We start from the raw sequence: 144,179 nt of genomic DNA, 5'->3' as shown, positions 1-144,179 counted from the left end.
ATGAATTCTGGTGCATTTAATTGCCATTCTTCCATCATTTATTGCCTTGTTCTCCTTCAGGAATCGCAAGACCCTATACAATAATCTTTTCCATGTTGTTCTTATAAAGGTTACATATATTGAGAAAAAGTAACTGGCTAATGATGGACTGAAAGAGGCCAAGTGTCTCACTAACAATTAGCCTCTTGTACCATGGTGGGGGTGGTGTTTGCCCTCCCCAGGCTCTGGAGGCTTTCTGCGAGCTTCCGGGAGGGCGAAAACAACCTCCCCAGCCTACGGAGGCCCTCCGGAGGCCGGAAATGGGCCCGTTTCCAGCCTTCCAAAACTTCCAGGAGGCCTGTTTTTTGCCCTCTCCAAACCTCCAGCAGGGCCCTGTACTTACCTGGCATCCCAAACGGCCATGTGGAAACTCCTGAGGGTGGGAGGGGCAGTGTGGACAGGGGCAGCCAGGGGTGGGATTTGCGGGTTTGCTGAATTGGGCAGATCCTTAGCTAGAGGATCGCCTGAACCCATGCAAGCCCGTCCCTGGATTTAAATCCAGTGGGAGAATTCAAATTCTCCCACTGGATTTGTATTGAGTCTTAATCTGCTGTGGTTTGGCCCTCGATCTCCCCCAATGGTGGTATGTGATATAAAATATTTGCCCTGCTACAGAAGCATTCAGTAAACCATTCCTGGATTATAATTGCTGGAGCTGGACCTGATCCTAGCATTTGGAAAAACAAGGGAGCTCCTTCAAATGACAATTACTGGGCAGTGTTGACACCTGGGGATCACAGCTCCATTGCTGTGCTCAATTTGCCCTGGCCTTTAAAAACTACCCTGCTGCCTTTAACTACAAAGGAGGAATTAGAATCAGGATTAGAAGAAGAAGAAGAAAAGGTCTCTAAACATGTTACACAACTTGCCCTATAAGGCTTTTTGTATTCTTGCATTTCTGCCCATCCCACATATGGAATTCCAATTCAGAAGTTACTTACAGATGCTGTTTACACACATGTAAATAAATCGCTGATGGTTTGTACTCTCATCTTTTAGTTCTGCACTGGTTCCAGAGTAGATTCACTTGGCTATGAACATTTCCTCTTTATCATGAAAGTTCATGCTTGGGTGAAGCTTCAGAGGCTGCCAGAACAAGAATTCATGTGTTAGGGGTAGGGAGAAAGACTATCCCAGCACATGGAAGAGCAGCAGAGAAAGACCTTGTGCTGATATATATTCTCTACAAAGTTGCCAAAGTCGTCCCATAACATTTACCAGGTTGCTGAGCCAAAGAAAGGAGAAAGAAAAGGGCATCCATTCAATTCTGTTAGCTCATCCCTCATAAGTACTAATCATGAAGAATTGTTAAAGGAGCCAGTCCAGGTTCAGAATAATTGCAATCATAAGACTGTTTTTCTCATGACCATAAACTTTCATTGTAGTTTTAAAGCCCTTTGTTAAAAAAAAAAAAGTTTGATACTGATCCAGTATCCTCAGTAACTTCGGTTATCCCTTGTCAAACAATGTTATAGTGCAAAGCACTAAGAAAGGGGTGGAAATAAACAGATTCCTTTCAATACACAATAGCTTAAATTAAAACAAATTTGTATTATATTGGAGATGGGCTATCTAGTTTCTATAAGCAACTTTATGTTCACAAAGAGATATTTTGCCACCTACTCAGTTCTATGTTCTGCAGAGAATCTCCTGCCAGGATTCTTGTAATTAAAAAAAATTAAGCAGGGAGCTAATATTCAGCGGAACACCAGTTTTCACTATTGTTTTGATTCCCAACAGTCTTTTGGGGTCTGTGAAGACCCCAACGACATTCTGAATGACATTCTTGGAAAATAAAAAAAAAGAGTGGTGGGAAGGAAAGGAATGGCCGGAGGGCTTTGGTTAAAAAAAAAAAGTAAGATTAAAAACCTATTCAGAAAACAGACAAAAATAAGCTAGAGTGGTAGAGAGCTCAGAATAGCCTGAGTAGTTTGTCTTCTGGTAAATTGATATTTTGTGCTCGGCCATACCTGCCAGTGCAGCGATTTTGTGACTAAGCATGTTTTTCTTCCCATGGCTGCCAATTTGAAGGACATCCCTGGAAAGCTGAGAAGGCCAGAGGTGGCCATCAGGTGGAAAAGATTGGTTGTATGATAAAGGGGTATGCAAACACTCTGTAGGGTAACGGAATATTTTTTTTCCAAAGGAAGATAATTTCAGGGAGACTTGTAAGCTGAAGACAGAAAAGAGGGATGCTGTATCCTGGAGGTTGCCTAATAATAATATTAACAATCAATTCACGTAATACTGGATTCCCAGCAACTCTGGATAATAAGTAAGACAACATGGGAAAAATAATTTAAAAATACATCAGTAAAAACAGGGAACAAAAGATGACAAAAGCTGGACAACATCAAGAAACAGACCCACATTCCCTAGAAGGGGATTTCATTTACCTTTGACAAAGTGAGGAAATAGGTTGGTGATGGCAAATCTGTGGCACATGTGCCACACGCCAGCCTTCACCCCAGCCCACCTGCACTGTGCACGCGTATGTACCTCCCGCCAGCCAGCTGGTCTTCGGGTCTCTGCTGCGCGTTGCACGGGGCTGCGGGGCACATGTGTGGGGGGTGCTTGCATTGCACTATGTGGGTGTGCATGCCCCGCACCCCATTTTAAGCCTGGAAAGCCTCCTGAGCCAACCTGGAACCCAAAAATGGCTGAAGGGGTGGGACACGCACATTGCATTTTGGGGTTTCGTGCACAAGCACTCAGCACCAAACAGGTTAGCCATTACTGAGCTAGGTCTTTGAGGCCCTTTGAAACACTAGCAGAATGGAAACTCTCCCGGTCTCAGGGAAACTTCCTTCCACAGAAGACATAATTGCAGGGTTCTAGAAAGGTTACTTCAGCAAATGTCCCCAGAGAGTATCAACTTTAGCAGATTGAATTGGCTGGCAGATGAGAGGTGGTCCTTTGAATAACCATGTAGAACTTTATAAATAACAACCAGCACTTTGAATCACAATATGATGCAAACTGGCAACCAGTGCAGCCCATAAAGCATACATTAATTGGGCATACAAAGGCATGCCTACTATTGTCCATGCTGCTGCAATCTGGAGTACAAAAAACTTTCAGGTAGTCCACAACTGAAAATCTATGGACCATCCCTTATCTGAGACATTCCTTATTTTTTCCCCTGATTGCAACATTTGAAACAAGAGGTATTCTACCGTTTCAGACTGGTTCGCCCAAACCGGTAGCGGAAATCGCGGGTGGCCCCGCCTACCCGCACCAGCACTACAACGTCCCATTTAGGGCAGGTTTTTTTTTGCCAAAAGCACATGTATGGAACCTGTAGGGAAGATAAGTGAATACCACCCCTGATTTGAATCATTCATGGTATACAATGGTCTCCTGGTGCTATTCTATCTAAATACTTAACTTTTCCCCAGGCTGCAATTAAAACAATGACCATAGTTGTTATACTCTCCTAAATAAGTAACTGAATGAATGAATGAATGTGTACAGTAAATGTGCATGTGTGTATAAGAGCCGAGGTGGCACAGTGGTTAGGGTGCAGTACTGCAGGCCACTTCAGCTGACTGTTATCTGCAGTTCGGCGGTTCTAATCTCACCGGCTCAAGGTTGACTCAGCCTTCCATCCTTCCGAGGTGGGTGAAATGAGGACCCAGACTGTGGGGGCGATATGCTGACTCTGTAAACCGCTTAGAGAGGGCTGAAAGCCCTATGAAGCGGTATATAAGTCTAACTGCTATTGCTATTGCTATTTGTGGGATTTTTTTGGTGTGTCCTTGACTTGAAACTACTATTAGAACCAGAACTTCCATCTCTAGATGATGCAATTGAGTTATGCCCAATTTTACAACCTCTGTTGCTGCAATTATTAAGCAAATCCCCACAGTTGTTAAGGGAATCACAGTTGCTAGGTGAATCTGACTTTTCCCATTAACTCTGTTTCTTGGAAGCCGCATAGGAAAGTCATAAGTAGTAATCCGGGACACTGCAGCTGTCGTAAATACACACTAGTTGCCAAGTACCAGAGTTTTGATCATGTCGCTGTGGGGATGCTGCGATGGTCATAAGTTGCTTTTTTAGCATCATTGTAATTTCAAATGGTCACTAAACAAATGGTTGTAAGTTGAGGACTGTGTGTGTGCTTTCAGCTGCGATTGGTTTCAAAGGTTATTTGTCCCCTGTTCAGATGAAGTACTGTTCATGCATCTTTGCAGCAAAACCTTTATTGCATCCATTGTTTGTATGGTCTCCACTTCAAGTCATTGCAATCAATTGACTTTCCTCTAACTTCTTGCCTCACCTTTGGAACTTGTCAACTTAAGGCAGAAGAGCCTACTTTAATATCACTAAATTACAGTTGGCAGGTTTGTTTCATGTATGAGATGTAGACAAGATTAATACAATATCACTGGGTGATGGTAGAACAAAAATGTTACCAGGACAAGCTTTTGCTCTGTATTATTAGAAGTGGGGGAAGGCCTAAAAACTGGTTACACAGTAAGAGGGGAACAGAAGAAGAAAGGAAAAGAAATTACAACAAAATAAAACAAAATAAAAAATTTACCAATCAGGACGTGTGTGAAAAAGAGTATTTGCCCATCAACATCATTTTCACTCCGTGATTGCTCCATTGTTCATTCTTCTGCTCATACCAGCCAGTGTCCATATGCTAAAAACAAGGAGCAAAAATTATGCTCTCCTCCTTTGGGACCTATCTTGGATTAACAAAAGATCCTTTTGTCCCTACTTAATGCAAAAGGCATATAAATCAATTGCTGACACAAATGCATATACCACATCTCTCTATGTTGTGTAGAATTGTATGGAGAAAAAAAATATATTAGTTCCTGTAAGAGAAAGCTAAAGGTTTTCCCGGCTGGGATGTTTAGGGGACAAACATCACTGAGTCTGAGTAATTTAAAAAGAATAGCTACAGTAGTACAGATTAAGATAAACTGCAGAAGAAGCAGAAAAAAGATTTTCAAATGATGGTGCTGAATCCTCATAGGGAAGTACCTAAAGAGTTAATTTTTAAATGAAAAGATGGTAGCAGGCCCAGCTCTCTCCAAAGTAGTGTTTCTTAACCTTGGCAACTTTAAGACGTGTGGACTTCAACTCCCAGAATTCCCCAACCAGCCTGAACGCCACACACCTTAAAAGTTCCCAAGGTTGAGAAACACTTCTCTAATCCTTTCTCACACAGTACTTAAAAACTACCGTATGCTTTGGTATGTGACTCATGTTCACTCTGAAAACAATGGATGTGGGACCATGTTCGTTATGAGTGCTCCCTGAACAGCAGTTATGTTTGAGGTACCACGGTTCCACGCTCTGGATTTGATTCAGTTCTCTCAATATTTCTCCCTTGGGTCCCAAACAGGGATGGGGTAAGAACGTAAGATGTTGAGTTTGGGAGAAGACAAGTTTAATCTGCCAGTGTTCCTGATTTTGGTTCTACTTAATGAAGGGACAGGAGGGAGATCTAGGGCTGGGATAATGGTGGGCTTCAAAAATTTTAGCAAGGGGTTCTCTGCCCAGTTGCTGGGTGGGCATGGCCATGATGGAAGTGCCCTAGTCTGCCTCCTGTACCACAGTAGGGGGGGTGTTTTTTCCCTCCCCGGGGTCCGGAGGCTTTCCTCGAACTTCCAGGAGGATGAAAATGGCCTCCCCAGGCTCCATAGGCCCTCTGGAACTTCTTCCCGAACTTCCAGTAGTCACGTTTTTCATCCTCCCTGAGCCTCCGTGCACATCCTGCACTTACCTACATCCAAAAAGGGCCACGTGGGGACTCCTGGGAGGGGCGGGGTGGGGTGGGCAGGGCCAGCCAGGAGCGGAATTTGTGGGTTCTCCGAGCTGCACAGAATCTTAGCTAGAGGTTCTCCTGAACCCTTGCAAACCCCCAGCCGCCCACCCCTGTAATGGTCCCTTGGTGTTCTGCATTATCCACATTACCCTGAAAGAACATCAGAAAAAAAGACTGTAGCTGTGCGGGCTGAACTGGTTTTACCTGCTTCTGATCTTCTCTCATATTGCATCCATTGTACACTCCTCCTCTTCTCATCATTGTTAAAGAAACAAACCGTAACCTCTCTCTGACTCCAAATCTCTTTTTCGGCTCTTTCCTCTTCTCCCTCCAGATGGTTACGCTTTCTCTCAAGAGGAGCACGGGGTCGTTTCTCAGTCTCAAGTTGTTCGATCCTACGACACTACAAAGCAGAGAGCCGGAGTCGAATAACACGGACTTCTTCCCCGCGATTGGTGGCTGGAGGAAAGAGATGTGGATCAATGTGTCTACTGTGAATACACCCTTGAGTAAGGCTGGCAGCAGCAACGTAAACACCGGAAAACTTTTTACTGTGGCCTTAGCCAACAAGTTTGTTCTCTATGCTGCTTCCAGATCTTGAGCACACTTTGGGGGGTGGGGAGCAGTCCTTGCCGGAAGCCAGCTGTTCTTTTGGTTTACATGGTTTATGAAACACTTGGCTCTGCTGTCCAAGGTGTGATGCTGAAAACATTTTGTTTCTATTGCCATTTTTCAAAAGGCAGGGCAAAAGGCATTTTGTGGTTTTGCAGAGAAAACTTTAAAAAGGTGAGAAGGCCCGTTGCTGATCTACCTTTGCTGAATTCTGGCTTCCCATTTTGTCATGACCAGACTTAGCTGCATGTATGAAGCCTTTATAATACTCACTGTCTATTTGACTGGAATGTTTACAGAGACAGGCAAAGAACTACAGAGAAGCCAATATAACCTGGGGGGGGGGGGGCAAGGGAGAGGAAAGAAATAAGGCCCCAGAACAATCATCAACAGCTTGCCTTGGAATGGATCAGCACTATACAAAATACTTTACAGAATTCTTAGCTTGTTTACGCAAACCACACACAGACATCCACAATAATTTACTCTGCTGCAATACTATCTATCACCCGAGTCATTTGAATGGCAGGCCTGCATCTCACAATTACAGCTTTTTATTAAGTCCTGAGATAGGTCTGGTCTGGTTGGAAATGGAGGGAAAAAATATATATATTTGTTCTGATGAAGAGACAAAGAAAAGTATCTAGCGTTAAAGTTCAGTTAATCAATTTAAAACATTTTGTCCCCACTGTAGCTCAGGACTTAAAATACTCCAGCGCACAAGTGCAGAGACAAGCTGGTGCCTTAACATCTTCTGCTTGTGAAACTCATTAAAGCTTTTGAGAGATGGTATAAGATTACATATTGGACTAACTGCACCTGAAGAAAGGTTGGAAAGATCAGGAAAGTACTACAGGTCCTGATTAACGGGACCCAAAAGTTTTTGCTATGGTGTAACAAGATCACAGGTGGACTGCTGCCAGCTCGGATTGGTTCGCCCGAACCAGATGTTCCGATTCTGCGTGAACTGACCAATCGGACCACTGGATGGTCCCACCTCAGGCAGATTTTTGGGCTGTTTTTTGCCTGGTTTTGGCCATTTTTCAGGCCATTTTCAGGCTGGTTTTTGGGCCAATTTTGGCTGTAAAATTGGTCTGAAAATGCCCAAAAGCCAGACCATTTTTGTGTTGTTTTCAGGCAGTTTTACTGGCCAAAATCGGCCAGAAAAACAGCCTGAAAATGGCCCAAAAAATGACCTGAAAATGGCCCCAAAAAGCTGGCTGTGAGAGGAAGAGAAGCCGGGTGAGCCTGACTCAGACACACACACACACACACACACACACACACACACACACTCACTCACTCACTCACTCACTCACTCATACACACAAGAGAGATTGGATCTTTCTTTCCTCCCACCCATCCCCCACCGGAGACCCCTGGATTCCCTCCCCAACCCTGCCTGTCCCATACAGGTACCACACACACAAGTCACATAAAGTTGGCCATGCCCAGGCAGTCACATGACACCCCACCCAGCCATGCCCACCCAGCCAGTCATTAGAGCAGAGAACCAGTTGTTAAAAAAATGTGCAGCCCACCACTAAACAAGATATTTTGAATAAACACACAGTGAAAAAGTAACCTCCCCCCCCTTAAGAAAATATCTCGGTGAAATAAATGAAGACCTAACCTGTAGTAACCTAAGCATCTCTGTTTCTATTCATCACTTGGAGAAATGGCATAAGAATGTTTAAATGTTTTCTATGGTTGTGAGAAGTATTGCAACAAGCAGAGGGAACTTTCAGTTAGTGGTGGTTGTTTATTTTTCTTAAAATCAGCCTCAAGGTCATGGCATGGCCACTTCAGGGAACAATGTCCTTTGAGGATTGGTTGTACAAATACATCCAGATTGTATCGCAAAATTTCTTGGGTCGTCTACTTCTTCTGGCAGGGCTTTCTGTGCTGCAAAGAGAATTCTGTTAAAGAGAAGGTAGCACTTTTAGTAAAGGCGCTTCTGTTTGCTAATAATTCTACCTGTCATGCATTGTTAACATCCCCCCCCCCAAAAAAAAAATCCTACCAGAAAAATAAGTTGACATGCCTAGTTAGCATGCCAGTAAACAATTGTGTTCACAGATTCACAAAAAGGACATCCTCCTAACTTTTCTTTTCCATGCTATTTTAATTTCGGGGGGTGGGGGGGGATTTAATGAAATCCTGAGAAATGCAATGCACCCATTGCTTGAATGGTTCGTACCCTCTCTGGAAAGTCCCGAAGGTGCTTTTTCAGGAGGCAACTGGACTTCCTTGTTTTCTCTTTGAAGATATTTCACTTCTCATCCAAGAAGCTTCTTCTTTGAGACAACCATGACCTGGATGTCTGAGAATCTCTACAGGCCTCTCTGGAATACCTTGGAATCCTGCATGATTTCAGAGAAAGCAAGATCTGAAAAAAGCCCTTAGATTCACCTGCTGCTGCTGTCTAAGCAAGCCTTAGTTAGTCCTAAACAGCCTGACTGCATTTCTGAATAGCTTAAGATAAATACCATTGCAACTTTGCCCTCAGGTGCATCGGCCGATTATCCTGTGTGCTGTATATAAGGCCTTAAAAAGTTGACACTTTATTAGTCCTTTTTGCTGACAATCCTCTGGAACATAGGTGGATTTAAGAAAATCTGGTCACAGAGAGATTGACTCAGCCAGCAAAAAGAAATTAACCATCTCTTTATCTAGACTGAAGGGCCTGAAATCAATTCCAGTACTTGAGTGTCATTATTCAGTATGTACCACTTTTAAGAATTAACATTTTCCTGTAGAAATTTCCATTATTATTATTCCACAGCATTCTAACCAGAGGTGGGTTCCTACCGGTTCGGCCCGGTTCAGCCGAGTAGGTAATAACTCGGCTGGCCATGCCCCAAAACCTGTTCCATCTTGGTTTTTTTGCTTCTGCACATGCCCAGAAACAATTTTTTTACTACTCCTCAGGCACGTGTAGCACCAGTGGTGGGTTCTGGATCCCGTTGCAACGGGGCTGGGTGTCCACCATGTGCACACGCACACGCACAGCACGTGCACAGCACACGCATGCATACTTACCGCATCAAGAATGAGCCCAAATAGAGAAAATTGGTAGTCAACGATAGTGACATTCATTCTGTCTCCTATCTGATTCCAACATCTCTCATTTATTTCCATCTTTTCCAAGGTCCACTTAATGAACTTTCAAATGAACCGAACCAATAAAATTACCATTTCTTCAATGTTCTTAGGCCCTTAAGTATTGATAATTAGTCTTCACATGGTCTCAAAGCGAGAGTCTTGCATATAATATTTTAACAGTTGCATAATATTTAACAGAATTAAACAGAAATGTTGCAATACGTCATATGATATGTAATAAAAGAAGTGTGAAAGTGTGAAAAAGGCAATAATATGAACATGTAAAAATCACTGTTGCTCCACTGCTAATCATCATCATCATCATCATCAATACTAACACATATTTTCTTTGATGAATAAGAATTCAGGTTCCTTGGTCCAAAGCCAACATTCTAATCCTAAATCACCCAGATAAAGCATCTTAGACTATAAAAATAAGCAAATATGCTAGCATGCCTTTTTTGGTTATGTGCTTCAGATCCACTGATTTCTGTCTGTCCATGATGAAAAAATGCAGAGAGAACATTTTGCTTGATTAATGTAACACACCCTGCATTACACCCTACATGTTTTTGAAGATCTTCCAAAAGCTTCAAATGGTCCAAGAATACAATGACATGGACAGTTATGGGCATACCAGTCATGGGTTCCGGATCCCACTAGCCCACCCTAACCCTCCCCTACCCAAATATTAGCAGTCGTATCTACCATCTCATTATGTTAATATACAGTAATATAACTTAAGCACATTTATCCATATCAGTAGGTAAATAAACCAATTGTCCTTCTAGAATTCAGAGCTTAAAAACTGAACAGTTGGCGCTAATAACTATACTGCAAAGCTTAGGCTGCAATCCTGGGAGGAAGACCCATTTATTACATTGGATCTTACTTCTAAGGAAATTTGCACAGGATTAAGTTAAACAATACATTTTGCCAGTTTAGCTAATTAATTTCTCCCAACAACTTTGAGAATTAGAGAGCTTAGACAGATCAATCAACCAATGGAACAGAAGTAAGGCAACTTCTGTTGTGGGAGCTTCATCACTGGAAGCTTTTAAGAAGACATTGGACTGCCATCTGTCAGAAATGGTGTAGGGTCTCCTGCTTGAGCAGGGCGTTGGACTAGATGACCTACAAGGTCCCTTTGAACTCTGTTAATCTGTTAGATCTACACACAAAAAGTTAAATTCACAGAATTATTTGAAAAAAAGCTCCTTACAGGATGAACAACGAAATCAACTCTTTACAGGGAGTCTTCAAGTTACAACCATTTCTTCATCAACCTTTCAAAATTCAGACTGTGCTGAATGAATGGTACTCATAACAATCCTCACCATTCCGTTTGACCCAGCATCCCCATGGTCATGTGAATGCAGCTCCTGGCTACCATTTGCAACGTCACAGTGAGTCACATTCATGTGATTTGATTTCCAACATTTTCTGCTGGCTTTCCACAAACAAAGTCAATGGAGAAGTCAGAGCTAGCAGTCACACGAGATCCTCATTCAACAACCCACGTGAGCCTCGTTTAACTATGGGAACTGGGACTGCTGGAATTTCTGTCACTAAGCTACACAGCCAGCAACACCTCACTTTATTACTGTGTCACTTACTGATGGCAGATCTGGTCCCATTTGCCATCATAAACTGAGCACCACCTGGATTTTAACGTCTTGGCTGCAAAAACCAAGGCAACCACAAAAGGTCAGCAGAGAGATACAAAAAACCCTTCCATCTACTGGCCATCTACATTTTTGCAGGCTGGATCTGATAGCCCTATTGTATATACGCATCTTGAGATTACACGCCTAGTTTTTTATTATTATTATTTAGGTCAAAACCATCTAGTTCTTTTCCTGTGGTATATGTCTCACCTACCGATTAAATCATTTTTCATACCTTCAAATCTGCTTTAAGGTAAGTAAAAAGGAGCAGGGGCTGTCTGAAATGGCTTTGTCCCAAATAAACAGACTTTTGAGGGCGTATTTCAGAGATCTGACATTATTGTCAGAAATTTCCAAGTCTCTCTCTCCCCCCCCCCCTTCTCTCTTTTGGAAAAAGCCACATTTGTAATGGTAGCTTGGAGCGCTGTAGCAGTTGATGTTTAAATCTATTGGCAAAGTAAAATGAAGCCATCCCAAATCGGGGAGATTTGATCAGTTTTCCTCAGAGATTACCTTACTCCAACGTTACTGAAAGTATACAAGTTCACTTCTTCTGAACCAAACAACCTTGCAAGTCTCACGTATGACCCTATTCAGTACCATTAATAATACTCACGTGTACTTTATAGCATGAAAAAGAAATATGGAGGCCTCTGTCCTTTTTGTTTGCTTATTTGTCATTTGTTGAGAGGGGAGATTCAAATTTAACAGCAGCCCCGCTTACCTTTGGGAAGGCATGAGCAGGTAACTCCATATGAAAACAACTGATATGCTCTGCTTTTATGTAATCTTTCAAAACTGTAATAATTTATTGTGTACAGAGACAATAGCTTTTATCATATCTAGTGTTTATGTAAATAAAAAGCCTTACCTTTCTATATACACACACAAGTATATAATTGTATTTTAAAAAATGCCAAGTAAATACTGTCTTCTGTCTTATCTTGAAGCGTCAGTAAATGAATTTGATATTTATAGTTATTACTTATAACATACTAGGTGGCTATGGATTGTTTGAAAGCCTTGGGTTCTTCTGAATGCATCATGACAAGAATCATGTCTGTCTCATTAGAATGAGTCTTGAATAATTTTGAGAAATTCACAGAGGATTTCTTGGTGGTTTCCCAAACTGTTAATAAATTTCAGCCTATTCAGTCAGTATATCCTTTACCCAAATTATCTATACATTAACTGTTGTTCCAATCCAATTATATTAGTATTGTTCAAGGAAACAAATAACTTACAGTTCTTCATCTTTCTGTTGCTTTTTCATCCATATAAATTGACATTTTTACATCTGACCTAAATTGCCCATAAATATTTTTCAGTACTTTTGGCTCCTCCAAAGAGAATGGCAAAATTATTCATCTTCAAAAAAATCCCATAGGTGCTTCTTTCAAAAGGCAACTGGACTTTATTTTTCCTTGAGGACATTTCACATCTCATCCAAGAAGCACCTTCAGTTCTAACTTCAAGGAAAAATAAAATCCAGTTGCCTTTTGAAAAAGCACTTTGCGGACAACTATGAGTTGGATACATTTTCCGTTTCATCATATCCAGTTTGATTATTTTCTGGTTCTGGGAAGCCATTGTCAATGCCGCTGCTTTAATTTTTTTAATCCTTATTGAACCATTTTAATAAACTCTTTAATCCAATATCTATAGGCTTCAGGGAAGCCTCCTGAAGGTCCCTGAAGCCTCCGGAGGGCCTCCGGGGGGCGGGGGAGGCTGTTTTCGCTCTCCCCAGGCTCCCATAAAGCCTCTAAAGCCTGTGGAGGGCAAAAAAAGCATATAAAAATGGGGGAGAGCGTCTCTCATGCGCAAATGCGCACTGGGGTTGCGCATTGCATTATGGGTGTGGCATGCCCGCACACGACCCCCTACACTCCCTCCCTTATGGCACACGAACCAAAAAAGGTTCGCCTTCGCTGTCCTAGACCCAACAAAAAAAACCTTTTATTATTTTACTGTGGATTCTGCTCATTCACATCCAGTAAAGTCTTCCAAGGGAGGATTTACAGTCACAGACCTTATCTGGCTTGGAGAGCTGACAGGACGATACCTGCAAAACTTGGCAAGGAGTCTTGGAGAGTCACGAGCCAATTAAGTGAACTAATTGTCTCCTACAAACTCCACTCCCCTTTCGCTCCTCTTTTATTTCCTCTGGGAGGGGTCATTCATCATCCACCTGTGGCCTTAGTCCCAAGTCGACCCCTGTTCTTTAGCTGTTCCCTTCGTCTGGCAACTCTGAACATGTGCACACTGGGAACAGGCTCCAGCTGTTTGTCTGACTCAGTGATGTCTGACTCTGAAGGCAGCTGATAACTGGCTTAGGGCTCTGGCCCCCTCTCTGCCTCCGACACAGAGCCCTTATCTGAGCCTTCCCCAGATTCCAGGACTGGCCCATGTTCCTCCCCAACCTCCTCACTGTTCGAATCTGCTGCCAGCTCTGCTAGCCGCTGGCTGGCCCCCAACAGATATACAGTATTCTATACTGAGTGATGGCTACTATGATTCCTTTCTTTCCTATTTATATATCAGATTGTTTTGCTTTGCTTTCTGACCAGGTTTTATATGTAGAATGAAAGGAATGGCACATTTTTATTAGTAAGAGAAAAGTAATTCGAGAAAATAAAACCCAAAGACACAATGCATCATATCTCTTTCTCCACTAAGATACAAGGGCATTCCATCGTGAAAGGCACTACTTTTTTCTTGCTTACACCTAACCATGGGTCAAACATGCCTTGGCAATGTCTTTGTTCTGCTGTATCCCAATCTCACTGCTTTCATCTTTTCTCCCAAAACAAAAAAATTTAGGTCATCCTTCCCTGTAACATTAGCAACCTCAGTGTTTCCCCATTGCTCTGAAACAGCCCAACAGCATCCTGCAGCTGTATAAAATCTGTTAGGCTTTGTTGCTTATTTGTCATCAATTAGAGGCCAGTGTAAACAGAGAAGATAGTAACTGTCATAACAACATGATATTCTGCCAACTTTTTAAAAATGGGTGGATTTTTTTAGCAATATGGAAAGGCTCCTAATCAACTCTTAATATAATTCTGGTGATCAGTTTCCAAAAATGAGCTTTAAAAAGAGGAATACATAGAACTTTCCCATCTTGCAATAGCTAATCTTTGGGGAGAGTGTGAAAGGGATCGATAGGGTAATACAGATAGTCCTTGGATTAAATCATTGTGTCAGCAACCATTCAAAATTACGATGGCACTGAATGAAAGGGACCTATGAGCAGTCCTCAAAATTGCCACTCTCATAATGTCCCCAGCACAATTCAAGTGCTTGTCAATTGGCTTGCAATGCTAACATTCGCAGCATCCCACAGTCATGGCATGGCCAATTGCCACTTTCCCTGCCAGCTTTGTACAAGAAAAGTCAATAGGAAAGCTGGCAGATGGGGGATCTGGTACTCTGCAGTGCCAGCCTGCCCACCCACCTGCACTCCATCGCACCTGCCCACACTCTGCAGTGCCACTCCACACCATGGCCTGCCCACCTGTAGTCTGTACTACCAACCTATGGCACTCCATAGCACCTTACTGCTCATAACTGCCACCTGCCAGCCTGCTTCCTTGGCAAACGGCTGCAGCATCTTTTTCACTCACTGTCATGTTTCACTTTAAAGACTTGCATGGTGCCCACTTGACAAAGGCAACGGGACAGCCAGGATTGCTGTCATTAAGTCGTCAAGCGATGCAATCATGTGATGATGCAATGTTTACAAGAGCATTTTTCAGACTATGGAATTTCTATAATTGCCACTATAATCCAAGGACCAACTATAGCAGACAGATAAATATATACTGTAGATACAGGGGTCAATGTGGCAACATATCAAATGAAATCGTATCACTGCAGAGCATAGATGGCAGATTCTTAGTTTCTAGGTAGGCTAGAGTCCTAACTCTTGAACCATTTGTGGCTCTCTGCTGCAAATTGCTAGTGAGCAAATTCCCTGCCTTGGACCTTCAAAATGAGTGGGAGTGAAAATTCTGTTATACAAAGGTACAGTATTTGGATGTAATGAAAGCTATAATCAAAGAAATCTGAGGAATTCAGCAGAGGGAAATCTGGCCGAAAGTATCATTCAACAAAAGCAACAACAAAGCAGCAATTTATTTCAGGGATCTGGTCTCTGTTAAATTACAAATTTGCATCTTTTCAGGTTCTATTATTTAGTATTAAATAATACTAAATAAATATGCCCCTATGCCTGAAGGGAAAAACTTCTGATCAGTGTGTGCTACCTATTCTAACATATGCCAGCGATTCATGGACACCGATCTCACAATCAATGCAAAATTACAAGTGGCTTAGAGCTCAGCATCATAAGATAGAAAGACCTGCACAGGGATTAGAAAACCAACAAAAATATACAATGGCATCGAAAGAATAAAAGAATTGAAATGGAAATGGGCTGGTCCCCTAGCAAGAAGAGCTGATGGCAGCTGGAGCAAGGCAGTCATAGAATGGATCCCACTTGATAAAAAGCATCCAAGAAAGAGACCTAAAACAAGATGAATCGACAACATCAGCAAGTATTGTGAGCCCAATTGACCAAAGAAAGCTCAGGACCATATAGGTTGGAAACGTGGAAGAAGAGGCTTTTATCCTGCAGTGGATAGACAATGGCTAAAATGATGATAATGAGTATTACACACACACACGCACAGACACAAACACACACACAAACACACACTTTAGCTTTTTTTCTCTTGGTGCAGCTATAAACCAAACCAAATGTACTTTCACTGCTCTTCATTGCTTCATGTAGATGTCCCCTCTTCCATCTTACGCAGACATTGCTGTGCCCAATGGTGGGATAAAAAAAATATTTACTACCAGATCTGTGGGTGTGGCTTGGTGTGGCTTGGTGGGGGTGGCAAGGGAAGGATACTGTAAAATCTCCATTCCCTCTCCACTCCAGAGGAAGGTTACTGCAAAATCCCCATTCCCTCCCAATCAGCTGGGACTCGGTGGGGGGCAGAGAATAGATGGGGGCAGGGCAGGGGTGGGTTTCTCACCCCGTTCCAACCAGTTCGTTTGGAACGGGGCCAGCAGCGTCCTCGTGCACGCGCGCAGCGCACGCATGCATACTAGCGTCTGTGCGATGCTCTGGCTGCTCCTGGAGGATCGCGCAGGCGCTGTATGCGTCCTGCGCATGCGTGGAAGCACAGAACTCGTCAAAACCGGGTAAGGAATGCGTGTGGGCGGGTGCGCCCTTCGCCGTTCCCGGAAGTTACTTACTTCCGGGTTCGCCGACCAACCGGTTCGCGGGGACCGCCGCGAACCGGTTGAAACCCACCCCTGGGGCAGGGGCAGTCAGAGGTGACATTTACAGGTTCTCTGAACTACTCAAAATTTACGTTACCGGTTCTATTTTAGGGCCTAATGAAAAGAGAGTGATTTTTAGTTTGGCAAACACCCATTTGTCTCACACCCTGCCTCAGTTTAGCTGATAGGTCAGAGCATGAAAGTTTTGGCTCGGTTGGAGAACCCCCCCACTTTCCCTTTGTTCTACTTTTTCTGAACTTCACTCCAACTTATGAAATAATAAAATGGAACCCTTGGTTTGTCCCCGGTGTCAAGCTTTTTCCTTCGCCTGCCAGAATATCTTATTGTGCATCAATTTACACGGACCCACTGTTTTAATTAAAAATTCTTTTTGCAGGACATACCTAATGCCCGTGCGCTGTGTGGAGTGCTGCTGACTGCCAGCCTCCGATTCCAAGCAAGAGTTGGAAATGATTTGTAACGGTGGGCTGGGCTGCTGCTGCTGCTCTCCCTGTCAGAAGAATGAAAACAGTTCATTAGTCTTGAACAAAGCAGTTGTGCTAACTGTTCTTCCTTATGTTGCTCAGCATGGATAACAGCAGCTGCCTTCAAGTCTTTTATGAGGAGGAAGCAGCAGCTTAACTTCCCTTTAAAGAGAGAGAGAGAGAGATTGGAATTACAAGGGGAGGGAGAGAAGAGGGGTGGGAAACTCTCTCTGTTAATTGGGGAGGGAGAGAGAAGTCTTTCAAACAGATGAATGCATTGTGTTAGTTGGAAAGCATTAATGCCATTCTGTTTGGGTGTGAAGACTACTATCAGAATGTAACCGATCAAGATAAGGGAATGTTCACATTCTCCCTGAAGAACCAACAGTGAAAACCTTCTCGCCCCCTTTTAAAATCTTATATTTAAATTCTGACTTTTCACTGTCCACTAAATGAACTGTCTAGGGAAGATGTCATGGGAGCCATTTACCATTTATAATTATACATCCATCTGTGTTCTGCTTAGATCAGTGGTGGGATTCAAAATATTTTACTACCGGTTCTGTGGGCGTGGCGTGGTGGGCATGGCAGGGGAAGGTTACTGTAAAATCCCCATTTCCTCCCGATATTGCTGGAACTCGGGAGGCAGAGAATAAATGGGGGCGGTAGTGGTGGTATTTACTGGTTCTCCAAACTACTCAAAATTTCCGCTACTGGTTCTCCAGAACTGGTCAGAACCTGCTGAATACCACCTCTGGCTTAGATTGACAGGGGGAGAGAGAGAACAGTATCTTGTGCACATTTTAAAGCCAAGGTGGCGCAGTGGTTAAATGCAGCACTGCAGGCTACTTCAGCTGACTGCAGTTCTGCAGTTCGGCTGTTCAAATCTCACCGGCTCAGGGTTGACTCAGCCTTCCATCCTTCCGAGGTGGGTAAAATGAGGACCCGGATTGTTGGGGGCAATGTGCTGACTCTGTAAACCGCTTAGAGAGGGCTGAAAGCCCTATGAAGCGGTATATAAGTCTAACTGCTATTCCTTATCCTGGTTTTGTAAACACTACATATAATAATGCATATTGGAACAAGAAATTTATTTCCGTGGGATTCTCACTTTCCCCCAAAACTGATGATGACAAACCAAACAATGGATCCTTAAAAACCCATCAGTTCAAGAATCCAACTTAGCCTGTAAAGGATGCCTGGATCAATTAAAGGACCTGATTCAGGAAAGACTTTGAATACTTCGTTTGAATCATCCTGTGCACTGTATCTATAGTTGCATAAAAGAACACAAAGGTTAGAAAATGCACATCTGTTGTGCTTCTCTCAGGCCTTACAATGAAAACAGTCTTAGTATTTGGAGATAGAACTGGCCTGTACCAGGAAAGTGACTAATAAAAACCTTTCTCTTTGCTGCGTCTTGGGAAAACTGAAAAAAATACAAACTAGTTTACAGGCCTGTCAAACTGGCAACACGCAGGCAGGATGTGTCACAGGCAGGCCACGCCCACCCCAGCTCCGCAAAGGCAAAAAAACATCATGATACGTCACGTCACGCGATCACGTTTGACACCCGTGAAAAAGAAGGAACAAAGACAAACTAGAAAGGGCTGCTAATGTGAAAAAAAAGGCTACTGATGAAAATCACGGACCCTTTCTGAATTGTTTCGGTGCCTCTAGTTCAGTGTTTCTCAATCTTGGCAACTTGAAGATGTCCGGACTTCAACTCCTAGAATTCCCCAGCCAGCGAATGCTGGCTGGGGAATTCTGGGAGTTGAAGTCCAGACATCTTCAAGTTGCCAAGGTTGAGAAACACTGCTCTAGTTTGTATTTTGTAAAGTAGAGCCAGTCCTCTCCCACTTTTACCAACTAAGCAAACCCCACTAGCATCCCTCATCATTGGCTAAGTTGGCTAAGAGTGCTGGGTCTTGATTGGAACAATGAAGCTTAGGAAATTTGCCTAGGGGGGAAGGAGTAGCCATTTTTGCCCTTGGCTTCTCTCTTCCTGAAGACAGCCTGTGAAGAAACAGACATCTGCCTGTCTGCCCCTCGCTGCCATCAATGCCTTGTCCTGTCAAAACAAAATGTTTACAAGTCATCTTGCCTGAAGGAAGGTGTAATGAGCATGAGAAAACTGACAGATTTGTAACCTTGGGTAGTTTGGACGAGCAACTGTAAGACGGATTAGTTCCCAGAGCGTGGGAGACTTTGTGGTTTGAAAGGACAAGCTGAGAAAATATTGGTGTGTTTTTAACCATCCAAATGCAGGATCTCCCATAGATAGATAGCTATATACCGTGGGTATAAATAACACCTGGCTATTCCAGGAAATATTCAATCCTGACACAGAGACAAGCATTTTAGGTCTCCCTCATCAACCGGAAGTCTTTAACAGCAATAAACTTGTATAACGCTTCATAGTGCTTTTACACTCTAAGTAGTTACAGAGTCAGCATATTGCCCACAAGTATCTGGGTCCTCGTTTACCCACCTCGGAAGGATGGAAGTCTGAGTCAACTTTTAATGGAAACTATTCATTAGATATATAGGTCAATGGCAATATATCAGTAATTTGTCATTTATTATACCTCGTATTACTCTCTATGTGTATTGTTTTATATTATGAGCCATTCTGAATGCTTTCCTGAATAAAAAGTAATACGCAAACCAACTTTTAAAAAGGCCATATAGCTGCTCACTTTATATTGGAGTAATTTGGTTTGTTTGTTACTCTATACTGGAAAATTTGGTTTACTAATCATAGATCAGATTAGAGATGGCATTCAGCAGACTCTGTCCAGACTCTGTCCAGTAGAGAAATTTTTAAATAGTTCAGAGAACTGGTAAATACCACCTCTGACTGGCCCTGCCCCCATCTATTCTTTGCCTCCTGAGTCCCAGCTGATCGGGAGGGAATGGAGATTTTACAGTATCCTTCCCCTGCCATGCCCACCAAGCCATGCAGTGGTGGGTTTCAAAAATTGTTCAAACCTACTCTGTGGGTGTGGCCTCCTTTGTGGGAGTGGCTTGCTGCCCATGTGACCGGATATGAAGATGCCGACGACACTTGTCAGACCCACCTTAAATTACCTCACACACAGCACAGGCATGCATAAGAATATGATATAAACTTGTTTTTTAAAGGGCATCTTTGGTTTGCATTAAAACAACTTCAACACACACAATGTTCTGATTGCACCACAAACGCAGTAGTCATCCTTACCTTTCACAGAGGCACTGAGTTTTATAAATATGAGCATGATAGTGTAGAATAATCATATCCAAGGACCAGTGGTGGGTTTCAAAAAATTTTGGAACCTCTTCTGTAGGTGTGGCCTGCTTTCCGGGTCCACTGGTGGAACCTCTTCTAACCGGTTCGGTAGATTTGACGAACCGGTTCTACCGAATAGGTGCGAACTGGTAGGAACCCACCTCTGAAGCCATGCCATGCCCACTAAGCCACGCCCACAGAAACAATAGTAAAGAAAATTGAATCCCATTACTGGATCAGATCATGATTCAGAATAATGTTTAGTTTACCTACAGATGTCAACTAAACCTAGATTAATGGCTGTCTTATAATTACACCATTAGTTTTCAATTAGGCTTTCTTTTATTTCCCATGCATGGAGAGAATAGGAAAAAAAAAACAAATTATTCCTGCAAAGACAAATTCTGGATTTACATCTTGGTTTATTGTTATATGCTCATTTTCCATGTATCAATTGACAACATCAAAACAAAGACTAATATTATTTCATAAGATCACATTTAAACAAGTATTTAAAAATCTGACTGGATGATTGGTGGATGGAAGTATCCATGCATGTTTTATTTTTCTTCTCTTTTCCTTCTATTTTTTTCCCTTTCTTTCTTAATTTTTCTCCATTAAAATGCTTCTCGGAATATACTTTATCCTTTATATTGTCATAAAATATTAAATAGGAAATAGTGTAAGCAGTCTCAATCCTAGTCCCAGGCCTTCTTTGCATAGTTATAGTAGGAAAATGATAACAATTCCATAAACAAAATATAGAAGGAAAGATTTTGTCCCTTGTTACATGTATTAATTTAAAATAGCTAATGTAACTCATAAATATCTCTGCTCAGGCAAATAAGAAATTTATGGACACACAGATGGGCTAAAGTCTTCTTAGAGTTAAACTCAGCTCCTTGGCTAATGTGTTATGTAATTTTCTAGCCACAAATATGGACATGGGCCACCATTTTTTCAAGGATTTTTCCTCAGTGTTCAGATTAGGCCTATAGGCTTGATGTTTTCTTATGGTCTCCCATCAAAACACTGATCAGGTTTGATGCTGTTTAGCTTTCAAAGACAAGTTAACAGCTGGCCATAAATTATAGAATTTAGTTCATTTACATCACGGGTGTCAAACTCGCCATGTCACGTTGCCATCATGTGACATATCACTACATTTTTCCGTTCACGGAGCTGGAGTGGGCATGGCCTGTGCATGAGGCATCCAGCCTGCAGGCTTCCAGTTTGACACCCCTGATTTACTTTATCAGATATCTTTGTTACAAAAAGATGTACTTTCAGCAAATGGGGAAAAAGTAAATAAAATGAGAATCAAATCAATACATATGTCCAGAAGATGCCTCCTAAAGGAAGCAAACCATCAATAGAATGGAGCATAGGAACAACATGAAGCTATTAAAAGGAACATTTTAGACACAGCTAGTGGGAGTAGAATCTCTCCAGGGCAGAATTTTGCTGGAGGAATCCTCAGAAAAATGTGGTGGTAATTTTTTTTTGACTGTGACACAGTTCTAGGAATTATATTTGCCATTCTAAGAATTGCTTCTAAAGGATTTACCTATATAGAAAAGGGAGGGAGGGAGGGAGAGAGAGAGAGAGAGAGAGAGAGAGAGAGAGAGAGAAAGAAAAGAAAGAAAGAAAGAAAGAAAGAAAGACAGACAGACAGACAGACAGACAGACATTTGGGTGCATACAGCTTTCCCAAGAGCCAAACTTTTCAGAAAGAATATTGAGTTTTATAGAGCTGTCAGTTATACATATCTCACATTTGCACGGATAGAAGTAGTCTCCCGGGGAGAAAAGTGTATGACTTGGGTAATTCCAATTCTGAGACAAGGTTTACATACAGTGTCATGCAATAAGCAAGAAAACAAATCTGTCAAAGCTTGATGATGTTAAATCTGGGACACTGTATACAGCTGTATACACTCTGTGCAGATTGTGGAGGAAATGTGAAATGGAATTAACTAAGCAGCAGTGCTATTTATACAAACAGCAGATTAAATCTCAATGGGAGTGTTGAACTACGGCTACAGGCAGGCATATATATGCAGGGTAAATATTGTGGGAACGGGATAATTTGTTTAGAGTAGCCCAAGAGACAATAATGAGTAATGGGTCAAACAAAAAAAATGTCATCTGTCTTCCATTTCCTATAAATTCCTGGCAATAAACTTGCGTAAGATCCTAATGCCTTGCAATAGAAAATAGTGTGTGTGTGTGATGGCTACTGAGGTTTGATGTCTATTATGGAACTAGCCTTATGGACACAGCTCCCATTGTGTAGAATGCAAAAGGCCTCTGCAATCCTAGAAGCACCAACCATGCCACTTTCCAAAACTAATAAAAACACAAGGAAGCTGAAAGGAAAAAAAACAAAACCAAATATTTGTCATCTTATTTTTAAAAAACTGTTCAACGTGTTTATTTTAAATCAACAAAAAATTAGACTTTTTATTCAGTGGTTTGTGGCAAGATTTTGATGGCATAAACTTGGAGGGGCGATAAGATGTAGATCTCCAATGGCTCACTATGGACTAGATCAGGGTTTTTCAACTTTGGAAACTTTAAGATGATATTCCATCCCTTTAGCAATGGATGATCTCCCCATGTGATTTCATGTAAGGGTTATTTATTTAATATTTTATTGCTTTTAAAATAGTGGCAAAACAGAAATAGGGTAAAACAGAAAGATAGAAATGCATAGATTCTCAAAGAAAACCACATGGGCCGTAAGAAGTACTTTTAAAAGGGGGGAAATGCAACATGATTTGGACAGTGAGGAGGTTGGGGAGGTTGGAGATTGGACCAGTCCTGGAGTCTGGGGAAGGCTCTGATGAGGGCTCTGTGTCGGAGGCAGAGAGGGGGCCAGGGCCGTATGTCAGTTATCAGCTGCCTTCAGAGTCAGACATCAGTGAGGCAGATGAACAGCTGGAGCCTGTTCCCAGTGTGTGCATGCGCAGAGTTGCCAGACGAAGGGAACAGCTAAAGAACAGGGGTCAACTTGGGAGTAAGGCCAGATGATGAATGGCCCCTCCCAGAGGAAATAAAAGAGGAGCGAAAGGGGAGTGGAGTTTGCAGGAGACAGTTAGTTTGCTAAATTAGTTCGTGACTCTCCGAGACTCCTCGCCAAGTTTTGCAGATATTGGCCTGTCAGCTCCCCAAGCCAGATAAGGTCTGTGACCATAAATCCTCCCTTAAAAGACTTTGTTGGATGTGAATGAGAAGAATTCACAGTAAATTAATAAAAGGGGTTTTTGTCGGGACAAGGAGTTTGCTTCATGTTCTTGGGAAGCCTAGGTCAGAACACGCACTAGATGGCAATCTGTGGATGCAATAAGTGCATAGAAGTATAGTTGGTTATTGTGCGTCTTTGACACCACCAGGTAAGCATTAATAGTGCCTCTTATCCATGTTTGGTTGAGTTAATCCTTTGTTGACTTCCAGAGGCACTCTAGAGCAGTGGTCTCCAACCTTGGCAACTTTAAGACTTGTGGACTTCAACTCCCAGAGTTCCTCAGCCAGCAAAGCTTGGGAGTTGGAGTCCACAAGTCTTAAAGTTGCCAAGGTTGGAGACCACTGCTCTAGATGACTCTTTTCTCTTTTCATCTTCATCAGCTCTACATAACCCATGGGGAGCAATGGGATCCATGGGAAGGAAGAAGTCACATCCAATCCAAGGCCGCAGACATCCTCTTGTTCCCAGAAGCAACTAAGGCCTCAGTCAGAGATGGAGGAGGACAGATAGAGATAAGAATGAATGGCTTATACCTGTGATGATACCACAGGTGGCACGCAGAGCCATATCTGCCAACACGCGAGCTGTCAGCTCCAGTGTGCATGCATGTGCTGGGGAGCTGATTTTTGGCCTTCTGGAGAGTCAGGAGAGGCCATTTTCACCCTCTCCAGACTTAAGGAATGCCTCCAGAGCCTGGGGAGGGTGAAAAACTGGCCCAACAGGCCAACCAGAAGTTCGAAAATGATCTCTTTCCGGCTTCCAGAGGACCTCTGGGAGACTGGGGGAGGCGATTTTCACCCTCCCCAGGCTTCAGGAAAGCCTCCAGAGCCTGGAGAGGGCAAAAACGGCCTCCCGCCACCCCGCAGAGGAAGTACCAAGCTCAGTTTGGAGGCAAGCAGTGCGGGGCATGTGTGGGGGGGAGTTGTGCATGCATGTGCATGTGGAGGCACATTTTGCATTAGGGGTGCCAGCCCTCGCAATTTTGGCACCCAACAACAAAAAGTTTTGCCATCCCTGGCTTATACCATAAGAAATCCTCATTAGGATTTCTTATCACCAGTTTTTCATTGTAGTTATTTGTTTTTCATTCATTCCATTTTATTCATTTCTGACCAAATACTTGCTCTACTTCTCATCATGAATAGGAGTGGCGGGATTCAGCCAGTTCACACCTATTCAGGTGAACCAATTGTTAAGTTTGTAAGCAGTTTGGAGAACCGGTTGTTGGAAGAAATCTCATTCTGTTTTTTTCCACTTTACAGGGCTGTAAGGAAGGCAGGATGGAAACATTCTGGTGTTGCTTCTATCCTAATCATTATTGCCCTGCTTACAGAAATTGCCTCTCCCGTTAACCCTTATTACATTGTAACAGCTAAGGTGAAGCGCCTATCAATGTGACTGATGTTGAGTTGGCCACACCCACTCAGTCACATAACCACTGAGCCATGCCTACCCAGCTGGTCATTAGGGCAGAGAACCGGTTGTTAAATTATTTGAATCCCACCCATCACATGACAGCATATTCAGTTCTTAATGGTTATTAAACCACCCCTGAATTTTGTTTCAATAACAGCAATTTTCTTATTTCTTGGTGCAACTCTTATTGGCAGTAGATGTTGCCATCCCAGAGAGAGGCTATTTTTGCCTCATTTCATGCATAAAGTTGGAGTTTGTACTAACCATACTTGTTGAGGAAATAGGTATAATGCCTGACTCTAACAGGCAGATTCCACAAAGAGTTTATGGCTTACATTATATTGTATTCTAATGAAAGTGGAAGTAATAGTTCCTGCCCTCTGTTGGAGAATGTTGAACTGGGCTTCAGGTTGAACTGATCCTAGAGGCAATCAGCACATCTATGTTCGATCAAATTTGCACCCAAATATTCCCTCCTCCCCCAACCCCCCACTCCAGGGCTGGAAGCTAAGGATGATCCAGCTGGTGAGTACTTGAATGAGAAATCTCCAGGGATTATCAATGCTGTAGGTTGATTTGGAAATATATTAAAAAAACATTTTGAAAGGCGATGGCAAACAATCTCTATCTTGCTGCCAACAAAATAAAACAAAGCATTCCCCTTATATCAGAGTTTCCCCAATCTCAGCAACTTTTAAGATGTGTGGATTCCAACTCCCATAATCCCCAGCCAGTATGCTCAGATGCTGAGAAACCTTGCCTATATGGACATCTCTATGAAGTCACCGGGAGCAAAGCTTATACTGAAGGAAGTTTGATTTCACATGTTTAGCGCCTATATGTATTAACAAGCATATTAAAGATGGATAAGCAGGACCCGGATAGCTTTAGTTCCAATTTCAATTCACCTAGACATGGACTGAATTTACCCTACAAGGCAGTGGTGGGTTACGACTGGTATGCCCCAGTACGGGCGTACCGGTGCTTGCCGGGAGCACCAGGTACCGTTCCAGTACGGTGCTCCAGAGGGTCCACCCGCCCACCCACGATTCTTACTGGTATTTGAAGTTTTCAGGGCTTCTGCGCATGCGCACAGAGCATACGGCACCTGCACGATGCTCCGCCGAACAGCTGGAGCGTCACAGAGCATCACGGGTGGAAAGTATGCATGAGCACGCTGCACGCATTCATGTGGTGGACGCCCAGCCCCGTTGCACTGTACCGGTTGCAATGGGATCCAGAACCAATCATTGCTACAAGGAACCAAACATTCCAGATAATTCCAGCGTATTAGTGGTGGTATTCCCTCCCCCTGCACTTTTTCCAGGACCCCACACATACCTTGAATTTAAGAGTACAAATTTGACCATCTGGCAGCTAGGCAGCAAATGGTATCCCCTTTTACTACTCACTTCCACACCAAGGGATACAATCCTACTCATGTCAGCTCCAGTGGCAATTCATGGCAAAATGCCAACAAGATTTCCATAGGACTATGGTTTGGTAGTTTATGGGATCCTCCCAGGTGCAGGCTATAACACAGAAGAACATAAATGATTCGGATGCAGTGGGGAGTTACAGCACAGCAGCTTTCCATGAAAAACAGTTTAGATATTAATTCAGCCAGCAAACTAGCACATTAATTACCGTATTTTTTGAAGTATAACACGAACCTTTTTCCCTCAAAAGAGGCTGAAAATCTGGGGGCGGGGGGGGGGGTGTACACTGAATACAGCATTTTTTTTGCCTCCCGAAACCCCGTCCCCTCCACCAAAATGGTCGTGCATAGCCTTATGGTGGCTGTCAAGGAGCTCTTGGGGGCTGGGGAGGGCAGAAATTAGCAAAAAAACGGACTGTTTTTTGCTCATTTTTGTCCCCCCTCAACCCACAGAAGCACTCCTAAAGGCTATCCATGGCCCCTTTTTCACAAAAATGGGCCCTTTTTTTGCTCATTTTTGACCCACCTCCACTCTCCAGGAGCACTTTACAAGCCTCCTAAAGGGTATCCATGCCCCCCCCCTTTTTTTGAAAAAAAAAAAAACCAATTTTTGCGGGGAAAAAGGCCGTTTTTGGGAGGTTTGCAGAGTACAAAAAATTTTTTTTTAATTTGCCTCCACTCTGAAAAATACGGTAGATCTTAACTGGATGCTTCTTCAAGTTAAATGCATACACACGTTTGAACACCTTGGCAGATGAGTCTTGAGAAAAAGCATTTATTTTTCCAGAGACATCTCCATATTCCAGAAAGCTGCATTTTATGTTTTGCTTTGCATGTTCCATAATTTAACTCAGAACTTTATATGGTCTCCAGATTCTCCAGCAGCAGTTTTTTACTGGGCTGTAAAACTCCATATAAGCACTGGATGGCATCAAGGAGTTAGGGTTTGAAAAAAAGGCAGCAACAAATAACAAGGAAATAAAATTCACACCATAAAATATTTATTATGAAACAAAAGATTTTTTTTCACTTGTAAGAATCACTCAAATGCTCTTTTAAGAAATTTTTAAAAATTAAATGAACATTAACAATATTTTACTTATTTTACATGACGTATAAAACACCACATCACAAATCATTTTTATTACAACTCAAAGCATCTCCCTGTATATACATACATACACATGTTATTCCCTTTCAGGGTTAGCAAAGTTAGGCTATAAATCAAAGAGATTAAAGGAATTACATAAAAAAAAGGAAACACAGCTAAAAATTAGCTTACACTAATACTATTCATTTAATGTTTCCAGGCTTTTCTATGTTCTTGTTTGCTTTATGTTCATACATTGCCTTTTGCTCCTTATACTTCATGTTTTTTTCTGAAAATCTCATCAATTCAAACCTAAAACAATTTTGTAAGAGCCTTTCTCTCAAATCAATCATTCTTACTTCATAGTTCATTCTGCAATTGGATCCTCCTTAATTCTCACTATATGTACAGTATATCACAGAAGTAAGTACACTCCCCTCACATTTTGTAAATATTGGAGTATATCTTTTCATGTGATAACACTGAAGAAATGACACTTGGTTACAATGTAAAGTAGTGAGTATACAGCTTGTACAGCAGTGTAAATGTGCTGTCCCCTCAAAATAATGCAATGCACAACCATTAATGTCTAAATTGCTGGAGATGTACTCACTTCTGTGATATACTGTACCACCTCAATATACTACATTCATACTGGTCATTCACTTTAATATTGAATAACATTCATTCATCACTCGTACATTTTAAATTTTCCTTTCCTTGCTTTATCATACAGTTCTTAAGTACATCACTCCTACAATATCGCACATCCTTGAGGAAGATTTTACTTTCTGCTTAATGTTGAACCATTTATTAAGTTCCATTTATTCTCACACATGCTATTCTGTTGTATACCATTATTGTGACATTCAGAAACAATTTTCAATTTCATAATTCAAGCCTTTATCATGTTTAATCTTAAATCAACAAATATACAATGAACTTTCTCGCCTTCATACATTTCTCAATGAAAAGCATTTCTCCCAAACAGTTGTAAATTGGTTTCTAGAATACTTTCCATTGTAACTTTTTTTTTTCCAAACAAGTAAACAAAACATTCACCTGATTTTCACCTGTTGCAGGACGTGTGCAATGAATTTCAGGATGAGAAAGTGTTGCTCTATGCACTTAGAAGGAAGCCCAACTGACTATTCTAACTCTGTACATTGCAGCCCAAGACCATCAACTTTTGTTTCAACTAAGAAAACTTAAATCTACCCTCTGAGATGATGATAGCGAATCTAATCCAATTAGTTCCAAAGCACTTCATATTTTTTAAGCCAAATTGATCTATTCCGACCAAAAGGGTCTTTTCAAGCTAAGAGCTAATTTATTAATCAAATACAATAATGTCACTGCTAATAAGCCTCTGTAAGATATAATGTAAGACTAGGGTGACGAGATACTGTAAATAAGATCAGTTGGTACAGGGCAATATAGTTTTGATTTAATGCTGTTTAAACTTTTTAAAACCGATAAACAGCTATCCAATTTATCAAAAATATTTTTACATGGATGGTCTGTGGACTGGCACATCCTCCTTGTAATGTTTTTTATACTCTTATTGTTAATTTCTAATTCTTCTTGTGGTGGCTAATTTAAATCTTTCTCTGGACTCCAATGTTGACACTTATGTAGGATTTTCCCAGCATGTGATTTATTTGGCCTGTTTTTATTCATATTAAATAGGAATTCCATCTTCTCGGGTCCATGTCAAGTCTTGATATAGATGTGACTTTTGTATTACATTCAAATACAAAGCAAAAGGAGTTGGGAACATGTTGAAGACTTGGCTACAATCCACATATCTCAGGTTACTGACATTCCCAAATGCAGTTTTCAAGGGATGCGGGAGCCTTTGTGAGCAAACACTGAAATTCACAGTTTAGTAAAACAGATACTGGGGCTTTCATGGGTATTTTAATTGGAATAATTTACTGTGATTTGAAAATGCCTGAAATAAACAATATTTCTGCATTGACCATGGCCATAATCCAAAGGACTGCACAGATATATTCATGCTCCTGAGGAGGTATGTCACAGTGGCTGACTGCTTAGTGAGAACATTCTGAAAGGCGACTTTTATGGACTAATTAGGACTTGCTATTTGGAGGTTATGAAATAAATCCCAGTTTCCTTGTTTCTGGATGAGCATGGCTGGTTTAGTTCCTTAAATCCCAGTCTATAAATCAAAACTTCAAGTCCATTGGAAAATAAACGTTACATGGCTAGGAAAAGAAACCATGTGAAGCTGCCACATGAAGTCATGTTATTTGTCCGTTTTTATGGCTCTCCAGATTCTCCAGCAGAAGATCTCTCAAATCAACTGCTGCAGAACTCAAGAGAAGGGAGGAGGAAGATGGATGTCAGGATATGAATATGGACAGTGGAATGACTACATTTTTACCACTGAGCTAACCAATAAGTTCCTAGGACTGACATTAATAATAAGCATTGCACCATTTAGCCTACTACTGTGAAGTATGATTGTCGGTACAGCAATATGAAGAGTCATTGTACCTAGGACAAAAAGGTAAAACAAGACACTCCTAAAATATTGTCTTGTCACATTGTCTTCTATTCACTAGGCAAATACCACTGACTAGGAAGTACCTGAGGGGCATTTAATCACTTACTTACGTGAGTTTGGTAACAGAAATATCAGTGCCTCCTTCAGCATAATCCTTAGCCATTATAAGTTATACACTGGAATGGAGGCATGACCTCCATACAGTTTTTTGTTACTGTATCCAGTGAAAGCCAGGAATAGACACCGTCTGAAGCACAGGTTTTCCAAAATTATTTACGAATTGTTGCTTTGTACAGTTTGTTGTTACTACACCTTTGCTTGATGCATCATTGCAACTGGTTTGATTTCTTGCTTCCGTCCCTTCTTAGAGTTACACAGTCACCGCAGGATACATTTTCTGTTCGCTATTACTGTGGGGATATGGCGACTGAACGGGCCTGTAACCGCTCTGCAGGCTATCCAGGAAAGGTGGGACAGAAGCCATGGGCATGGAGTCATGTTGCACGGCATACCCCACGTACTGGGGGTGCAAATACTGCCCTTGGTGAGGCACTATCTGTGTGGCCTGTTGGCAGTTCAGCACTGAGAAATTAGTTGGCATGTTGACATATACATTATTCATGGTCCCCTCTGGTAAGCAGCAGTTAGCTTGTGATCTGGTGGGGGCAGCCCTGGCACCAGAGTTGGCACTTGAACTGGAGCTGGCAGCTGTGCTTGATTGACGCGAGGATGATCCCCGGGAGGTGCTGGCACTTGGAATCATGGGGATTGTCTCCATTATCCTATTCCCTCCAGGAGCCCGGCTCTGTTGTGGTTCTTGCTTGGGTCGCAGACACCGGCAACAGCAAGCTGCCACCAGGGATCCCAGAATAATGAATGCCACGAAAACCGACCCCACAATAAGGAATGGAACATAAATAGGCACTGCCAACAGAAAAGAAAAAAAAACCTTGTGAGGATTTGTGCTACCAGGGCAAAATATAGATTATACAATAGTGAGACATTTTCGGCTACCTTTTCTTACCTCCAGGAAGACAAAAGAAAACAAGGAATTGGTAAAGCAATCTTCCCAGCCTATTGAAGTCCAAGTATGCTGAACTATAACTCCCAAAATAGCAAAGCCTGTGCTTGATAATTAGGGGAATTCAATATACCTGGAAGGTTTGGAAAAACACTAGCTTTTTGAGTTGTTTGACAAAATGCAATCAGAAGTGCTGGCAAAAATTGCAACACGCATGACAAGTTCTTCTCTACCCCCCCCCCCCCAATCACTTATAACAACTGAAATAAATGACACAACATCATGCACTAATTTTCCTTTTACCATCCCATCTTATCGTTATTCCTGCTGTTCTTCTAACTCATGACAAGACACTTGAGAGATCTCCTTATTTCAACTTGACAACAATTGTGAAATAGGTTACAACTGATTACACTGCCTGGCCCAAAGTTAGCTCCATAATCAGCTGCAGATCTGAATCCGACACTGTTAAATTGCACTGAATCTAACTTAGGCGGACCTATCTATAACTGGACTATTCAAAGCAAAGATTAATAGAGTTAATAGTGATTTTTTAAAAAGTACTCTTGTACTATGATCTTTATTAATGTCAATGTGACTTGGACATATATACAATTAAGTTAGGTTGAGCCCCACTCCTCTTGAATCTAGAGAAATTTTACTTTGTTGTTACTAATCGGAAGGGGTTTGTCACTGTCTTCTTCCAGATTCACCCTCACACAAGTGTAAATGAAATTAAGCATTTCTTGTTATATTCAGTTTTTTCAGGAATAGAAGAAATAAGATCAAACACAGTTTCTGTTGATAATATAAACATAGTATCAGAATGGGTTGCTTTGAATTTCTTCTTTTATTAGTTTCCCAGTTTAGTGTAGTTTAAATTCTTAGATGATTCCCCCCCCTATTCAAATACTAAGCCTGATTCCTTTCTAGATCATCCAAGATTGGTTAGCTAGTTGAATAATGAATAATTGGACTCAACTATAACATAATTTCTGATGAATTCATAAATTTCAGGAGAAAAAATGCTGGAAAGCAATTTAGCAAAAGTTTTTTTAAGTCAAAAGGCTAGGTTTAATATAAATCACACAGGAAGGCTTCTGGAATAATGTTATTTATTCATTCATAATATAGAAACACCTAGGCTAGGCTGTTATATGAGCTGATATTATTTTTGGCCCTTTTTTGTTAGTTTCATTTTTCTAGGATTTGCTTTTTAATTAGAAAATCAATTTAAAATATTGTTAGTGAAATGATGTCTTTTTGAGACAATTTAATTGAGATGTTATAGGAAATGCTACCATCTAGAAAGTTAGACAAATATATTTGTTCTTCCTATAATGGGAGGAAGGACAGGGGGAAAATGAAAATTCAACAAGTTTCAAAATATAAAAGATTGTGAGTGAGATTATTAATCACTTAATATATGTCTACTTTTTCTAGTTTTGCCAATGAGTCTGAGCCAATGTAGCTGATAGCAAGTGAATCGAGGTTGATGTACTTGGCTAGTTTATGTCTAATTGTGCCCTGTGATCACAGCATTAATTAAGGAAGATGATTAAAATCTGGAGGGAGGATAGGAATTAGAACATGTTACTGTTAATATTTGGGACATTTTTGTAGCAGATTATATTGTAATCCATGGAAACTGGGCCGTATCAGTTTCTGACATGCTTTTAGGTTGATCCAAGAATTCTCACAATAATTGTCCGAAAGTGGAACCAAAAAATAACAGGTCCCTTAGTTTTTGAAGAATAAAATTTAACCTGAAACAAGAAAGTGTGTAATTATTATGTAAACTTTCATTCCAACTAATGTAGATATAGCCTCAGCATTACTTTTGTACTTTCTTTTTGGTATTCAACAAGGCTGCTATTCTGGTTTATTTTATTTTATTATTTGTATATTTTCAGGTAAACTCTGAATGGAGAGCGTCCATGAATAAAAAGAGGAAAAACCTGGAAAGGGGACTGACATACATGTGCAGACACCCCAAAAAAGATGTTTCCAGAGTTGGGATAGAGAGCCTCTATCCCAACTTTCAGCCAACATGGTATCTTCCAATTGTGGAGGAATAAAAATTCTTAAACCAATTTGTTGATGATGAAACATTTGATTGGTCAACACACTCTTGAGTCAGACCTCCAGATTCAGAACAATCAGATAATATCAATTTCCTCCGGTAACTAGTTACACAGCAGTAATAGGATGGCCTTAACTAGGCTTACAAAATAAACTCAGTCAGGTTTAGCTAATATTTTGATGGGAAACCATCAAGGAATGTTTACTACTTCCATATGCTCGCTAACCCTATAGAGTTAGGATTAGGGTTAGGGTCAGGGCTGGGTTGCTGGGGGTTCGCAGGGGTTCGGGAGAACTTCTAGCTAAGATTCTGTGCAGTTCAGATAACTTCCTATCCCACCCTGCCTCTCCCAGGGGTCCCCACACAGCCCATTTTCGATGCAGGTAAGCGCGGAGGCTTGGGGAGGGGGGGAAACGGGCCTACCAGCAGTTCGAGAAGGCTCCAAAGGACCTCTGGAGTGCCCTCCCGGAGGCTCGAAGAAAGCCTCCGGAGCCTGGGGAGGGCAAAAACGCCACCCACCCCCCACTGTGGCGCAGGACGCCAAGTAGGCTACGCCCACCCAGCAACTGGGCAGAGAACCCCTTGCTAAAATTTTTGAAGCCCACCGCTGGTTAGGGACAAGAGTTACATATGGGATACTGGTGGCTTAATGTGAGATCTCTGTGAAACTGCTAGCAACTTGAACAGCCACGCATGCCAGGCGGCATGGCTCCGTGTGCCATTTCAGGCACATGTGCCATAGGTTCACCATCCCGGGTCTACTGTATTCATAATTAACTGCACAATCCAGCAAGGGAGCATTATTTTATATCTATGCCCTAACAGGATATTACTCTTTTGGATTTTATCTTATTTTAGTTTATTGACAAGTTGTTTTTCACTTTATCTTCTTAAAAATTCCCACCATCACTTCCTTGACATATGCCCTCAAGCTTATGCCATCTCTTCTTGTAAACTTAGCAACTTCCATGATTTACTTAACCAGGGCAAAAAAAGACCGTAAAATTGGGTGCCTTGCTTAGCAACAGAAATTTTGGTCCCAATTATGATTATAAATTGAATTACCTGTACTTTACATATATATATTCCAGCCTGTTTCCAGTTGGGTCGTTCAATAAGCTCTTAACTGCATTTTTGCTAAAAACAGATCTTATACATAGTAAAAGCTAGATAAATTGGGTGAAATTGTACTAACTCCCAACTAAATGATTGCAGCTTATAGGCATTTAAAACTGAAACATCATCAACTCAATTAGCTGTCACTGGTCATGTGCTTATACCTATGAAAACCTTTCCATGTCTCTTTTTATGACTGTACCTTTTTCAATTCCTGCTCTTGGCGCACAAACTTATAGTAACATTTTCAGGTGCCTTCTACACCGTGATACGTTGTTGAATTATCATGCATTGCTCAACCTTAAGTTTTGTTCCTTACACCATCCATCTTGTCAACTCGCTTGATTCTGATTTTTTTGCCATGTATATGTATCTGTGTCGTATATGTGTTGTGTGAGGGTATATGCATAAGGGTTATTCTTTGAAAGCTGAATGCAATGACATTTCATTTTAATGTATGCTGATTAGTGTACATTTAAAGTAACAATAAATGTTCTATGCTATGCTATTCCTTTCCTATTTCTTTCTATTCTTTTATTCTAAAGCCATTTATTACAAGTCAGAAAACATCCCAAAATAGTGACTTCTGAAAAGACACTAAAAGTCTGCTGAGTGTAAATGTTGTTGAGTGTACAGACTGTTTTCTTGGGTTATTTGGCTCACAAAAGTTTAGGAGCAATCAATAATGAAGACATTGACAGATCAAAGCAAAAATAAATGGAGCTTTGTATGTGAATGGATGGTCTTTTTTATGCATTGTGGTAATGGTACAATAATTTTAAGGGATTTTGAGGGAAGCCGCTTTGGAAAAGTTTTCTGAAAGCTTCAGAAAGTTTCACAGGTGGGATACTTGGAGATATATATATCAGAAGAGGCTTGTTTTGAAACTACTTTTCTTAAACATAAACAAAGGCAAGTACTGTATAAAAGAATTCCTGAACTTAGGATAACTATACAAATATTAACATTGAATGTGTTTGGCAGAATGCTCTAAACTTCTCTTGCTATGTGATTGAATACAAAGAAGCTAAATAAAATGAATTTCAATTTAAAGTACATGTTTTCTATCTCATCAATGATACCCATATGCATGCAAATAACTCAAGCACTTTGTGTTAAATGAGAGCCTATTCTTAAGTCACTTTAAACTTCTCTGCATTTTATAACTTTTGAGTTTTTTAAACAGTATCATTTGCACATTCCATTCAAGAAATTATAACTTCTTTGCCACAACAAATACGTGCACATGTGATATGCATTAAGAGCCCATGTAAGGCTCTGGATAGTCTCCAGAAGAGAATATCTAGAGTCTTACATGGGCTCTTACTGCTGAGTCAGGTAAACAGGTAGCTCTGCTTTGCCTGCAATAGCCCATCCTGGGGTCTAAGGTGGAGCTAAAGCTGGATCTAAACCCTGAACCAATGGAACAGCTTGCCTTCAGAAACCATGGGGGCTCCATCACTGGAGGTTTTTAAGAAGAGACTGGACAGTCACTTGTCTGAGATTGTATATGTTCTCCTGCTTGAGCAGGGGGCTGGACTAGAAGACCTCCAAGGTCCCTTCCAGCTCTATTCTATTCTAAATTCTAAAGTCCAAGATCCCTAAAGAGATTCAAGGACAGAGGAGAAGCAGGATAATCCAGATCTAGCATTAGCACCCATCTTGAACATCCAAATTATTCAACAAGTTAAGAATTCCAGATTGGCTGATCGGACAAGTACCAGAGATGAATACCAGAATATGATGGATACTCATTATTGGAAATGATATCTTCCATAATAAATGCATATTCCAAAGCAACATGGTGCTGATTGCCCTTTAAACCGTAACATGACTAATACAAGTAGACCTTGATTTACAACAGTTCATTTGGTGACTGTTTGAAGTTACAACAGTGATTTGTGAAAACAGTGATTTATGACCATTTTCTGCTCTGGCAGCATCCTCATGGTCACATGATCAAAATCCAGATTTTTAATATTTATGATGGCTGCAGTGTCCAGAGTTTTGTGACCTCTCACAAACAAAGTCAATGGGGAAGCCAGATTCACTTAACAAGCATTTACTAACTGAACAACTGCGGTGATTCACTTAACAACTGCGGCCAGGAAGGTCATAAAGTGGGGGCAAACTTAACTGTCTCACTTAGCAACAAAAACTTTGGGCTCAGCACAGGTTATCTTAAAAGAAATACAGGTAGTCCTCAACCTATGACCACAATTGAGCCCAAAATTTCAGTTGTTAAGTGAGACATTTGTTGAGGTTTGCTCCATTTTACGAAGATTCTTGCCACAGTTATTAACTGAATTGCTGCAGTCGATAAGTTAATATTCCGGTTGTTAAGTGAATCTGGCTTCCCCAATTGACTTTGCGGGTCACAAAAGGCAATCGCATGGACCCCGGGGACACAGCTAGGGTGAAAAATATGAATCAGTTGCCAAGGAAGGGTGTGAATTTTGATCACACCATTGTGGGGACGCTGCAAAGGCTGAAACTGGAGGGGAACGGTCACAAGTCACTTTTCAGCGCCCTTGCAACTTTGAACGGTCATTTAAAGGAACTGTTGTAAGTCGAGGACTACCTGTAACGCACAAGCATCCAATCCAAAGGGGAAAGGGGTAACTTGAGGGAGAGGTCAATGGGAGAAGAGCGGTGCAATCGTGTGGGATTTTCAGGCTCCCCGGCTCCGTACCTGCCGCGCTGTCTGGCATGTCTTTGTCCGGCCGACCGTGCTCGGCTCCGCCGTGTTGCCGGTCGTTGTCGCACATGCCCTGATCCAGGCGGACCTCCGGGCGGGAGCAGCAGTAGCGAAGCGCGCAGGTGCCGCAGCAAATGGTAGCGTCGCCCTCGTCGAAATGCTCCGGACACTGGAAACCTTCCCGCCACGACGCCCCATCTTGCCAGCCGTGGCAATACTCCCCGCTGCCCAGCGCCCCCCGCGCCCTCAGCCCGACCAGCAGGCACAGCAGCAGCAGCAGGAGCCGCCCTCCCGGCGCCGCCAGCAGCTGCCAACGCCGGCCCAGCCACATGGCACCGCGGGGCGGGCGAGGGGGCCTCCCGCGGCGACTCCCGCCTTTGATTCGGAGGCTCCGTCAACTATGCAAGGCTGCCCCGTCCCGCTCTCTCTTCTGGCTGCCTGGATTGCCGCGCGGAAGTTCGTGCGCCCGCGCGCGAGAGGAAGAAGAGAGAGGGAAATTTCGAGAGAAAAGAAGCCGGGCTGAAGAAGGCGGGCTCCGCTGGGAAGTCAGGCGTAGCGTGCCAAGGGGAGGGGTGGGTGGGCTGCTGCTAATAGAACGACCCCTGAATTAAGTGCCAACTGGTTGTCACCTCGCTGCAGCAACTGGCTAGGAACCGTGTGTGTGTGTGTTTGTGCTTGTGTGTCTCTGTATGTGTCTCTCTGGGAGAGAGGAGGCGGAGGGGGGGGGAGGCCAAAGGACTAGATAAAGAGCCTGCCGTCTGCCGAAGGCTTTGGGCTGAGGTAAAAAGCCCCGCAGTCCACCCGCTCCTGGCCGGCACCAATGGAAGGCGGAGAAGCTCTGAGGGAAATCCAAAGCCGTCTCGTCCGGTTTTTCCCTCCTCGGCCAAGTCACTTGGCGACGCCGCGTCTTCTAGCCTCACTTGGTCGCCCCGCGAACTCCCGGCCGTCGAGGAACTTCGGCATCTCGCGTGGGAACTTCCTTTGTCACGAGGTCCGAGGGAGACCGCAGCAGACGCTGGGAAAAAAGCGGGCGCGACTAATGGGGAACCCCGAAGCGAAGCTCCACCGCTATCCCAACCGGGTGAGGAGGGGGAAACGCCGTCGCTTTGGCCTCGGGGAGGCAGAGCCCGAGACGACGAGCCCCTCTTAAGAAACGGAAAGGCGAGCTTGAGGTCGTCGCTCCCAGACCAGCGGGACTGAGCAAACCACTCCGGGAACCATAACACGCCCGGAGATCCCTCGGTGCGCGTGGCTAGCGGAGACCGGGGGCGAGAAAGGGGCTGAGGGGCCCACCTGGCGGCTGCGGAGAGACTCCGCCGCCCCCTTCTTCACGGGCGCCCGGCTTTCCCCCTCGCACCCGCTGCCGGAGCACGTTCAGCAGCTTCTCATCTCCTTAGCCTCTCTTCAGTCTGGAGAGTCCCCATATCCGAAAGTCGGAATCCCGGTCGAACTCCTTTATGCCCATGGAGGAGCTTCGTGGAAATGTCTCGCAGCTGGAATAGCGGAGAAGGGTCGGGAAAGAGCCTCACTGGAGCGCAATCTCCCGCTCGGGCTCGCTTCTTCCCCGCCGTGCCTCGCACGGTTCCCAATTGACCGCTGTTTTCCTCTGGCATGGAGAGGCGAACGCAGCTTTCGGCGGTACTTTTCTGCCCAAGGGCGACTTTACCTTCCGATCCTCCCAGCCGGCGATGGCAAAAACTCCTAGCGGAGCTTCCCGAGGCCGGCAGAAGCGGCAGCCACAGGGAGCTCCTGGTTGGTGCGCGCAGGTCTCTTTCGCTCCCTCGCGTTCTCTCTTGTTATTATAGGCAGCCCGGCGCTCTCCAGGCGCGCAGGCGCCCTAAGAACCGGCGCTCGCTCTCCCGTTCGCTGAGAAAGGAGGGGGGGTTTGTTTTTTTAATGCTCTTCTCACCTCCGCCGAGCCGAGCGATTGGCTCACTTCCCCCCCTCCACCTAAAGACCCTAGGGCGGGGGGCGTGGAAGAGCAGCCGGTGGGATCGCAAATGCTCGCTCAAAAGAGATGGAAGTTGATAGCCTTCCAAGGATTTCGGCTTAAACCACGCGCTCTCGTGTTGCGTTGCGTGGGGAAATCCAAAGGTGCTTTCTTTTCTTTTCCAAGAGGCAACTGGACTTTCAAGAGCAAGAACAGTGTTGAAAGTCAACGCTGTTCCCTCAACACTGTCAAAACTATTTACCAAGTCTGCATTACTACTACTATTAATCTTCTCATCGTTCCTATCACCCATCTCCTCTTCCTTGTGACTATGACTGTAACTGTGTTGCTTGTATTCTTACACTCTATATTGTTTCCTAATATGATTTGATTGCTTATTTGTACCCTATGACTATCATTAAGTGTTGTACCTTATGATTCCTGAGGAATGTATCTTTTCTTTTATGTACACTGAGAGCATCTACACCAAAGACAAATTCCTTATGTGTCCAATCACACTTGGCCAATAAGGAATTCTATTCTGCTCTGCTCTGCTCTACTCTATATTTGCATGGGGAAAGAAAGGCTTTGCCAGCCTCTTGCTCTGGCTACACTCCCTTCCAACAGCTTGGTAGATTGGAAGGGGAGATTGCACATTGCTATGCTACTTTCTTGTTTCCCAATCGATCACTTGTGGGCTTCACTGCGTAGAAGACTCAGCCCGTGATGTGGAAAAAGTGGGCGCTCATTCATTCTTTCTGCTGCTATCCAGGGTGGCTTACTCAAGCTGTTTTTGGCAACTGATACTGACTAGGAGTGGGCAACTATGACCCCTTTACAACCTGTGGACTTCAACTCTCATGTTGGCTCAGGAATATGGGAGTTGAAGTCCACAAGTCGCAAAGGAGTCACAATTGCCGACTATAACTGTTGTGTTGGACTATAACTGCTGTTACATCTGCCAATAATGGAGGTTGTAATCTCTCAAATCTAGAGGGCACCTTGAATAAGGCTGCTTTACGAACATCTGCACAGTCTTCATCTTCCTTCTTGGGCTTGTCTAACCTAAGTAGGGATTTCACACAGTGCCACAGTGACGCTTTGGTCCAGTAGTAAGGAGTCAACCCAGCAAGTCACAACCCTGCTTGATGTCCAATGTCATCCAGAGGAACAGATGAGAGAAGAGGCCCAGGAGGCCCCTTGTGAAAGGAACTTGAGTCCGGAGTGCCTATTTGAAAGAATAAACAAAAGGAACCAATGGGGGTTCCTCAATATTTCACTGAGTGAAATATTGGGAAGAATTGGGATCATTAGACACAATTTTGGGCTGTGAATATGATTGCTTCTCTAGTGGCCTCTGGTTCAGAAACAGGGTGAATATGTAGCAGTTCTAAGCATGGCATGGACCTGATCTATCCACCCATCTATCTATGGATGGATCTGAACTATCTATCTACCTATCTATCTATTAGCTATCTGTCTATCTGTCTTTCCTTCCATCCATCATCTACCTATCCATCCATCTATCTATCATCTATCTGTCTGTCTTTCCATCCATCCATCCATCTATGTATGCATCAATCTATCTATCATCTATTTGTCTGTGTCTTTCCATCCATCCATCCATCCATCCATCCATATCTATCTATCTATCTATCTATCTATCTATCTATCTATCTATCTATCTATCTATCTATCTATCATCTATCTTTTCTTCCATCCATCCATCTATCCATCCATCTGTGTTGCTTTCTGTCCTCCCTCCCTGCCCCCAAAATAGCTGTCAGAAATGACAAATTCCTGGTTGGGGCACCCTTCACATTTTTCTAAGTTCTGCAATAAAACAAGAAAAAGGAGGTACTGCAGCTAATGTTTACTACTTGATTGCTTCTCAGCAGTAACAGCTGCTAAGTAGCTTCAAAATAAACAAAAGCATGTTAAGCAGGATTACTCTGTGCATAGTGCTTTATGTAGTTTAATTCTGTATATACATCCACGTCCCAAAGATGTGCAAACCTATTAAATTGGAAAGATAAAACAAGTGGTGTTTTTTTTAAAAAAAATCAACACAAATATCTGTTGTTTCTAGAACAGCCCTGTCAAGTTTAATTTGCTTTAATGGAAAATTGCAGGAAATATATTGCAAGTTGATAGTGTTTGCTTTGAGGTCCTTGGTGCTCTCTGAGCTTGTTTGCTTTTTTTGTTTAGGGAGCACAAAGGGTCTCACAGTTCAAGTATTCTCTTCTATTGGTATTTGCTTTATTTAGAATCTGTTTTGTAAAGAGTAACAAAAAAGGTGTTCTTGTAAAACAAGATTCTTTACTCCAAAGGTGAACAAAAAGTAGTTCAGAGTTAGTAGAATGGTTGCAGTATTTGTTATTGTTGTTAGTTGCAAAGTCATGCCCGACCCATCGCGATAGTATTAGGAATTCCTAAAATGATTTTTGTATTTAAGAAAATAAAGTAAACTCGGCTCGCTTCCAGTGCTCAGGAACAAATTCCTATGTTCAGCTCTGAGAGGCAATCAATTCTTTAATTATAAGGTATGTATTTGACCCCTAAATCCAGTGATTTATAAAACAGAAAATAGATAATGTCCATCTCTGCTTTGATTGGGGGGGAGTGCATAATATCTCAAAATGTTTCATATTCAGCAGGTCAAGTACTCCCCCCCACATTTCTTCTCTTCCAAAAACTTCACACATAATCCACCAAGCAGAGTATGCCCCCCCTCCCTTGGTTAACTGCTTATTCAGAGCAATGTCCACAGCCATTATTCATTTTATTTATTTAGTTTGTCACTCATGTACAAGATAACAGGAATAAGAATAAACATAAATAAGAACACAGGAAGCGTGACCCGACAAAAGCGCGAACGTCATAAGCGCGCCAACAACACCGCGGCGCTAAAACCGCGATGTCAACAGCGCGCCGACAACAGCGCGCCGACAGAAGCGCGATTTAATTTAAGGTAAGATTTACAGTTAGGGTTAGGGTTAGGGTTAGGTTTAGGGTTAGGTTTAGGGTTAGGGTTAGGGTTAGGTTTAGGGTTAGGTTTAGGGTTACGTTACAGCGCGCTTCTGTCGGTGTGCTTTTGTCGGCGCGCTTTAGGGCTAATTAGTCGCTCATTTGTCACGCGGTTTTGTCACCGCGCTTTAGACAACGCGGTTTAGTCAGGCGCGGTTTTGTTGTGTGCACATCTGTGGTGGAACCCACAGGAGGTGAGTACAAATAAATGGGGACAATATGACCGAGTCTTTAGGCACTCTGGTGCGCTTATGCACGCCCCTAATTAATTAATTAATCCTTAAGATTCTTTTGTCAAATTCAGGATTCCCTTACGTCCCTTGAGCTAAAACCAAAAATGACCTATTCATTAGTGATCAGGTATCCTGGTTCTTCCAGCATCAGTAGGTAGGCTTAAAACCTTTGTTGAAAGAGAAGATCGCTTAAGAGATTCTTCTATGTAGATGTTGCTTTTTTAAAAATTATTTGTTGCTTTAATCCTATTCCATTTGTCCTCCAGAGAATTGGAAGAGGCGAGCCTTCCCTTCTATAGCACTCTTGTTTTTATCTCTCACCAGCAGCAAAATTTGTGTGCCAAGATTGTGTGCCAATAAGACTCTTTCAGGATTTCTCTTTTTTCATGACAAAATATCCCTAATCTGTTCTTTCAACTCTGCTAAAGGTGCGCTCATCACCATTATAACTGAGCATAAAGAAGCATAGACTGAGAAATGTGACTGATCCACGATGCTCAATGAGTTCAATGACTCAAGATCATGGTGGGATGAAAGTAGACAATAAAAACCATGATCTATCTAATATACCATATTTTACTGAGTATAAGACGCACCGGAGTATAGGACGCACCAAGATTTTGAAGAAACAATTTTTTAAAAAAAGTTTTTGCACTCTGCAGATCTCCCCAAAATGGCCTGTTTTTCACGAAAACAGGCCTGTTTCTTTTAAAGGCATAAATAGCCTTTAGGAGGCTTGCAGAGTGCTTCTGCGAGTGTGCCCCCCCCAAATGAGCAAAAAGTGGCCCGTTTTTTATTTTAAAAAATGCCATGCATAACATTTAGGAGGCTTATAGAGTGCTCCTGGGGGCTGGGGGGGGGGGCAAAATTGAGCAACAAAATGGCCCATTCTTCGCTCATATCTGCCTTCCTCAGCCCCCAGGAGCACTCTAAAAGTCTCCTAAAGGCTATGCACAGCCATTTTGGTGAAGGACGCGGGGTTTCTGGAGGCAAAAAAATGCTGAATTCAGAGTATAAGATGCACCCAGATTTTCAGCCTCTTTTTTGAGGGGGAAAAGGTGCATCTTAGACTCCAAAAAATATGATACATTTGTTATTACTGCTAAATTTACAAGCAAGGTTGGATGAAAAGTTCACCTATCTATTAAACCTTGACCTTTGATTGGGGATTGTTGCTTGAATTCAATCCTGCCACCAAAGGTTTTTTTTTCCCCTTCAGGTTATGTTAATGCAAAAGACAGCTGATTAATTCTAGTTCTGCAGTATCTAGGCCTGTCGTGATAGCAACATGTCATCATAGCTGATCTTAGCTGATTTCAAAAATCATCTTAGCTGATTTCAAAAATCATCTTAGCTGATTTCAAAAATCATCTTAGCTGATTTCAAAAATCATCTTAGCTGATTTCAAAAACCATCTTAGCTGATTTCAAAAATCATCTTAGCTGATCTCAAAAATCCTAAATAGAATGAAATCTGACTATTAGTTGAATGGGAACTCATCAGGAAATCAAATGGCAGTAAGCTACATATGAGGATGGGGAACCTACCTGACAGAAACAACGGCCAACTCATTGGTCAAGAAAATAGATATGTCTATGAACTCATCAGCTCATAGTTAACTACTATAACTATGGTGAGTGAGAAATTACATAATGTGGAGATGTAATCCAGTGCATGCAGTGTTATCTTCTTTGAAACATTTGGTGGGTGGGTATTGTGCTGTATCACAAGTCCTCATTAATAAATTATACTTCTGGAAAATGTTCATAGTTTGGTATTCTTATTTTATAGAAATAAATGTGTTCATATGGAGTAAGAAGCTGAAATAAAGGACATTGTTCAGGGCAGAATGAAAAGCAATACAATTTTGCTAGATAAAGGCTATATCTTGATTGACATTGGCATTTTAAGAGATCCCTACCCAATCTGGGGTTCTTCAAATTTGATGACCTCCATTCAACCTTCCATAGGTTAATGACAGCTGCCATTGAATAATAAGCAGTTTTAATCAATTGCCAAGTATGATTTTCCATTCCTCCTCTATTACAGGGGTGTCAAACTCACAGCCCATGGGCCAGGTGCATCATGCGCTGGCCACCCCACCCCCAGTTTAGTGAATGGGGAAAAAGTTGTGATACGACAATGTGACGCTGAAAGTTTGACACCCCTGCTCCATTAGGTATTCATAGCTTGCTTTTAAATAGTTGAGTGAAGGGGCACAGATCAGCTGCATAGAAATATGATGTAAACTTGCTAATAAGGTGGGATTATTGAGAAAACAAAAAGAATGGCAAGATTCACATATGTGCTTTTCACTCAAACTGAAATGCTTCCTGCTCTGTGTACAAAGTGAAACAGCCATGCATGTATTTGCGATGTGCACAGGGTTGATGTTGGAAGAGGAATATTGTACAGTTTTAACCATGGTGGGAATGTTCATTTGGAAGGATACTGGAAAGAAAGTACAAGGCAGTTCCATATAGAACAATGGTGTGAGCTTATCTTTTTTGGGCCAAGATTTGGAAGGATTTTCAAGAATTTCCTAAGGCTTGTATGTCAAGTACTCTAACTTACAGAAAGTGAGTAAGTAAACCTGAAGTGATTATGTCATCCCACATTGTGTCTTTCTCACCCAAACTTGTGCACAGTCTTTCACACATGAAAAAAACCACACATACACACATACACACACACACTATTCATGCCCATCTGTATAAGGCAGAAGCCAGTTTTCTCACATAATATTAAACTTGCTAACTTTAACCACATAGAGTTTAGCACACTTCTATTCTATATGTTACACGGGTAGATGTACTCACACATTCCTCCACATACTTCAATTACAGAATTCAACAGTAAGTATTTTCCTAAGCCTAATTGCAGCTAGTTGGAAGAAATATGTGGAAAGAGGAAGATTAAAAATTCCTTGGGCAGCTCTCCTGCCACATTGCATCACCCAATCCTTTTTCTCATACTGAAATTTACATTTTTTTTTTAAAAAAAGACTGCCATTAGCCTTACTTTTCAGGTCTAATTGCTACATAGTTGGGAAGAGAATAGGAAGGAAAGGAATGGAGATTTCCACCTTACTCTCTGAATTCTCCAACAAGCCATGTTTGAAGTCCATACATCTTTACTAAAGTTGAGAAATACCGCATTAGAGGCAGCGCAGGTTACGTCTTGCCAGTAGGTTGAAGTGTCTCTATTTCCCAACCTAGTGAAGAAAGTTACCACCAAGCCCTCCTAGAAGAATGAAATATTTTAGGAAATATTTAAAAGGCAGAATATTTCCCCTATAAGAGAAAGAGAAATCTTAAGGGAGACAGAAACTCAGCTCAGTCATTTTCCTCCTAGCTGGCTGGTTTTAATTCATGCATGATCTTGTCCAACCAGTAATCTTCTAATAAACATAAAATCATCATGAACTTTAATGATGACTAAACTGTATACCAGCAAATGTTATGACTGCAAAGTCTAATCAGATTAATTAATTAATACATTTAACTAATGTATTAAAGACACAGATTTCAACGGATAATTACAACTTCAGAAAAAACAATTGCTACCAACTTGCCTTCCACTGAGGACATATATACTGCACAAGTCAAAAAGAGGGCTGTAAAAATGTCTACAGACCCCTCACATCCTGGACATAAATTATTTCAACTCCTACCTTCAAAATGACACTCTAGGGCACTGCACACCAGAACAACAAGTCACAAGGAGAGTTTTTTCCCAAATGCCATCACTCTGCTAAACAACTAATTCTCACAACACTGTCACATTAGAGTAGCCCAATTGGAAGTGACGAGAGTGGTTCCACCACAAAACCGCGGTAGACTAAAGCGCGTGTGACTAAAGCGCGGTGACAAAACCGCACCGTCAAAACCGCACGACAACAGCGCGCCGACAACAGCACGCTGACAGAAGCACGCTGTAACATAACCCTAAAAGTAACCCTAAACCTAACCCTAAACCTAACGCTAAACCTACCCTAAACCTACCCTAAACCTACTCTAAACCTAACCCTAAACCTTACCTTAAGTTAAATCACACTTATGTCGGCGCGCTGTTGTCGGCGCGCTGTTGTCGGCGCGCTGTTGTGGGCGCGCTTTTGACATTGCGGTTTTAGCGCCACGGTGTTGTCGGCGCGCTTTAGTCTACCGCGGTTATGTCGTGCCACGGACGAGAGTATAGCTGATTGTGAGATGGGCCTCTCGTTCCAGGAATGAGCGCATAACACAAAGATTATTGGTTGTCAGTGCCTATTAGATAAAGATAAACACACTTCATATCATAAAGAAGAGATGAGCAGACTTTAGACTATTTGGACCTGTTTCCTTATTTTAATAGGTCCCTTAGAACGCTCAACTAGAGCCATATGCCAAAACAAACACAAACGTAACTGAGAGTTAAAACAGGTCTGAGACCACCTCTTTGCTCTACATTAAACATCAAAATTGAACTCCTTTTCTGCCCTTCCACAGGATATCCATGCTTACTTACGGTACCTTAAATAAGCAGGAATATCCTGTGCAGTGGTGGGATTCCCTTCCCTTCCCTACCAGTTTGCAAATGTGAGCTTGCACACGTGGCATCTGCGCATGTGCACCGCCTCCTACGGATGTGCAGTGCTCGCGCATTATGTTGGGGCAGGTGGGCCGAGCCTCCCACAGGTTTTGGTTCACCCAAAACTGGAGAAAACCGGCTGAATACCACCTCTGATCCTGTGGAAGGGAAAGTGGTTATTTTGTTGCTATTGCTAAGCAATTGAGAAGAAAAAGTTCTTGCTAACACACAGCAACTTATTCACAGCAATACTTGATGTATTGCTTTCCCCCTTTTAAATGTTTTATATAAAATTGATTTTCTCTCTCTCTCTTTCTCCCTGTCTAGAAGATGCTGAAGTACGGGAGGAGGGTTTGCTTGACTTTGAAATGGAAAATATATTAAACTTTAATTACAAATAACTCACCAAAACCAACTTCAGATTTGCTGTGATTATAAAAAATATTGGACTGGATTTGGATTGGTGGTTCTCTTTTGCCAAGGGAAGGCATGTTCCTTCTGTGAAAGGACTACATATTCATGCCCAAGGGAATGTTAAGAATTTGAGTAGAAGACTGGGCAAAATGTTAATTTGAGCCTGGCCTCCTGCATATTCCTCTCATAGCATTTTCTGTCAATGTAATTTTTTATTTCTTTTCTCGTACATTGAAGTAAGTGATCCAAGGAATGAGTGTGTAAAGAAATGAAAAATACTGAAATCACTCTGGGGATTAATTTTAATTTATGGTGATTGGATGAGAAGCATCTATGTAATCATTTCAAATACGGAACCATAGATTGGAAAGGATCCTATCCATGTACTGGGCCCGCAGGAATGGATTCCATTGTAACTTCCTCCCGCCCTATATGTTCTATTTTAAAAAGAAATGTAATTATTGCGCAAAGTCTTACACATGGGGACTATCTGGATCAATGTATCTCAACCTTGGCAATTTTAGGATGTGTGAACTCAAACTCCCAGATTTCTCCAGGCAGCATGGCTGTTTGGGCAATTCTGGGAGTTGAAATCTGCACATCATAAAGTTGTAAACGATGTGGGTGAAAACAAGATGCTTTCGTTATGAAATTAGTCTGCCTTGCTTCTATTTTGTGGCAAATGATGATAAGGAATTCTCCCACTTAATCTGATGATTATTTTGATATTACCTGGGGGAAAGATGAAGGAATTGTTATCATGTGTTTTGTAAAACTGACACAGTGACCTGAGGCTAAGCTAATCCAATTAATATGGGTAAGTATAATGCTACAATAATGCTTGTCCCAGCCTTGGCACATCACAGAATAAAATGGAGTAGTACAAGATGAAATACTATGCTTTCACTCAGGATACTTTTATTGTATGATGCAGAATCCAAGAATTAAGTCACCAAATATAATGTTAAAAAATAAGTATTTTTATACAAACACCCATACACACACACGAGAGAGAGAGAGAGAGAGAGAGAGAGAGAGAGAGAGAGAGAGAGAGGGAGGGAGGGAGGGAGGGAGGGAGGGAGGGAGGGAGAGGGAGAGGGAGAGGGAGAGGGAGAGAGAGAGAGAGAGAGAGAGAGAGAGAGAGAATTATGAAGAAATACTACATACAATAATAAAAAATATCCCAGTTTCCCCAAATCATTTCAAGTACTCAATATAAGGACTATTCATATACAATAGTATATCAGTGGTACTTGAAAAGTGCAAGAGTAACATTTTACTAATAAAGTGTGTTTCACAGTTGTTCCAATGATGGACATCCTGCTAGATTCAGCACTTGGGCGAAATGCTCCAGACAGGCAATTTATGCTTTAAGAAAAGTGTGAAGTTTGTGTAAATAGGATAATAGTGAATTAAGCACCATAACAATCCAGGCACATTTCTACATGTATTAATAAATAAAGCGGTGTAAAACTAAAAGCTCTTTTACATTGAACCCGACACTGGAAAAAGCTTCAGATATGGTTGTGCATATTATCATAGAGATAGTGCATTTGTAGACCTCATCAATAAGCAACACAGATATGTGCCTCACTGCAGAATCTTGATTCATTGATGAAAAGAACTCCAAAGTGTAGAGAGGACGTACAACTTTTAAACCACAATCAGAAGCCTTTGAGATAGGAGCAGAATGTATGTGTGCATGGATGAAGGAAACTGATTTCAAGAGAACTTATATCTGTTTTTTCATAATCCGCAAATGGATTTTGTTATATAATTCATGGCAATACTTGCTTTTTAAAAATTAATTTTATATGAAAAATGTAAGTCTAGAAATCAATGTAATCAGAGTCCTTTGTATTATATTTATATTAAATTTTTTCCAGTTAAACTACAGCAGGGGTGTCAAAATCAAGGGTCGGGGGTCGGATCTGGCCCGCACGGTACTTAGATCTGGCCCGTGAGGCTGCCCTGGAAACAGCAAAGGCCTGGCCCACATTGCCTCTGCCAGTTAAAATGGAACTTGGGAAGGTTGCACATGGCCCGGCCCCCAAGCTCCATTTTCACTGGCAGAGGGTTGCAGAAGGCTCTTGCATCTGAAAACGGAGCTCGGGAGCCCATTTTTGTTGACAGAGTGCTCGGGCCAGCGCAAGTGCCCCTGACATAAGTGATGTTGAGCTGGATACACCCACCCTGGCCATGCCCCCACAACTCCCAAGGTCAAATACAATCCTGATGCGGCCCTCAATGAAATAGAGTTTGACACCCCTGAACTACAGATTTTGGAATAATAGATTATTTTTTTTGTCATAATGCAAAAAATAATATAATCTATAGAACAGTCCTATAATGTAATCTATAGAACAGTCCCTTCATGGTATTGGACCTGGGTACTTGAGAGACCGCCTGCTGCCAATTACCTCCAACAGACCTATTAGATCCCACAGACTAGGCCTCCTCCAAATTCCATCTACCGGCCAATGCCGATTGGCTACCACCCGGAGAAGGGCTTTCTCTGTGGCTGCTCCGGCCCTCTGGAACGAGCTCCCCATGGAGATTCGGACCCTCACCACTCTTCAGGCTTTCCGCAAAGCCCTTAAAACCTGACTGTTCCGACAGGCCTGGGGCTAACGAGTTCCCCGTCCCCGCTCGAATTGTGTGGTTGTTGATTGTTTTTAAATTGTTGTAGTTGTTTGTCCGTTGTTTTCCTCCTGTTTGTATCCCCCCCCCTTACTTTGGTTTGTGAGCCGCCCTGAGTCCCTCTGGGAATAGGGCAGCATAGAAATGCAATAAATCAAATCAAATCAAATCAGTGATGGCTAACCTTTTTCCCATTGTGTGCCAAAAGTGAGGGGGAGCTCGGGGGGGGGGGTTGTGTACGGGCATGCCCACACCCATAATTCTATGTCCGTGAAACCACCACCACCCCACTTTTGGCACACGATGGACTAGTTTTTCACCATCCCCAGACTCCAGAGGCTTTCTAGGAGCCTGGGGTGGGCGAAAATGGCCTCCCCTCTCCCCGGAGGCACTGGAGGCTTCCAGAGACTTCCGGAATGGACTTTTGGGGTTCCCGTGGGGCCACTTTTCTCCCTCCGAAGCCTTCAGGGAAGCCTCCTGAAGCCTCTGGAGGGCAAAAAACAGCCTAAAATGCAGGCCAAAGTCATCTGGCCAGCACACGCATGCGCACTGGGACTGACTGGGCAATGCTTCGCCTGCCCTAACAAATGGCTCCATGTGCCATCACAGCTACAGAACTTCATAGACCGACTTTGGGGTAAAGTGTTATTTCTCAGCCTAACCTACACTACAGTTACTGTTATTTCTGGGATTGAAAAAGAATTCTACAAATGCTATTTTGAACTTCTTGAGGTGAAGAGAACAGAAATCCATCACTTCATAAATGGGTAAGCAGGCAGTTCTGGGGAGGAAACAGCAAACTAAAGATAGCAAAGTGGTGATTTTGTTGTTATTGTTCTTTTTTTATATATAACACTAACTGATAATCCGGCGTTGTCCTGACATTTATTTATAGGGGGGAAATGTCTGAACCAAACGTAATTTCTAATGTTGGATTTTCCCTCTTACCAGAGGGAGCCCCCTTGTGGAGTACTGTAAAGCCGTTACCATGGCAACTCCACTGCGCTGTACAATAGAAGCCATTTTAACATACAACAGGCTATATCTTAACAAAACACACACACACACGTTCCAGAGTTATGCTGAAACATACACAAAGAGACACAGCCGTGTGTGTGTGTGTGTGTGTGTGTGTGTGTGTGTGTGTGTGTGTGTATAAAGCTTATTGTGAGATTCTTCTGTATTTCATTTCTTTCTATTTGAAAATGGCAAGGAAATGTGTTATTATTTTTTAGAAGTTGTGCTCATAGGACTTCAGAAATGCTGAAGAGATTTGAGGCTCAGTTTTTCAAATCTACTGCAATTCAGGAAAGCAAGAGTTTTCAGCCCATAGCTTTTGTATATAAAAGACACAATGCAGACAGGGCAAAACATTTAATACATTTTTAAAAGGGTAGGCTTGGCAGCTTTAGGAGTGAAAATGAATAAATATAAAATATTTATGTTCTAATTATTCTATTCCCCACTCATCATCTCTAGTCAGCAGTGATTACAAATAGAATTAAACAGCAAAGACTTTTTCTTTTTAAGTAATTGACATGCATCTCAGTAAATGCATATTCTTTTCCCAGTTTTAATCTCTTGCCATTCTCTTTAGAGAGCTAAGAAAACAAAATGGGGATCCTAAAACACTTACCTGCAAAAAAAGCCACTTCAACACAATGGAATAAATTATAAATTAATCTGGTCAGGATTGAGCTACGAAATTGCTATAGAATAGAATAACAGAATTGGAAGGAACCTTGGAGGTCTTCTAGTCTAACCCCCTGCAGGAAACCCTACACCACTTCAGACAAATGGATATCCAACATCTTCTTAAAAACTTCCAGTGTTGGAGCATTTACAAATTCTGAAGGCAAGTTGTTCCACTGATTAATTGTTCTGTTAGGAAATTTCTCCTTAGTTCTAAGTTGCTTCTCTCCTTGATTTGTTTCCACTCATTGCTTCTTGTTCTACCCTCAGGTGCCTTGGAGAATAGTTTGACTCCCTCTTCTTTGTGGCAACCCCTGAGATATTGGAACTCTGCTATCATGTCTCCCCTAGTCCTTCTTTTCATTAATCTATTCTAGACATACCCAGTTCCTGCAAATGTTCTTCATATGTTTTAGTCTCCAGTCCCCTAATCATCTTTGTTGCTCTTCTCTGCACTCTTTCTAGAGTCTCCACATCTTTTTTTTACATCATGGCGACCAAAACTGGATGCAGTATTTCAAGTGTGGCCTTACCAAGGCATTATAAAATGGTATTGATGATCTACCCTTTTCTCTTATTGCGAAAATTATCACACTGTCTTCCTTTGAATTATGTGCTTCCAACTTCTGCTATATTCAATCAAATTAGTAATCTAATGAATAGCATTCTCAGATTTTGTATATGGGGGTGGGGAGTTATGATGCTGGCAACTGAAAAAACCAGCGGGATGCTGATTGCTATCTGCCAGATGGGAGGATAGCAAACCCCAAACAACATTACCATGTTATTAGTAGTAAAATTAAATATAAATGATGATTTGGTTATGATACAGTTTCTCCTTGGTTTTTCTTCACATTTTCAGTTTTCATTCATTTAATTCTATTATTCATGCTGGTTTACTATTTATTGCCCAAAATACTGTAGTGTTCATACTAAACAAAAACCTTTTAGTAATATTCAATTCATTCAGAGGTAGGGAATCTGGGATCTTCCACATTTTATTAACCATTCCCTTTTACCACTGGGATACGATGCTGGGATTTGTCATTCAATAACATCTCCAGGTATAAGTGATTTAATTAAAAGTATTGTATAAAGGTATACTCAGTGAAATTATCAGGATTGACAAGATAATTCTGCATGTCAGAAATGCTACAAATAATTGGTTAGAAACTCTAACTGCAGATGGGCTACTAAATAACTTTTAAAAGATATCCTCTTACTCCAGTGTTTTTAATATCCTCACCATAACAGATTAACAGAGTTGGAAGGGACCTTATAGGTCATCTTGTCCAATTCCCCCCCCCCAAGCAGGAGACCCTATATCATTTCTGACAAATGGCAGTCCAATCTTTTCTTGAAAGCCTCCAGTGATGAAGCTCCCACAACTTCCAAAGGCAACTTCTGTTCCATTGGTTGATTGTTCTCACTGTCAGAAAATTTCTCCTTATTTCTAGGTTAAATCTCTCCTTGATCAGTTTCCATCCATTATTCCTTGTCTGGCCTTCGGGTGCCTTGGAAAATAGCTTGACCCCTTCCTCTCTGTGGCAACCCCTCAGATATTGGAACACTGCTATCATGTCTCCTCTGGTTCTTCTCTTCACTAAACTAGCCATGCCCAGTTCCTGTAACCGTCCTTCATATGTTTTAGTCTCCAGTCCCCTAATCACCCTGGTTGCTCTTCTTTGCACTTTTTCCAGAGTCTTAACATCATTATTATAGTGTGTTATAGACCGTTAAACATGATTACTGTATATTGAAAAACTTCACTATTTTGTGATATTTGGATTCTGCTGAAGAAGGCATTTTCTTGCTGTGGATTTGAGTCCCCTCTGGGGAAAAGGGCGGCATATAAATATAATAAAATGAATGAAAATGAAAATGAAATGGATATATAGTGGAATTATCTGAACTTCAACATGGTATATGAGTAACTGACAAAATACCATACTGTACTCTTTTCCAATTGAAAATGAACTTGGATGTGCATGCTGGGGAGGGGAACAGGAAGAAGATGTAATTTTCTCTTTATTAAATAGCCTCAGAGCTTATGAAAAGTGTAAAACGGAAGCTTTGAAAGATCTGTTTCCCCATAAAACAGATGAAGGATGGGCCATTAGCCAAAATAACATAAATCCAGCTGAAATGAATAAAATATCTTAACATTTGTAATTAATACCAAACAAATATACTCTATCATAATTAGTTTTAAATATCTTCTATCTGATGCTGTTATTAAAACAGAGCATTTCTTAAAACACACAAAATCTTCAGAAGAAGAAAAAAATCCGATGCTACAACCCAATTCATTCCAGACAACAGCCACATCTGAAGGAAGACTCTGTAGCAAAATGACTAAAAAATATGGACTTTTCCAGAATCAGTGTTTGGCTCTTCAGCAACAACGCATATTTTATTTCTGTTTCTTCCTATTTCTGTAAACATTCTTCACAATTTAAATGGATGCAACTAATTTATTTCCTGGCCCTGCAGCTATCTCAGGTTCAAGACCCTGGGAAAAATATAACCATTCAATCATACGTTTGTCCTTTGTTTATCTTTGCAAAAAATATTGATAAGACCACATATTTAGATCTGCAAAGGAAAAGACATGAAACAAAGCAATAAAGCAGTGGTGGGCAAGAACCAGCAGTAGCCTTGGTAACAATGTCACTAGCAAAATCAAATTAACTCAGTAGTAGTGTCCGTAAAACCTTGACAAGTTTCTTCTGAAGGAAAATGCTTTGGTTTTCTTGGGATAGGAGTTTGGAAGCCTATGGCCTCCCAGTTGTATAGTAGCCTGTGTTAAGGAAAGGCAAATATGGGTATCTCTCTGATTTTTTTCCCCATGGTCTCCAAAGGATGGAAGTAGGAGTCTGAAGCAGACCTTCAAAGAAGGCAGATCAATTATGGGAAACAGAACTTACATAGCTGATAGAATCATAGAGTTGGAACGGGCAATTAGATCATTAAATCTAATCCCCTGCTCAGTGGCTTCCCAGTTAACAGGCTTACTCTCTAGGCTTCCTGGAATAATTAGTTTTGGCTCCAAAGCTATTTTCTAGAACCCTTTTTTTTGTTTTTAGATTCTACCACTAGCTGTAGTCCTATTTAGAGTGTGGTGCCCATAGTTTTCTATGGGTGTGGTTGAGCTCTCTATCAGAAATGCTTCTGGAGACATACTTCATTTGCACTTCAATCAATGAACATGTGAGGCTTGCATTCTGACAACTGAAAATGAATAAGCAGCCCTATCCTTTTACAATATACATACATGTATACGCAGTGGTGGGATTCAAATAATTTAACAACCAGTTCGCCCAGAGTCAGGTTGGCTGTCGTGGGGCTGTCCTGCGGCTCCACCACACATGTGGGACAAACCTTCCCTGATGGCCAACCTGACACTGGGGGAACCAGTTGTTAAATTAAAATAAATCCCACTATCAAAGAGGATCTGGGGGGTTACACTGTGCTATGCTGCAATGGAGAAATGGGCAATGAAGTGGCTGGCGCGAGGGAAGAAGAAGGCCGTTTTCCCTCTTTCTTCTCCTTGCTCCTCCTTCTTCCCTTGCACCTGCCATGCTGTTGCCCATTTCTCCATTACAGCGCAGGGCAATGCGCAGAATGCACTTTGATAGCGGGATGTGTGTGTGTGTGTGTGTGTGTGTGCGTAATTTAACAACTGGTTCACTGGAACTGTTGCGAACCGGCCGAATCCCACCCCTGTTGTATATGTAGATGTAGATGTAGATGTAGATGATGTAGATGTAGATGTATATCTCTATCTCTATATCTCTATATTTCTATATTTCTATATTTCTATATTTCTATATCTCTATATCTCTATATCTCTATATCTCTATATCTCTATCTCTCTATCTCTCTATCTCTCTATCTCTTTCTCTATCTCTATCTATATCAGTGATGGGTTCCAGCTGGGAGAAGCAGTAACCATACTGGAAAAGTGTTTTGGAGGACCCACCCACCTGCCCGCATTTCTTACCTGTATTTAAGCCAACCGGGCCATTTGCACACTTGCGCACAGCATACAGCACCTGCGTGACCACCGCCAAGCAGCTGGAGCATTGCAAGGCAGTGAGTGTGTATGCGTGTGCAGCGCACATGCCCGAGGTGGATGCCCAGCTCCGTTGCAGCATACCGGTTGTGACGGGATCCAGAACTCACCACTGATGTGTGTGTCTCTGTGTGTGTGTATGCACATGTATGTGTTTCTATACATATTATATGCATGAGTGCATGCATGTGCCTAATCAACTCTTGAAAACCAAGCTGTTATTAAAAGCACAGAAGGGGTAAATGTGGTGTTTTCCCCCCTTTCCAGAACCATTTGTAACCATGCTAACTTTATTTAATGTTAAGTAGAATAATCCCAACTCAAATATGAAAAGAGACTGAAAATGAATAAATGCAAAAGCTGATTTTGGTGGAAACATGCAGGGTTGTTTTATCAAGTCTAGGAAGAGGAGCTTTTCCCGAAGAGGAGCTGAAGCATTGGAACCATACAGTAATTAGTCAAGAGTGGAATTTGGATGGTATTTCACCGTTTTCTAAGATAGTGCTGAGCCTTACCTGTGGAGGTGACCGTCTCCTAGTAATGCCTGCCAAACAGAAAATGAAAACAGTTTAGACAAAGTACAGTACATTTTACATTAATGAATCTCTTTTGTGCTAGATTTTTTTGTCTTTCATGACTGCAAGACACTCCAATATACATTATATGCATGCATTATGCTGCTGTATGCTTTTTAGTATCTAGACAGCATGCTAAAAAGCAGAGACATCTCCCTGCCAACAAAAGTGTGTATAGTCAAGGCTACGGTTTTCCCAGTTGAAATGTATGGCTGTGAAATTTGGACCATAAGAAAGGCTGAACATCAAAGAATTGAGGCCTTTGAACTATGGTGAATGGAGAAGACTCTTGTGAGTCCCTTGGACTGCAAGGCAGTCAAACCGGTCAGTCCTAGAGGAGATTGACCCTGACTGCTCTCTAGAAGGCCAGATCCTGAAGGTGAAACTGAAATACTTTGGCCACCTAATGAGAAGGAAGGACTCACTGGAGAAGAACCTTATGCTGGGAAAGATTGAGAGCCAAAGAAGAAGGGGACAACAGAGAATGAGGTGGCTGGATGGAGTCACTGAAGCAGTCGGTGTGAGCTTAAATGGTAGAGGACAGGAAGGCCTGGAGTTGTGATGGGTCAGACACAACTTTGCAACTAACAACAACATACATTATACAAGTAATCCTCAACTTACAACAGCTCATTTAGTGACTGTTCAAAGTTACAACGGCATTGAAAAAAAGTGACATGACCATTTTTCACACGTGTGACCATTGCAGCATTTCTCTGTCCACGTGATCAAAATTCAAATGCTTGGCCACTGTCTCATATTTATGACGGTTGCAGTGTCCTGGGGTCATGTGATTTCTTTTTACAAATTTCCGACAAGCAAAGTCAATGGGGAAGCCAGATTTACCTAAGAACTATGCTACTAACTTAACACCTGCAGTGATCCACTTAACAACTGTGGCAAGAAAAGTTGCAAAACCGAGCAAAACTCGCTTAACAAATGTCTCACTTAACAATATAAATGCTGGGCTCAATTGTGGTCATAAGTTGAGGACTATCTATATTATCAATGAGGGCTAGTTAATCTGTTTTGTGCTAGATTTTTTTTTGTCTCTAATAACTGCAGGGCAGTCCAGTGGGAAAAAAAACTATGATCTTGGTAGCCATTTGATAGATGTGAAGAAACTATGATAACTTAGGTTGCTTGGTTAGATCCTGAACTTCTCAGTCCTAGTAGCTATTATGCTTCTCCCCAACTGTTAAACAGGTCTTACCATTAAAAACGTTCTCCTAATGTTTACTTCCAAAACATTAAGCCATGTATATTTCTTATTTATTAACTGAATGTATATTTTGCCTTCCCTACAAAAGTGGTCCTAATAACTAAAAACAAAATAAATATTGAAAGTAATAATAGCCAAAATAGATGAAAGATAAAGGATCCCCTTGCACATATGTGCTAGTCGTTCCTGACTCTAGGGAGCAGTGCTCATCTCCATTTCAAAACCAAAGAGCCAGCGTTGTCCGAAGACGTCTCCATGGTCATGTGGCTAGCATGACTAAATGCCAAAGGCGCACAGAACGCTGTTACCTTCCCACCAAAGGTGATTCCTATTTTTCTACTTCCATTATTACATGCTTTTGAACTGCTAGGTTGGCAGAAGCTGGGACAAGTAACGGGAGCTCACTACGTTACGCAGCACTAGGGATTCGAACCACCAAACTGCTGACCTTTTGATTGGCAAGCTCAGCGTCTTAGCCATGGTATCCTTCTGCGACCATGGTATCCTTCTGCGACGACTGCGGGAGGTGGGAGTGGGAGGCACCGTTCTACGGTGGTTCTCCTCCTACCTCTCGGACAGGTCGCAGTCGGTGTTAGTGGGGGGGCAGAGATCGTCCCCTAGGCCCCTAAATTATGGGGTGCCTCAGGGCTCGGTCTTATCCCCCCTACTATTCAACATCTACATGAAACCGCTGGGGGAGATCATCCGCAGGCACGGGATTAGATACCATCAATATGCGGACGATACTCAATTGTATCTGTCCGCCCCGTGCCAACTCAATGAAGCGGTAGATGTGATGGGCCGGGGTCTTGAGGCCGTTATGGACTGGATGAGGGTTAACAAGCTTGTGCTCAACCCAGAAAAGACCGAGTGGCTGCTGTGTTTTCCTCCCAAAGATCTCACAAATATTCCATCACTCAGGCTGGGGGGTCAAATTTTATACCCCTCAGAGAGGGTTCGCAACTTGGGAGTCCTCCTGGACCCGCAGCTGTCATTTGACCACCACCTAACGGCTGTGACCAGGGGGGCATTCGCCCAGGTTCGCCTGGTGCGCCAGTTGCGCCCCTACCTGAATCGGGAGGCTCTCACAACAGTCACTCGGGCCCTTGTGATCTCTAGGCTGGAATACTGCAATGTGCTCTACACGGGGCTGCCCTTGAAGAGCATCCGGCGACTTCAGCTAGTGCAGAACGCAGCCGCGCGAGTGATCGCGGGTGCACCTCGATTCACCCGCATAACACCTATCCTCCGCGAGCTGCGCTGGCTACCTGTCGATCTCCGGATGCGCTTCAAGGTGCTATTAATCACCCATAAAGCCCTACATGGCAGTGGATCTGGATACTTGAGAGACCGCCTTCTGCCAATTACATCCCTGCGACCGATAAGATCTCATAGATTAGGCCTCCTCCGTATTCCATCGGCCAGCCAGTGTCGGCTGGCAACCACAAGGAGGAGGGCCTTTTCAGCAGTAGCCCCGGCCCTTTGGAACGAGCTCCCTGTAGAGATTCGTACCCTCTCCACCGTCCAAGCCTTCCGCATAGCCTTGAAGAACTGGCTCGCCCGTCAGGCCTGGGGACAAGGATAGTTACCCCTCCCGAATGATGAATGTATGTTGCTTATCATTTTATTATATGTCTCTATCTTGTTGTTTGTATTCCCCCCTTCCCAGTTTATGTGAGCCGCCCTGAGTCCCCTCAGGGAAAAGGGCGGCCTACAAATTCTAATAAACATAAACAAACATAAACATAAACATGATCTGAAGTTATGGGGCTAGCTCTTCATAGGGGCACACTACATGTTACACAGTAGGTCTCTAGCCTGCTGTTTGGATTTGTTTCACCTATGATCTTTGAACATGGCCTGCGATGTTGTTGAACTAGAATTCCTTGTACTATTTACCATTGATGGTGCTAAAAATGATAGGTTGGGCATCTCTTGTCCAATAGCAGAAAAGAAGACTTGAATGCTTTGGCAGAGTGGAAGAAATACTTTGCCCTCTTGACTGTCATATATGCATGCCTTACATTGTGTCCAAAACAGATAGCTGGGATGAAAGTTAAACATCTGTGTTGCTCCAATTCAAGATATATACATAAAGTCTATTCCCCCAAAAAGGGCAATTTGGCTCCAAGACAGCAGTCCAATGTTTTAGCACACGTTTAAGAGGAATAAGAGTTTCAGTGTAGCTTACAGAAATACATAGGAGCCTCTTATAGTAATGCAGCATTTTGTATGGAAATGGAAAGCAAAAATCTAAGATACTATAATAGCCGTTCAAAATTTTGATTTACAAAAAGCAAGTACATCTGCTTTAATGCATTTATATTGGCTTCAACAGGGAAATAAATAACCTGGTAACCACTGCCATCTAGTGGAAGTGTAGGTAAATGGCAACACCCAGCTATAAAGCTTGTGCTTCAAAGACAACTAATTTCTTCAGTGTTTTATTTAATATACCAGCAACATTTTAGTGAAATTTTAGGTTCATTAGTTTTGTTCTCCCTTTTGCTTAGAATTAATATATTCCTATTATTTTAGATTGCTATGTCAAGTGGAACTTAATTTCCTTGAGGCCATCCAAGAAATTTCTTCCAAATATATATAGTTGACAATACACTTGAACTTTTAATTGTACTGGCTAGATTAGAACGGTTAGATTTAATGCATGAGAATTCCTTCCTGTAATAAAGAAAATCCAAAATGCTTTTCTCTTGTCTAAAAGTGTTGGGACAAGAGTATTGTGTATATCCAATGGAAAAAATAAAAAAGTAAATTTCAAGATGTATCTTGAACAAAGCAGTATGTTCGGATCCATTTGCTGACCTGGTTTTTAGTTTGAACTCACAGGATAGGCAAACTGAATTTCAGTTTCAGTTTCAGTTTATTGTATTTGTATGCCGCCCTTTTCCCCCGAAGGGGGACTCAGGGCGGCTCACAACTTGAACCGGGGAAAGGGGATACAAACAAAAATTAAAAAAAACAAACATAACAATATATAATTTAAAACTCACAACAGTCATACCATTCAAGACGGGGGCAACAGCTCTTTAGCCCCAGGCCTGTCGGAACAGCCAGGTTTTGAGGGCTTTGCGGAAGGCCTGGAGGGTGGCGAGGGTTCGAATCTCCACGGGGAGTTCGTTCCAGAGGGTTGGAGCAGCCACAGAGAAGCTCTCCTCCGGGTAGTTGCCGGCGGATGGAATTCGGAGGAGGCCTAATCTGTGGGATCTAATCGGTCTAGTGGAGGTAATTTAAGAATTCTCCCATATTTAACAAAAAAATCTAAATACCAGATTTTATAGGTCATAACCAGCACCATGAATTGTAATCGCAAATACAGTGGAAGCCATTGCAACAGAAATGTTACTCTTCTGCTTGCTTGTCAACAGCCAGTCTCCACATTCTGAGTCCACTGCAGTTGGGCAGTCATAGGCAGCCCCAACAATAATCCAACCTTTTGTTTGTGATGGTGTGATTCGGTGTCATCAAGGCTTCTGAAACTTGCATATAAGCAGTTAGGCAAAGGGCTCCGGGCAATGACCTTCACCAGCTGATCACTCAGAAGTCGTGACTCTAGGACAGTGATGACGCACCTTTTCAGCACCAAGTGCCAAAAAGGGAGTGTGTGCGCGAGCTCGTCTTGGACACAACCTGGAAGAGGAGCTGCCCAGGGAGCATGCGCAAGCTAGAAAATGAACTTCTGGTTTCCGGCACGCACATGCGCATCCGCCAGCTAGTCTTCCGGTTACTGGCATGCATGCATGCACGATAATCAGCTGGTCGGTGCACATGCTCACACTGGAAAACGGAAGAACAGCTCTTCCAGTTTCTGGTACTGCTCCACGAAGGCCAGCTGATTGTCATGCGCGCCAGAACCTCGGAAGAGGAATGGGCGACGCTTCTGGCAAGCAAACTCAATGGGAAAGCAGATTCACTTAACCATGTTATTAACTTGGTAACTGCTTCATTTAACAACTGCAGCAAGAAAAGTCATAAAATGGAGCAAAATTAACTTAACAAATGTTCTGCTTAGGAACAGAAATTTTGGGCTCAATTGTAGTTGAGGATTACCTATAGTAAAGGAAACCTGCGTTCATGGCAAGATTTGGATGTATGAGGTCATGGAGGACTTTGGGCCTGTCACTGTCTCTTATGTCATAGGATTGTTGTTGAAAGAACATGTCTACTACTACTACACTTAAATATAAACGTATATGAAATGCAAATACTGATAAACACCACATGAAACCTTTCACGGAGGAATAAGTGAAACAATCATCAGACAGCAGAGATTAGACCCTGGGTGGAAGTTGTCCAATATGGCTGGTTCAATAGATGGCTTACTCAAGAAAAGGTGCATCATTATTATAGCAAGACTACATACTTCCTCAAAGAAGCACTAATCACTTTGATCCAATAAACCCCGCCTCCCTCGACTAGTCAAAGGAGCAAGAAGGGCCACTGATCCAAGCATGCAGTGGAATTGGAATTGGAATTTATTCAATTTGTAGGCCGCCCTATTCCCCGAGGGGACTCAGGGCGGCTGAACAAAAGCCAAGGGAGGGGAAATTACAAAAAGTAAGACAAAAACAATCGGACAATACAAATGATTTAAAAGCACAACAGACACAGCAAATTCGAGTAGGGGAGGGGAACTCAACCCCAGGCTTGCTGGGACAGCCAGGTCTTCACGGCCGTCCGGAAGGCCTGAAGGGTGGCGAGGGTCCGAATCTCCACGGGGAGCTCGTTCCAAAGGGCTGGAGCAGCCACAGAGAAGGCCCTCCTCCAAGTGGTCGCCAGCCGACATTGGCCGGCAGATGAAATACAGAGGAGGCCTAATCTGTGGGATTGAATGGGTCTGTGGGAGGTAATCGGCAGAAGGCAGTCTCTCAAGTACCCAGGTCCAATACCATGTAGGGCTTTATAAGTAATAACTAGCACCCTGAAGCGTATCCGGAGACCAATAGGTAGCAAGTGCAGCTCGCGGAGGATAGGTGTAACGTGGGTGTACTGAGGTGCACCCACGATCGCTCGCGCGGCTGCATTCTGGACCAGCTGGAGTCTCCGAACACTCTTCAAGGGCTGCCCCATGTAGAGCGCATCGCAGTAGTCCAGTCTTAAGGTCACGAGGGCATGAGTGACTGTTGTAAGATCCTCCCGGTTCAGGTAGGGGCGCAATTGGTGCACCAGGCGAACCTGGGCAAATGCCCCCCTGGTCACAGCCGACAAATGATGATCTAAAGTTAGCTGTGGGTCCAGGACGACTCCCAAATTGTGAGTGCTCACATTGCCAAGATTGCTGTTCATTTCATTCTGCTAGGCATTTGAAACAGACCAGGTCAAGAAATAGGCAAAGCAGAGATTCCAGAAATGCTCTTTATTGTACAGTAGAAGTGAGAGAAAGACAAGAATCTTGTCTTGCACTAAACAAAATAAAGATGGAGTTGTCGTCTTTTCTCCTCATATTTTTTCTTTTTCTTTTTTAGGACTGTGTAACTTTTTGGCAAGTCCTTCTTGGTAGCTCACACATGCCTTCCCTATCCAAAGGTCATTTCTACATTTATTTCCTATTTCTTTGTTCCCTAAACCAGCTCTTTCATTCTGCAAGGGGCAGCTCAGATTCAGCAGACCTGCCTCTCAAGAGTTCCAGAAATTGACTAGATGTGTGCAGACTGACCCACTACATTACTGGGAAAATTTTGAAGCCTGGATGGAAATAAGTGGGATGCACAGGGCTTTGAGGCAGGTAAACTGAACCTTCACTCTTAGAGAATTTGATGGTGCCAACAAACTGTATGCTGACTATAATAAACCCCACATTCTTCCAAATGTCATATCCAAATATTATCCTAGAGTCACTCCACTGTTCAACTTCCTTCCTTCTCCCAATACCAAGTCCCCGTTTGTCCTCTACCAAGGTTTGAATTACCAGAATCACTGTTATGCCAAGATCTTACAATGAAGGAGGGGGTGAATTCAATAAATGACAAAATATTAAACTTCTTTGATAACTTGACAGTATTTTCCCATGGTCACCATGATGGAAACAAGCCCTTATCATTTCATCCTTAAAGCTGATGGTTTCTTGAATATCATTTTGGCTTTAAATCCACCCTATGCCAGGGATGTCAAACTCAAGACCTCGGGGGTGCTTAGACCCCAGAAACAGCAAAGGACTGACCTGTGGTGCTTCCACCAACAAAAACGGAACTCGGGAGGGCCACATGCAGCCCTCCCAAGCTCCAGTTTTGCTGGTAGAGAATTGCAGGAGGCTGTCGCAGCTGAAAACAGAGTTTGGGAGCCCGTTTTCACTGGCAGAGTGTTTGGGCCACCACAGGCACCCGCAACACGAGTGATGTTGAGCTGGCACACTCACCCTGGCCACATCTAGCCCCCCACCCCCCCAGGTCAAACACAACCCTGATGCAGCCCTCAATAAAATCGAGTTTGACACCGCTGGACTAGGCTGAGTGTGTTTAATCCAATGAGCTTGATAGATCAGATTTTTGAAGCCAGCCTCATATCCATTTGACAATTTATTTTTCTCCCATTCCCCACATACTGCTAGTATTTCTCAACCTCAGCCTTTTAAGATGTGTTCAACTCCGAGCTGACTGGAGAATTCTGGGAGCAGAAGCAATGTTCTTTTTTTAAAAAAAATATTTTTTTATTTTCAAACCAACACAAACATACAAAACATATAACATAAAAAACTCTTCAACTACATACAGTATGTCGATTGGTTACAGGGTCTTTCTGCGTCCTTTCCATAGTCATCGCTTGAACTTTATTAAAAATCACATATTATCAATCCAATATCTTTGTATACATTGTTATTATACTTCCTTTGTTTGATTATCACTATTGTTTCTCCATTTTAAACAAGGTACTCTAGATATGTAACTATTTATATTATAATAATTCATTATATCATCTTCAATATATCCAATAATAAAGGATTTTTTATATCTTATTCTGTCATTCTATTATTTTAGCATTAATAACATTCTTTAATAATTTTCAATTCCATGTTTTTCCATTATTAGTATCATCAATCTAATGTATATGTATACAATTGTTAATAATTATTAAACATCCATTAAGCATAGCTATTATTGCATCCTTTCAGCATAAGGCATATTAATTTTGAAGTAAATTTATATTATGGCATTTCATTACATCATCCTAAAATCATCTAAAAATATTACATCTTTATATTCTATTCTATATATAATTATTTATCTTTTATAAAAGGGCTTCTCAGCATCTTCTCCATAATCCTCACTTACAGTTTGTACAAAATTTCATATTATCAATCTAATGTATATAAATGTTTTATTATCATTATTGATCATTTATTTAACTATAGCTATTATTACTTTGTCTTATACATAGTACTCAAAATTTAACTACATTAAACTAAGTTTTATTGTGACATTTCATTTCATCATCCTGTATCCTTCCAGGAATAGTATAGTCCAATCTCTTGCCATTTGTAAAATCTGTATTCTAGGTGTTTTCTTGATAAGTCTTATGTGGACGTCTCTCGAGAATTTGTTCATTGCATGTCTTGTAAGGATTTGAAACCTTCCTTCTGCTCTTTTCATCAGCTTAACTTTTGTTATCATTAGTGCTTCTGCCGAGATTACTCTCATTATTTCTGCCATATTTTCTCCCCTTTCTTCATCTGTTTTGACATCTGAGATAAAGTTCCAGTTCATCTATCTCTCCTTTCCGTATTTCGCACTTGTCATTTCCCTACTCTGTTTGCTGTCAGTATCAACCATTTTCTGATCACTTTCATATGTCTCTGTGATTTTTTGAGCTCTGTCCTCAACCTTCATCATTATCTCCGTACTTTCTGTATTTTGCTCTATAACTTCAATTCTCTTTTCAATTCTTTGTGATTGTTAAAACTTTTTGAATTTCTAATATAATTCTTTGCAATGTTATTTCCTGCGCCATTTTTAGATTATAAACACTGCCAGAACGTCCAAGGCTTTTGCTAGGTTCCAAACAATTTCAGTGAAGTTTTTCAGACCAAAGCTTTCTCTTTCCTTCAAAGAAACATCTGTATAAACAAAACGTTTTCCACTGACCCTTTCAGTAAACAAAGCCTATAGCTTTGTACTATCAGATGTTGCCAAGCCTCTAGCCACTAGATGGCAATGTTACATCTTTTTCCTCTGTTTTTGCCTCTTCTCTGTAAGCTCCGCACTCCGGAAGAGGGAAGGAAAAAAATGTTTAAAGATTAGGATCCGACTGAGCCTTACGAAGGTAGAAACTTTTAATCCACAAATACAAAAAATGGAAAAAGTATAGAGGAAAAGGGGGGGGGGGGAAAGACCAGTCCAGTTTAAAAGTCCATTTGTAAAAAGTCCATCCATAGAAAACAAACAAAATTAAAGTGAAAAAGATAACACAATAGTTTTAAACCAGGGTTAATTCACCACCTGCTTTCTTCTATCTTCAGCTTTATTTTAATTCCAAGTTTTTGGGTTTTCTCTTCCCTAATAATAATTTTTTTTCTCACCATTTCGACACAGTCTTTCCTGTACTACTTGTTTCAGGGGCTTGTCCCAACCTTCTGCAGCCATTTTGGCTGCTTCTTTGTTGTTGGCAAAAAGAGCTTTTTTCCTGGATCAATCAGGGACTTTGCTATGTCCCTGAGATCAACAGGACATGCTCTTCTCTATCACTGTTCCTTCAGAAAAATTTATGTCCAAAAGGAACGTCCAATAACAGAGATATCGAGAGCAATCTTGGAGCCCCAAGTTTGCATGTCGTGTCGTTGTGATGTCAAGCCCCGCCCTCAGAAGCAATGTTTTAATAATCTTAAGAGCTGTTTGACAACATAAAAGAAACTAACTGCTGTAATGGGTTCTTTCTAGATATATGTAAAAACTAGACAGTCTATTATGGATGTTGTAGTTACAGGATTGCTAAATTGAGTTGACCTAAGCAACCTCTAAGATTATCTTCAGGACTAAAATTCTAATTTTATACGCTAATACTTTTTTCCTTTATCTACAATGATTTTTCAAGAACTGGTTTAGATGATTTCTTGACACTTGGTATTTCAGGTTTTTAGTTGTAGTTGCCAACACTAAATTTGGACTTCTTAATCAGGCACACAAGCATCCACATATAGTGTCTTCCTTGAAAATATGAATTGCATCGCTATATAAACTATCTACTAGCAAACAATTTTTCTTTTATCTCACTCAACAATCCTGAGAAGGCTACATGGGATTTCAAAATAATGTACGCAATCAAGAAACCTTCAGAATCTTTGAAAAACTTCATGCAAAGCATGGAAAATCCAGAGCATCTGTTTCACAGAAAATGACTAACTTGGGGCATTCAGGAATGAGAAATTGTTCAGGAATGAGAAAATTCCACTGAAGTAGGAGCTGAAGAAGTGATGCATTTTCTGGATGAACTCCATTGAAACAGAACACAAATACTTCATTTTTACAATCCAGCTTTAAATTAAAAGTTACATCACTTCAACCTACTGAATCTGACTATATAGCAAAGGAGAAAAATCATTATTTTTGTTATCATCTTAGTTGTCTATATAGATGTGTCATCTGCACGAAAGACAAAATGAATTTCAATAAAAGCAATAAAAGTTATGAAAGATGTATTAATTTAAGTAGCACATCCCATTCATAGAACAAAATGTCATTTTTAAAATAGATTGGATTGGCATATTATTAAAATTAATAGTATGCCAATTATTTTAAAATATTTATCAGTTAATCCATACACACGCATTCTCCCTCTGTGTGTGTGTGTGTGTGTGTGTGTGTGTGTGTGTGTCAGGCCAAATTGTTAGTGTCCAAAGAAACCATGGAATGTGATTTTGTGCCTTAGAGAAAACAAGTAATTAAGGCAAATGTCAATGATATACTTCCTTCAAACAATTTTATTATTTGAGAACAAAAAGTTGCACACACAGACAACAGCACTGTTAAAAAATAGCTTCACAAATTATATACAGTAAAGAACTCAGTGGTTTAACATTGTAAATGTGTAAAAAGCCATAACATACATATATCAGATCTACTAACTTTAACTGAAACGCAACACAATACAAATTTAAAATAAAATTCATTTAACCCTCCTTAATTCAACAAAAATTAAAAACCTCCTCCTTCCACAATGAAAAAAGAAAATAAAAACCTTAAAACTTTGGTGCTATTCATAACCAATATAAAAAGCCTTGTGCTAAATAGGCTCTGAATCTATCGCATTCAAAACTCACATTTGCCAGACAACTCGCTCTTGTATGACATAAAACATTCGGAACTTACAAAAATAGTACTGAACTGAAAGCAGCCAACTTCATAACCAGGATATATACATACACCTGTTTGTTTCTGAAAGGTGCCTCAGTCAAATTGCGAACATTTATTTCAGTTATATACAAAATATTCTCTGTGTAAAAAGGTTAGACTTCACCAAAATTCTGTACACACGTGCTGTAGAGATTTACAATCTGACCCTTAAAAAAAATGGCCCTAGCCTAGCACAAACCCTGTGGAACTAAATGGGGTCAGCGCTAGCAACACAGTTCAAAGACTGGGGTTCTAACCCATCATTTAAGGCAATAAATATTCCTGCTGCTTCTCTTTAAACATTCACATAGTTGGGAATACAGCTCAACATGCAACAATACTATAAACTGAACTTCAGAGTAAGAATTGTTCTGCTGAAATTGTCTGAAAACAAATTGATTAGGAAACATCTTTCATCCTATGATTTGCAAGCTAAAGAAACCTGCTATCTACTTAAGATAGGCAAGCATCAACTCCAGATTAGAGATTTTATGCGTCTGTTTGGAATGGTGCGATTAAGGTCAGTTGGACTTCCTCATGATGGCAAAAAATCCCTCAGCATAAATTGAGTAAATCTGGTTTACAAAGGCCATAGCCTAGGCAATTTCTACTCAGATGAATTGTATAAGATGAGAAAACAAAGTCCATAGGAAATGCTGCAGCAAATTAGATTTGCATGGAATTTATGCAGCTTTACTCTCCTGATAAATTGTCACAGTCATGTACAACAATTCTCTGTCCATGTTAAACTGTGGGCACCCACCAATCACTCACATGAACTTTTTATCCAAACTGAGGCCATTCTAAAATTCTCAAAAAGCCTTTCTCTCTAAAGATAGATCACGATAGTTCAGAAACAAATCCATATAGAATGCTTATAGTGAACACCAAATTCAGTTAATGCTTTGAATTGAAGAAAATATGAAATGAAAAGAGAACCCAAACAGACCACAATATCTTACATGCAGTAGATATCACAACTGCTCTTGCATATGCTAACAGTATTTAAGGACATGATAGAATACCCCAAACTCGTACTTAGAAATAGCCCACATAGTTTGAAATGCATTATATATAATTCATATACGTGAGTATTCATTTATACTGTATATATTTACATACATATACACAAAACCACCCTGATGTTTTTAAAAGGCCATATCACAAAACAGAAGATATGGATTTAAGATTCTGAATATTAGAATATACATTCACTTTAAAAAGAAACCAAATATGCATACCTACGTATGGTGTAAATCATATTGACAAAATAGTTTGTTACTAACATTACATTAAATAGATGGTTTTATAAGTTTCCTTAATAATTACATATATAGAAGACAAAGAAGCTTTGAGTCACAAAAAATAGATAGCATTTGTAACAATTACAGTTTTTTAGCCCAGAATGGGAAGAAGTAGCAAAATGTTATAAATCTCCAAGGACACAGAGCACCTACTATATCAGTTTAAAAAAATATATATTTTCAGGATGAACTAAATGAAAGCATTGTTCTTTTTCACCTTACCCTACCCCACCCATCCTTTTTTCATATTTATCTTTTCCCCCTTTTGTTTCCAGCTGGGGGTTTCTTCAGCTGGAGAAGTTGTCCTCCTGTGCCAAAGCTTGCAGAGGCTGGATTGGACACCCCAAATGTCAGGCCAGCAGATGCTGTGATGCCAGGATTGCTGAAGTTAAACCCAGATGTGGTCGAATTGCCAAAGCCTTGTAAAGGAGGGGAAAACATTTCAAAATGAACAGATGTGATCACATAAAGGACAAAGGATTTTGAGTTCTTTAAGTGTGAAGTGCAATTTGAAAAATGTTGGGAATCTCTTGCTGCCTGATAAGTTACATAGCATGGGAAGCTCAACTACTAAAAAGAATGCTAAATGAAGTGTAATCTATATAATATGGACAATATTATTGGGAGGCTGAAAGAAGCTAGTGTTATGTGTACTCAATTTTACCATGAGCGGAACATAGGTTTATAGGATTTGAATTTTTAATTTAAAAAGACATTAAAACTTTTCAAATTAACTTTAACCTTTAGTTGAAAAGCAATGTAACTCTCAGAAACTTATAACCTTATCACAAGGCAAAATAACACAGTCAATCTTTTCTACCTGAAAGCCTCTATATAGGCTGGAATCACAAATCCCATAATTCCCAGTGAGCCTGACTAATCCAAATTTTTAGGAATTGCAATCCTAACGCACCCAAAATGTTCTAGGAAAGTTATTAAGTTTATGTGGGCGGGATGTCTGGACAGTGATTTGGAAAAAATGCTTCAAACACTGAGCAAGCAGAGCACCTCTCTTCCAATCAATAAAACTGTCCAAATATTTTTCAACCTTTTGTGCAAATCTGGAAAAGGTGCTATTATTTTAACAATCACATTAACATTAAAGCCAGAAATGAAACCCAGTATTTTGAGAACATTCATTACAAGTGGCCCACATGGAAACCTGAAAAAAACCAGACTGTTATTGAAAAGGAAAATCAAATGTGCAAGATCCAGAGCACTTCTTTTGAATCATTTTCAAAGTGTGCACGGAATAAGTATCAGGATAGACATCTTAAATATATTTAAAGGCATTTTTTTATTCACGGGGAAATTGGTCAAACACAAAGAGGCAGTGCCATTTAGATGTATAGCGGGAAAGCCCAATAAAATTATTTTTTTCCTTAAAGCAGAAAAGTACAAGGATGAATATTCTAACACCAAAACATCCCCTCTTCCATTTTGAGTTTGGAACATCGGGATGAGCAGCTGAATATATTTTAGGGTCAACATTCTTCATAGGACCCTATTTGTAAAAGTGATTGTAAATTCCTACATAAAAATATCAGTAACTGAAAATATTGTGTGACGAAAATACTTTGTACAGAAAACTTAACTGCCCCATAAAACATTCAGAACAGAACAAACCTGCACTAAGGCTTCCTGATGGCTTATTTGCTGCTCCAAATCCAAACGATGGCGCACCCGGAGCACTGCTTCCAAAACCAGCACTACCTGCAAATCCTAGAAGAAACAATAGCAAAGAAAGGAAACACAAGTTGAAGTGCACAGGTTGAATTGCTTTTAACCACAATGTGTTGAGTGAAGTTTATCACACAATATTTTATCAGCAAGGCTCTAAAGCCTAGCTAAAAGGAAATCAACGTCCCTTTGGTACTCTGCGCATATCTGTATTAAGAACCCAGTGATTCATTGCATACTTTGCAAATCTGACAGTGGTCGGCCATCTTAGTTTGTATTACTTACTTATATTGTGATTTTAATTCTAGACTTCACACCTTTTTCATTCTTTTTATGAATAAGGAAATACCTTAAATCTTTCCACGAGACATCCACTGGCAGACATCGGTTTGCAATTTTTTAAAAAATGACATGAACCTATAGATAATTTTGTTGTAGGTAACCTATTTTATTTATTCTGCTTTTGCTCAACCACTGTTTGCAAAAACCAATAGATAAAATTGAATTTCCCATGACTAATGACCCCAAAAGCTATAAAACATATTACAGCAATTAATTTTCACTAGATGCAATATCTTTGGTAGGTATGTATAATGTTTATAATAAAAGTTGCATGTTGGAAATAACACCTTTACACAGAAAATCTTCTTTAATAGTGAATGTGGCAGAGGCAGAAATCCCCTCATAATCATTTATAATCTCAGAAACTTTGCAGTGGATCCAGATTTAGTCCTATTTGCTAATCCCTTTGTACTTTTTATGTGCAACCAAGGAAGAATCTGTTTGCACAAGTCAAGTTGCTACACATGCTTCAGAGAACATTTTGAAGGCACATGGAAGAAAGGAAGTATTTTTCTGACTTCACGCAAGGCAGAACTTACGGTGGAATTTCTGCTAAAACTGATCAAACTTTAAGCATTATAGGTTTTTAAAAGTGTTTCCTAAGCCTATTATAAAAAAGTTCTGCTAAAACCAGTGTGTTCTTCAGGTGCTCTGAAAACGTTTTATCAGCTATTCAAAGGAAATCTTTGAATTTCCTTTGCTAAAGCTAGTATTAGTGACTAGCTTTATTATTGTTAATTTTTTTCTCATAAATTTCAGGTTAAACATAGATACTACAGACAAATTGTATTTCCTAATTAAATCCCAATATGTAATATTATGTAATATTATTATTCACATAATAATTGAAAACTGTAAGAACCAGATTTCTTCCATGTTATAAATGTGAAGACAATTGAGAGCTGATTAAATACGGGTGGTTGCATGACTATCTTAAATAAATAAAATTAGGAAGCAAAATTTTACTTCAGATATAGCAAAAACTTTCTTTTAAAAATCCTGTCATTTCAGCAGTCATACACTTAAGTACATTGCATCATTATCCCACTTATGGCCCCTTGAAAATAAATATATAGACTTGTCTTTTCTGCTAGCAGCATTGGAAGATTTGTGATAATAAATGGAGCGAGCCTTCTGCTATTCACTGCCATTGCGTTTAATGTTAAATACTGAATCTGAAAATAGGTAGTTTTTGTAATGCATTACATCCCTCTACATCGGGTCTCTACTCTACTCCCAGCCCACGGGCTGGATTCACCACGCACTGGCCACACCCATGCCTGGTTTAGTGAAGGGGGGGGAGTCCCGATATGTCACGTGATGACGATGCAAGTTTGACACCCCTGCTCTACATTGATGTGATAGCTTGCAGAACAATTGAAAAACTAAGCAAAGTTTGTTTTACTGCTTAATTTCTTGTAACTAAATAGGAAAGTGAACGAGAGTTTTAAGCCATTTGCTTTTTGATTTAAGAAACTAGTCCTCTGAAAGGGAAAATATGACTGCAACATGATACAAATAACAAGATAATTATTTGCAAAGTTTGAATGGAGTTAATCTTTTAACATTTCTTTGATGTCTATATTTGCAAGTTAACTCCTAGACTTCTATTTATTCTTGATTGCATAATAATGTAATTACAGCACTGCTGAGGCTACGTTTTGCATCATTTTTAATTTATTTGGGTTTGCGAAAAGAAAAAAGATCTCCAGGCTTGTCCTCAATCTTAGGAAAATTAATACTCTCTTGAAGTGGGATAATTAGAATTTCTGGATCTGTGTATTAACAATGGACTAATGGTTACCCTTTCCACTGAAATATCACCAGAGAAAGAGAACTGGTACATTAATATATTAACATATTTTGGGATTTTTTTAAAATCAAAAATTAAAATGCAGTTTATATGCATCTTATTCCATAAAAGTAAGGTACATAACGAACTAAATGTATTTAATATGATTTATGCAAACATGCAATTCAATAACACTTTAGGAAATAATCTTTGCCTCCCCAAATGGACATTTACTTAAATGTCCATTTAAATGTAAAAAAAAAAAAAGTTTTAAAACCTAAATAAATTCCAGGGAAAAAAAGATGATTCCTTATTACCAAAACCTTTTTCCCAACAGAGATCTTAATGAAATAAATCAGGAATAATAATTAACAAAAAAATAACAATGCAAATAAAGCATCATATTTGTGAACTATAAAAAGCCCAAGAAGGGGCATTTTCCCAATCTCTCAAGAAACGCTTTCAGTTGCAATGGGGCTTTTTGATGTGAGCTGCGCACTGAGATTAATCAGGGGCTTGTGGCTATTTCATATCCATTAATAAGAAGTCCAGCCAGGCGGACCTATATATGTAAATATTACTAACACGAGTGAAGTGTGCTACTAATTCAATTCAGGAAGTGCTGTAGAGTAATTCAGTGAAACATTAGGAAAAAAAATTAAAGAAGGGTACCTCCAAGGCCTGAAGAGCCTAAGCCACTTGACTGCAAGCCAGTGCCAATACCTGAACCGAATGGCGTTCCAAAACTAATTCCCAGAGTCGGCTGTGGCCCTGGTATGAAAAAAATGAAAAGAAAGCTTGCCTTACTGTTTCACAACAGAGACCCACGATGCAAACCCTTCATTAAAACTAAATCATAGCTTAACAAATGCTTTTTAGAGCACCCAAGCTTTTAGTGTCTTCAATGGCTAAATTTTAGATTTGGAATGCAATACAAAATGAAGCTACTGGTAAAACGTTTATGTTATGTCAAAGCAATGGACCATGTTTTTTATGGACAACTCAGCATGTCATTTTAAAATTAAACTGTCAGCTCCTTGATGGGAGTATATGTGAGCAGCACTTCTTTAAAAATCAAGGTTTATATTAACACAAATAAAATCATCATGTTACCAATGTCTGGTATTAAAATACTCAGCTGAGTATTTTATCCAGGTTTTTTTTAAAAAACAAACGAAACAAATGGATAAAACACAACACAATAATTTTATTTTATTGAATTTATTTTTCATTTTTGAGCAAGTCAATTACACAGTAACATGACAATTCAAGCTGGTTCACACAAAAATGATAGTTACTGAGTTGTTAGAACTTTGCTACATTTACAACAATTTTTGTCTGCTTATTTAAACATTTACAGAAAAGGCACAATTGTGTACCTTGCCCAATACATTCAAAAAAATTTCAGATTCAGAAGCTTGGAGACAGTGGTTTCCCTACATAAGCAAACTGTCAAAATAGGCTTTATATCATTGTTAAAATGTCTAGCATCAGTCCAGGGTAGGAGTGATAAATCTCCTTAGTAGCCCCAGGTATAAATAATGTGAAACAAAAGTTCTAGTTTTTTTCCTACTAATTTATACAAACTACTTGACAGTATTCACAGTAAACTGTTTAAGTTCAGCAATTAGTGCATTAATTAAACTTGATGAGTTTGTCAAGTTCAAATACTGTGCCTGCCTTTTTATTATATCATGCTGAAGGCCAACAGTAAAATCTAGAAAATACTGTTCTAAGACAATTCAGAACAGCACTTACTGGATTCCCTTCTAATAATGAATGTCCTATTGTACTTATAAATCCAATGGTGCAATCATCAAAGTGGAAGGTTTAATCAATATGATAGTGTTTGCCAGCAAGTGTTTTATTTAAAACACTCCAAGATATTTTACATTTCATTTTTCCTGAATATTTATATTTTCTATTTAAAATACAACCCCACCCCCAAATTTCTACCTCATTATTGCATTATAATACATTCATCTACCATGATTTCAATTTAAAATAACATTAATACTGATGACAATTGCAGACTTTGATGTACAGTAGACAGTATGCATGGTCCCTTTCTGGTTTTGCAAAGTTATAAATACTTGAACTTCAAGTTCTCACAACCATTACTTAAAGCAAATATTAAGCAAAAGGCACTTTTTAAAAATCTTTTGCCAAGGAACGCCTCATTCTAGATGACCCAATGCAAAAAAGAGGTTGTAATATTCATGGTAGCATAAGTTAAAGGGCAAGTGGTGTTGTGAACTTGCAATTAAATACTTATTTTGGCAAGCTGAGGTTTCATTCATATTTTAAACATATATTATACATCTTATTTGAAGACTTTGGGTCAGTTGAACTTGGTTTTTATTTTAAATAAGAATGAGAAAAAAACATTGATTTCAAGGAATTAGTTAATTCTGAATCGAATATGTTAAAAGACGTTTTGCATTTAGAAATGAAACTAGATATAAACAAATTAATATATATTAGTAACCAGAAGCTCTTTAAAGAGTTCTCAATCTGAAGTTAGTTAGGTTCTAAAAACAAAAAGCATCCAGTGTTCCACTTTTAAGGAAGTGTATCAGTTTTCCATCTCAGGAGGAGGCACCATTGAAGGAAGACCTTGAAAAATAGTTAATACCACAGTCCTCCAAACCATTTTTTTCCAGGTTTTTAAAGTAGTTCAAGGCAGACTTTATATTTAAACTTTATAAGTATAAGATTTCATAATTCAAGCTGACAAAACCTTTCAACTAAATAGCAATTTCGAATTGGCACAATTCTGTATCAGAAAATCAAATAACCTCATTCAAGTTAGTTATCCACACATAATTTAAATAATACTACAGATTATCCATGCCAAAATAAACTTTGTCACCTTTGGATAACATGTTATGAATCATTTAAAATATAAGTTATTTGCTGCAAGCTATTTAAAATTTATTACCCTAAAGAGCAATTTAAGTTTAATAAATAAAGCTCACTACTACTATAGCAATTTATTTGTGCTTTTCAGTAGTAAGTATCACTATTTTCAATGGGACTTCCCTTAATAATTTTTGTTTGGGATCACAACCTAAGACCCCCGACAGAATAAATATTATGTACTAAGTTTGCCAAATGTCATTGTCCAAACTGTTTGATATCAAAAAACTAAGGTGTAAGTATAAATTCTACATATCCAGCCAAGAATCTGATTAATACATTTCTTGTTAAAGTCAAAGTATTTTCATTTAATCTCAATACTGTAGTAAAACCTTCAATTTTATCCAACATTCGTTGAAACAGAAGGTCCAATGTAGTATTCATGCTGAATAGGTATTCATTCCAAGAAGTGTTTTAAACTGTACTCTCAGCAAGATCGAATTACAAAGTAAAGCTTTCAATGCTGAAAGGTGTTAAGACTACACAACCAGAGGGAAGCAACCTTGAGACTTGCTGAACTACAACTTCAAAGATTCCAAGTCCTTTGGCTAAGACTGCCAGAAGTTGCAATTCAGTAACATTTGCAGATAACAGTTTTTCCAACCCTGAGGTAAAATAGCCAATTCTTTAATTGCCAAAATGGAGAAACTTGATTATGCCTAACTATCTATACTAAACCATCTTTGCCTGAATGGTTAGGGTTTGGGGTAAGATTTTAAAAAGGAATCAATAAATTATTAATTTAATTTCTAAATAGCCAAAGCTGGAGCTGGTACAGAGTTTAATTGCAAATAATGCTTTAAAATAGAGCAAACACAATTTCCTACAAATACGTAACCATTCCCTATGCATTGGCTTGTAAGTACAAAAATGCTATAGGACTTTAGAAATGCAAGCTCTTTCAATATTTCAAATGTGATTAATCAATGATTTTTCAATGGCCTTTCAAAGAAACTTATTTATCTATTATAGGAAGTCTCTTCAACACCATAAACACAAACATTTTCACATACATCTAATCTTACTAATACCAACCTACCATATATTATTTAAACACAAAATGAAAGCCTACTAAATATTATAATTTGTTTGCTGTTCTTTGATGAGGATAACAGTTTAAATATGGGCTGAAGGTCACAGCATAACAGTGCAAAACAATCACTGTTCCATCTGGCCAGTGACTGAGTGGCTTGCTTAGTTCACTTCAAATGTCACCCTTCCAAATGTTGCCACATTTATTCACAGTTATTCACAACTAAACATTATTGTACTGCAAGCCAAAAATCTGCAATTTCTTATTTTCATAGTCTAATAAATTTGGAACTGAAACATAAACATTAATTTCCTTCAGCACTCAGTTAAATATGGTATTTGATGAAAATTAAGTGCCTTTTGCCATGCACAAGCATCTACGCATAGAACTGTTCTATATTCTGAACCAAAGTGTGTGAGAAATTTAAATTAAACCCAATGTCATTTATATTGCACAACCACAGCTAAAGTATTACATTTTCCCCCCCATAGCAGAAAAACCTAGTGATGATGCTTACTTCACTCATGAGATGCACTCAATGAATCTTTCTTTCTAATAGAATTCTTTCAGTCAGCCACCTGGGTTCGCATAAATTACTTCTCATACCTAGAACCCCTCTGAATCTTCTCCAGAAGGTTGGAGAATACGCTGGAGTAAATTTTGGGAGCAAAGTATGTGGGACTATGAAATCAATGGATTATTTTTTTTCCCCAGGTAAAGGTATTTAGGATTGTAACAGCAGTTTCTGCAGCATTGCTAGTAACTTAAGGGGGAAAATCTTAATATTACAATTTTGGTACTTAAGAGTCTAAGTATTTCCCCCCTCTGCATAAAACTGTAAAAGTGCTGTAACATTATCGCATATATGAATACACTTAGAACAGAAGGTTTAAATTATAACAGATTAAATACGTCGATACAGTAAAAATAAAAGGATGTATAAACCATGTCACTCTCACTAAGCTTCATTTGATTCCTCCAGCTGTCAACACCTATTATGTCAATGCTGGAAATACCCTGTAGATCCCATTATTTAACAGCTGTACCTCAGTTAAAGGCTGTCTACATAGTAAAGTATGCATACATATACTACACTACTGTTTGTCAAGTACAGAAGAAAAACCTAAGCATGTTCTTAGGTATGTCTGGAAGAGATTACTCCAGTATAAACTAGGTCCTAAACTAGTTTGAGTTGTAACTTGTAAATCCAGAACTCTTAAGCAGTCATCCACTATTTTTCAAACACATACTACATTGGAAGGCCAATAGAGTATATTTTAAAGAGAAAATCAACACCTCTCCTTAATTTCTATCCATGCGTATTTCCCAGTGGTTGTAATTTTAAAAATATTTTTTTCTATACAGAATTTCAAAACTTAGCATCTTCCTGCTGGATCTATAAAAATGGCCTTTATGTTCTTCTGTGAGGCTTATTCCAACAACAAAGTGCTATGTAAAAACAAATAATAGAAAAGCCCTGTAATCTTCCATGAGAAAAACCATTCTAAATCAGACTTCAAAACAAATTATCAGTAAAGTAGAATAATCAACATAAATTATAAAAGTTCATACAATGCCTCCTAATTTTTGAAGGGTGTTATCCTATGCATATTCAGAGGTGACAGACTCACATTTGAAAGGGCTGAGTAATACAGTAAACAAAACTGTTACAAAAAAATTGCAAGATTAAATACTGGATGTGTAATTATTGCTAAGTCTAGCCTGCATTTTCTATTACCAATATTTTGATGTACTGCTATTCACAATTTTTAGATTTCGAAAACAAAAGGAAGACCTTATATAAAACATCACACCAGCTTATTATTGTTGTAACACTAAAAGCTATAACTTGAATGCACTCAGACCTGTAGCAGGCTGTTGCTGCTGTGTAAGTGTTGCAGCCATGGCAATGGCCGCTGCATTTGGTATGGTGCTGAAAGGAGTAGGTCCAGTTGTAACACGTGGGGCAGTCTGCCATTTCTTTGCTTCTACTCGCCTTGCTTCAAACACATCCACAGCATCTCCTAAAAAGATTTTTCTGTACCCAAGATACTGGTCTTTGAGCATCTGAACAGAGACAAAGAAAACTATTTTACACCGCATCCACCTTATAATTTTCCTATTCTGGAAAAAAAACCTATTATGTGTTATATTTTATTAAAATTATATGTTACCATAATACAATATTTATGTTACTAATAATTTTGAATTACATTTTTTTTTACAGGCAGGAACTATAACTATGTAATCATTTTTGGACATTCAAAACACAACAAGTGTGGCAATGCTATGAAGATGTCCTCGGGATAGAATTTTCAGATTCTTTTCCACTGGTTTTTCATTTGTGTATATTTTCAATAAAATTGTGCTAAGGATATCCGAAGTTTAATACATATATTGCATTGGTTATTTTACTTCCAAATTGCAGAAAATCTGACTCCTTTTACTCAAGACTTGTTGCCAAAGTTTGCAGTCTGTTATGGGGGCTATTACTGCTAATGCAACCCCTAAGTTTGATACTTTCACTTAAAACAATGTTATTCATAACCTTTCTTTTGTTCAATGTTCAGGTTCTTTAAAAAAAACCTCAGATTTTCTTTTCTCATGTTATATGTATAGCAACTCCAATATTATTTATTTATTATCATAATGAGGACTAATAGTACATATTTGCTGTGCTTCAAGGATGACTTTGCTCAAATTTTCATAATAAATAACCAGATTGATTTTAAGAACTTGTTATATATTAGCAGGCACGCAGAGAACATCTGACCACTATTCTATATGGAAGCTTTATTAATCTGTCTTTTCCTAACCCTTACCACATACACACATATAGAGAACCATGAAAGTTACTACATTTCATATATTCTTCATTTAAAAGCATCTCAAGAAATTTATCCGTTCCCTATTCCTTGTTTTTAAAAAAAGGTTTATGTATTATTACAGGATCAGTTAGCACCCAAGATGATACTATAATTTTTTTCTTCCAAAGACATCAAAAACACAAGTCAAAAAGCTAAAATAGCAGCTATTAAAGAATACAAGGTATTCATTAGCTGTACATGTTATACAATATATGAATGCAACTGGAAATATATTTTACCTTGACATTTTCATGTATTGATTGAAGCTGTGCAGCTAGAGCTACAAACGTTTGATAAATTTTCTGCATAGCCATGGATAAATCTGTGAGATATGAAAAATTGGGAAAAAAGCCTTGTTGCAGAATAAAATCATAATTCTTATTGCTGTCAACAGAACTAACATACTTTTCATTAATCGCAGCACAAGGATTGGGGAACCCTGTTGTAGACCAATATCTGTTTCTACTTTCTGGGGCCATGAAAAATGGTTCATGACTATCTTCCCTTGTTTCTCTGGATGTACCTGAAAATGGGTATTAACCTTCTTCAGACTTAACTTCCCACCTCCTTTTGTTTTTTTGTCCACAAATCCCTGTCTGCATAATTAATCGAGATATTAAAATGTGTATTTTTACCTTGCGGAGTTATGTGTGAATTGTTTGCTTGGGTAGCAAGATGATTTTCCAGTTCTTCAATCTGCTGTCTGTACTGCTGCAGTTGTACTTCAAATTGTTCAATCAAGATCCTGAAGTAGCTAGATTAAGTATATTTCAAGTGGAATTAAGTATCACTCTAAAGAAAACCAAGACCAAGACTAGAATAATTACATTTGCTGTTTTTCTTCTCATATTTTTATTTGTAACGTACCAAATAAAATAACACATCCAACAAATAACTGGTTTGTGATTTATACAAGTGCCCTTAGAGAAAAATACAATGAAAACATTTTTTAAAAAGAAATTGTAATCATTTCCAAGCACCAGATTTGATTATTCCTAATGCATACAATCTTGCTAAGAATCCAAGGAAACACTCAAACTAAAGGAAGTGCATTTCTTGCATAATAAACTATTACGGCCCTCTGATGCAAAAAGAGCATTTTTGGCACATCTCTATTAAGAACAGACCTTTCAATTTTCTACTTACTCAGCTGGTGCGGTATTTTCATGCTGAAGACCAGGAGGAGTTTTCTGTGTCCTTAGTGCTATCTCAGCATTTTTAAGTTCCTGCAGAAGGAGGAAAGGGAAAATCAGAAGTTGAAAGTCCAAAGAATAAAATCTGTATATAAATGTTTTAGTCAACTATTTTTCCTGATTTAATCAATATTCTCAACAGTAAATTTTTGCACTATTGAAATCACTGAGACCAATGGAAAGAAAGCCAGGTAAAACCAGATTATTATTTGCACAATTACTAAATAGAACTCCAAATACCAACTAAAAACACCCCTCTTGCAAGTTCAATCAAACTTCTTGAAGTTGCGAGGTTTTGTTTTTTTTTACTAGGGGCTTCCCTGGACACAATGGCGAGGAATGTGATGGACCTGGAAAGGTAAGAGGCACGCCTCGCGGCCCAACACCGCCCACCTCGCTCCAATGGTAAAGGCAACCTGCCTGGTTCCCTTCCCTGCCGTCCCTTTAGTGAGGGGTGGCAGGTGGGGAGGGGAGAAGCAAGGCGCGTCTCTTACCTTTCCAGGTCCGTTGCATTCCTCGCCCTTTCGTCCAGTGAATCCCCTTGTAAAAAAACCCTCATAATATTTTCAACATGTGATCATCTGACCTTGGTCATTTGTTTCTCAAGTGAGAATTAATACCGTGTTTCCCTGAAAATAATTTTCTTTTAACCCCCCGAAGTAAGCGCTTGGCCTTATTATTTTTGAGGTGCAGGAGGCGGCAAGCATGGTCACTTCAGGGCTGCTGCTGTGCTGCAATATTATTTTTTGGGGGGGGAGGCTTATGTTCGAGGGAGGGCTTATTTTAGCACTTGCGCTCAAAAGCCCAATTGTGCTTGTTATCCAGGGAGGTTTTATTTTCAGGGAAACAGAGTAACTGATAGTGGAAACAGCCTTAAAACTGACTGCAAATATGAAGATAAAAGAAAAGGACAAATAGATATACAAATATCTTGAACATACTCATCTTGCTAAATTCCATATATCAACATAAGTACACTTACATACTGCATGAGAATACTAGCACCTGGGAGGAAGGTTACAAATACAGAAGTTTACAGAAGTTGAGTAAAAAGATTAAAACTGCCAGCTATCAGATGATCAGTTTCCCAGGAATGACATACTAAAAATTAGAACACACACAGTAGTGCGATAACAAATGTTTCAACAGAATAAACCAAAGCAGAACTATTATACAAGCAAACCCACATTCCACTCCCACCCCCCAAATAAGCATACTGTTAATGTTATTAACATTAAAATTAGAATACATTAGCTTCTTTGGAACTATACCTGAGCTGTCTCCAGTTTTAGTTTATCAATATTAAGAGTGTTTCTCTGTAATCCACTTGCAGCCACTGATAATAATTGCTTCAAAGCTTTTATGTCCTCTTGCACTTTAAGCATCGCTTTGGAAGACATTCGGCTGATTTCTTCCTGAACCTGTTTTTGTTCTTTCACAAATTTCCTAAGTAAGAAAGGAGGGAGGAAATCAGAAAAAAGAAATCCACTGCCAAAATAACCACCCAAAATGAGTGATTAAGACCAGAAATAGCAATGACAGCAGTAGCTCAATGGCATATGAGAAAATGTATACAGATTTTTTACAGTTATTCAATATTTTGAAAATGCAAACATAATTAGCTATCAAAATGAATTTTAAAGGAATTCAGAAGTTTAAAAACATATACAGCTACGAAGAATTGTAAGTATCAAGAAATTGCTTACTGGAGATTTTCTACATCTTGGCAGATTACGGGAGGTAAATTTTCATCTTTTAGTGCTTTGCTATCCCTGTTAACAGATTTGTTCCATTATCAGCAAATTAGTGCCACACAAGGATTTTTTTATATCACATTGTAGAAATAAATAAAAAATTCATCTAAGGTTGTTTTTTTCTTTTTACAGTTTCTTTAAGTTTCAGGATTATTTCATTCAATTTTTATTGACTCTTGGTATTTACTTATATTTTGTATATTTCTTAAAGCTTTAAAAAAGTAAAACAATTTAGACATGAAGAACTTTATTCCACATAAGTCAGAGTCATTGAATATCATAATCTTAAATAGGACAGTCATGTATATGTTACTTCACTTTTTCCCCAGCTCAGACAAGCAGATAATTCAGTTAAGAAATGTAAAAATTAACAAAGCATTCCCAACTGTATCATCCTGCTTGAAATAGCATCAAACATTTTATCACCAACTTCATTATTTTAGTCTTTCCATTTAAATTTAAGTAACTTAGACAATTAGTTATTATGTTTTATAGACATGAAAGTAATTATAATATTTCATTTACTTACTCTGCTCTTGTTCCTGTTTTGTCACCTAGAAATAAACATTATAAGTTAGAAGGCCCTTCTTAGCTTTATTAACATTATCAAATAGACTTTTATCAACATTATCTTCTTTATTTCTTTAAAAAGGGCAAGAGCAGACATTCTGAAAAGAAATGGTGAACTGAAGACAGCTCCGCTAAAAGCAGATCTGTTGACTGTAGCAGAATGAAGAACTCGTTGGACAAGGAGATGATCTGAGATTGTTCACATTGTTCACAAGTGTTCTGTACAGTTGCTCCTTGCGGGAAATCAGCAAAACAGCAGTCTCCAGAAGGGTTTTCTATTTTTTTCTTTTCTCCCCTTTCTATTTATTTAGTTTATATTATTTTTTAATTGTGATTTTTAAATAAAATCACTATAAAAAGTAAAAAGGATACCAACAAAATCATTAGATTAATGAGACATTCAAATAATTATCAGGTCACTTTCTATTAAACTTCTTAGAACAGAACAGAACAGAACAGAACAGGAGGAGAAATGTTATATTAGAACCAAAACCACTTATTTGGGGAATATACATCCCAGAATAGTTTAATACTTTAAAATATGTTTGAAATATATGTGGCAATATTTTATGCTACACAGCCCAAAACACATCAATAGCAAAAATACCAATCCTATCCTGGGTGCCTCAGAAAAAATGCAGTCTTCATAATTTTGATTGAATCCTTCTAACTGTATCTGAAAATTAGTTCCTGATAGCTGTGTAGGTGATAACATTACATTGAAAAATGTTGAGGCACATTTTCTAGTTTGATTTAAGCCACTCTTAGTCTAATACTTGCCCATCTATACTACAGGAATTATGCTAAATTATGTCATATAGTTGTTTAGGAAGATTAAAGTAATGAAATAAAACCATTCCATGGCTTCTAAGTTTGAAATCTTTGTAAAACTCTAAGTTGGAGAATAAATTAGCAGAAAAATGCTTCCATTAATATTTTCTAAACTGATAATTATGAATACAATTTATGAGATGCATCTCTCAATTCAGCAAGTGAGAGATTAATTTAAAATAAAGTACTTAAGTTGAGCATAGAAAATAAAGCTGGATAAATATTTGCTTTTTGTCATAAAAGCTATGATTTATATGTCAATAAAACTATTGTTATTTAATTTCAAATGATCCAAATAAATCGATCTATATTAATTAGTTAATTTTCTTTGTGTTGTTCTCTTTATTAATGTACATAAGATGCAGACTTCATTTTCAATTACTTTGAAACACCTCCTTCACCTGAAAAACTAATAAACCATTGGATATCATCTATAAATTATAGGGAATCCTTGGATTTTGGCTCTGCAATTTGTTTCACTAATCCCAAAATATTCCTGATTTGGTATAATTATAAAATTGTACTTAAAAAAAACATACTTTTTTTATCTGAAGAGCTACTGAAATCTATGCCACCGAGACCTTCATTAACTGTGGTGACAGGTGCTGCGGCTGTCCCAAGGGTCAAACCAAAAGCATTCTGTCCAAGACCTGAAAATAATGCAAACATTTTTGGGTAAGATTCAGGATTATGTGAAGTAAGATGCATTATCCATGAAGACTGAAAGAATTTTCTTCTAATGTTATCAGCCGAAATTCTTAAACTAAGCTAACAGAAACAGAAATCTGTAATTAAAATTTATCCTTATCACTAAGCCTGCTTTCCCATCATCAACACTAACACAGAGGTCTTCCGAAGACACAAACATTCAAAGATTGCAAACAGTGAGATATAGAAGAATGGTGTTGTGCTTAAACATTATTTCTAATTTCAAAAAGGAATACAATAAGCTGAAACTGTAACTACAAATTCAAATATTGCTTTTAAATCAGATTAATTACTACTTGTTTGAGTTTAAAGTATTAGCAGGATTGATAATCCTTTAAATTATTACATTAAATCCATGCATAAGATCCACATTCTGAACATTTTAAATAATAAATATGAGCAACATCACCTGTTGTAGCTGTGCTTGCATTTGGGAAAAGTGTTCCTCCTAAACCAGTCAAAGCTCCCCCCAGAGAAAGTCCTGTAGATACAGTGGTGGTTGGAACAGTGGTGCCTCCCAAGTTTAATGTAAAACCAGAAGAGCCTGAATTTTAAGCAGAGTGCAATTCAGATCCTGAACTTTTAACAAAATGATACATCTTGATTTTTTCCCCCCAACAACCATTCGGTTGCACACTGATACTATTTTAATGTCGTTATAAATACTACAGGCATAACTTCCATTTTGGTGTTCATAGAACAGGAGCCTCCAACCTTGCTTTGCTGGCTGAAGAATTCTGGGGGTTGAAGTCCACAAGTCTTAAAGTTGCCAATATTGGAGACCCCTGTTCTACAACCCTTCCATATAGATGAAGTCATCCAGTGGTAACCTCATATACTTAAATCTTTATCAATTCCTTCATGATGTTCTAAACTTCAAATGCAAGAATTCCAAAAAATCCACAAAAAATTTAGAAAGGCACTTGGCTATGAGCTACTGATTCACTATTGAATCCGAGTCACTACTGAAATCAAGTGCTTTTAAGTGAATCACTACTTAATCTTTTTAAGTATATACAAAGAACTTGAAGCCATCTTAGACAAATAGTGTGACCTTATTGAGCCCAATATTCTTTCAGCATCACAAGTGGATTCAAATCCTGTACCCTTGGTTTTTTATTAATTAAAAGTATCCAGTTGTGTGTACTGCCCAAAGTCATTTTTAGGGCCATAGGTGGTTATACAAATTTAATTAGAAAGGCAGAGTTTTCTGTGACTGTCAGATAGTCACTTCTTTTAGCTTAGCTGCAGTTATTAATACTGTAAGTAGCCATTAGGAGTATTTAATTAGCCTCATGTGATGTTGAAAAGATAGCGTCAGACAAGATTAGTATTTGAATGAGTCTCAACCAAGAAATCTCAGGACTTTAGACTAAACTGGACAGTTGAAAGTATCTCAGAAAGTGGCAATGGTAAAACATTTTTGCTCTGTTGCCAATGACATGGATGCATAATGGAGTCTTCAGGAGTTGAGCTCAACTCAAAGATAACTTTTCTATATTCCTTCAATTAAATGTTAATAAGTTTTAGAATTCCTATCATCGAATTGTGACAGAATTCTTTAATACTGTACCTAAAGTATAACTAGTTTTTGTAACAATTGTAACTAGAAAATTTAGGCAACAGGAAAATGAGAAGAAACTTGAAGACAGAACTATTGTAGGCTTACCTGCTGCTGGAGCAGAAGTAAGGGCAGAAGATAATGCAAGTCCAGAAGAAGTAGAAGTGATCGGTAAAGCAAAAGGAGTGGCTGATCCAGCAGGTTTACTGAAACCCAAACTAAGGCCCGTAGTAGAAGTAGTAGAAACAGGTGCGCCTATAAAATAATTGTTTATTTATACAATTTTATGTGGTTTCTATTCTTAGGAAGTATACCCCCAACACACATATTTTAATCTTCAAGGCACACTGTGATAAAGTCTTCCAGATTTCAGTTCAATACTGATTCCACCACTATGGCTCTCAGCATCTACTCATGTTCCATTATCACCCTCCCTTTGAGTTGTGAGCCGCCCTGAGTCCCCTTAGGGAAAAGGGCGGCATACAAATAAATTAAAATGAAATTATGAGGAAAAAATAAGTAAATACACACACACACACACCTATATAAACAATTTCCAATTAAGTCCCAATTACTATCCATAAAGATTCAAAATATTCTTTGCCTCACATACAATAACCGGAACCCCAAATAAGGCCATCACAATTATAATTATACACAATAAAAACCATTATAAAGTTATCTTGATATGCAAGTATAGTTTTTTATCTAGCATTTGTCTACTTTGCCATGTTTACATACTTTACAAGAGGAAATACTGTATTTTTTGGAGTATAAGATGCTCAGAAGTATAAGACGCACCTAGCTTTGGGGAGGAAAACAAATCTGCCTCTGCCTCCCAGCAATTTGCCTCCTTGTGGCAAACAGTACAAACAATATACACTGTTTGTGATGTTACATTTCAGACTATACTTGTACAGATGTTGTTAAAATTGATGTGGCTTTCTGGAAGTATATGTTATTCTCTGCCATTTAAAAGAAGATACAACAGCACTGGGCTTCTTCAGACCAAGCATTTATTTTAAAAAGCTTCTTCACTTTGTTACCTAGAACAATAATAAAGCAGTCTTTAAAAAAATAAGTCTAATAATTTGAACATTCTATAGGCATTTAGTTATTGACTTACCTCTTTGCAACAAACAGCAAACAGCCTCAATTTAGCCTGATTAGAAGAAGAAAAAAACCTAACCTATTGCTGCCTCCACAAGCCCTTTTCCCGTTTGCTGCAAGGAGGTAAATTGTTGGGAAGCAGAGGCCAAAGGGTGGGGGCTGGTGGGTGTGCTGGGCTAAATTTGGTATGTAAATTTTCACCCTTTTTTAGGGGGGAAAAGATACGTCTTATACTCTGAAAAATATGGTAGCTAAATTATACTCATAATAAAAAGTTACCAATCATTCTTAAGCCTCACATAATTGAAGTCCAATGTTTTTCCTTTGGGCATTTCCAGCTATCACTTCTCAAGTAAGGAAAAGATAATGTTAATGATTATATAATACTTACCTAATGTTAATCCTGCAGCAATAGTTGTAGCTGTTCCTGTGTAGGAATACAAAAGAAACAAATTTATGCCATTATTGAAGAATATGGAAAGGTACAAAATTCTAAATCTTCAGTATAGAAGCAAGCAACTTCCTATATCCAGGAATTCTGGACAATTCCCATAACCTCTACCTATTGACCATGCTGCCCAAAAATGATTGGAATTTGCCTCCAAAACAACCAGTAGCAGCAGCTGCTTTCTACCAGCAGGGAGTTGGACTAGAAGACCTCCAAGGTCCCTTCCAACTCTGCTGTTGTATTGTATTATTGTATTGTATCAGTCAAGAGGAGTGTTGATTTATCACCAGAATATCAAGTACTTAGAAGGCGATGGCTAGAGAGCACAAGCAAATGGCAGCCAAACTATTTAAAAGCCAACCACCAACACATCCCAATGAGCATCTAAAAAGCCACATACAACAGGCACCATATAAATTACCATACACAGAACAGCACACACTCTGTTAGACCAACCCAAGTGACCAACCCAGATTGAATCCTGCTGCATTATCCTGGGAAACATATTTGCCTGCATCTGGAGAAGTTACCATAACTGAATTCATGTCTTTATTTGCCTATTCTGCCATTAAGTCAGTTTGGTCTAATGGTCAAGGTATCAGACTAGAAACCGAGATTATGAGTTCTATTCCTGCCTTTGTCATGAAAGCCAGCTGGTTGATCTTGGGCAATTACTCTCTCTCAGCCCAAAACGCTTCCCAAGGTGGTTGTTGTGGGGAAAATAAGAGGAAGGTAAGTTGGAAAGGTTCATTGCCTTTGTAAAAATAATAAAGGTGGGATACAAATAAATAAATGAAATAAAGCCACTTTTCATTTTTATAAAATTTATATAGTCATCTGTATTATACTGAGGGTGGCTTTAATCAACAATTAAAATACCAGTAAAACAGCATAATGCATGTCTATTAAAACCATACATATTAAAAACCTAGCACCAATGTCAAACTTCAACATGCAGTCCCTTGTTAAATCCTCTCAGCCACCTCAACCTGCCCCAGGGCTTGGGGGGGGGAGCTTTTTGGAAGGTTAAGAGGGTAGAGGTCTGCCAAATTTCAAGAGGAAGGGTGTAACTAATTCAATTCATTAACTAATTCAAGCTAATCAATGCACATTTTGATAGGAATAACTGAAATATGTTTTACCTGTATTAGTCCCTCCTAAGGTAAAACCTGTGGTAGGCTTTGAGCTAAAAAGTCCAGTGCCAAAACCTACAGAAGGAGTACTTGTAGCAGTAGCTGTTGAGCCCAACGTTCCAAAGTTAAGGCCTCCAGTTGAGCTAAATTAAAAAAAATATTAAGAACATATTCATTGTTCATTTTATTTCTTCACTGCTAGTTTTACAAAATAGCATGCCTTAATTTAAATGCAATTAACTGACATTTCATCTTCAACCAAATGAGTGTTTGTAACAGCTAAAATTGTTTAACTTATTTAACATTAACAATATTAATGCTATATTTGTATAGCAATAGCAATAGCAGTTAAGACTTATATACCACTTCATAGGGCTTTCAGCCCTCTCTAAGCAGTTTACAGAGTCAGCATATTGCCCCCAACAACAATCCGGCTCCTCATTTTACCCACCTCGGAAGGATGGAAGGCTGAGTCAACCCTGAGCCGGTGAGATTTGAACAGCCAAACTGCAGAACTGCAGTCAGCTGAAGTAGCCTGCAGTGCTGCATTTAACCACTGCGCCACCTCGGCTCTCTAAGTATGTTATACTATCAGTTGTTTAAACCATGATGTGCAGAACCCCAACTTTGTACAAGGAAAATTAATGATCTGTTTGGCTAATTTATTATGCTGGTATCCAGAAAAAGGGACAGAGCACATAACCAAATAAGATTTCTGTGCTCAGATATAAGCCAGAGTTAAAACAAACTATAGTCTCATACTGTCATACCAGCTGTCCAGGAATGGGCTCATGTATGATGCTGATCTGTAAATAAAACATGATTTGGCACTGTGTGTGAACCCTGCCTTAACAGAAGTTTTTATTAACTTGCTACTCCTAATGTGTTCAAAGAGTTATGGAAGACTGTTGTAAGTACATCCCCTATTTTGAGGGGGGGGGGAGGATTTCATACTACTTCTCAAAAAAAATCTTTAACTTGCAGAAAGTCCTAAGGAATCACATGTTTTTTTCTTCACTGCCTGTAAATCTTGATATTCCAGAGATGGGGTTAACTTTGTCTACAAGCTAACATTAATATTTACAGAATTAAAACTGAAGTTTCAACCTAAACTTCCAAAAAGAACTGTTATTAAAATAGCAAAAAGACTACTAGATATCAATAATTTTCTTACATATCTATTCCACAAAAATATGCCAGCACAAGTTCTTCTTAGATGTTGCTGCTTTATTATAGCACATCCTTGTAGTTACTGTCATTGTCCTGGTATATTGTTAATAAACACACACACACCAAAGTACAATGGATTATCTCATGTATTTCAGCTGTAGAAAATGAAATCAAAGCTCACACTTTGATACATAATGATTACAAAATCAAATTTTCATCGATTAACTGATACACAGAAGAGGTAGGCTTCAGCAGATTTAATGAAAACAACTGCCACTATATAAAATTCTAAAGGGGCATAAAAACCAGTCAAAATGCTCCAAATATGACAGAAGCATACTCATCATAAAATGCTAACTGACTGTGTTAATGTTGTACTGAAAGCGGACATGGAAAGTGTGCAACCTTGCCTAATTATGATGCTTTCCAGAGATCTGAAACAACTCACATCACCTCCAATCATTGATAAATTTCAGGACAAGAAAATTAGGGAAGGTTGCAATCAAGTACTTAATGTTGTGAATGAAAATAAATTTTAAATGGATCATATCCCCCATAACTGTAAATGTGCGTCTAACATGTTATAAAACAGATGTTTTACAGCTGCCCTATAATTTATGTTCAAGAAAGAGGGAGAAGGATGAGTTCAACCACCTGAACAGATGGTTAAAACTGTTGTAAAAATGTTTTACTTTTTAAAAAACAAACCTACCATGAGGGAAAAAAAACCTTGTGTAATGCTTGTTTTGTTTTGCTTAAAGGGACATGAAAGTCAAAATCAATTGCCTAAAATCTCCTGGAAAAGCCATACAATCAGGCCATACATGTACTTCATCTTAGGTTATTTAATTTTATGTTTTTAATCAGGGATGAGCTTCTGCTTTTTCATTGTAAATGTCTAGCTGTCTCTTAAGTCACTTATATGAATTGGGAGTCATATAAATACTTATTCAAATAAAATTTTTCCTAAAACAAGTCTCACTAAAAATGAACTTATGGTCAAGGACTCTCAGTACTTTGAAGTTATATGAAATATTTGGCCTTGTTTGACACTCTCTCCAACTTGGAAAGGCTGCGATCCTGTTGCTAATCCTTTTGTTTCCAATTTCTAGTTAGGATTCTTATTTATTTTTTTAGAGAGAAGCCGGCAATTCACAGCAGCTTTCCCCATCTTTGTGGCGACCCCCAGGGCCTTCATCCGTGGTAAAATAAGGAAAAACCAGCACACGTGAGGCGCCAGTGCCCTGCTGTTCGGGGGGGGGGGGGCGCTGAGGCTTCCTGTGACTCCTGTGAAAACCATCCGGAATGGCTCCCCTCAACTCACCTCGGAGTGCCTCCGAAAGAGAAGCCCCCGCCGCCACCTCCCCCGCCGGTGCCCGCAGCAGCCGCGGTAGCGGAAGCCAAAGTCCCGGCTCCGAAGGAGAAGCCCGCCGACATAATGATGGCGGCAGCAGCGCCGGCGGAAAGACCTCAGCCGCAGGGTCTTGCGCTTCGCCCAAGGGAGAAGGCCCGAGGGGTTCTCCCCACAGCCAGGGCTTCAGCGCGCCCCCTCCCAGCGCGCGCGCGGGAGGGACGTCAACAATCCTGCTCGACCGCGCGGGAACTTCAAAGAGGGACGCACGAGGCTGCGCAAGAAGCGCAGCAGTTAAAGGCGCGCGGATGAAACGACGTGCCAGAAAGCGCCACCGCGCCTGCGCAAGCGCTGAGACTGCTGGTCGCCAGGCCCCTCCCCTCCCGCCTGGGGGAATCCTAGTCAATCAGCGACGCCATCACATCGCGTCGCGTCGCATTGCATTGAATACAGGCAGTCTTCGACTTAACCGTTCATTTAGTGACCGCTCAAAGTTACCACAGCACTGAAAATGAGTGGCTTGTGACTGGCAGTTAAGACCCTTCTCCCCCCCCCCGCATCCCCATGGTCACGTGATTTACAGTCACATGCTTGGCAACGGATTCACATTTATGACGGTTACAGTGTCCCGTGGGAATGTGATTCCCCTTTTGTGACCTTCTGACAAGCAAAGTCAATGGAGAAGCCAGATTCATTTAACATCCGTGTTACTAATATAACAACTGCAGTGATTTGCTTAACAAACGTGGCAAGAAAAGTCAAATGGGGCAAAACTCACTCAACAAATTTCTCACTGAACAACATACATTTTGGACTCAGTTGGGGTCGTAAGTTGAGGACTACTTGTGCTTTACTTAGCCAAGTTGTGATTAGGCATACAAGTAGCTTGCCTCCGGTACAGAAGCTCTCTGTGTACATGCAACACAACAGAATAATAGTAACAATATCAATAAAAGGGGAATAAAGAAAATATTAAGAAGGATAATAAGAATGAACAGATCAATTCCTACAATACAGGTAGTCCTTGACTTACCACAGTTCATTTAGTGACCGTTACAATGGCACTGAAAAAGTGACATGACCATTTTTCAAACTCATGATCTTTGTAGACTTCCCATGATTATGTGATCAAAATCCAGATACTTGGCAACTAGTTCATACTGATGATCATTGGCATTGCAACCTTATAGCAAGCAAATCCAATGGGGAGAAGCTTCCCCTAATAGCAGATGTGCAATGCATGGTATTCTAGCTGCATAGAGGTGGACAGCTCAGCTCTTGGTTTAAGTAGGCTCACTTCACATGGAACGGAAGAATTTGGATTTGTTCGGTATTTTGGAGGAAAAGCAATTCTGGCAATGCAAATAAAGTCTAGAGTAGACAATTTCAGTAGTTTAGGATGCCTGGACTTCAACTTCTGAGAGTTGAAGTCTACCCATCTTAAAAGTGGCTAAGGTTGAGAAACAGTGACCTACGTGGTTCCACACAAAGGAAGAAGACATGATTGTTGCACACTTAAGAGATATGTTAAACAGTGGTGGGATTCAATTTTTTTTTACTTCCAGTTCTGTGAACGTGGCTTTGTGGGCATGGTGTGGCTTGGTGGGCGTGGCAGGGGAAGGATACTGTTAAATCTCCATTCCCTCCCCACTCCAGGGGAAGGTTATTGCAAAATCTCCATTCCCTCCCGATCAGCTGGGACTCGGGAGGCAGAGAATAGATGGGGGAGGGGCCAGTCAAAGATGGTATTTAGCAGTTCTCTGAACTACTCAAAATTTCCGTTACTGGTTCTCCAGAACTGTCAGAAGCTGCTGAATACCACCTCTGATGTTAAACTGGTGCAAAACTATGTTAGAATCAAAACCTCACAAAATTGTGGGTAAAATAGGCAGGAGTGTTAAGTATGTTTGCTGCCTTATGCTGACCAAATATACATACATGCATACATACATGCATGCATCCATACATACAGAAAGGGAAATAATAGCAATGATATTTTTAGAGATGATTTATTGGAGGACACATAGCCGGCAAGGCATGGGGTAGCCTTCTGATTCCCCTCCTCCCCCCCAGCTTTTGACATTGCCTAGTTGTGAGACAGGAAGAAATGGCTCTTACCAAATGTTTGCACTTGTCTCTTGCAGAGAGGTTTGAATCCGATCCAGGCCCACAGGTAATCCATTCCTGATGCAAAAAAAGTTTATCATGTGCTAAAAATCCCTGTTTTGTATAGGTGTTAAAGAGGTTCAAGAATGTCACAGCCAATTATGATTTTGTTAAAAATGATACTTATTGGCAGTTTTTACTTCCTCATTTACTATTCCTTCATCTTACACCGAAGGAAAGATATATGTATGTAGTACATAATATTCCTTCTCATTTTTAATTTATTTAATAGGTATTTAAAAGCAATCCAGAAAAACACACCTTTTCAAGATAATTCTTGACTCATCTCATGGGCTATACCACAATCAGTATTTTAGTCCTTGACATGTCCTAAGACTATTCATAAGTTTCAGCTCTCGCAATAATTACAATCTAATGTAGGAAGTTATCACCCAGCCCTCTCCCAGAAAAATGAAATATCCTAGGAAATATTGAAAAGGCAGAATATTTCTCTGGATATGAAAAGGAAGAAACATGTTTTAAAAGACAGAATAGCTGCCTGCAGCTTCCTGCCCATCCCCCTTTGTCAATGAGCCATTAAAGCCTGAGCTAGTCCACTTTACATAATAAAGAGTTCTCCCCTTCAGCTCCAGAGTGATGGGATTAAGGCATGATAATATTGGCCTTTTACCCACATGGCATCTGAGAACTCAACCAAACCTGGATTCAAAATGCAGCCTAGAGAGTTGCCCCTGCATGGGCCCATGGGAGTCTGACAACCAATCAGAATACAAGCTCAAGATCAAAGGCCAGAGAGGGCATAAAACCAGGGACTCAGCTTCTTTTCCACCCTTCTCTTCTTCTTCACCCAACACCTGGAAGCATGTGGTCACCTTTTTCCCCAGGACCTCAAGCCACACGGTCCTGTCCACCATTAAAACCATCTTTCTAAGCAGCCTCCATGTTCCCAGTGTCTTTTTCCCCACTTGGAACTGAACCCAGAAGGACATTTCTTCCAACACTAATAACCATGACTTAATATTAATTTGAAGTTGTAATAACAGCATCCCAGAGTGCTACTGAAGTATCACCAAAGGACCTTTTTTGGATGCAATAAATCTTTGAATAATCTTAATAACTGTCCTGAATACTCTGACATTTTTTTTTTACCTGGGTGGATTATTGGCCTTGGGACCTCCTCGCCAGAGAAGCCCCAGGTTTGAAAGGTCTTTCTTCCTTGACATTTCTGTTGCTAACTTGAATCTTTTCCATCATCTGTAAAAATTGAAAGAAACCATTAACTTAACTCTTTCCCTGAAAATTTACAAGCCAATGTGTTCCACAAATTCCTTGGTGGTTGGAAGTTCTCTGTTTGATTGGCCAGGAGGATGATGTCACAAGCATTCCAGTTTACCAATCAGTGTCTGGGGCACTTTCAATTCTGGCTTATTTGTTGTGTCATTAATTTCCTTTGACTTATAACCCATTGCCTTCAGATCAAAATATTAAAATGTAAGTGTCAAAATATATAAAGGAACAAAATAGGTGTGTTATATATTTTCATAGAGAAAGATATTCGTTGCAAATATACCATGTATCAGAGGTGGATTGCTGCTGGTTCGGCCCGGTTCGGCAGCAAGTTCTGGTAGTGGCGGTGGTGGGAGGCTACGCCCACCCGCCAGGATGCTTCTACGCATGCACAGAAGCATTGTGCGTGCAAGCAAGCGCACATGCGAGCACAAGCGAAACGGTAGTAAACCAGTTAGCAACCCACCACTGCCATGTATCAATACCAGTATTTGGCAATAATCAGTGAACCTAACAACATTTAACGTGAGAGAAATATCCTGATCAGGACTTATCAGAACTGTTTTGTTCTTGCCATTTTGCTTGCTTTCTAGGACAGGCCAAAGAGAATGTTAGAAAACTGAATGCTGAAGAAGCAAAGGATCACAGAGTTCAGAAACACAGGCAGATTTGCACAATATGGGGTAATGTAGTACAATGGACTTGCAGGGCCGGAGCAACGTGTAACATGTTCACACTGATGCGATAGGACCGGGTGTTTGTTAATATGATTTATTGGGTTAGGGATTTTCTGTCTTCACTGTGAGTTGTATTGTGTTGGGGGGGAGTGCACTGGGGGAGCTCAACCAATCTCACTGTACATATGTTGTGCACTGACAAATAAATAATAATAATTATTAAGGTGGGTCGGTGGCACGGGGCTTTAAAGCTTTCATTAAACAAACAAACAACGGGGCCTTCCAGGCGCTAGGGGTCGCTGTAGGAGACGTCGGTCTTCTAGCTGCCATTCCTTCCTTCCTCCTTCCCTTCTACCCTCTCAGTTCAGTGATCAGGAAGTGTCTCCTGGAGACACCGGGTCTGCTTCCAGTTAGAAACAGGCGGTGGTTGCTATTGGTGGTTCCGGTGGTTGCTTTTCTGGTTTGGGCGTGGTGGCATCATGGAGCACATCCGCACCACGAAGGTAATAACATTCTCCGTCCGCGCCGGCCCGTTTGACGGTCGTTAACTGGGAGCAGCAGAGCCTTAACTTGCGGCTTGGCTAATTCCTCCGCTTGCCCAGGTTCTACTCCGGTTCTACTCCGTGGCAGAGGGACTCCCTTGGGATGACCAGGATACCCTCCCTCCGGGCTCTCTTTCCCAGCCTGCTCCCTTCCAGAGGTGTAGAATCCACAGCCCCCAGAATACAAAGCACATTTAGAATTCTTTATTCGTTAAAGAATTAATTCGGGGGTGCAATATGGAGTGACATTGACCTGGCTGGTGCCTAGCATTCTGTTGAGTGGGTTTTGGGTGGGTTTGGGGGGGATGGGAGGGGGAGAGATTGCTTTCTGCGAAGTACTTAGATGTTTCAAAGGAATCGTCCACCTTTTAAAGCTCTTGTGAATGCTTCCTTTCTGGAGAGTCTTAAAATAATAAATGCCTTTGCATTTCGGTTATGGTTCCAACCTAAGAGTAGATAGAATTGGAACTCTTAGGTAGATAGAATTCCCATTTCTATTCCTACTGTCCCCATTTATTTGTATTCATTTCTTTCCTTCATATTCATGTTTATATTTATACCTGCTATCTTGTATGTGTTTGACAAACTAATAAATAATACAAATACAGATCTTGCAAGGGTTGTTACTCAGTAACTTCAGCCTCTTCTTGATCTGTTGAATTCTCATTTTGACAGATTTGCCTATATCAGATTCTTGTGTTTCCTGGAAGCTTATGTTAGTGGAGCCTAACTGGCAGGCTTATCAGCTGTTTTTTCATTGCATTCGATTTTTCCAGGCACCAGGATTGTTAAGGACTCTCCACATTTAGTTGTGATCAGCAGAGCTGAAATCCATTGTGTGCCATGCTAGGGTAAGCTGACAGTAGGTTTTTAAAAAAAAATAAAATCAAAGGGCACACAGTAAGCAAAGATAGATGCTGTTTAAAAAAAAAACACCTTTGTTACCTTTTCCATTATTTATTGGATGTTAGCCATGTGATCTTGGAAAGCCTTATCTTCCAAATTGAGCTTGTATTTTATTTTCATTCCATATACTGTTGAATTCTGGGCAACAAAATCGCATTGGTAGGTGAGATAAAAGAATACTTCAGAATTTTGAGCATTTTTTCAGCATTGTCATTTTTGCTGTGGAAATAAATTTTTCTCTAATTGTTTGGCTGCTGCTGCTGTTTTTCTGTATGTACATATTTATAAATTGCAAGTAGCAATACAACTGCACAATCTTGCAATAAATAATTCTGCTGGTCTTTTATAATTTTCTAGGTTTGCCTACTTTTTATACACTGTTTAATGTTTCCTCATTATTTCAGATGTTGTTTTATTTTCAAATTTAGCAAATTAAATGAAGCTTTTTTTTCATTGCGTTGTGTCAACAATGTGTTGTAAATTACTCTAGCACTGTTTAGCTTCTGTTTCCTCTGCATTCATGGTTTGAAGATAGACTTGGATTAATGTAATATTGATTTGCTTTCCTTGCATTCTTGTAAGTGACTGATAGCCTTCCTCGGCCAATAGCTCTTGCTTGATATCTCTTTTTGCATATCTAGCAATAATTATCAGTATTCTTAACCTGGTATTTCCCTGGTCATTATAAATACATTGGTCTGTATCTCTGTTCCATAGAGCTGAAGCATTGTGTGTGAACCAGAACTTTCTGTGTTCTTTGAGCATACTTTTAATTTTTGCACATCTAATACTGCAGTTTAAGATATGAAGAGTTGAGCATGAATAGGACTCTCCCTTTCATAATTAGAGTCATGCATGTCCTAATTTTAGTGGATTGTAGCCTAGAACAGCTATTTCATCTCAGGCACCCCCAGGCTGCAGTATTTCACAGTGGAATCCAGAGGACGCTCGTTGTGATCTGGCTCCAAATAAAGCATAAGATTATCCTTTTCAATTCTTTCAATACTTTTGATAACTAGGAAACAATCTGTGCAGATAGTCAGGAAAGAACTATATTGCTATGATCTTTAGTGTAATCTGTGAGCAAACTGTATCATACAGACTGCTTTCTGTGCAATAAATAATTTGATTTCTTTTATGTTGAGCTACTGTTGAGTAGTTTCATGCGATACTTGGCTTTTTTTTAAAATGCAGGTTGAACAGGTAAAATTACTGGACCGATTCAGTACCAACATCAAGTCACAAACAGGAACTCTTTACCTTACAGCAACTCACTTGTTATTTATAGATTCCAGCCAGAAAGAGACATGGGTAAGGAGAATAAGGTTTTATGTTGCATTCCTTTACTTATATATTTTTCTACATTATGTAACTTCCAAGAAACATATGGGCTGATGTACACAACTTTTCAAAAGTGCCCTATGACATTTATGGTTAGGGCTGTCCTAACCATGGAAGTTGAGCGTGTAATAATTGTTTAGCGCATATCTCTATAAGATTCTTGTTAAAAATAATCTTCATAAGATTTTTCTGTGCTTCGTTGCCACTATACTACAGTGTGTATTTGAAAAATTTTAAGCTTTAACTGCAGTCGCCTGTATGAAATCAGCGAGGTAGAATACATAGGGTGTGTTTGCCTAAACAAAATGAGAAATGTCCACTGTATATGCTTAAAGGTACTTTTCAAATGGAAAAAGAGCAACAGGCAACTTTGATGTAATATTACATTATTATTAAGAGCCGAGGTGGCGCAGTGGTTAGGGTGCAGTACTGCAGGCCACTTTAGCTGACTATGATCTGCAGTTCAGCGGTTCAAATCTCACCGCTCAAGGTTGACTCAGCCTGCCATCCTTCCGAGGTGGGTGAAATGAGGACCCGGACTGTGGGGGCAAGTTGCTGACTCAATTTGCTAAAAAAAATTGTAAACCGCTTAGAGAGGGCTGAAAGCCCTATGAAGCGATATATAAGTCTAATAAATAAATAAATAAATTATGCTCATTATAGTGAACATGTATATCCTCTTGTGTGAGCCGGATGCTCACTATATGTGTAAGTACTGCAGCTTTCAGAATGCCCACAAGCATAGCCAATTCTGAGAGAGGTAGCGTCAGTACATCTGGAGATAGCTAAAATGGGGGAAACTGATTCAGATTTTATGCATCCTCATTGGAAACTTAAGATTGTTGAAAGAGCCTTATCGGTATTGTTTATCAGTTTTTGTGGTTTCCTGTATGCTGTAGATATTACACCATCATATTGCTGCGGTGGAGAAACTGGCGTTGACTACTTCTGGCTGCCCCTTAGTGATTCAGTGCAAGAACTTCAGAATAGTTCACTTCATTGTTCCCAGAGAAAGAGACTGCCATGATATTTATAACTCTTTGCTTCAGCTGTCAAAACCAGGTAGGATGCAGCTTTCTTCATTTCAATATGTTTGGTACAGAGGGTGCTCTGATTTTTTTTTTAAAGAACTAAAAGAGCAAAGGTCAAGCTCAATTTTTTTTCTTTTTCCTCAATGTTTTAGCAAGGTACGACGAATTATATGCCTTTTCATATAATCCGAAGCAAAACGAGGAAGAGAGGGTGCGAGGCTGGCAAATCATTGACCTGACCGAAGAATATGATCGGATGGGTGTGCCTAACTCTGAATGGCAATTATCAGATGCAAACCATGAGTATAAGGTAATAGGTTGCTCATGCATTTATGATGCAGCTGTTAATTTTCCAGTCCCCTCCTATTCTATAGAGATCGAATAGATTTTTGAATATGAGGACGGTTGCTTTCATGTCAGGGGAGGAACAGTGAGTCCTGCTTTGTGCTTTCTTTCCCTGCTAACAAGAGATCAAGACTCGATTGGAGATTGTTAGACAAGATTTTTTCCCCTCAGATTTTATGCTTTAGGCAAATGTTTATGGTTTTTCATGTGCCTTGTCTAATTTCTCTTTTGTTCTTGTATATCTTTATTGATATTTTCATTTTAAAAATGTTTCCTGTTTATGTTTCTCATGTCAACTTTCATTGCAACGGGTGAGCTGTATTCTTAACTTTTTCTTTGCAACTATGTTATATTTGTACTGAAAATATATACTGAAATAGACATACTGTAGAAGGGAAATTTGGAAATTCAAAGACTAGCCATGTACTAGCGAGGATTACTGGTAGAAATATTCATCAGTATATATTTTTATCCCATGATTGCCCATTTTTCCACTTGCTATTCTTTTTAAAGAAAGTCAGATTTTAAAGTTTTTGTTTTTGTTTTTGAAGAACTCAGGAAAGTTGAATGAAGAATTTTCATCTAAACACCCTCATCTTAACTCTGGCTTTTATCACAACTTTTGGAGTACTGTATTACCTCATTTAAATATGTGGCCAGTTGCTATGGTCTCATTCTTGATCATTACATTTAGCCAGAAGAGATAGATAAGACTGAACATTACTGCATATTCTATTCTCTGTTCCTTTTCACCTCCATCCATTTTTTGATATTGAGAACCTTTCGATATCCCGACTTAGGTGCTTCTGATTAAAAATTGGAAATTGGATATACATACCTGTTGTGGCCCAACAGCAGCCCGCTGAGCTGTTGGTGGAATCTGACAGCGATGAACCCTATGGGACTGCCCTGGAGGCTGAGGAAGACTCTGGGGGGTGTTTGGAGTCAGACTAGAGAGGCCTGTTGGCCACCAGGTGGCGTCTGAGTCAGGGAGCAGTGAGTAAGAACAGAGGGAGGCTGTCCCTGACGTACATATACGTAGGGCTGCGAGGAGGAAGGAGCAGCTTTGGGAAAAGGGTCACAGAAGGAAATAGGAACATTGGCCCCTCCCGGAGAGCTTATAGGTGGGGCGACGTGAGGGGAATTTTGCCGGAAACAACAATTTACTGATCCAGCCGTAGAGAAAGATTGGGAGAATTTCGTGAGCTCAAGCCTTGTTTCATAGAGATAGCTTTCTGGGCTCCCAGCCAAGGGGTTGCTTATCTCCCTCCTTAGTTGTGGCAGACAGCCAAGTCTGTGTCCGTATATGTTGTAGAGGCTTGGGACAGAACAATACCTAACATGATTTTTGTTTGCAATTTCTTTTTTAAAACTTCCACAGATTTGTGAGACATATCCTAGAGACCTTTATGTTCCCAGGAGTGCAAGCAAGCCCATAATTGTTGGCAGTTCTAAATTCCGAAGCAAAGGAAGGTTTCCTGTGCTCTCATATTATCATAAAGCTAATGAGGTATAGTCTGATTTCTTTTCAACGCAAGTATCTAAAGGCTATTTTGCAGTACAGGAAAAGACCCAAGTGGGTAAGTATAGTAATCTAGGTCCCTAGATCTATTTAGTGCAATGAAAGCGGATGCTAATAATGCAAGTAGTCCTTGACTTACCACAGTTTGGACTGGAATTTCAAGTCACTAAACAATGTGGTCATTAAATGAGTCATCACTTGATTGTACCTGATTTTACAAACCATTGTTTAACTGCTATTGTTAAGTGAATCCTTGTGAATGTTAAGTGACTCTGGCTTCCCCAATTGACTTTGCCTATAGGAAGCTGGTTGGGAAGATTGCAGATCGCGATCTCGTGACCACAGGACACTGCTGTGGTCATAAATGTGAGCCAGCTGCTCAACTCTCAAATTGACATCACATGACCACAGGGGTGGTGCGACAGTCATAACTTTGAGGACAAGTCATAATTTGCTTTTTCCAAGGTTGTTAATAACTTTGAACTGTTGTTAACTGAGCAGGTGTAAGTCAAGGACAACCTGTAATAATAATACGACTGGGTATTTATGACCATAATAAGTTGTCAAACATAAATAAATAATATTAGTTAGTTCTCTTGGTTTTCTGTTTAATTAGTAATGTAGCAATTATCCTTGGTTAGAAAAGTCACAAGTTGATCGTCCTTTCTCTGAGGAATCCATAGCCTACAGCTAGACTAATATGCATGATCATCAGAAGCAAGTGGACATATTGGTCAATGTAGTGGTGGGTTGCAGGCGGTACGCCCTGGTATGGGCGTACCGGATCCTCCCCGGAGCACCGGGTACCGGTACGGTATGGTGCTCCGGAGGGTCAGCCCGCCTGCACTCCTTACCTGTGTTTTAAGCTTTTGGCGCTTCCGCGCACACGCATGGCGCATGCAGCGCCTGCAATCTGCTCCGCTGAGCAGCTGGAGCGTTGCGGAGGCTTGCAGAAGCGTCATTTGACGCTACAACGCAGGTGCACACCGCGCATTTGCTTGTACGTGACGCCGAGGCCCATCACTGGGTCAATGACAGGATCAATGACACTGATGCAAATCAACTATATTTGCAAATCCACCTCTGCAGCAAACATAAGATGTATTTGTGTTTTAAATCTATCATTATAGAAAATCTGAGCATATTCCCCTCCCCCCCTTTTTTTCAAGTACAGATTAGAGCCTTAGTCCCCCGCTCCCCCCTTTTTTTGTTATATTGCAAGATAGCTACACACTGATTTGCTGTACCTGCCTTCACCAGTTTAAAATGCAACCTTTTCTTTATATGTACCCCCTTTTTTTTTCACCAGGCTGCCATTTGCAGATGTAGTCAGCCTCTCTCAGGATTCAGTGCCAGATGTCTGGAGGATGAACACATGTTGCAAGCAATAAGTAAAGCTAATCCCAATAACCACTATATGTATGTCATGGACACCAGACCAAAAGTAAGTTTGTAGCTGGGTTTTTCTTTTCTTCTGTTTGGTTTTGGCATTCTTAACTGTCTTTATTCTTGGGGTTTTGCTCTTTTTTAAATATTTTCAGAGTAATTGTAAACTGACCAGAGTCGCTGGGTATCAAGCAGCATATATGTCTAATAAATTGTATTGTTATTTTGTTCCTACTTATTGATTTGTGGTATTTTATAAATAGGGTCATGCAGTGGCTCACCTTCTGTTTGGAAAAAAAGTGTTTTGAAATGTATTTTGCAACTGCAGCTCTGTCAGGAATGCTTTAATGCAAACATTTTCCTAGGATTATATGACAATTGCACAGTTCCAGAAATGATTAGATTCCTTTGGAATTGGAGATTAGTCCCCTAATTCTGATAAAAAGAATCTCTGGAACCAAGTCCAAAGTGTTGCATAGTAGTATTACCAACTTCTTAGATGGAAAGGATCAAAATTGGATTGTTGTAATCCCTACTGTCCTGGGTTTCTTTTAGGATCTAGTATGAGCAATATAAAGGGATGCGGGGGCTCAGAGGCTAAAACACTGAGCTTGTCAGAAAGGTCAGAAGTTCAGTGGTTTGAATCCCTAGCATCACATAATAGAGTGAGCTCCTATTACATGTCCCAGCTTCTGCCAACCTAGCAGTTTGAAAGCATGTAAAAATGCAAGTAGAAAAATAGGGACCACCTTTGTTGGGAAGGGAACAACGCTGCGTGTGCTTCGGCATTTAGTCATGCTCGCCACATGACCATGGAGACATCTTTGGACAACGCTGGCTCTTTGGCTTTGAAATGGAGATGAGCACCGTCCCCTAGAGTCAGGAACGACTAGCACATATGTGCGAGGGGAACTTTTATCTTTACCTTATGAGCAATATGATCATCATTTGTCTTTTGGGAGTTTACACGTTCTTTGAAAGAGGTGCTTCAAAATGTTCATATGAAACACTCCTTTTCAAATCCTAAAGCAATCCTGATTTTTTTTCTAGGCCCATGGTTCTGTTTTTTTTTTGGATTTCTCAAACCTTTTGCATAACCATTTTCCTTCAAGAGAGATTTTGGTTTGTCAATTGTGGCTTATGTCTTCGAAGCTAGCTAATCAAAACTTATTTAATAACCAATAGTTAAATATATCATGGATTACTACTCTTTGTTGTATTCTTTGTAAGTAACAGAATAGGAAGACTTTCAATTCTGTATTGTTCAGATAGGTGGTGAAAACTATCCTATTTATTTTATTTTCCTTATTTATTTTCATTAAATGCCACTCTATTTACAAAGGATCTGAGTGACTTACAGGAAACTAAGATATCTGAGGATATTGAATTGGGAGTCAATATGGCTAGTCATTTGAGTTAGGAGAAAGAAATCATGCAAAATCACAACAGTCCTAAGCCTTGGAAGCCAAGTAAAAAAATATAGTTTTCTTCTTTTTCATATTGTTCAGGATATATTATACAAATTACTATAGTTGTACATTGCTTTGTTTCCTATACATGACTAAACCTTCTTTTTCTCCAAGCTGAATGCAATGGCCAATAGAGCAGCAGGTAAAGGCTATGAAAATGAAGATAATTATTCCAACATTAGATTCCAATTTGTTGGTATTGAAAATATCCATGTAATGAGATCAAGCCTGCAAAAGCTTCTGGAAGGTATGAATATATGTGCAACTTCACTAATATTAAACATTTCTCGAGTACAGCATGCGCTCTTGCAGAAAAGTGATTTTACATAAATCTAGTTCATATCAAAGGATGTACTGAAATAGTATATTTCTCATGCTATAGATATTGCTAATGTGAAATTCTACTTTCTAGTGTTACGAGAGTGTATCCTCTTAATGATATTTCTTCTATTCAATATACTTCAGTTCAATTAAAACAGCTACATTTTTAATGTAAACAAGGCAGAATCATTGGGAGTCATGCAGTATACACATTTAATCAATTATTATGGTTTCATTTATGTACTGATTACTTCAGAAATTATTAAAGCTTGCCATCCTACTATAGTAATGGGAGGTTTTATTAAATATTTATATGACTGTATAAATTACATACATATTTAATATAATGCATAATTTAGGTACTTATTTTATTATAATTTATTTATACAATTAATATGTCATTTAAACATTACTTGTGGGAAGCTACCTAACTGGAATCTCAAGAAGTTATTCCTTCATGATTCCTTCAAACTTAGCAGCTATTAGCACTATTTACAATATCTGCCCATCTGAGGAGACTCATATCATATCTAAGAAGTGCATGGCTGCATTAATAATTCCTCATAGTATTTAAGTGATAAAAGACAGGAGTGCATTCTAAACGGTAGGGACATATTGAGGATTAGTAAGATGATGGATGCGCTCTTTTAAAGTAGAATTATGAAGACAATTATGTTACTTATAATATGAAAGAACTTTACACTGGATTGCTTCCGCAGAATTAACAATTAATAAACAAGAGTTTGAGACAGATTGGGGCATAAACAGGATATATAGAAGAAACTGGAATAGAGAAAAATACTTCATATATTTAACAAATTCAGATTTCTTCATGCAGTTGTTAAAATCCACTTTTGATTCTTGCACAGAGAGATGCTCCTGCTCCATTTGAATGGATCTATGTTTCATTTTATTTTAGTTTGTGGAACAAGAGGCCTCTCAGTCAATGATTTTCTCTCAGGCTTGGAGAGCTCTGGATGGCTGAGACACATCAAAGCAGTGTTGGATGCTGGTATCTTCTTAGCTAAAGTAATTTGCATTTAGTAATTTGTCAAACGTTGTTGATATTGGTGTTATTTATTTGAGAATATAGATGGCCTTCAATAAGCACCATCAGATCAAGGGAATTTGGAAATTTCATTTCTAAAGTCTTCAACTTTTCAAGGATCCATAATTCAGTAGCAGAGCATATGTGTTTAAATAGAAAATCCCACATTCAGTTTGGAATTTGCCTTCTTAAAAAAGAAGTATATATTATGGTAAGGGACGCAGTGGTTCGGTGGCTAAGACTCTGAGCTTGTCGATCAGAAAAGTCGGCACTTCGCCAGTTCAAATCCCTAGCGCCGCATAATAGAGTGAGCGCCCGTAACTTCTCCCAGCTTCTGCCAACCTAGCAGTTTGAAAGTACATAAAAAATGCAAGTAGAAAAATAGGGGTCACCTTTGGTGGGAAGGTAACAGCATTCCATGTGCCTTCAGTGTTTAGTCATACTGGCCACATGACCACAGAGACATCTTCGGACAGCACTGGCTCTTTGGGTTTGAAACTGAGATGAGCACCGCCCCCTAGAGTCAGGAACAACTAGCACATATGTGCGAGGGAAATCTTTACCTTTACCTTATATATCATGGTAATCATAATTGACCACTGCCTGACTTCTTAAGTAGTTTAAGTCAGTTATTATTATTTATTACATTTATATGCTATTAATGTCACATACATTAACTAAATATTTAGTTGGTGAGCATTCAAATCTGCCATAAGGCAATCCATTGTGTTCCTAAAGTAAAGGAGCCAAAACTGATAGTTTAAGCAGTGATAATCATGTTTTGTTATTAAGGCAAACAAATTTCTGTGCGTTGAGTCATTATTTTACTCTTTTCCTTAAACAATCCACTATAAATAAATGTTGAACAATTAGGTGAGATCCAGGCATAAATATGCTGTCTAGGGATGATTATGAAAAATTCTGGGAATTGAAGCCCATACATCTTAAAGTTGCCAAAGTTGAAAACACTGGCCTATAAATATGTTGACAGTGTATTCCCAAAATCTCTTTCAAGTGTGACAAAGATTACAGATCCTTTCAGTCTTACATCCTTCCGAGGTGGGTAAAATGAGGAGCCAAATTTTTTGGGGGGCCACTATGCTGACTCTGTAAACTGCTTAGAGAGGGCTGTAAAGCAGCATAGAAGTCAAAGTGCTATTGCTATTTATGTTGGCCAGAACTTCTGGGAGTTAAGAGTTCCAGCACATTTGAAGGGTTCTTGAAAGGCTGGAATGAATTAAATATTTTAATTGAGTTGAGCAGTTGAATTCATTTTCTTTGTTATACACTCATCAGTAAGTTTTGTTCTTTTCACAGGCTGTCGCTTTTGAGAGCGCAAGTGTATTAGTACATTGCTCTGATGGCTGGGACAGGACATCTCAAGTCTGTTCCTTGGGTTCTCTATTATTGGATCCCTTTTACAGAACAATTAAAGGATTCATGGTAAGCGTGCTTAAGTGAAACTTAAGTCACATTTGTTCAATGCTAATGCTGACCAACTTTGCAGTTCGATAATTTTGTATTTTAGATTTGCTCATCTGCTTAATAATGGGGCTATTGAACATAATACTGTGCATTAAGGTTCAAATGTCATTAAATTATACAGTGGATCCCAATTCAAATAATTATTGAATCAGTAAGAATCAGGTATTATTAACTACATATGCATTTTAAAATAAATAATTTCAAAAATGTTTCAAGCAGATAAAGATATTAATAATAATCAGATATTATGATATTTTCTCAATAAATTGAGATTACAAGCTATTGATGCGTTTCTGATGCTAATTTTAAGTTGTGAACATGCCAGTTGAGTCTGTTGTATCCATTAACTTGGACTAGATATCTTAAAGATCTGTTTGATCTGGGATTACCTTGGTGCCTTGTTTTTTAAATTCTGTAATTAATGAACTTTACAGTGTTATTTGAAACCCTGCATTTTATGTTTTTTTTACTTGTGGTATTTGTATAAAAGAGCAAAGACATATGTATAATATAGATAATTCTTGTTTACTGACCACATCTCCTTGGTATCTCCTTCGCTAAACAGTACAAGTATTAAATATGATATCATGGTTGGTAAGGAGTACTTTTAGTCCTCATTTTCCAGCTGTGAAAAATTTGTTTTGCTTTCTCCATTGAGTTAAGAAAATCCAGAATGAAAATGGTGACTTGGGAAATATGTTTTTTAATTAAAACATAAAGCATACTACATGATTAAGAACTGATACATGGTTTCTTCTAGGTTTTGGTGGAAAAAGATTGGATTGCTTTTGGACACAAATTTTCAGATAGGTAATGTTTTTCGCTTTAAAAAGCCTGCATTTGAATTCTTCATGTAATGTGCCTTATTGTGTTAAATTAATATGCATTCTACAAGGCTGTATATTGCAGTCTTGTTCAGACATATTTAATTTAAACTGGAAATACATATTTACCTTGTTTTACAACAATTGATTACTTTATATACTATTCAAGATTTTATAAAGATTGAAAAAGTAAACCTGAGCAGCCTTATTTCCAATTTAACTAACTGACTTAAAACTCTCAACTAATCAGATTTTTTGGATGCTGCACAGCCCTTTTAGCAGGTTGCAAGTTGTGTTCAAATGATCACACCCTCTCGCCCTCTTTTTCTCTCGCTGGAAGAGCTATCCTTATTGCAAAGGGGTTTTTGGCCAGACGGTATAGGCAATTAACAATAAGTACCTTTGCCATTATTACTTGCTTCATTTTTTACCCCATTCTATTTTCTGTTATGTTTCTAATTGAACTTAAAATTATTATTTTTTTTAATTTGACTCACCAGGCTCCAAATGCTGCACAGTTTCCTCCCACAGATGTAATTACTGTGGTTTATTCTATTCTAGGCCAAGCAAACCATTTCTGTATGTCCTGCTAACGGACCTAAATAGGACAGGAAATAGAGCAAACACTCTAATTTTAACAGATTGGATAGTGTTGGAATTTTTAAAGATTTCTTTGGAGTTGGGTGACTTTGATTCTTTTAGAGGATTTGGGATTTTACATTGAGTGTTACGGATACCTAAGTCTCTGGAAGGCTTAAGGCAATCATTTTGTCCCTTAAACCTATGCAATCTACCTGCTCCTCAAAATCAAATGCAAAATAAGACCCTATCTTATTTTCAGGGAAACACGGTATGATGGGCTGATTGTGAAAGAAGTCAGGATTCCAAAAAGCAGTTTTGCATGGAGTGCTGTGTTCTCTTGCTACAAGCCCAGTGAGCGTGCCTAGAAGTTCTTTTGTGCCTTGAGTAATAATTGCCCTGTTAACTGTGTTAAAGTGTAATACAGAAAAAGGTTTTAAAAAGGATGCTTCAACAATTTTTTTACAAGTCTTATGGACTACTTAGTGAACATTCCTCATGTACTCTGGGAAACGCATCATTTTCAGCTCTCATTAACTAACTGGGAATATTATATTTTATAGATGTGGACAACTGGATGGTGACCCAAAGGAAATATCCCCCGTGTTTGCCCAATTTTTAGAATGCGCCTGGCACCTGACAGAGCAGTTTCCACAGGCCTTTGAGTACAATGAAGCTTTTCTCCTTCAGATCCATGAGCACATCCATTCATGCCAGTTTGGAAACTTCATTGGAAACTGCCAAAAAGAACGAGAAGAACTCAAGTAAGGCTCTTAGGAACAATATAGTAACACAGAACTGAACTTCTCCGCTTATTCCTCCCTCCTCCCTTTGTGTCTTTCTTTCCATCATTTTTATGCTACAGTTAGAAAGCCTCCCACTGTACTTACAGATCAATATAGAAAGGAAGTCCCTGTCTTCAGGGTACTTACAGCCTGGAAAAAAAAATCACTGTCTAAAGTATGGCAGGAACAACAGTTTAAAAATCAAATAAATTTTCAAAAAAAGAAAAAAGGGGAAGGAGAGGAGAGGAGAGGTAGGGGAGATGGAATTTGGTAGCAAAAGAGAAATAAAGAGTTCCAGTACTTAGTCTTTCTTTCTGCTACAGCCTAATGGAATGGCTGCACTTTACTGCCAAAAGTAGTCAAAGAGTTTCCCCTTAGGGCTATTAAATATTAAACTATCAGATAAAATCAGTGATGGAAATCAAGCTTTGCTAGGCTGAACAGTGAGGTAGCTCTTTTAAGTGTTGATGCTTAGAATTCTTTTTCACATGGAGGAAACTCTTAATATATATTGGCGGTGGGGGGGGGATCTGCTTGCTTGGATTTTAATAAGTGCAAAATTTTCCTGAGAGTAATATATTCCTTTAATATAGAAGAAAGCCACATGAACACAAGTCTTCCTTCAATATCTTTTTTCCCCTTCCCTTCGGTGGCCATTTCTCATCCTGCAATTCCTCCCAGTTGGTTTGTTGGGTAGGAGCTTTGGAAGGGAATAGATATCTGTATTGTATTCTCTTTTTTGTCCTCTTTAAATTAGTGAATGTTAATAGGGTAGGAATTGGCAGGAAGGAAGGCAGTGTTAAAACAGTTCTTTGTAGTTCATAGTTGTAATTAAACTCTGCTCTTTATGCCTTTCTTGTCAGAAATATCCCACCTTTTGTGTATGTTGATATAGTGTAGATCTTCCTCGGCCACTGACCAATGATTAACTCTAGGCTCTCCTTATTTTAAGATTGAAAGAGAAGGCTTTTTCCCTGTGGCCTTTTCTTTTGGATGACTGCAGGAAATACCTAAATCCAATCTACAATGAACATTTTTCACAGTCACTTTCAGTTCTGGAGCCGGATACAGTCGCCTTTAATTTCAAGTAAGTTTCAATTGTGCATTTTATAAACCCATCACCTGGGTTGGAGTATTAAGGTAGCATTATGTTGATATGTACAGGTTTTGGAGAAACATGTATCATCAGTTTGATCACACAATGCATCCCCGGCAATCTATACTGAGCCATGTGATGAGCCTGAGTGAGCAAAATAAACAACTGGAGAAAGATATTAAAGAATTGGAAAATGTGAGTATTGACAACTAATTTTATTCTTGACTCTAAAATAGGACCACTTTCCCCTTTCAAAAATCATTTCTTTATTCCAAAATTATGAGTGGTATTAATCTCCATTGATTGTTTCATATAGTTTTTGTAGTTTGGGAGAGGGTTGCTTTTGTTTTCTTGTCAATTGGATATAGAATAGAATAGAATAGAATAGAATAACAGAGTTGGAAGGGACCTTAGATGTCTTCTAGTCCAACCCTCTGCCTAAGCAGGAAACCCTACACCATTTCAGACAAATGGTTATCCAACATCTTCTTAAAAACTTCCAGTGTTGGAGCATTCACAACCTCTGGAGGGAAGTTGTTCCACTGATTAATTGTTCTAACTGTCAGGAAATTTCTCCTCAGTTCTAAGTTGTTTTTCTCCTTGATTAGTTTCGACTCATTGCTTCTTGTTCTGCCCTCAGGTGCTTTGGAAAATAATTTGACTCCCTCTTCTTTGTGGCACTCCCTGAGATATTGGAACATTGCTATCATGTCTCTCCTAGTCCTTCTTTTCATTACACCAGACATACCTAGTTCCTGCAACCGTACTTCATGTTTTCACTTCCAGTTCCCTAATCATCTCTGCACTCTTTCTAGAGCCTCCACATTTTTTTATATCATGGTGACCAAAACCAAATGCAGTATTCCAAGTGTGGCCTTACCAAGGCATTATAAAGTGGTATTAACACTTCACGTGATCTTGATTCTATCCCTCTGTTTAAGATTCCATTAATAAGATTCCACTAATTTGATATCCAGTTGAATCTTTTGATTTCTTCTACTGTGGCCTCCACTACCAGCATTCTTATTACAATGGATAGCTGAGTATAATAGTAAATCGGTAAAATCACTTCAGTCTAGAGTTGCTGCTCATCGGGAACAAGAGGATGGATGGATGAACAATCAATACAATAAATTTGCATGTATTTATTTATTTATCTTGTCATGTTTATGTTTATATTAGAGGTGGAGACCCCTTGAGAACTGTATGTAATGTAATTTCATTTTAATGTATGTCGATTAGTGTACATTCAGAGTGACAATAAAGTATTCTAAGTACTACAGGGAAGCAGTGTGTGAAACTGGAGACTAAAGTGAGAGGGAAACCCATAAATAGTCCCTCATCTCTTCAAGTAGAAAGGATTAAATTAGCATAACTGGGAAGTGCCTCCAGGTGAAGTTAGGAAGGCCATTACTTGTGAGAGGAGACAATACTGGGCTATATAAGAGCCGAAGTGGCACAGTGGTTAGGGTGCAGTACTGCAGGCCACTTCAGCTGACTGTTATCTGCAGTTCAGCGGTTCTAATCTCACTGGCTCAAGGTTGACTCAGCCTTCCATCCTTCCGAGGTGGGTGAAATGAGGACCCAGACTGGAGGCGATATGCTGACTCTGTAAACCACTTAGAGAGGGCTGAAAGCCCTATGAAGCTTTATACAAGTCTAACTGCTATTGCTATTGCTATAAACAGTCACCAGACTTAGCTACAAAGCAGTTTCCTATCCAGAAGACTGGAGACTAGAATAAGTATTAATAATGGGCCAGATGAAAGAAAAGGGATAAAAGCTATTAATTCTGAATTATTTTTCTTAACATTAGAAATTGGGCCACCATTTACGCAAGGATTTGGATGCTGTCTTTGCGAAGGAGTCTGTCTGTCCCGTGTCACCAGGAGTTAAAACCTCACTCTGCTTTAAGAAGGAGCAGCCTCTCTTACATGAGAATGACTGCATTCGGACAATAGAGGGCTCCAACACAGCAGACAATCGATACATGGAGTACATGGAAGAGTTCTCCAAAACAGAGCCTAGTGTTGTCAGCCTGGAATATGGAGTGGCAAGAATGACCTGTTAAATGTCACACAAAGCAGTTCTGCTTTTCTGAAAAGATTGAAGTTCAGGACAGGGCATTGTGAGTCTGATCTCTTGGAATGTAACCAAAAACTAATGTGTGCAATGGAGAGCTTCATTAACGTAGACTAGAGTGCACATTAGTTTTGAAAATGTCATCCTTGTAAGAGGTAATTGAATTTAACAATGTTGAAAAAAGGATATGAAGACCTTAGGAAACCTTTTGTGGGGAATTGGGGAAATGAAAGCCGAACATCACAATAAATTATAGCTACACTAGCTTATTCCAAAGGTTCACCGGTTTTGGTCCCTATGGAGCCACAGTTAAAGTAAACCCATTGAAATTAGTGAGATTTAAACAAGCCAAGATTTCAGTGAATCAACTAACATATGACTATGTCTAATTCACCCAGTGTGATCATTGCCAAACAGTAAATGATATTTGAATGTTTCCTTTTAGGATACAGACAATTTACTGGGATCAATGAACATCTGTATATAAATGTAAAGTATGTGTGTGTTCCTGTTTAATCTATTGCCTGTTACAGTATTTTCAGTGATATCTACATCATTAATTAGTATCAAGGTAGTAAGAACAATATTCAAATATATGTGTTCTCATGTTTTGAGAGCAGCTCATTTAGAATATCTAAAATATGCTTAGTGACTTCTTTAAATTATTCTCTTTCAAAACAATACCATGAGGTTCACGCCAGTAATTATGGAGTATTAATTTCTTGTAATCAGTTTTAACCCATTACAAAAGTAAGAAACCTTTTTTCTCTCTCTCTCTTTACTTTATGATAAAGCTCTAGTTAGAAAGAAAACGTTTTTTAAAAAGAAATATTTCCTAGCTGGTTAATAAGTTAAAATGGCAGCCCCAAGGCTGTGTACCTTCCATATACTTCTGTCCAACTAATGGAAGCACAGTTCAGTTGATAAAATGGGTAAACTAGGTGTGTCACATGTATTTCAGGATTGGAGTACCCATTTCCAAGAATAGGCTACATTTCAGAGTGGTCATATTTTTAGGCTTCTTCCAATTATGTATAAAGTAACTTGAGCATCCAGTGAAATACAAAGTATAAGAACCGTCCCTTTTTGATTGGATACATTTGCGGTTTACTCTAGGATTTTAATCTGTTTTGTAAATCTGCTTTAAAAGGTGCAGCTTAATTTGAAATAAAAAGCTTGTTTTTCAATCAGTAGGATTATCACATTAATGTATTAGGTGAATAAATGCGAATTACTAATCAAGTAGCCATTTTTGGGTAAAGGCTAAGAACAAACTAAACTTTGACCTACAAGCTAAGATGACTGTAGAATCTCGGATGTTTTGAAAATGTGTTAATGTTGACATTTACTATCCAGGGCAGTATCCAAAGTCACAGGAAGCAGATCTCCAGTTAAGCAGAATGCTTAGATAAAAGGATACGCTGTGTATTTGTGTGAGTAAATCGGTGCGTTCCCAATATCTTTGTTTTTACTTCACCAGGAAAAATAATGGATTTGCTTTAGTGGGATCCTGTCTCTGCTTTCTCCCAATTTGTTTTTATTGTTCCAATGAAGAAAAGAAAATGAATATTGAAAGCTGATATGGTAAACATTCATGCCTTGGGGATATCAAACATCCCAGGTGGTATAATAGGTAATTTGTACCTGAGGGACCAAATGCTTATTACACACACAGTGAAAATTAGTTTAGCTTTGCAGTAATCACTGAAAGCTGTGTGAACAATACTGCCATCAGGCTACATAAAACCTCACACAGTTGGCTGTTTCATTCTATCTTGGTTGAGATCCAGTCACACCTGGAATACTTCAAGGGTCACATGAAGAAGGAATAAGTGGAAAAAATATGCTTTTTGATATTGATGACAGACCTATTTAACTACAAAAATTGATTAAATGGGGAAAACGGAATCTCATTTACCTAAGATATATGGTGCATTCTCATGTATTCTGTCTATTTAGGCATTGTGCAGATTTTGTACAGCAGTAATTTTGAAAAATATTAGGACACAGAAATTTGGACCTCTAATTGTTTTTCTCTCTAGTTTCTTCCTATAAATTAATAATTGCTTGTTATAGGATATACTGAAAGATCAAGCATTGTATTACAAATTATTTCTTGCAACTGTCTAATTAAAAAAATACTTATGTGTAGCTACATTAATCTTGCTGAACAGTTATAAAAGTGACTTCTTGAATCATCTTGAATAGTAGAAATGCAGGTCTTTGGATATTTCATGTCTCATGTAAAATTATCTGCCTATATTTGTTTTACATTCCACTTTTCCATCAGTAACTGAAGATATGCATAGTGCTCCCTATTTCCCTCCACAACAACCCTGTGAAATAGGTTGGGTTGAGAGAAAGTATCTGAACCAAAATCACCCTTTGATAGCTGAGGTGGGTCAGAATTACCTCAACCTAACATCTCAACATTACATCCTCCCTCCCTCGCTCCCCGTCCTACTGAGGATATAGGATGCAACATAAACCTTGTGAGGAATAAGACTAGCAAATGTAGTCCACAAAACAACGTATGCTAGATACTTGAGAGTATGACAGGATATCCTCCACCTGAGTATTCTTAATGAATGTAAATGTGGAATGACTGATCTAGCAAAATGTGTAACTTATACATTAGATCCAGATGACTGGAACCTAGCTGTGTGACAGTTTTTTAAAAAAAAGAGAATCAAAAAATTACAGGCTACTCAGCTTCATGTTTGTCAAATTATAGAAATGATTATTAAATAATGAATAAGTCTGCCCACAGCTTTACTAAGAGAAAATCAGTATAAATGGCAGTGATTACATAAATTCTGTGCTTGGATTTTCAGGAGTCTAACAAGGTTCCTTACCTAAAACTGTGAAGAAGAGTTAGTGGCAGGCTGCAAATTAGCTAAAAAGGAGAAAGTGGAGAGTAGGGATAAATGTTCATGTATGTAAGAAGTGGAGCCGTTTAAGGATCTGTATTGAAACTAATGCTTTTTAACTTATTCATAAATGATCTTGACTTATACCAAGTAGTACTTATGTCAAATGTGGATAACTCTGTTTATGATGGTGGTGAATAAAAAAAATCTGTTTAAATTGGATGAGTGGTCAACCAAATTGCAAGTGTGGTTCAGTTTAAATGAGGGTAAAGTCTGCCCCTTTGGGGCCAAAGCATTCTTAACTTCACCATATGAATTGATATGATTGTTATAAGTACCAGAAAAAGATCTCAGAATTCTGAAGCTGGTATTTGAGGGTGGGGGTGGGGATTCTATTCTGGGGATCATTAAGAAAAGGGTTGAAAATAAAACTGCCAACATTGCAAAGCCCTTAAACAAATCTGCTGGGTGCATGTGCATTTGCCCACGTGTACATTAATAGCCGTCATTAGGACAATTTGTCAGTATGTGGCATATGAGAAGGAGGGGGATTTTTAACTCACTCTTGCTGTGCTATTTTGTTGGACAATGCCCCTTTCATCGCAGAGCTACTCATGGGTCCCGATCGTTGCTAATGAACTGCTGCCTTCCATCCAATTTCCAGGTCAGGCATAAAAGGCTCTGCTAGTAAAAAAAATTAGCTAGTTGCTGCCTCAACACATCTGGAAAATGTCAGATTTAAGAAGGTGTAACATAATTTTAAAAAACCACAACCTCAGGTGCTACTTGCAGCAACATATTTTATGTGAATTAGTCTTTCAAATGTGCTCAAGTAATTAGATATTTGGTTAACTTATGTATGTCTTAAGTTGATAGAGGTTTGGTAACTTGAATATTACTTTTCAGATTTAGATGCCGCTACTGCTTTATGGTAGGTATTCTGACAAGCTGTTTTTACTAAATTACTTCTCAATTAATATCTGTTTAATTAATAATTGCCAAGTTCACATTCCTCATATTTCCATCCTATTGTTGGAGGCATTGTCTGAGGCACTTCTGGTTGAAAGGATTAATTGGTGACATCATTGTTGCCCAGGGATGCTGCGTGCGGGACTGCTTTCATGTCCTTCCATCAAGGAGCAAGTGATGGGAGCTCACTAGTGGTGGTTTCTGGATCCCGTTGCAACCAGTATGCTGCAATGGGGCCTGGCATCCACCATGTGAATGCACGCAACACGAGCACAGCACACACATGCGTACTTATCAGCCGCGACGCTCCAGCTGCTTGGTGGAGCGTCACACAGGCACCATACGCTCCGTGCGTGAAAACCCTGATTGGCTCAAATAGCAGTAAGGAGGGCGGGCGGGTAGGCCCTCAGGAGCACCGTAACCTGGTGCTCCCAGCAGGCACCGGTACACTTGTCCCGGGGCGTACTGGTTATATCCTACCACTGGAGGTCACCCCACCGTGAAGCAGGATTTGGGTCTCGAACGCAGGTTGCTAACCTCCAACACCAGCATCCTACCCACATGAGCCACCGTGTTCCACATTCCTCATATTTTAAAACCTCAGGATACCTGTTGGATCAGGCCAAAAGTCTGAGAGGTATAGTAATCTGATCCACTGGGCCAAAGGCTTAAGAGGATCAAATGCTACATATGACCAGGTCACCTGTCTGTAAAAGTCAAATCATCAATCCCAAATCCCAGGATGGATAGTGTCCATGATAATATACCTTGAGGGATTTTCAATTGAAGAAGTGTGATAACAATATTTTAGTATTATTTTAAATCATATCCAGTTACATTTGCAAAAAAAACAAAACCAAAACCTGTAACTTTTCCAAGATTTCTTTCATGTGGTAATTTCCTTCAGCTGTTAAAATCCAGACCTTAAAACTTAATGTTTCTTAAAGCAGGATTTCGTGCTCTGCATTTCAGTAGGAAAAAAATGCTTAAATCTGTGTTCCTATGTAGATGTAACTTCACAAATGTATCAAGGATTTTAGATTGCCATCCCCGTTTCTTGTTTACATAATTATAGATCTCCAAACACATTGCTATCATGAGAAAACGTAGCTGATGGGGTCTCTCGCATATACTCTAGATTTTTGTTCAAACAAGAGCAGGGGTGTCAAACTCTCGGCCCATGGGCTGGATGCATCACGCGCTGGCCACACATGACCCCTGTTTTAGCGAAGGAAAAAGTTGTGATATGTCATTTGACAACAATGTGTCTTCACAAGTTTGACACCCCTGAACTAGAGTATATCCCTTACATATTGATCTAAGTAGAGATTTTTCTCTTTGTTGTGTACAGTACTATTCCAACAGACTCTTAGTTTTATGTTGGAAATATGTTTTAAGTTGTACACCAATATTAGGTGAAGGGTGTGTTTTCAGGATGCTATGCGGCATCAGAGCTAATCCCCAAGTGGAATTTAATCTGGCCAGATTCATGTCAGACTCGGACTGTGTCTTATTGAGATGCTTGATTTAAAAAAAATAATATCTCCCTATGAAAATCTCATGCAAATTATATGTGATCCCTCAGGTGCGTATAGTCATTAAAGATGCTTATAATTGAGAATTGTGTGGTAGCCTGCTTTTTCTTTAATTGGAGCTTTAAATTCCCAACCATTCCGTTTTGTAGGACAGCTGCCAAATGGGCATATGAGGAAGTACAGCAGGGCTGTACCGAGAGTCTATGCATTTTCCTTCCATATCCAATTTCTAGTGACCTGAATCTAGGAGCGTGGCAATTTAAAAGCATTTCCTCACAAAGGGGAATACAGTCATCTCTACAACAGCGGCCTTGTCTCATCCCCTCCCCCTGTACTGTTTCAAATTAAAAGCCATTATCACTTTATGAGCTTCAGAAATAGGCTGAACCGGTTCAGTTATTTCAGAATATGTCAGAAAGTCCTCCCAAGAAATCCTCTTCTACATTTTCCACTGCTGCGTTGTTATTTTTTCTTCCCAAAGTCTCTTTCATTAGACCGTTAACAGTAAAGTAGTAATGGTTTATAAATTGATTACTCTGATGACTACATCATAGAAAATAAAAGTAAAATATACAATGGAGTTCCAGGGTAAAATACATAACATAAAATAAGAATAATGTGTGACTTCTGGAAAGCACCACCCTAAAATCTATAGTATTAACACAAAATAATCCAATTTCCATTCATTCTTTGCCTAACAAAAACCCTCACAGTCGCTTTATCAAGAGAGAGAGCAAACACAGAGCCCAGATGGCCAAAATTAAGGTAACTTCTCCCTTTTTACATAGTCTCTGATAGGATTTTATGATTGTTGCCATTTATTTTCCTTCTCCACTACAACCATCATCACTGATTAAGCTGTGTTTCCTTTAATTACATTTCTCCTAACTTCCCACCATATTGTTAAATGGGGATTTGATTTTTCCAGTAATAAATAGGGTCCTTGAAATTACGGTTGGATGGTGGTCAGGAAAACTTGTTTATAAAATAATGCGTTCATTATTACCCCAGGAAAATCAATCTGACCTTTTGGCCTTGTGTTCTTTTCAACTAATGATAGTTTCTCTGGGAAGTGTCTTGTTTATTGTAGTTTTTATACCATGGAACTTCAAAGTGACCCCTGGAATTTCATATATAAAAAACATAAAATGTAAAAAAAAAGTAAGTAAAATTGAATAAAATCCACTCCTTCCTGTTCTAGCTTTTTAGAAGTTCTGTTTAGAAAGGAGATAAATCTTCAACTATGTGAGCTTCCTTTTCTCTGTCTGTTTCCGTTTTATCTCCCCTGCTCAGTTTTTCCTAAACATAACTCAGATCAGTCCAATGACCACATAGGACACAAACTTATTTTTAAGGGTAAAGGATTTTGAACAAAGTTTATCCAATAAACACACATGTCCTGTATTTTAAACCTCTCAGTAACTGATTAAAACAATTGCAGCCAAATAATACAATATAATAGCAGAGTTGGAAGGGACCTTGGTGGTCTTCTAGTCCAATCCCCTGCCTAGGCAGGAAACCTTATACCGTTTCAGACAAATGGCTATCCAAAATCTTCTTAAAGACTTCCAGTGTTGGGGCATTCACAACTTCTGGAGGCAAGCTGTTCCACTGATTAATTGTTCTGTCAGGAAATTTCTCCTCAGTTCTAAGTTGCTTCTCTCCTTGATTAGTTTCCACCCATTGCTTCTTGTTCTACCCTCAGGTGCCTTGGAAAATAGTTTGACTCCCTCTTCTTTGTGGCATCCCCTGAGATATTGGAACACTGCTATCATGTCTCCCCTAGTCCTTCTTTCTATTAAACTAGACATACCCAGTTCCTGTAACCATTTCTTTTTTTTATCTCCAGTCCCCTAATCATCTTTGTTGCTCTTCTCTGCACTCTTTCTAGAGTCTCCATATCTTTTCTACATCATGGTGACCAAAACTGAATGCAGGATTCCAAGTGTGGCCTTACCAAGGCATTATAAAGTGGTTTTAACACTTCACGTGATCTTGATTCTATTCCTCTGTTTATGCAGCCTAGAACTGTGTTGGCTTTTTTGGCAGCTGCTGCACACGGCTGGCTCCTATTTAAATAGCATGCAGCCTTTTAGATATTACTATCTTGTTAGAAAATTCTCTGCTGCATAAATCCAGCCTTTTCCCAATTGCTCAGGCTAGTTGAAGGGTACGAACTAGAGCCGTGACAGTGAACCTATGGCACGTTTGCCACAGGTGACACGCAGAGCCATCTCTGTGGGCACATGAGCTGTTGCCCCAACTCAGCCGGACAGCTGGTTTTTGGGTTTCTGCCATGCAAGCATGGTGGGGTGTGCAGGATATGCACGTGCATGCATGGTGGGGAGTGCATGCATAGGTGTTGCGTATGCATGAGCGGGGTGGGGTGCACGCAGGAGACCTGTGGTGGGGCAGGGGGAAGCGCAGGGAGTCGTGCATGAGGGGTGCATGTGCATGCATTGCATTACAGATGCACATGTATGCTTTTAGCCATCCCTGACCTAGAGAGAATCGAAGAGAAATGAAGAAACAATGTCTTCAACATGTTAATCCATACAAGAAAAAAAAAACTGCGTCTATGGAACACGTCTCAGCCTAATTTTTCAAGAATGCCCACTAAGCACTTCCCAATGCTCTATATAGCTTGGGAGATGGTTTTAAATCAGGAGGAAAATCTCCTTCATGAATCTAAATAAGACAAGCCCTAGGGTGTAATCTGCAAGAGTAGAATTTGATCTACAGTAACTTATTGCAGATACTAATACCAAAAGAAGGGCTGTAGTTTAGTGATGGTGCATTTGCTTTGTGCTAACAACCCCACATTCAAACATTGAACATAGAACATAGAATAATGGGATTAGAAGGGACCGTGTAGATCTTCTAGTCCAATCTTCTGCTCAAGCAGGGGATCCTATACCAATACATTCCAAACAAATGGCTGTCTAGTTTCTTCTTGGAAACCTCTAATCTTGTCTGACTCCACAGAGAGCCAACAGCATTGGGCAAGATGCTTCTGGATACCATAAGGTCTCAGTACAAATTGTACTAGGTATGGATATCTGGTATTTAGATTATTTAAGCATGGGTCTTATGCCTGTGGTCTAGGTCACAAATTAAAATTAGTTGTTCACATCCTAGAGTTGTGAATGGCCATACCACCTATAAATGGTATAGAGTATCATATGAATTACCAAAGTCCATACAGCAGAAGGCTATAAAAATTTGAATAAAAGAAGCAGTGAATTAAAACCATATGATTTCTCCTTTTCATGAACCTCCCCAAGAGTTTATTAATCATTCTTTAAAATTGCATTCATCTTTCCTTCAGGAATTCAAGGTAGTGTTTATAGTGCTTCAGTCTCCAATGTTTCAGCACCTCTGTGAGATAAGATGGCTTAAAGATAGTTACACACTATGAGCTACCAAGGTTGATTGAGAATGGCTTCAATCTGGATCTTTCTGATCCTAGTTTAATAATTTAGCTGCCATATTGATAATGGCTTTCAGCATTTTTACTTGCGCCTTAACAAATTAAGACACGGTTGATTGATTATGTGCCATCGAATCAGTGTCAACTATTATCAGTGACATAGATTTTCTCCTTAACAGTTTGTCCCTAACCTGAGCTTTTGCGTCTTCCAACATGTCTGGCCCTCAGGTTTATGGCTGTAAAAGACTTGATAGGAAGGAAAGAGGTTAGGAAGACCTGATGATAAAATGTTTTGTGTTGTAGATAAATCAGTTTCCCCAACTGATAGAAATGTACAACACGTTCTTCCCTGATGGTATCTATTCAGTGTCTGAGTTGGCATGTTCTGCTCAAGCTTTAGTCTTAACAATGATTTCCCCTTCCATTCCACATAAAACAAGCTACCGTATTTTTTGGAGTATAAGACGCACTGGAGTATAAGACACACCATGATTTTGAAGAGGTAAATTTAAAAAAAAATCACTCTGCAGGCCTCCCAAACCCTCTGCATACCTCGTTTTTTGCAAAAAAAGGGGGGGCATGCAGAGGCTTTGGGAGGCTTGTAGAGTGCTCCTGGGGAGGGCAAAAATGAACAAAAATGGCCTACTTTTTCCTCATTTTTGCCCTCCCCAGCCCCCAGGAGAACTTTGCAAGCCTCCTGAACCCTCCACACATCCATTTTTGCCAGAGCCAGGGTTTCAGTAGGCCAAAAACGCTGTATTCAGTGTATAAGATGCACCCAGATTTTCGCCCTCTTTTTTGAGTGGGGTGCGTCTTATACTCCGAAAAGTACATTATAGGTTATTTCAAGGACAGCTGCAGTTAATCGCTGTTTCTTTTATTCTTCACAATCCAGGTTTTCTTTACAGAATTCTGTACATCTTTTCCCCTTTCTACATATTTGTTCCTTTTAAAAAGTTATTTTAAAATATTTTTCTTATTAAAGACATAGCGATTTAAAACAGAGCAGCTTAGCTAAAGGTTAGCTAAAATCTTAACAAATACCTCCCCAAAATGTTAGAAATGCGAATCAATACACGGAACATATTACCATTTATGGTGGACCTATGAGGAGGCTAAAATTATTTGGAAAAGGATCAAAAATTGGCTGGAGGCAATAACAGGGGTTAAAATAGAATGGAAACCTGAAGTTTTTTTATTAGGAATAATGTCTGCGAAATACAAAAAAAGAAATCCAGTATTTAATACTACATATAATTATGGCGGCAAGGATTGCCTTTGCCCAGAAATGGAAAAACAAATTAATTCCAAGCGAAGATGAAATAATAAGAAAGGTTATGGATTGTGCTGAAATTGACAAACTAAAGAAATCCAGGAAAAAGAAGAATCAGAATTCTACCAGATATGGGATAAATGGTATAGGTGGATGGAGGAAAGAAACAAAAATTAATGAAGGAATATAACAAAGCTCAAAAAATAATAGTTATGAGTAAAATAAGAGGGTTAAGAATGGTGAAATCCAAATGAAATACAATAGAAGGGGAAATTATATAAGGTGAGCGGTATCGATTGATAATTGCTATTAGAAAGAACAGGAAGCTCCTGTTCGTATTGTATTGTGTAAATGTGGTGTACGTCTAAGTTTTGTATGTGTGTATTTTACATGTTTGTTAATAAAATATATATATATATAAAAAACAGAGCAGCTTTCTGGATTGTTTGCTAAAAGGAAGCCTTTGTCATCATCGATAAAAGAAGTTTGTTCCACCACATCGCTCTTAAAGCAATGCAAAATTTGCAGGAATAGTTGCCAAATAGGTTGGAGTGCATTTTTCTCGCCCCCCCCCCCCGGGCTTACACGCACATGCATGAGTGCGCGCACACACACACACAGACAACACAGAGAAAATACAGACCAAGGTGTATTACTTAGGAAAGAGAATGCTTCAATAGGATTTGCATTCAGAAGGTGCTTTGTGTTGGTGGCCGTTTTTTTTAAAAAAGCGTTTCAGTCTCTAATTGTAAGTTCCACTGAGGAGCCTGTTTCCTTTAAGACCATGATTTGGTGGGGTCCTTTTACAGTTCTCAAGGCATTTTCATGAGCTAGTGAGTTTGAATAGCATTGCTTGTCTCAGTGCTTTTCATTGCTTTGCATCTCAGAATAGGCAGAGACCCTCATGGAATGTGTGTTAGGAAGGTCAGCAAGGAATCAACAATTCTTTGAATGAAAAGAAATTGACAGTCAGATAGAACAGTAAGAACATAGTGGGTCACACATGAACCTGTTATCACGTGCAACTGTACTTTGGTGCCAGCTATGTTCCACTTCAGCTCTTTAGAAACATGGTTTGTAAAAAAAGAAAAAAGAAATAGTCATAATTGTGTAGCGATTTGTACTATGTGAAACTGTCTGTGGGCATGTGCTCTGTATATGCTGTTTTTGACAGCTACTGTATATCACGCTATTGGTTTATGCTCTATGAAGACACACAGCTTCTTTCTGCATGCACTGCTACCTAATATTGTTCTCCCTTCATACCATCCTACACTCGTGTATTTAATTTTTTCCATCTAAATGCAGGATTTTGCATGTATTTTGAAATTAATTGTGTTGGCATCTGCTCATTTTTACCGATCATCAACATCCCTTTGAACATTAATCCAGTTCTCCAAGGTGTTGCTATCCCCCCTATATTCCTTTGCCTGCTAATATGATAATCGTATTTTTCATTCCTTCATTCAAATTAATGTATAAATATGTTGAATGGCAAGGTAGACCAGGGCCCTGCCTGAACATTTTCTCAGCTTGATGTGGCATCTATAGTTGGTGCAATTGTTCAACCAACTCTGCATCCTTCTAATGTAATACAATCCAGTTCAAAATTTTCTACATTCTCTATTAGAAGGTTTGAGGTTTGAGGTTTATTGGGATTTATATGCCGCCCTTTTCCCTGAGGGGACTCAGGGCGGCTTACAACCACAGGGGAGGGGAGGTGCAAGGTCAAAACAAAACAATTGGTGAACAAAAGGAAAATAATAAAACACAACTTTCATTCAGCAATCAAACACTCGGGCGGGTGATTAGAAACCTATTCCCAGGCCTGCTGGGAGAGCCAGATCTTGAGGGCTGCGCGGAAGGTCTGGATCGTGGTGAGGGTGCGGATCTCCATGGGGAGCTCGTTCCATAGGGCCGGGGCAGCAGCAGAGAAGGCTCTCCTCCGTGTGGTCGCCAGTCGGCATTGACTGGCTGATGGAATTCGGAGGAGGCCTAGTCTGTGCGATCTAATTGGTCGATTTAGGGAGGTAATCGGCAGAAGGCGGTCTCTCAAGTACCCAGATCCACTACCATGGAGTGCTTTAAAGGTGGTCATTAGTATCCTGAAGCGCACCCGGAGACCAACAGGTAGCCAGTGCAGCTCGCGGAGGACAGGTGTAACGTGGGCGAACCGAGGTGCGCCCACTATCACTCGCGCGGCCGCATTCTGGACTAGCTGTAGTCGCCGGATGCACTTCAGGGGCAACCCCATGTAGAGCCCATTGCAGTATTCCAGTCTGGAGATCACAAGGGCTCGAGTGACTGTTGTGAGGGCCCCCCGATCTAGGTAGGGCCGCAACTGGCGGACCAGGCGAACCTGGGCAAATGCCCCCCTGGTCACAGCTGACAGCTGGTGGTCAAAAGTTAGCTGTGGATCCAGGAGGACTCCTAAGTTGCGGAACCTATCTGAGGGGTATAAAATTTGACCCCCCAGCCTAAGCGTTGGTGTATTAGCCAAATTATTGGGGGGGAAACACAACAGCCACTCGGTTTTATCCGGGTTGAGCACCAGTTTGTTAGCACTCATCCAGTTCTTAACGGCCTCCAGACCCTGGTTCATCACGTCCACCGCTTCATTGAGTTGGCACGGGGCGGACAGATACAATTGCGTATCGTCCGCGTATTGATGGTATTTTATCCCGTGCCTCCGAATGATCTCGCCCAGCGGTTTCATGTATATGTTAAATAGTAGGGGGGATAAGACCGAACCCTGGGGTACCCCACATGTTAGGGGCCTCAGGGACGATCTCTGCCCCCCGACTAACACCGACTGCGACCTGTCCGAGAGGTAGGAGGAGAACCACCGCAGAACAGTGCCTCCCACTCCCACCTCCCGCAGTCGTCGCAGAAGGATACCATGGTCGATGGTATCGAAAGCCGCTGAGAGGTCAAGGAGAACCAGGATGGACGCATAGCCTCCATCTCTGGCCCTTCAGAGATCATCGGTCAATGCGACCAAAGCGGTTTCTGTGCTGTAACCAGGTCTGAAGCCGGACTGGAAGGGGTCAAGATAGCTAGCTTCCTCCAAGGCCCGTCGAAGCTGAAAGGCCACCACCTTCTCAACAACCTTCCCGATAAAGGGAAGGTTGGAGACAGGACGAAAGTTGTTTAAGATGGCTGGATCTAACGATGGTTTCTTTAGGAGGGGTCTCACCACCGCCGTTTTGAGTACGGCGGGGAAGTGCCCCTCCCGAAGAGAGGCGGTGACAACCGCCTGGATCCAGCCATGTGTCACCTCCCTGCTGTTAGCCACCAGCCAGGAGGGACACGGGTCCAGAATACAAGTGGAGGCACTTACAGCTCGGATGGCCCTGTCCACATCCCCAGAGGCAACTTCCTGGAACTCAACCCAGAGTTGATGTGACAGATGATCCTCCTGTGTCTCCGTTGGATCTACTGCGGTGGAGTCCAAGTCCGATCGAAACCGAGCTACTTTGTCCGCCAAGAATTGAGCATAATCCTCAGCCCTACCCTGCAAGGGGTCTCCCGCATCCCTCCTATTAAGGAGGGAGCGGGTTATCCTGAACAGGGCGGCTGGGCGTGACTCGGCGGACGCAACCAAGGAAGAAATATATGATCTTTTTGCCGTTCTTAATGCTCGAACATAGTCCTTGGTGCAGGTGGTTAAGAGTGCTCGGTTTACCTCGGACTTATCGGACCTCCACTGGTGCTCTAGGCATCTCCTCCGGCGTTTCTTCTCCCGGAGTTCCTCGGTGAACCAGGGAACTCTCCGGGATCCACTGACCCGGAGGATCAGCACAGAGTAATGAACTGTACTTTATGCTTTGCTGAAATCCCAATATACTCTCTATACCGTATATTGCAAAGTCACTTGGAGTCAGGTGGCAATTATATTTTTGCTGCTTTTAACTGCTTTGATAAGCATAATTCCCATTGCATTTCTGCAGGTTATTAGTTACTCACTAGTGCACTGCTTGGATGTAGTGTATATGTCCCTGGTATCCCTTGAAAGGTTCTAGTGTAAGGCCCTAGGTTTTCTTTTAAGAGAAATCAGGATTCTATAAAAGAAAGTATTGCATTGAAAATGTATCAGAATGCTGGCTCTTAATTTCAAAACAGTAGAGCAGCTTTTAATTTGACTTTGGTGAATGAGTGTGGGAAGTTGACAGGAGACAGAGAATATCTGGTTTGAGAAAGATGATCCCGGAGAATAAGATGAAAAATTATTTTTCATTGTTCAAAGAGGAATGTTGCAAATTTGGAAGGTTGTATATTCCAGTGAGAAAGCCCCAAGACTATAGTGTGTGTGTGTGTGGGAGGGGGGTTCAGAGGGAAAGCTAAACATTAATACATAGGTACCAGATGACATTAGCCAAGATAAGAGAACTGGAGCACTTATTGCTAGAAGAGGATGTAGATATAATGAACATTACAGAAATGTGGTAGAATGGAGAAAACCAAAACAATACTGTTAAGCACCGGAGAAGTCAGGAGATTTAGGCAGTTTGAATGAATATAGAGATTAATTGCAAGCTTAAGTTCTCTACAAGAATCCAAACTACTAATGGTTAAGGGAAATTAGTGGGAGTTAAGAATAGAAAGGAATTCAAGGTGGGTTGGACTTAGATCTCTTGTGGGTGTGCAGGGACTCAAGACTGATGATGCTTTTGACCCCTCCTTCAGGTTCAGCCTGTGTTGCTGCTGGTTTGCCCCTGATCGGGTGAACCGGTGGTGGTGGTGGTGAGAGGGTCCACCCACCGGCACGGCTGCTTCTGCGCATGCTCAGAAGTGTCACGCAAGTGTGCGAACACGTGCACAAGCAAACCAGTAGTAAAATAAATTGCAACCCTGAGTCTTTCCTACAGATACCTTGGGAAGTTCTATATGAAAAGAACATTGAAAACAATGCTTTCTTAAATGTTTAAAAAGTTGATAGGAAACTAAAAGCCTGCAAATGAAGTGGTACAAGTAATTTTCATTTCTGTTCACATAGATTGGGAAAATGTATGTTCTGGATGTGTCAAAGAGATCATCTTTAATAATACTAAATGATTTTGCTTCAGGACAGTTCATTTACTGCCCAGAAGGAAGGATGCAGTCCTAAATTCATCCTAAGAAGTTCCGAGGATCCTAATACTGCACATAACATAAATATTACTTGTCTGGTTTGAAACAATGTTCCTGTTGTTGTTCTATGTTTGCTAAGATAGTGGATGATTGTCAAAATAATATTTGATTTCAATAGAATAACATTAGAAAGGAATAAGGGTATTAGTTAAGAAGTTGGTAGAATAAAAAGGGTCTCTCTAGAAATCTTGTACATTATTTAAAACCACAATAATAGATTCTCAATAGGAATACATAGCTCACAGTTACTAATGAACAGGTTTAGATAACCTAATAGCAGCAAGAAACATTAGTTTTTTAAAATGGAACTCTTGCTCAATCAAGAATAAAAAGGAACATAATATTTGATCAAAAAATAAAAAATATGAGGCAGTCAATAAAAGTTGCAGAAAAGGTTTGAGGAGCACATAATAAAGAATTTTAAGACAAGCAACACATTTTATTTAAATATAGTAGAAATAGGAAATTGTTCCAGAAGGCTATTGGCTGATAGAATGTAAAATAAGTTAAAAGAGGATACAGTAATTATAAATAAGTAAATGAATGTATCTTTTTTTTTCATTGATAAGGATCTAAGACAGGCGTCTTTGTCTGAGTTTGGCTTTTTGAGGAGTGAACTGAAAGGACAGAAACTAACCAATAAGACAAGAAATTATAAACTAATTGACCTATAAACTAAAAAGTAAATTTACCGACTTTCTGATAAGAAATATGTAGCTTCTCTTTAAGAACACACTTTTTCTTCAGGACTGGAAAATACTCAGTATGACTCCAACAAGAATTAGTGTATCATTAAAATGGAATGATGCTCAAAGTTGGATCCCCTGGAGTATTTTTAATTTTAGATAAATGATCTGGAATTACAATAAACCAATGAATTAACTTAATGAAGGAACGAAATGAATCTACTACCTATGCATATACAATAGGTGCATAGAAACTACTTTCAGTGTAAAAAACATAAATATATAGGCCTGGAGTTCTTCCAGTTATTTGATGTAAGAGGCAAAAACAAATCAGTGTGATGGGATAATTTTTACAGAAAAATACTAAATTGTGTTAATTTTACATGTTCTGAATAACATTTGAGCCTGTTATTTGGCTGCTGCATTCATCTTCCTGAATTATTTTCAATCATATTCCTGCCTGTTTAGAAATAGGTCTTGTTGACCTCAAGGACACTTACTGTCAAGTGTAAGATGGTAAGTATAAGATTGACATATAGCCTCCCTTACTGACAAATGCTAGAGTCTATATTTGCTTTTCCATGTTTTGGATCCGCAGACTGCCCAGATTGGAAAACACTGGCTAAATAATCATCCAACATCCAAGTGTGTCATGGCTGAAATTATATTGTGGCACTGCTGCAGTGCTACTGAACTTCTAAGAATGCCTGAGATTTGGCAGGGAAGCCAGTGATGTCAGACAAGGTAGAAAAATCCGAGCCAGCGAGATGAACAAATCGGGCAGAGGTTTTGGATGGAATGAGCAATAAAAAAGGACCTTGGATAGCTCCCGGGGAGTCCTGTTGGCAGAGGTCCTCACCTTTTAAAATAATTGAATAGGGATGGGAAACTCATATCTTTCCAGGTGCTGCTACAAAATAATTCACAGCTCCCATGCTAGCAGTTGTTCATGCCGACAGGACTGTGTAACTTGGCAATTCAGGATATATAGCACCCTGAGTAGAAAGATGTCTCTGCAACTGTTGAAAGCCAACAGAAGACTTATGTAAGCAATTCAATAGTATGGTCTTTCCAACTCACTAGAGGAATTATTTGCTCTATTAAACACTTGCCTGTTTTACAGCTTGCATGGCTGAGGAGAAGAAAATTCTGCTAGAAGTTCATCTGAGTCAACGCAAACTTGCTTACGTTGGCCTGGACAGTCCTGGCTAGTGAACTGATGTTCTTCTGCTAAGGAGGCTAGCCAAGATGTAAGGCTTTTTACAAAAAAAATGCTGGGAAAAAGAGATGGAGAAAATAAATTTAATAGATAAAATGGAGGCTGAAAACTCCCGCCACCAAGCTTTGAACAAAAGTAGGGTCAAATCCAGTTCATCTCTCTGCCTGATTCTAGTAGACTCAAACTGGCCCTTCTGCTTCCTTACAATCCCATTTAAACCAAAGCATAGACACTTCCTCACCAGTAAATGGTACAGTCCAAGTGATTTTGTAATTCCCTTGAACTATACCATTTACCAGTAATGGTACAGTCCATGCCAATCCCAACATTCAAGGTCAGCTGGATGACTTCAGCATTCCATATTCCCTAATAAGGAACTTTCACAGCTTTGCTGTTCTCCTAAAAGGCTTGTTTTGCCTAACAATTAAACTTGGGTACACCACCAAGGATCTGACCATCTTCTCCAAAACAGCCAGCCAATCAGTTCTCTAGGATTTCACTCCTTGTAGCTCTCAACTTCTATAAAAATGTTTCTTTTTCTATTGCTTGGTGTTGCTCTTGTAAAACAAGCACCCAATGGTAGTTGTATAAAGAATTCACAATTTCTCCTCACCATTGTGCTCCTTACTGGATAGTTTCCAGAACAAAAAAAAAGAGGACCCAATAAGCAACAAGCAACATACTGAGAGGTTTCATCTCATTTAGGATACTACAAGTGACAAAATGAGATTTGGTTGCCCAGTTTCAGAGGAAGGTCAACACACTGAAAAGAATTCTTTCTTCAAATACATTTTGTATTCTGAACAATATGTTCCAAATGCTGCTATTCCATAAATCCCCAGTGACATCATCTATCAAGATTTAAAGAGCAATTGTGCTTTCCAACATGCACTTTGCAGTTTCCACCCCTTTATCTATCAAACATGACAAGTCTGAAATATTTTTCAGTTTATGAAATGTGCCACAATTATTGATTTTTTTTCTCCACTAACTTACTAACTGGTGCATAAAATAAATTAACTCTTTTGGCAAGCATTTGAGAATTGACTCATGCCCTTTAACTCTGCTCCATAGGCAGAATGCTATATTCACCGACTCTTCAATATGCACAGAATTTAATTTACTTGTTAATGAAGCACAAGGTTAATTGCTTCCATGGCTGGCTTTGACCCAGTTTGGAAAAAGTCAAGTAGACCTCTATGTTGCTTGTATGGTTTTAATGTTATTTTTCTTTTTTATGATGTATATGTTTATTGGCAGCATTGCACAGCATATAAAGTTGTAATAATTATAAGAGCAGCTACAATAATGATGGCTAGAGTGATTTAACAAATTACCCAGCAGGGACTGATCTGTAAAATGCAAAGAACATCATCTTGTTTAATCTGATACGTATTTTTTCAGATACTGAGCCTTGTGGTCTAAATTGATATAATAAAATTCTATCCAGCAAAAAATTGATCTATCTAATGTGGAAGTTCAGAAACGCAATTCCAAAATATATTGGTAGGCATAGGTTTTCAGAATTACTTCCATAACATAAGGGATATCTACCAATCAAACTATGTGTTGTATTTTGTGTCAGATATGTCAGTAAAAGAAGGTCTGTTGCTCAGTGCTGAGCTGTGAAGTTCTTGGTGGTATCTAAGTTTAGCTGTTTGCTAGCAGACTTTTCATTACCCAACTAGGTAACATCATCCATGCAAGAGAGTTCAAATGCAACAATACCTAATCAAGATTTTACAACCCACAGGAAACTGTCTTGAATTATAGATAAATCTAATTGTAGAATCCTTGATGCTCTCTGAGCTTGGTTGTTTGCAGGTTTCTCATTACCCAACTAGGTAACATCATCACTGTGAGTATGGGCTTTACTCTGTTTATATATAACAGCCTTGTCCTGCCAGGTTATTTGGGTGGGTGGGTGGAGGGAGGTGTTCTCAGTAGTTCCTTAATTAAACTACTGTTTTCTGCCTGATCTTTTTTTGGGGGGGGGGTATCTGGGTGTTATTGGAGAGATGGTGTTTTGTTTTATTTCCTTTGTAGCTTGTAAATTATTTTTTATTTTTGAAAAGGAGAAGATTCTATTGTTATAACCTTACAATAAAAGTAGTATTAGTATTCATGGCTATGGTTTTCTATCTAATCTACCTCAAATGGCTGACAGAAACAACTGAGGTAAAAGTAAACTCTTGCTGAAGAGTGGAGGAACAATCTCAGGGAAGGAGATGTAAGACAGTGCAAATCTTAGATATAAAGAAATTAAATGGAGCATTTGCTGGTGGAGCTCATCAGTGGAGGCAGTATGGTCACCCGTTAGTAATAGGAGTGATTAAAAACTCCTGAAAAGTTGCCAGGTCGCCCGTGCCAAAATTATTTATGGATAAAATTTAGCTATGTAAATTCAGAGATGCTAAGAAGCCAGAGAGCTGTAAACTCTTTAAGCTGTGAAAAATTCTGGGTTTTCCACTAATAGCTCTCCAGGCATTGGGCCAGTGAGTATTGTGAATGAAGGATTTCAGTAAGCAAAGGAGGAGATTTAATAGCATACATTTGTAATAGGACCAGGGTTCTGTGGTTTCAACATATACTTTAGCAAATTTACTGAGTTGCTGGGGATGTGCTAGCAAAAACTAGTTTCAGATAGACTGAAAAGTCTCTAGAAGAAGAAATACCAATGAAAAGTACACTGGATAATGAAGAGACCTATCAGTACGAAATACATAATAAAATATTGGATCTAAAATTCTATAATTAAGTAATTCTATAATTAAGTCAAATGTTCCTTCTTTGAAGTTGGTTTACAGATAACCAAAGTTGCCAAAGATTTAAAAGCCACTTGGAAAAACCATAACCATCAGAGCAGATGCTGAAATCCACAGCTAACAGGACAACCCTGGAATAACTAAAATATTGACGCAGGCTGAAAATTCTTCAAGGAAGCCTGGGTGATCAGTAAAACATTGCTAAGTAATACCTGAAGCCGTTTGATAAAACCTTACAATCATCTCAAATGAGATTGTACTGAATTCAGAAATGGCCAGTGGCAAGGCATACAATTTTAATTCAGTATGAGAAAATAGTGCAATCCTACAAACTCTTCCGTCTCTAAGAGTAGCAAGGTGAGGAGGATAGGGATAGGTTTTTTGAACCTCACTAATGGTAAATGTATGGATATTTCAATAAGCGATAGATAATTGATTGATTATATGCTGTCAAGTCAACCACATAGAATGGCTTTCTCCAGGAAGATCTGTCCCAGGTTTCAATAATAGGTACAATGAATTGTAATACTTACTAAATTTAGTGATGTTTTCAAATTCTCAGATGCTAGCTTGAACGTTTACAATAAGTATGTAATAAAAAAAAAAGAGGTTTGGGACTTATAGCCCGCAAACCAGTAGCTGGAACCAATTTGGTGTTGTGATTAAGGCAGCAGGTTAGAAACTGCAAGACTATGAATTCTAGTTCAACCTTAGTCAGATTGCCAGTTGGATGAGCTTGGGCTATCTACCCTGTCTCTCTCAGACTAGGAAGGAGCAAACCACCTCCAAAAAATATTGCCAGGAAAACTGCAGGGAGTTGTCCAGGCAGTTACTGGAGTTAAGAAAAAAACCTTTGATTTGAACACACACACACAATCAGTACCTATTACACAAATGTGTAATTCTTCCATGCTTCAGAAGCAATGAGGATAAGTAGAAAGAAAGATAGGAGAAGGTGGCACATTCTCAAGGAGTTGGTAAAGGAGCACAGTCCTTCCACACTTCTGTAACTTTGAGACTTTGAGTAGAGAAAAAGGGATGAAGCAGCAGGTATCTGGAATCAAATTTTCTTTTCTTTCTTTATCTCTTTGTTGAGAGATCAAGAGTAGGGATTTGTTCTGTAATACTAGATAAGCTTAAACGCAAACATTGATCTAAATTTGCTGATTTAAATTTGATTAAATCGTAAATCCTAAAGGATACTTACAGAAAAATTGAGCCTAGTCCTTATGCTGCATAACAAACCACATTTAAAATGAAAGATTTTATTTTATATAGGTAATAACTAATTTGTTTTGCATCTAGAAATGCAACGTAACCAGTATTGGTATAACACTGTCTACATAACCTCTCACCCAGTATATAAACTATTAACTTTTGAACCAGTTGAAGCTTCAGGGGGAAAAGTAGAAAGGCAATAAACCAAATATTAAATAAAAAAGCATCAGGTGCAGACAAAACGCCCACTGAACTGTTCAAAGCAATAGTCAAAGGGCTAACAACTTCACATCAGCAAATATGGAACAAAACCAAATTGCCTGCAAGCAAAGTGTTCATGGGTGTGTACATGCGAAGGGATGAAGTGATCATGCATGCATTATATTGTCACAGTGCAAATCCTATGACTTACTTCCTTGTATCACAACATACATTTTGTCATTTTTCCATTATTGTGATTCGCAGTGGACACCTATGCCTACACATTGGAAAAAGATTGGTGTATATTCTATGCTGGAGAAAGGTTATGGAACAGAATGTGGAATTGACCAAACAATTACACTAATTTCTTACACAAGCAAAATTTTGCTTCCGATTTTAGTAAAGCCATACATGGAAAGAGAAGTGCCAAATAAATAGCTTTCCTTGTAGTTCATTCCAGGTAATGGGGTTACTCTGTATTTCTTCCTCTCACATTTGGACTTAGGGACAAGTTGGTTCTATATGTGTATATCAGAATGTCATAAGAAAATGTTCCTAATAGTTACTTTTAGCAACTTCCCAAGTAAGCCGGTATTTTGGAGAACTGACCAAATAAAACTAACAGTCCATGTACTGTATGGTGGAATAGTCATTTGTCTTATTTCAAATGAGCACAACAATATTTCCTTTCAAGTCCAGTTTCCAAAAAGAATTGTACTCCAAAAAAATACAAGGGATTATGCGTTGAAAGCCATTATAACTGCTCAGACCTAATCCTGTTTGCTTTACTGATATAATTACCGTAGTTTCACTGGCCAGAATCCAATGGGCAATGTTAGATTCATCCTCAGCCTTTGCCATGCCCAGGGGAATTTTTTTGACATTTTTCCTTTGAACAGCAGACTCCCCTATTCTACAAAAAGCTGCTTACGGAACTCCCTTTGGTTTCAGAAGAGATTTGCCATATGGTATGGGGGAGGGACTATGATTCAACATTCAATCTCTGAGCATTCCTTAGGCATGTAAAACTAGTTGCATGCTTTGGGGACCTAGATCACCTTTTACAATCTAAAATGTTTCTGCCCTTACAAAAGTGATGCCCGCAGGTTTTCCCTCTTTTCTTAGAATATCAACTCCCCATGGTAATCATTTGATGGAGGACTTCAGAATAGCTTCCATGAACTGTCACTCAGGACTGCTGTGCCCACAGTGGGCTTTTTACCCTTGGCTGACTTTAAACACTGTTCAAGCTTTTGTTTCACAACTGGTAGGTTCTACATCAAAGCCCCCAGATAAAGCATGTTAAAACTGGTAGCTGAAGCAGGAAGCAGGAAGGCCTGGAGCTGGGCTATCGTGCACATGTTGTTGTACAAATGGAGGGTGTGAAACAAAAGCATACGTTTGAAGAAGTGTATTCAGATGGAAGATGAACAAGGAGAGTTGGGGAATCATTAATTGTATTACTAGAATAATTTATTCTCTTGTTAGCTTTCACTGGTTAACATTTTTCAACAGAAGAGTAGTGGGGAAGAAGTGAAAAGGAAGAAAGAAAGCATGTACAAGAGGAGCTATTTCTTCAAAACTGTTTTAGGCAGGTAAAACACGCTGACAATATAAATAGACCAATGGATACTAAGCTCTGTTTCAAAGTGTTTTTTCATGTAGCTACTAGAGAGCAGCTCTTGTTTCTGTCCAGGCCGGGCTGTGCTTCTTCTAAGTATCAGAGATACTACACCATTATTATTTGTTTCAAATAGTGATTGGAAAGATTTTCAGACAGGGAAAAATACAATAGAGGCATTTAAAAGAGCATTTATCATCTTCATTACAGACTCTGGAGAAATTCAATCATCAGAAAATGAAGAAGAATCAAGGACACTTACAGCACAAAATATAATCAGCAAGACTGATGGTAACAGCAGTTCAAGAGTCAAAGGGAGAAAGGTGCAAAAGAGTGACAAAGAATTCTAATCCTTGATATCCTTTAAAGACCATCCAGATGTTTGCAGGTTTGGCTACGCCCGCCTTTGCTCACCGATACTAATTTTTTTTTCAATATTATTGAGTTTGCATTAGAGAGTTTATGACAACACTGCAGCAGTTGTGAGAAAATAATAAATTTTGTAATGAATAAAGTGTCTTCAATGTGTAGTTAGTGTAGCTTTAACGTTATTGATTCCCGGACAATTCTGTCAATTCTGACAGTTGTTCAAAACGTTTGGAGAGAAGAGTATAATTAGCGTTGGGAATATGAATTATGATAATTGAATATAAAATAATGTCTCCATCTCCATATCTTCAGTTTAACTAAGGATTTTTTAAATAAACAGACAGAAAAAATAATCCTTGAAATGAACTCTTTTGTTACCTGTCCTTACCTACCCATATCGCTATTCACTTGTGTCCACATTTGACAATCTTCTTAAAACTGTCATAAAAAAACCTCTACACTTCATTTCAGGGGTGGGATCCTACCAGTTTAACAACCAGTTCTACTTTTTTTTTAATTTCTAACTAATAATTTATCACAAGGAATAAAATTATCTCTAGGTCAGCACCTATATTTTAGATGCAGTACTACAAATGAATGCATTCATTTTTTCTTCAATTCTTATTACATATGTCTAGAACACAGTTAAGAGAACACAGTTAACACATTGTATACTAAAGTATCTGAGAAAAAAAGATTTTCAATATATTAGCTTGGGGAAAAAACACCTAAAATAAAAATATTATATATGGTTGAAACAACCCACCCACCCCCACCCCAATCCTTATTTCAAGTAATTAGGTTAATAGGTCAGTAATCTGCATGTGCTAAAATATGGGTTACCAGTAAAATTATTCAGAGGTTCTGAATACAAATAAGGCGAACGAGGATTAAACTGCTCAGGCCGTATTAGTCTCTTTAGGGAAATCCCAAATTGAATTTGTACAGATAAAGACTTTGGAAGACTGCTTAGTAGTAATCTGTTCTCAATGGAATAGGCACCTTTTTATTTTTCAAGAAGTAAGGATGTTTTTATGGGCACTCCAACTATTAAGTCCTTTTAAGTAAGGAAAGATAGGCCAATTTCTTTGGCTATTTTTCCTATTTTTTAAACTTTTATCCTTCTGTAACAAATCAGTACAACCATCTATGACTGTAGTTGCTTGTGTGTCAATCCATAGTATCATTTTCAAGTGATAGCCTAACAATGTATTTACCCATAATGTACGTGAATGTGTACTTAATATAAAAAAATCTATTTTATTTTATACAAGCATAAACCTCAAAATGTAAGAATGAAATAACTAGAAGAACTTGTCTTTTTAATGGTGAAGCGGAGGGCTGTGATAATGAATAATGAATTCATGCCATGCTTAGTTATTACATCAAGATGACAACATTTGTAATGTACTAAATACATTTATAAAATTCAAATTAAAGAAGCAACCAGTTTAAAGTACCTTAATTTTCTGGAGTTGGGTGGCCCCTAATACAAAAATTTAATTTAATTTAATTTAATTACATGTGACATTTTCTAGTGTCAGATAAGTCAATGTCAAATTTAAATGCAATGGAAACACACACTGATTTCTCACAACAACAAAATCTTTTTTTGTTTCTTAACACAATTTTTTTCCTTTTTTGTCTTTTGTTTATATTTCTACCCTGTTTTCTCACATGAAATTACAGGCAATAAAGGTAGTTTTTGATTTAGAACCATTTGTTTAGTTACAGTGAACCATTCGAAGTTACAATGGCATGAAACAGTATGATTATTTTTCACACTTACAACAGTTGCAGCATCCCCATGGTAAGGCAATCAAAATCCAGACCTTTGGCAACTGACTCATATTTATGATGGTTGTTTTTTTCCAGGGTCATCTGATAACGTTTTGCTATTTTCTGACAAGCAAAGTCAATGGGGAAGTTTCATTTAACAACCATTGACTTACTTAACAACGGCAGTGATTTTCTTAACAACTGTGGCAAGAAAGCTTGCAAAATGGGGCAAAACTCAACTATCTTGCTTAGCAACAAAAATTTTGGGCTCAGTTGTGGTCGTAAGTCAAGGACCACCTATAGATCTGGACTTTTCCTGTATTTTCTGTACAATCAATTTATAAAGGCCAACAGAATATTAATAGATTTGGGGAAAGGAGCTGACGTCGCGACGACACGACATGCGATCTCGGAACTCCGAGATCGCATTCGGTACTTTTGCTGCTGGACGGTCCATCTGGACCTAAACCATTCCGAAGAGATGGTGACAGGGAAGAGTATGCCTTGCTGATCTCAGGGACATTGCAAAGTCCCTGATCGATCCAAGAGAATCTCTTCTTGCTGGTGACAAAAAGCACAGCCGCAAGCTGCTGAAGTCGGGACAGCTCCGTAACGGGAGGAAAGCAGAAAGAGAAAGTGTGTCCATCTGGTGAGGAAATTTTATTCTTGATAAAAGGCTGCCCAAAAAAGATTAAAGTTAAATCAAATTGGTAAAGAAAAGGAATTAAGCAGCGGAATCAACATAATTGGAGAGTGTGTTATCTTTTTTATTTTATTTTTTTCTATCGATGGAAGTTTTGTGAATTTTTTTACTTTTTAAAATGAAAGTCTTGGATTTTCTCCTTCTATTTCTTTTTTTAATCTATGGATGAAATTTTTTCCTTTACTTCTATAATATTGGTTGGGATGGATTTTTTCTTTTTATTTGGTTTCATTTAAGAACTTTATTTCTTTGAAGCCTGAAACATAAAGATTTAAAAGGTGTATAAAGAAGGTAGTAACCTGAGAGGGAAGAGAAGTTACACTACCACTTGGAGTTTGGAGGTTGAGACCTGGAAACATTGCTTTTTCTTTTTTCCCTTTGATCATTTTGACCTTGCCCTTCAAAGACTTCAGCTTGTTTATAAAGAAGGGCATGGATTATTTACGGAGGTGCCCTTTGGATGTTTGTTGCTAGCTGGAAAGAAGTGATAACAAAGATTTGTTTTTAAACCAGAGTGGTTATGTTTGCTAATTGGAAGGATGACACGAATTCAAAAAGAAATCATAACATTGCAACAGATTATGTCTGGAATTCAATGATTATTAGAAATAACAGAGAGAATTGAGAAGAGATGGGAAAATATTGAAAATATAAACTTTAATGTGGCAAAACCTGATGGAAAAATGGAAGATACTCAGCAAATAGAAGATATTTAGCAAATGAAAGAAGTGGAGGCTGGAGTCCTAAAAACCCAGGGGGGAAATGAACAAAGAGGCAAGATAACCGTGGATATTGACAGTGAACCGAGTGTGATTGGAGATAGAAAGAATGGATTAAGGAAAGGGAAGATAGATGGAAAGGTGTTTTACTACAGATTTCAAGATATAGAAGAAGAAGAAAGAGAAGAATGGATGGATTTAAGGAGAGAAATTTTGATCAAAACATTACTGATAACCAAAGATAAACTGATTAAGGAAGCTGATGGAGGGTTTTGAGATTTTACAAGATATGTAATAAGCAACAAGTTACGAAGAGAAGTCCAAACAAATTTGATTAAGGAAATAACCAGAAGACCAATTCCACAAATGGCAAAAGAAATAGGACTACACTATTACTGGAAAGACACAGGTTGAGATATGAAAATTAATAATAAAACACTAGTTAAATTTAGTTAAAATTAGAGCTCTATATTAAAAATATAATGCTAATGATAAAGTTAGGGAAATAATTGATAATGATAACAATGTACACATATATATTGGTTTGACAAGAAGAAATTTGGTATAAATTTTTAAAAGGGGAAAAAGTAAGTTAAACATAGTCAAACTATCGCTAAATAAATGACGGATGATAATGTAATAATTTGTATTGATATGATAAAAGGGGAAACTTGGATATAAATTGTATACAATGATTAAGAAAAGAGGTTTAAATTTTTTGTCAAAATTAGAGCATTATGTGAAAAATGTAGTGTTAATGGATAAAGTTAGATAAAGGATAACAATGTATATATGTATTGGTTTGATAAGAGGAAATTTGGTAAATATTTTCAATGGTGAAAAAAAGGGGGAAAAGTAAGTTAAACTTAGTCAAACTATCAAATAAATGACTGATAATGACAACAATGTAATAATTTGTATTGACAGGATAAAAGGGAAATTGGATATAAATTGTAAATAAGGATTAAGAAAAGAGGTTTAATTTTTTTGTTATTAAATATAATTATTTTTTGAGGTATGATGATAACAATATATATATAAGTATATGCGATGTAAAATAGATAATTTGATATGAATCAGAGGTGATGACTGTGGAAGAGATGCACAAAAACTCTTTGTAACCAATTCACACACTTTTTACAATTTGTAATGGAGGATGATTTTGTTTGTTTTTAATTCAAAAAATAAAAAAAATGGGGAAAAAAGAATATTAATAGATTTCTTTGGACTAAAAAGGGAATGGAATGAGTTGGATTTCTACAATAAAATCTACACGTGGATGAGAGGATTTGAATATCACCCTCACCCTATGCTCAGGGCTTCAGGCTCTTTTCCAGTTTCAATTCTGGCAACAATGAAAAATGTACAAGTGGACAATACATACAATACAGGAAATTGTACTGCACATTGTACTGCAATGTGCTCTACATGGGGCTGCCCTTGAAGATTATTCGGAGATTTCAGCTGGTCTAGAATGCAGCCGCGCGAGCGATCGTGGGTGCACCTCGTTTCACCCACGTAACACCTATCCTCCGCGAGCTGCACTGGCTGCCTGTTGATCTCCGGGTGCGCTTCAAGGTGCTAGTTGTCACCTACAAAGCCCTTCATGGTATTGGATCTGGGTACTTGAGAGACCACCTACTGCCAATTACCTCCACTAGGCCAATAAGATCCCATAGATTAGGCCTCCTCTGAATTCCATCAGCCGGCCAATGTTGGCTGGCAACTACCCGGAGGAGAGCCTTCTCGGTGGCTGCTCCGACCCTTTGGAACGAACTCCCCGTGGAGATTCGTACCCTCACCACCCTCCAGACCTTCCGCGTAGCTCTTAAAACCTGGCTGTCCCGACAGGCCTGGGGCTAGAGACCTCAACCCCACTCGAATAGTATGACTGTTGCGCTTTTAATGATGTATTGTCTCTATGTTTGTAACTTGTTTGTCCCCCCCTCCCCCTGAATTGTGAGCCGCCCTGAGTCCCCCCAGGGAAAAGGGCGGCATACAAATAAAGCAATTCTAATTCTAATTCTAAATTGAAAGAGAATATCCATCCTTCTTCTCTGCTATGCACATTTTCTTCTAAAATAGTTCCCCTCCTTCTCCATGTGAATACTTCTTATTTATACACAATGTGGCAGGCATGCTTGTTCTACGTGCATATTTGTTTGATGTCTTCCATGTAATTCAATTGATTTATATTATGAGAAGTTCAAATAATTTCCAATGAATCCCTATTAAATTAGCAATGAGTTCCCTCTCAATTAGGGTAACCTATTTTTCATGACATTAAGAAATTAATATTTACACTTCAAATCTATATTTTAACCATAATTAGAAATTGAAAAAATAGGAAGCAATTACTGGGTCCCCACTTTTTCCTTTTTCCCCATTTCTTGATGATTATTTTTTTAAGCATAAGGATAAAATTGTGCAATAAAGAAATGTGGAATTAGAAACTGTTATCTCTGAATATATATTACCAAGAAATTAGTCACAAGTTCTACTTATGTTTCAGTTGAGTCATATTCAATCATTTCTTTGAAAGCTGTACAGATTTCATCAATTAAGACCATTAACAGCAATTGAAGAATGTTCTTATTCTATTTCCTAACAGCAAGATAATGTCTTCAACGTTTTACAAATCCATTAAATTTGAAAGGTTCTTTTGAAAATCTAGGGGGATGATCTGTAATGAACACTTGGAGAACCTTATTGTAACTCTCTGTGTTATACAATTCCATTTAAATATTTTTCTTCTGCAAGTAATTAAGAATTAACCGTGAAGAAAATTCATAGTTAGTACCAAAGATCATTTATAGTAGCTAAAATATAGGATACATTTGTCTGGACTTTTCTAGACATAATTTATGATTTTACAAACCAACTGGTATCTTTTATCATTTTTAGTAACATATGTGGTAAATAAATGCCTCATTTATTATTGCAAACCATCAAAAACTAAAATATAGATTTCACTGGATAGTGATAATTGAAACAATTGAAATTCCTCATCGAGCTTTGAAAAAACTCTATAGTGGACAATAAATTGAAGTCTAAACAATGAAGAAACCAGAAGTAAGATATTTACTTCTAGAATAAGCTCAGATATGCATATTCACTCAGTGAAATCTATAGTGATAAGAAACACTTAAACTTATTTAAAGGCACTCATTTGACTTCTCTCCCTAGCTGGATCAAGGAGAGAAGAGCTTTATGTGTACATGTGCTTGTACAAAAAAAGAAAAAAAGCAGAACTATTGACTATGTTCTTGTGACACATTGAATTACTAAATAGCCAATCACATTTTTAGCCTTGAATGCTGTAAGACTCTAGCTCATATGTTTATTGTCCAGTGTAATAGGAATGCAAAAATATCTTCTTTGAGTAAACTATAGCTAAGCATGTTATCTAAACACAGCCATTATGCCAGGAGTTTGTCTGGTAATACACACCCTGCTGAAGCACCATGGACAGCACCAAAATCAATTTCCTCCAATGAAGAGATGGAAGTGAATCGAGGCCTCGAAAGGACTCTGTGAAACATTCAATGGGCAACGTCTTTACCTGAAAATGAGCTTTTTTTAAAAAAAAAAACCTACAATTTCTACATCAACTGTGACATTTCTCATTGGACAGGCAAGGTGGAGTAAAGGATATTCCAATTCTTGTGCAAGTTTGGTTGCTGAGATAAATCTCTCCCAGGGTCCTAATTTGTGTATGACCAATAGTCTCCTCTTTAGTATTAGCAGTTTTAATTCTGTCCTTCGCTGTCAAAAAAGAATGGCAAACACTGGGACCCAATTACATTTCCTGCTTGCCTGTGCTGAATAAGAAGTGGTGAGAGGCAGCTTTACTTGAGGTCAATTTTTCACCCTAGAACATGTTGTCCCATGCAAAGCTATAACTTTTATTCATTTAAACTCTTTCTTCATTTGAAGTTCAGAAACACCGGAATGAACTATCAAGCCCAGTTTTACTCCTTACACATATATGATGCTATATATGACCTTTGTCAGAGCATGATTTCAAATTTAAAATTATTTTATCCCACTGTTTTGTGTTCTGCAAAATATCAATCCTAAACTGCAATAGAGCCATGGTCTACAAACTTTGTTACATACTCTGCCTTTTGTTTTTCAAGTCATAATTCTATTGGACCACCTCAAATCAACATTGTCTAGATTATGCTGGCCTAGATGAAAGTAACTTTATTAATGTATTTTTTTAAACCACCTTCATCCTTTTTTTATAAATAACTTAAGGTGGTGAACATACCTAATACTACTTCCTTCTCCTATTTTCCGCAGAACAATTCTATGAGATGAGTTGGGCTGAGAGAGAATGATTGGCCCAGGGAAACCCTCTTTGTTTTCATGCCACTTGGGGGATTAGAACGCACAGTCCCCTGAGTTTCTGGCCTGGTGCTTAAACACCTGCCACGGACCATTTATAAGTGCCTTCAAAAGAGAGAGAGAGAGGAGAGAAAATGCAGACAATATACTTCATTAGCCAGCTAGGGCAACAACAAGAATCAGGATGGCATATCATTATGTCAGCAAGATTACGTACTTAGGTCTGGGTTACATTAAGTATTCCTGGGGGAAAGACTCTTTAATAATCATGGGCACATGACTTCCTATAGCAGAAGTTTTTTGGCTTGAAGAAACAATTTTACAATTAACTTGTCGATGCTATCTGTTATTTTATTGCGATAACAGCAGTATTTATATTGCAGACGTTTTTACTTGCATTAGTCCTGGTTTTCTAGGTACATAAAATTTTAGCTCTTCAATAAAAATGACTAAATGATTCAAGATACAAGGGGAAGCAAGGAAGAATGCTACAAGAGGAGATTGTTTTAAAAAGGACATGTGCACCAACCAAAGGCAAATTTATCTACATGACATGAGCATTAAGGTCGGGTTGGAATAATAATTATCTTATGTGCTATGCTGTTTAGATCCCCAGGCTAAATTTCTATGCTTCAGTTACTTGCATTTTTTCTAATTTAAAGCATATTAAAGTGGAGTAGCAGGACATCTCTAATACAGATATTTTCCTAAACACTTTGTTTTAAGGCAAACCACTCCCCCCGCCCATTTGTACTATAAAGATGATATTCTTTATGATGATTTATGATGTTGTTTCCACATCTGACAACAACAAAAGGATCTACCACTTTCCACAATAGAAAATTTATATTTCAATTAATATAACCTAATAATTCCTTTGCCTATTTTGCATTGTACTACTGATTCACATATAGTCTGCAATTAACTATTATTCCAAGATAATCTATCCTCCTATATCCCTACATTTTATTTCTGTTTCCAAGTGAAGAACTTGGCATTCGTCTCTATTTATCTTTACTGTTATTTCAACTGATTTTTCTAATTTATCAATATCATTTTGAATTTTATTTATTTCCTACTCTCATCTATTACCTATAACCTGTCATACTGT

General features: G+C 39.3%; 4 protein-coding genes and 1 long non-coding RNA gene across 9 annotated transcripts in view; 2 read left to right on the top strand and 3 right to left on the bottom strand.

Annotated features, from left to right (window-relative positions):
* LOC148044326 (uncharacterized) overlaps positions 1–5,568 on the bottom strand; it is a 6,693-nt gene extending 1,125 nt beyond the window's left edge. The window contains exons 1-2 of the long non-coding RNA XR_015697460.1: positions 4,586–5,568; positions 981–1,125 (exon numbers count right to left, since the gene is read on the bottom strand). This is a non-coding gene — a long non-coding RNA (uncharacterized LOC148044326). The remainder of the gene's footprint in view (positions 1–980; positions 1,126–4,585) is intronic.
* The window catches only part of ATP8A2 (ATPase phospholipid transporting 8A2), a 379,008-nt gene extending 370,436 nt beyond the window's left edge, over positions 1–8,572 (top strand). For both annotated transcript variants that reach the window (XM_087721235.1, XM_087721234.1), the window contains one exon: positions 6,159–8,572. In XM_087721235.1, coding sequence (XP_087577361.1) covers positions 6,159–6,256 — 98 coding nt within the window. In that variant the 3' untranslated portion in view covers positions 6,257–8,572. The remainder of the gene's footprint in view (positions 1–6,158) is intronic.
* Positions 8,573–30,175: 21,603 nt separating this feature from the next.
* On the bottom strand, positions 30,176–37,226 carry SHISA2 (shisa family member 2). Its single transcript, XM_014053789.2, has 2 exons — positions 36,890–37,226; positions 30,176–30,901 (listed from the first exon to the last, which is right to left on the bottom strand). Exons 1-2 carry the CDS (start codon positions 37,224–37,226, stop codon positions 30,348–30,350), a joined length of 891 nt encoding a protein of 296 aa, XP_013909264.1. The 3' UTR covers positions 30,176–30,347.
* Positions 37,227–67,182: 29,956 nt separating this feature from the next.
* NUP58 (nucleoporin 58) lies at positions 67,183–91,700 on the bottom strand. The gene is made up of 16 exons (XM_014053799.2): positions 91,352–91,700; positions 88,867–89,000; positions 87,668–87,703; positions 86,275–86,421; positions 85,015–85,149; positions 84,437–84,547; positions 83,026–83,050; positions 82,449–82,514; positions 82,014–82,188; positions 80,696–80,775; positions 80,185–80,303; positions 79,789–79,871; positions 78,548–78,749; positions 73,403–73,501; positions 70,543–70,638; positions 67,183–69,335 (listed from the first exon to the last, which is right to left on the bottom strand). The coding sequence occupies exons 1-16, from the start codon at positions 91,462–91,464 to the stop codon at positions 69,166–69,168; spliced, it is 1,791 nt and encodes a 596-aa protein (XP_013909274.2). The 5' UTR covers positions 91,465–91,700; the 3' UTR covers positions 67,183–69,165.
* Positions 91,701–95,847: 4,147 nt separating this feature from the next.
* On the top strand, positions 95,848–135,918 carry MTMR6 (myotubularin related protein 6). 4 transcript variants are annotated; one of them, XM_087721231.1, is made up of 14 exons: positions 95,848–95,972; positions 98,112–98,228; positions 99,158–99,320; positions 99,442–99,599; positions 101,016–101,144; positions 102,466–102,600; positions 104,126–104,258; positions 105,252–105,361; positions 106,698–106,823; positions 107,626–107,675; positions 108,832–109,032; positions 110,006–110,140; positions 110,218–110,344; positions 135,359–135,918. In XM_087721231.1, the coding sequence occupies exons 1-14, from the start codon at positions 95,949–95,951 to the stop codon at positions 135,422–135,424; spliced, it is 1,674 nt and encodes a 557-aa protein (XP_087577357.1). In that variant the 5' UTR covers positions 95,848–95,948; the 3' UTR covers positions 135,425–135,918. The 4 variants fall into 4 exon arrangements, with proteins under 4 accessions (XP_087577357.1, XP_087577356.1, XP_087577358.1 ...); XM_087721230.1 differs by lacking the exon at positions 135,359–135,918 and adding an exon at positions 111,966–113,418; XM_087721232.1 differs by lacking the exon at positions 135,359–135,918 and adding an exon at positions 110,790–111,735.
* Positions 135,919–144,179: the final 8,261 nt, after the last annotated feature.

The sequence above is a fragment of the Thamnophis sirtalis genome, unplaced genomic scaffold (genome assembly GCF_051295495.1).
Source record: "Thamnophis sirtalis isolate CommonGarterSnake01/CBP01778 unplaced genomic scaffold, rThaSir2_p1.2 scaffold_8, whole genome shotgun sequence".
Classification (NCBI taxonomy): Eukaryota; Metazoa; Chordata; class Lepidosauria; order Squamata; family Natricidae; genus Thamnophis; species Thamnophis sirtalis.
This window is presented reverse-complemented; position numbering and strand designations above follow the sequence as displayed.

What these genes read in the sequence shown, in the direction of transcription:
- MTMR6 (XM_087721230.1), top strand. Translation starts at nt 95,949, where the DNA reads ATGGAGCACATCCGCACCACGAAG. An exon ending in GCTTCAGCTGTCAAAACCAG is followed by an intron (nt 99,321 to 99,441) that starts GTAGGATGCAGC and finishes TCAATGTTTTAG; the next exon opens with CAAGGTACGACGAATTATAT. An exon ending in ATTATCATAAAGCTAATGAG is followed by an intron (nt 101,145 to 102,465) that starts GTATAGTCTGAT and finishes TTTTTTCACCAG; the next exon opens with GCTGCCATTTGCAGATGTAG.
- NUP58 (XM_014053799.2), bottom strand. Translation starts at nt 91,464, where the DNA reads ATGTCGGCGGGCTTCTCCTTCGGAGCCGGGACTTTGGCTTCCGCTACC. An exon ending in CAAGATGTAGAAAATCTCCA is followed by an intron (nt 82,189 to 82,448) that starts GTAAGCAATTTC and finishes TTTCTTACTTAG; the next exon opens with GAAATTTGTGAAAGAACAAA. An exon ending in GAAAATACCGCACCAGCTGA is followed by an intron (nt 80,304 to 80,695) that starts GTAAGTAGAAAA and finishes TACTTAATCTAG; the next exon opens with CTACTTCAGGATCTTGATTG.
- SHISA2 (XM_014053789.2), bottom strand. Translation starts at nt 37,226, where the DNA reads ATGTGGCTGGGCCGGCGTTGGCAGCTGCTGGCGGCGCCGGGAGGGCGG. An exon ending in CATGCCAGACAGCGCGGCAG is followed by an intron (nt 30,902 to 36,889) that starts GTACGGAGCCGG and finishes TTCTGTTGGCAG; the next exon opens with TGCCTATTTATGTTCCATTC.